Source organism: Ostrea edulis, chromosome 2, assembly GCF_947568905.1.
Source record: "Ostrea edulis chromosome 2, xbOstEdul1.1, whole genome shotgun sequence".
NCBI lineage: Eukaryota > Metazoa > Mollusca > Bivalvia > Ostreida > Ostreidae > Ostrea > Ostrea edulis.
The window spans coordinates 47,604,890-47,749,068 of record NC_079165.1 but is presented as its reverse complement, the minus strand read 5'-3'; the positions used below and the strand labels follow the sequence as shown (position 1 = coordinate 47,749,068).

Here is a 144,179-nt window from a genome sequence, read left to right as displayed (position 1 = left end):
GAACCCACCCACCTCCACCCCCGGGATATCTATTCAGCGTTTAGCGTATTTGTATCTCACAAATATTTAATTCTAATAGTAAAATTTAATATTAATATCCATATAAAAACCATGAAATTTCCCTGACCCACTAAATTCAGACCCCGGGTATGTTTTAATATTGTAGTAACGTTACCTGTACATTTTCTGCCGTTTACAAATTACTTTAGGAACAATTAAATAACTTGTGTTGATGAATTTAAAATCATGGCAGCTGCATATTTCAAAAACATATTTTTTATTTCGTACTGCTGAGTTGTTGTTCTTGTTAGAGAGACCGCCACAGAAATGAAGTGGCAGCCACCAGTTTAATTATATAGAGGCCGCTAGTTAAAGAAAGTGGCGGTTTCCAAATAAAGTAAGTGGCTGTCGCCACATAGATCATCTACCTCCACTTTACTATATTCGATGGTCATATTCGTAATTTTCTTTCCAATCGAGATCGGAATGTATCAGTTTCATATTGCTATTAGAGATGTTTCTGAACATGAATCGAATAGTAAATATAGTAAAGTGGAGATAATTAATTCATATGGAGACCGCCACTTATTATCTGTCACTGTCTAGAGGCTGCCACCTAATTTATCTGGCGACCGCCTTATAATTTAACTGGCGGCTGCCACTTCATTTGTGGCAGTCGTCCCCCTCGTCAGAAGGTAAGAATTGAGAGGTTGGAGGAAGGTGATCGGTGGTGGTTGAACAGCATTTATGTGTATCTCAAATTCAGATAGTACAGAATTTTCAATTCGCAAGCAAAGGCAGACTAAGTCAGTGCAGGAAGAACATAAAGTACAAGAAGTTTCATCAGAAACAGAATCAGATAGTGGTCATGATCAGAATATTATTTTTACTAAGAATGTTAGAAGTAAAAATGTTCCAAAGAATTTCAGAATTCCATCAAAACCATCATCCAGTTTTGTATCCGAGATTTCATCAGAAGCAGAATCGGGGCAGAGATAATTTGCATCCACATCTGAATCTCCAGTCGTAGAGAATCCAGCTGTGGTGGAACCGAGGAGATCCACGAGGGATAGACAACCACCAGATAGATATGGTACTTGGGTTCCTCCTCAAAATGCCCAAATTTGGTATGTATAGGGAGAGAATGTCACAGGTAAGAGAGGCAAGTTGTCTTTAAAAAGATTGGACTTCATGATTTTGGATTTACATGGGTATGAAGTAGAAATGTGTAGTTAAAGGGTTTTTACCACGATTTTTATTGTTTGTAAATTTATATGAAAATGTGGTGCTTTGAATCGTGCTATTATTATTTTTTCGATATAAAGCGTGCTTTAGTGATTATTTTGTATCGAAAGTGCAAAAAGCCAGATATGCATATTCTCGATATAGATTTTCGCGCCATTAGTATGTGACGTCATACGTGTCAATCGCGGTGAAGCGAGCAAGCATGAAAACATTTAAACAAGTTGTGAACAGCACATATGATGTATACAGCAGGCTATTGATACAAAATGGAGAGATTCAACAGTTACAAGTCCCATTATATTGTGTTCTACAGTATATAGCTGTAATAATCAGCACAAAAAAGAAGAGTTTCTTTATTTTTACCAACGAGGCAAGTCGGAGAAATTTTGTGAGCTTAGAACTAAATTTAGAAATTCTTCAAACCAACGGAAAACCATCTTCAATGACAAACTTACATATTGCATTCTAATCCATTTAATTCATGATATCGACATTTCTGTTTACAAATTAATAGGCTTGTTGTCCTTCAGACTGGACATAATCATGCAGAGACTACCTTCAGTTTTTGTGTATGTGGTGTCACGTGATTGTTTTGTGAATATTGTTTTGCTGAGTTAGGTATTTGTAGATCGAGTGAGTATTTTATTAGAAGTTGCAAAACAAGTTTTGTAGGGAGTGGTAGTAGTGTACGCATGAGTGTGAGCTTGTATAAAAGGGTGAGCACGGATTAATTTAGAGATTAACAAGATTGACTTAAACGCAGTACGTCAGGGTGAATCTCACACCGAGATACCCTATACGGATATATATTCCTTTACGGGAAATAAAGATATATAACTGGTAAGAACTGAATTCGTTTAAATCTATTTTATTGTAATTTATTGCTCAAATTATCGTATGCGAGAGAAATTGTATGAGTGAATTTTTCATTTTAGGTCATTGTCATATTTACAATTGGAGTCATCATATATGTTGGATTAAAATAAAAGTAATTGAAACCTGCACCAAGAGTTCTTGTTGCAAGACCCAATGACAAACACTATACAAATAAATAGGATTTTCAGAGAATTTAATTGTTTTTTATCATTTCTCTTAATTTGGTATATAGTTTTAAAATTTCCACAGTATAAATATCCCCATGCCAACAGAAACTGGAAGTATCCATAAATTCACTATAAATCAAAATGTAAAGTACATAATTGTTATTTTACTTTAATAAAGAATGTATGTAAATGGTCTCATTCCAACCTTTAAATTTGTTTTAGAAATATTCTTTAGACAAAGACACTCCCCCTTTTTAAACAAATTAGAAATTAGCATAACTTTCTAATGTTTTAAATAATCTAATTCAATAAAGAAAAATAAATGAAGAATGTTGTATAGTTAGTTAGTAGCCGTGTGTGCACGGGCTAGGCTCCAGTCAAACACGTGCAGTCGTTTTTAACGTTTATTACTGAACTAAATACAGAACCCAAAATGTTACGGATTATAATATCCGGACTATATAGAACAGCATTACAAACTCCGGAATAATAGCACATCAAATACACTACACTTCTCCCTGCGTAGTATAGAACATCATGTACTAAATATATGAAATGCATAAATTGTTCAACAAGTAATTCAATCTAAGTCAAATGAACATAACATATAGAAACTCGAAAATAACATTCACATTTTAACTTTACACAAAAGTATAGTCTCGCATGAAAAACATCACAAATCACAAACATCACAAGTTAAGTCTGTCAGGTTTCTTCCGGTTTCTTATCGGATTTCGACGTGGCTCAACATTGGTAGCACTGGTTCCTGAATTTGTCACGTGATCCTTAGGTTTGTCGGTAGTACCGGAAGTATTAACAGATGGCATAAACGGAATATCAGCAATCACTATACGAGTTGGATTGCTGGGTTGATCCTTAAATGTTCCAACTTTTTGATCAACGTGTCTCCTCCATAAGGTACCATTTATGTCAACTTTGTACGACAAAGGTCCAGTTTGTGAATGAATGCGTCCATTAGCCCACTTCTCTGAGTTAGCTATTTACTGCATCACTTTTTGAGAAATCTCGAACAACACTACCACAATGTTTGGCTGTAGAACTATATTGTTTGTTCACTACAGTTGTAGTTACGTCTGGCTTCATCATGTCTAAACGTGTGCGTATGTTGCGACCATACATAGGAATGGAGGGTGTTTCATTCGTTGTTCCCTGTGGCGTGATCCGGTATTTGCACAGAAATGAATTCAGTTTCTTGTTGACGCAAGCAGAATCTCCTGATGCGGATTTGATGGCCTTCTTAAATGATTGAACAAATCTCTCGGCTTGGCCATTTGTCCGGGGATGGAATGGAGCAGAAGTTATATGTCGAATGGCATTGGATTCTATGAATTGACGGAATTCATCGGAACGAAATTGCGGTCCGTTGTCAGACACTATTTCTGCTGGAATACCTTGCCTGGCAAATAAAGTCCGTAGAGTGTTGATTGTTGCAGTATTGGTAGTACTTTTCATTTCAAAAACTTCCGGCCATTTTGAATATGCATCGACTACAATGAGAAACATTACATGGTGAAATGGTCCTGCGAAATCGATGTGCAAACGATGCCATGCCTTCGGCGGAAAATTCCACGGGTGAACAGGTACTGCAGAGGGTGCGTTCTGGACTCGCTTACATCAATAGCAAGTCTTGCAGATTTCCTCGATAGCTTCATCAATCTTGGGCCACCATACATAGGACCTAGCTACTGCCTTCATTTTGACAATGCCTATGTGTCCGGAATGAAGCTCGGTCATCACTTTTTCACGTAGAATATCTGGAATGATCACACGATTTCCCCATGTGACACATCCTTGGTAAACATCGAGTTCATCTTTGCGATTGTAGTATGGTTTTAGCTTGTCATCACAATCCTGAGGAAAGTGCCCTCGTGTTACACAGTCCAAGATTTGACTCAGAACTGGGTCACGTTGAGTTTTTCTACGAATTTGTACACAAGTCACAGGTAAGTCATCAAATTTCCTGCTTTAGAACAAGTCTATCGGGTCTACATCATCCAGTGGTTCACGAATACTAGGTAGTGGTACTCGTGACAGTGCATCGGCATTGCCATGTGCCTTGGTTCCTCGACACTCTATATCATATTGATATCCTGATAAGAATACAGCATAACGTTGAAGTCGTGCGGCTGTCATCACTGGAAGCGATTTCTTCGGACTGAAGATACTAAGAAGCGGCTTGTGGTCCGTTACAAGTGTGAATTTATGGCCGTACAAGTAAGAATTAAATTTCTTCACACCCCAATAGAGAGCCAGTGCCTCTTTGTCGATTTGAGAGTAAGCTTTCTCTGCTTGGTTCAGTGTTTTCGATGAGAATGCAATTGGTCTTTCCGTTCCATCTGGGAAGACATGAGATAGTACCGATCCTATCCCATAGGGTGAAGCATCAGCGGCTAACTTCAGAGGAAGTTTCCGGTCATAATGACAAAGAACTTTGTCAGAACAAATCAGTTCCTTGATATCCTGGAAGGATTTCTCTCTCTTGGAATTCCAAATCCACTTGGTTCCTTTGTTCAGAAGTTCATGTAAAGGTCCTGCTACGCTAGATAGATTGTCAATGAATCGGTGGTAATAGTTCACTAGACCTAAAAATGATCTAAGCTGTGAAATGTTCTCTGGGCGTTTAGCTTCTTTAACAGCTTTGATTTTCTCAAGTGACTTACGCAGTCCTGTAGCATCAATTTCATGTCCAACATAGCTCACTTTATCCTGAAAAAAATCACATTTCTGGAGATTCACACGTAGTCCATATGATAAAAGACGATTCATCACAAGTTTCAAGTTGTGCAGGTGCTCCTCATCATTGTGGCCAGTCACGATGATGTCATCAATTATCACTTGTGTTGAAGGAATGTTCTGCAACACTTGCTCTATTGATCGTTGCCATAAAGCTGGAGCTGATGCAATACCATAAGGAAGCCGTTTGTACTTGAAAAGGCCTTTGTGTGTATTGATAACAAGTAGGTCTTGTGTATCTTCATCCAGTTCCATATGGTGATAAGCTTGTGTCAAATCAAGTTTTGAGAACTTCTCCCCACCAGCAAGGGTTGCAAAAATGTCCTCTATCTTCGAAAGGGGATACTGATCAACGCACATAACTGGATTGACAGTCACTTTATAGTCACCACACAATCTCACATTACCATTCTTCTTAATGGCTGGGACAATTGGAGTAGCCCAGTTGCTATCAGCAACCGGTTCGATGATTCCATCTGTTTGTAACTTGTCCAGTTCTTGCTCAACCTTGGTTCTTAAAGAGTAAGGAACAGTCCTTGCTTTGAGAAACACGGGTTTGGCATCAGAATTCACTGTGATTTTAATGTGTTTGAGTGCTCCGATTCCGGGTGAAATCAATTCCTTGTGTCTCAAGAAGGTCATTCAGTGACGTTGATTCACATGTAGTTGAGCGCAAGGTTTTGATTTCTTGCCAGTTGAGTCGTAGCTTTCCAAGCCAGTCTCTTCCAAGTAAAACCGGTCCATCATGTGGAACAACAAAAAGGTCAAGGTTGGCTGATTGTGAATTCAAGTTAACATTCACTCTCATCTTGCCCAAGGGTTGAATCGTATCACCTGAATATGCACGCAGTATTTCACTTGATGTTTCTAGAGGTACCATTCTAAAGTTCACACTGTAGTCACTCTTTGAAATAACTGAAACTGCTGTCCCTGTGTCTACTTCCATCGTAATGACTTTGCCTTTAATCACTGGGTGTACAGTTATTGGTGGTTCTTGCCGTGATTTCATGTGGAAAGTATTTGTAATGTATACGAGTGGTTCTCCATTGTTTTCACTGTAATGTGATTCCTCCTCCTCATTATAATGTATGGCCGTGTTACGTCCCTTGTTTGTTTTTTTTCACGTTTCTTTTTCATACACGCTCGCTCAATGTGTCCCATCTTTCGACAAAACGAACAAACGGTATTCACATGTCTGCACTGAATTGCTGTATGGTCAACATCACAACGGTAACATGTAGGTTGTCGTGCACTAGACTGAGTGTTTGAATGTTTCGCGGTAGGCTTCTTGTTAGAAGTATGTTTAGGACGTGAAGGATGCGTGCTGATTTTGTGAACAGTTTCACTCCTTACCCCTTGAACTTCAGCTGCGTCTCTGTCTGCTGTTTCCATAGCAACAGAAAGATTGATTGCTTTTTCCAGATCAAGATCGGTCTCGGAAAGTAGTCTTTTCTGTATGGTTTCATTACGCAAGCCTACAACTAGTCTATCGCGTAAGGTGTCACTTAAACTTGCCTCAAACTGACAATGTGTTGCTAAGTTACGTAGTTCAGCAATGAATGACAAAACAGATTATCCAGGGCGTTGTTCACGCTTGTGAAAACGAAACCTCTCAGCTATCATAGAAGGTTTGGGGCTAAGGTGATCCCGTAATGATTTCAGGAGGTCATTTATAGTTTTATCGGTAGCTTTGGCTGGAGAAATTAAGTTTTTCAACAGCGTATATGTCTTTGGACCAATTAAGCTGATTAACGAAGGAACTTGGTGATCTGCGTCAATGTCGTTTGCAAGAAAAAATGCCTGCAGTCTCTCGTCGTATGATTCCCACGATTCCACAGAATTGTCAAACTGTTCTAATTTGCCTATGTGTGGCATTGTAAACAAAGGGTAGGTACTTACACCTCGTCGCCAATTGTTGTATAGTTAGTTAGTAGCCGTGTGTGCACGGGCTAGGCTCCAGTCGTTGAGACAGGTAAAACACGTGCAGTCGTTTTTAACGTTTGTTACTGAACTAAATACAGAACCCAAAATGTTACGGATTATAATATCCGGACTATATAGAACAGCATTACAAACTCCGGAATAATAGCACATCAAATACACTACAAAGAACTTCAGTCTAAGAACAATGTATTTACAACGTTTAAATCAAATCTCTTCATGAATTTTTAAGATATACTCTTTTTAGTTTAAAAAATGTCCATAAGCAGAAAAAACCAGTGAATTGAAGAAAATTTGTCCAATCAATATAAAAATACCAGGTGCGCATCTTCATATAGTGAGCAATCAGTTCAAATTTTCAGAAAAATCCATGCACTTGTTTCTTAGAACATGCATGGACAAAATCATGTCTACAGACAGACAGATGGACATGGTGATTCCAATATACCCCCAAACTTCGTTTGCGGGGGGGGGGGGGGTATAATAAATAAACAAACTTGAACATACTGGTTTCAACGTCAATTGCAAGAAACCATTTATAGTTATTTTAGGTCGTCTGAGTCACTAAGAGGTATGTCCATAAAGATCTCGATCTAAATTGTGAACATCATGGCTCCTGGGTTAGGGCCAATTTGACTCTCTAGTGAAAATGTATTAAATCTTAGAAAATATTCATCTTTACTCTCAGACATGTGAGGAAAACCTAAATGCATGATTATGTTCATGAAGCTTCTACTTAAACTATGAAAATCATGACCCCTGGGTTGTGGATTTAGGGCGGGGCCAATATGGTTCTCCTGTGAAAATGTATTAAATTTAGAAAAAGCTTCCCTACTCTCAGATATGTGTAAGAATACCTTAGTACATGGTTATGATGTTCATAAAGCCATCTACCTAAATTGTAAAATCCATCACTTCTGGGTCAGGGATTCACGCCCTAGAGTATGGGCAATTTGTCCATATAGGGAGATGTCTTAAATCTTAAAAAATCTTTTTTCATCTCACATCTAAATGTATACTTATGAGGTCCTCTACCTACGTTGTGAAAATCATGGCTCCTGGATTAAAGCTTAGGCCCTGAGGTGGGGCCAATATTTATAGGTTATAAACTTTGTATGGGAAAATACGACGACCTAGTTTTTTGGCATAAAACGAGGTCGTCATATTTTCCCATTCAAAGTCTATAACCTTTTTATTATATGCTCTCAATTGCATTAAGAAACTAACAATAATTTTATTTTTAACAATTTTTTTTATTGGTTTAACTGAATAAAAGATTAAAAAAAAAAAAAAAAAAAAAAACCACGAAAAATTTGAAAATTAACGGCGTAGTAATTTGCTTGTGTATTGATTGTGAAGTAATGTTTCCGGAGCGGAATGTTTCTGGGCATATATCGTGTGATATATGCCCGCAAACTTTTAAAGAAAAAAGAAGAGATCAAATTGAAAGTATATTATAATAAAGCCATATAATTATACAGTGAAAATGTATTAAATCTTAGAATTCCCGTGAGGATCCGGGTTAGTATAGGTCCTCCAGTACCCCTTACTTGTCGTAGAAGGCGACTAAATGGGGTGGTCCTTCGGATGAGACCGCAAAAACCGAGGTCCCGTGTCACAGCAGGTATGGCACGATAGAGATCCCTCCCTGCCTGAGGGCCATAAGCGCCGAGCATAGGCCGAAATTTTGCAGCCCTTCACCGGCAGTGGTGACGTCTCCATATGAGTGAAATATTCTCGAGAGGGACGTTAAACAATATTTAATCAATCAATCTTAGAATTCCCGTGAGGATCCGGGTTAGAATAGGTCCTCCGGTCCTTCGGATAAGACTGCAAAAACCGAGATCCCGTGTCACAACAGGTGTGGCACGATAAAGACCCCTCCCTGCTCAAAGGCCACACTCAACAATTTTTCAGTTATCTGGTGGCGCCCATTTTTCTTATTGGTGGAAGAGAGAACCCAGATACTATGTACCTGGGAAGAGACCACCGACCTTCTGAAAGTAAACTGGGAAACTTTCTCACTTACCGGCACGAGTGGGATTCGAACCCGCGACGACCAGAGGTGAGAGGCCGTGTGATTTTGAGTGCGATGCTCTAACCACTCGGCCACGAAGCGCCGAGCATAGGCCTAAATTTTGCAGCCCTTCACCGGCAGTGGTGACTTCTCCATATGAGTGAAATACTCTCGAGAGGGACGTTAAACAATATTCAATCAATCTTAGAAAAATTGTCCAGGAGACCATAATCTACATGTACTTAAATTGTGAAATATATTGCCCCTGGCCGGGTCAGGGGTTCAGACGTAGGGCGGGGCCAAATATGGCTATTTAGTGAAAATGTATTAAATGTTAGAAAATCTGTTTCTCTACTTACGCAGCAGAAATCTTCTTTAATCTTGCGTATTGTGACAATTATTTTTGTGCATATTGCCCATGGCCTTAATGTAAGTCTGAACAGTTGAGACTTGGGGCATCTTCTTTTGTTCTTAGTCCTTCTGATGTTCAATGAAACACGAACACAAATTTAGCGGAGAGAATACAGCTGTCTACCAAAATTACAGATATATTTCATCGAGGGGGGGGGGTGTGTATTGTTTGACGCCTCATTTGAGAATTTTCCACTCATATGAAGACGTACCATTGCCGGTGACGGGGTACAAAATTTCGAAGGACTGTCCCGTTTAAATGCCTCTTACGACAAGTAATGGGTATTGAGAACCTATTCTAATCCGTGTCCCCGTGGGACGGGGAACAAATGAATGAGGGTCGATTTAAATGCCTCAAATTAACTTCTTTCCCTCCATTGTAATTGAATGGGAATTGTATGTATATTTAACTGTGCACAAAAGACTCCACAATGAGGCTTAAATGCAAATCTGAGACTCCTTGACAGATCTATGGATGGGCTATGGTACTCACGTGACCATTAAGGCCTGTGAGCCTCTTGTTCTATACGCGTCAATTTACTGGTACTATTTGCTGAGTATATTAAATGTACATGATCTTTTAATTTCTTCTTTTTAATCAAATTGTTATGAAACTGCACATTTACAGTGTCTTGTAAAACTTAACGACTAGTACTCTTCTTACATTGTAATGTTGCCAAATTAAGGCCATTATTTCCTGTAAATGTCATAATTTACATGCTTAGCGCTATTCATTATTTTGATCATTGTAACGTGTTTAGGTGATCAGCCAGGAATGTTTTGTTGAAAGCGATGACAGGTAATATAAAAGACCTCGCATATTAATCAATAACCTGTTGTTGAAAATCTTATTTTCTCAACACTTTAATTACTGTGTTACTCTGCAGCTCCTGATGTATCTGTGCTGGTATACGGACATGTGCTAAGCAACATAGCCTCCGGATCATTAATTCATAGCTCGTTATTCCTCACTGCTTCAATCTCTCCAGGTAATATGAATAAAGTAAACATACCAAAAGCGGAAGCAAATCACCAATGTGGAACTTTGACAACTAATCTTGAACTTAAATAAGTACTTGGCCAGTGCAGCTCTTTCGAACATTAATTACATTTTGTATGATTGTGGGTTTTTTTTTAATTTTATTAACATAAGGAAGCTAAATGTTCTCCAGATCATTTCGAAATTGACTACAACGACTGTTGCTTTCAGACGAGAGAAAGGAGCGATTACTTAGAATCCTGTATTTCCATCCGTCTTTATTTGAGGATGTCATGATTTTCCATCCAATCTTCAATAGCTGATCACTGTGTTTCACGTGTGCATTGACTTGACAATATCCAGGTAAAATGGCTACCGGTGGATCTCCACTCACTGATACTTGTGCTAATAATGCCATGGAGACGTATTTTCTACATCAAGGACAATATTCTTCAGACAAAACTGGCTTTGTAATAAGTGGGCGTAGCCTATGATCTTTCATGTTTTCTGCGGAATGATACTACAATGATTTGAAATATCTTAATGAATAAATGCGGTGCTCCTGGTAACCGTGTTCTGTGTTGAGAGAATTTCACGAATCGGGGAGAGGTTTTCCTTGTGTATGATTAGGTAGGTGAACTAATTACACTGACTTACGGCATTATCGTGTGAAATTTGAGTAGAAATGTTTTCTGCTTTTGAAACAACGAAGAAAATAAGAAAACGTCAATTAAATACTGCATTTGAGCTGTTCTGTATGCTACCTGTACGTTACTTGTTAATGCGCATGGTGTTACAATTTTCTCCATGCAATAGAACGTCAACTGATATAGTACGCAAATCAGCGGAAATTAGATGGGCATCAGCTGTTAACTAGGACGTAAACGCTTCTGAACCGCGGGAATTAGATGGGCATCAACTGTTAACTAGGGCGTAAACGCTTCTAAACCGCGGGAATTAGAGGAACAATAGCTGTTAACCCGGACGTAAACGCTTCTGAACCGTGGGAATTAGAGGAACATTAGCTGTTAACTAGGACGTAAACGCTTCTGAACCGCGGGAATTAGATGGGCATTAGCTTTTAACTAGGACGCAAACGCTTCTGAACCGCGGGAATTAGAGGAACATTAACTGTTAACTAGGACGTAAACGCTTCTGAGGGAATTAGAGGGGCATTAACTGATAGCTAGAACATAAGCCTTCTGAATCTTGATTAAAATGCTGGAGCGAATTTAAATAAAGAGAAATAAATCTGATGTTTAAAAAGCGACCTCCGATCGAATGAAGGGAAAATTTTCGACGAGACATAAAACAACCAACCGATTGAATTTCATGAAAATTATGTAAAATTTGATTTACTTCCATACAATGTTTCAGCCATTGTTTCTATATAAACAAAAGAAATTCTGATGTCAAAAAAGGATGTTTGAATTTTCATATGTCAGTGCTACGTGTAGTTTATTTAATGTTAGTGCTAGTTTTGAATGTACTGTAAAACTCTTTTAGTAATTTTCGAAACAATTGAGAAGCTTACTGCGATAGATAATACCCTATCAAGACTATTAAACACAATTTTGATATAAAACTTTTTTTTTCAACATCACCACAGATTTACTTAAAGGGGCATTAGCTGTGAAAATGATGGCAATCACTTTTTTATGACTTATAAAAACATTTATGCTTTCCATTTTTATAACAATATAAAATACTATTCGAAGAAACCGGTTTTCTCATGTCCCTCAGCTTTGTTATATTTCTTGGCAATTAACAATAGAATACATATTGTTGGTTGAAAATTGTCATTTATTAATGACGATTGAAGAAGTTGACAATTTACTTACAACCCCTATAACAGGGAGATCCCCGAGTATCAAAACTACAACTCAGACAACCTAAACAAAAATGACATTGGGATCTCCCTAATTTTTATAAATCTTGATAAATATAAACATAATAAAATAGAAAAATTTATTTTATACAAAAACAAGAGAAATCTAATAAAACTACATTAGATAACCACTTCTAGTGTAAAAAAATATATAAGGAAGTCTTGCAAGACAATAATTATTTAATACCCAAAATCACATATTCACGTGCCTGTTTTGAGTTTAAAAAGTGTTTGAAATAATTAAATACTGGTGTTATTTCTGAAATGTATAATATAGAGCAATTTTCATCTAATTCAGTTTTTGGTGACAAATTACAGATAATTAAATACAATTTTCATCTAATTTAATTTTTGGTTAAAATTGTAAAACTTACTTAAATTGTACCTAAATTGTAAATCTTTAAGAAATGTACTGTCGCTTCATGGAATCATAACAGCTTAACATTATTATTATATATATATATATTTTTTTTTTTTTTTTTTTTTTTTTTTTTTGCTTTTAAAAAAAAAAATTATGTTGTATATTTCTTCAAAACAATTGTTTAATCTGCAGACTACACAAATTGGTCGTACAATGCCATGCTTTCTCACGAGTTCAACTATTTCTGAAGTAAACTCAAATTTGACAGCTCATATAAAAGAAAACTCAAACCTAAGTTTGAGATTTTTTTTAGACATCCAAGCTTGAAACATCTGACATGATTGTTTGATATTCATAAGGGTTGCTGTATGGATTGTAATCTATTCATTTTAAGATTATTCTATTAATAGAAATTTTTGGTTTTAAGAAAGTTTTATACAAGCATAGTATGTTGTCTCATTAGGAGCTTAGCAATATATTTAACCCCTCCCCACTACAATAGCACCAGGAAATTCTCCCTAGAGAATAAAGGGCTTTTATATGTGTATACATGTAGTTAATTCCTTTTTCAGTCTGCAAAGGGGCCTCTCTGCAGGATGACTGAGCATTTTGGAAGAATGCACTACTCTTTTTTTGTTTGTTTTGCTGTTTTCCGCCACACTCAACAATTTTTCAGTTATCTTGTGGCTCCCAGGGTGTTTTTTTACTATTCGTATCTTGCAAGTCACAGCAAATGACAAAATCTCTCACCTTGGCTAAAGAATTTAAGATGCTTATTACACTGTTCGCCAATACCTCTGATACTACAAAATGCATCTGTGAAGAAAAGTTAAAGAAGAATTTGAGTTTTGTCCCCCTTCTTTACAGATGGCTTCTTGATATTAATTAACAGGAACATTGATTTGAATAACTTATAACATTCAAGTTGTATTTATAAAATTGATTGTGTATTGTTTAACGTCCTTCTCAAGAATTTTTCACTCATATGAAGACGTCATCATTTTCGTTGAAGGACTACAAAATTTAGGCCTATGCTCCACGTTTACGCCCTTGAGCAGGGGGTGGGGCTCTTTATCGTGCCACACCTGCTGTGACACGAAGCCTCCGTTTTTTTTGCAGTCTCGTACGAAGGACCGCCTCATTTAGTCGCTTCTTACGACAAGCGAGTATTCTAACGCGAATGCACATGTGGCTTATTTATGAAATACCTCATTACATAAAATACCTTATTATAAATTCTTTGTGCCTATTTACGAAACATTTGTTTGTTTTTTAAGTTAGACCGAAGATGCGTAGTAGTCATTCCAAATTGATGCATTCTTACCTATTTCACAAAGAACTTAAGTCTGGACGTATATCTTGTGTTAAATCACATCCTTTTAGAATGTACTGATTTTTTCACCCATACGAATTGTACTTCTAATAACGTACATTTTTTTTTTTTACAAATATCAGCAATCATAATATTATGAAATGTTTAAAAAAAAATGCGATTTTTTTAATTTTAAATAATCTGAAACTATCTATTACCTGTTTTCATATTTATTTTACCTTTCCCGTAAAACGTTAAAGGTTGTCAAGGATGACAACTCCCTTGGCACGTAAAAAGATCGTTTCCCTGGTTTTCGAAAAAAAAAAAAAAAAACAACCCTGAAAGCTGTCAGGTAAGAAATCCTCCAGCCTGATCATATTTCATATAGTTATCCGCCGTAAATTGTCTGAAACATTGCCAAAACGACATTAAACCCGAAACAATCAATCAACCATTAATACTTGAATCCTAGTAATACATGTATTAACAATTTTACTTACCTACGAGGAAGGTAGTGATCATAGTGTCTTCTTGCAACTATGAAAATTTGAAAGGCTTGTTGGAATCTAATAAACAAGATTCATAACAATATTTATTTTAAAACTATTGATAGGTGAATCGGTGATTTTTGCTGATTTCTCATAGTATGGTCTATAAGTGTATTATTTGCTTCCCTATAAGATGGTCCTATTTTAACTTCGCAAATATTATTGTACACATGTATATGTACCTTTTCTTAATACGTCTTAAACGATTTTAAAAGTATGAGAGTGCGGTCACTTGTCCAGAATCTGCTAAGTTTGTTAAGTACGGGTAGCTTTTATGCACATAGTAATGAAAATTAATACAATGTAGCTACATGTACATGTAGATTGATTGTTTCACCACGCCATTCGGATCCCTCTGTAGCTACATGTAGATGATTTTCTCACCACGCCATTCGGATCCCTCTCGCTTTTTTCCGTTACCACACATACGATTATTTGTGGTAAAGAAAATTGTCGATTATATACTATTGCTCATCACACGATAGTTTCAGAGGGTTTTTTTCAGCAAGAAAATCGTCAGATCGACACTAAAATTAATAGCAAATTTGGTCTCTTTTTCCAAAAGAACCTGTTATTATGACGTATCTACTTTATATTCATGCATAAAGGTTGATGAACATTTATTTGAATTAGAATTTAACTGGGTCATTTTATGCAATAAGGGAAGCTGCATGTATCTATTTTTGAGTTAGAACCGAAAATATACGGAGGAAATCCTTAATTTTAACAGTAGCAATGCAAATTAACTTTTAGTGAAATTTAGGTGTGTGTTGATAATGGTCTTCTCTATTGATACTGGCCACAAAAATCAACAATCCGTAACTCTCTTGGCCTATATTCTTTGTTCGTGCTATTTTCATGAAATGTGAGAGTTTTCGAACATACTCATTGCTGGTAAAAAAAAACAAAAGTTACAATTTTCCATACTTTTTTAACTGGGTGTTCATTTTTTCAATGTACTTTCCGAAATTTATCCTTCATTCACATGTCACAGCTAGGAAATAATGAGAGAGTGCGTGTTTTGGCATGGCTAATGGACGGTCTTCCTAACACTTTGCCAGACGTTTGGTAGATTTCCAGTTGACTATATTCCTACTGGACAAACGCATTAGAGATACAGGAAACATCAATGATCATGACTTTCGGTGAAGATGAATGCTTCGGGCAACAACGCCCAGGGAGGATGACCGAGCGATCCGCCTCTCACATTTGCGGGACAGGGGTTAGACGGCTGTGCACTCTGCTACTGTTTGTTAATGAGAAGACAATCAGAAACAGATTCCGAGAATTCGGCATAACAGCCAGGAAACCATACGAGGGACAACCCCTAAATGAAAGTAGATGGGGGACTAAATTGGCTACAAAGACAATCTCCATTTCGATTTAGTATACGTCAAAGTCCAATTTATAGACGAGTCCAGGTTTACTCTTTTCTGGGCAGGTAGTAGCCTCATGAAACCAGACGCTCTGCTGTCTTCGTAAATCTCCGGCGAGCAGAGAGTTTGGTAAATACTGGCGAGGCTTACCAAAATATTGGTATTTAATTTGATTGGTTGATTCAACACACAATAACGGCTACCGAAGAAATTTGTAAAATATTGAATATGCTGTTTAAGCATAAGGATTTACAACTGGAGTGTTTATAAGAACCGTTATCGTTGTATAAGGAAAGGATTTATTACCTGCTCTACCCACGGGATGTGGTAAAACCGTTTTACCATGGGAGACAAAGGAGAAAGTACAATTTCCAGCTGATAACGATCACAGTTTTTTTCTATTGTAAATGTAGTAATGAATTCCCACAGGTACCAGGGGCGGATCCAGGAATTGCGGTTACGGGGGGCGCCACTTTATGAGGCGAGGCCCTGTTGGGAAGCTCCTGGATTTTACAGTCGAAATATGTTTCCTATTCTGTCATTTGTACTATGGTGAAATTAGTAAAATGACGCAAATTTTAAGGGTTTTTGGGAAAAAAATGGGTTTTTCCAATAAAAATAATTCAAGAAATCAAAAGATTTTGTCATTTATTTCTCCGGGAGTGGAAGAAATCATTGCTTCTTTTATCGTTTAGTACATTTTTCTAAACAAGATACCACGATTTACCTTAAATTTGAAAATTTTAGGGGGGGGGGCGCCGGCTGCGCCCCCCTTAAATCCCCACTGGGTACTCGACGTTTTAAATATCTATAATTAAAAAAAATTGTCTTCCTGTAAACATATAATATTCACAAGGTATATCACGCCGCCATCTTGGTTTTCTTTTTTACCAGCTGCATCATTTGAAAAATTCGGAGAAAAGTTCGATATAATATGATAATTAGACCCCTACCGTTTAGAAGCAACTCTGTCAAGGTCTTACCTCTCGCATCGTCATGGTGAACTGGAAATAAAGTCCATTTATCGGTTATAACCAACCGTCAAACATCGTCTACTGCTTCTTAAATGCGAAAAATCGTTAAAAGGTGACCGGAAGTTGACATAATTATGCAAATATACGCAACTTCCAAGATATCAGCTCTTTTGTGATAGAGGTACGTTCAGTATTCTGTTGAACGCTGGGGTGGGTACAAGATGTATACATATACTGTAGACTAGCTATGTTAATACGAATAAAAGTAATGAGAGTGTAAATTTTGTTTATATCAGCTGTTGGTGTACATTAAACTTACCATATCAAGAATAATATTTGATTGAATTAGGCCATTAAATTAAATATAAAATTATTTTTTATTTCCTCTTCTGCGCGAGTGATATTTTAATCAAAGAAAAATGGTGATTATCGATTTTTGTTAGAGCTATTTTATTATCAAATACTAATAAACTTACTAATATTGTGTGTCCCTGCAGTTTGGGTGGTTGCATGATGTCTGATAATCAGCGTTTAGGCAATATATCATTGCAGCAATAAGCATTTGTACCCACTGTGTGTGGACGACAGTATGTTTTGCGTCTCACTGTGCGTAAGAGTTCCACAAAGGGAAAGAACTATTGGGCAACTCGGAAATTGCGCATTGTGTGGTTTCGGGACAGGCTGGCACGGGAAATTTAGTAAATCTATCACATTACCAAATAACATTGGAAATGTTCATGACCACCCCCCCCCCCACCCCCTGCTTCGACTCCAACCCACGTTTTGTCACCCATTGTGACAACACTGAAAATTTACAGATAAGCAGGACAGGACATTTGGATGTATAAATGTCACCGTGTACGTTTGAGAGTATACCCACGTGTAGGCGCGCGTGCGTGTGTGTGAATTCAATTTTGAAGTTTTCTTATTACGTTTAGACAGTTACTTTCAACTAGGCTAATTTTAATACAACGAATGCATGAATAAGTGAAGTTATCATGTTTAACGTTTAAAAAAACATTCAATGTATAATGACCATATTTCATATCTAATAAATGGATGGTGGAATTTTTGTAATCATGGTATCATTTTGAAGGGTTCATGAAATAAAAATAATCCACCATAGGAATTTTCAAAATTTTGTTTACTGCTTGATTTATTTCACCTAGAATTTAACATTGAAGTATATGGGAAAAGCATGTTTTATTACAATATTTTAAAAAGAAATTATATTTTCATACAAATCTCTTGGTAGAAAGTTACATACACTTTCTCTTAATGAAAATATAAAATAAAATTAATCATTGACCACACACATTTTTAGAAAATTAGATTTTTCTTATTTTTACAAAGGGCAGACAACTCTTCCAAAAAAGCTTTAAGTGCAAAAACGTCAGCTTCTAATCATTCACCAGTCATGTGAATTTCATCTGCTTCATTTTCATCATTATTTAACAATAAACATTTATGTTGGTCTAAATCCTTCAACATTGTTCATTATCCTTTCATTATACATGGAATACCTTAATAGAATAGTGTTCAAGATCTATTACCTTGCTCTCTAGAACATATTTACTGCTAATTATAATATTTACTATTTTTAATTTTATCGACCAATGAAAAAAAGGGCTATCCCAAAATTATGTCAACGTACGTCCACCTTTCAGCGATTTCTCGCATTTGAGAAGCAGTAGACGATGTTTGACGGTTGATTATAGCCGATAAATGGACTTTATTTCCAGTTCACCATGACGATGCGAGAGGTAAGACCTTGACAGAGTTGCTTCTAAATGGTAGGGGTCTAATTATCATATTATATCGAACTTTTCGCCGAATGTTTTAAGCGATGCAGCTGGTAAAAAAGAAAACCAAGATGGCGGCGTGATATACCTTTTAAATATTATGTTTACAGGAAGACAGTTTTTTTTTAATTATAGATATTTAAAACGTCGAGTGCCTGTGTGAATTCCCCATTAGTATCACTAATGAAGGATCAGCTATAATAATTAACACCAAATCTCGGAATTGACTGTTTATGTCAGAGAGAATCAAACCGAAACTAAATTAGCACTCCCTAGCGGTAACAGTTATTATCGTAAGTCTTTACCAGGCTCTCTACTCGGCGGAGACAGCCGAGGGTCTGGTTGAACGAGACTAGGCAGGTAGTCGAAAACACGTTTACAGAAGGAGTGGCGAACGTTTTGTTGACGCATGCGTATTTGAGAGATCGCTTTGGTGTTGGGAGGCATTGCCGTTGGTCGAAAAATGTCCCTCGTAGTGATAAATGAAAGAGTACCACGATCGCATCCTTTCAATAGTTCCTTATGCTCAGCAGCATCAACTGACACTACAACAAGATAACGTTCGACCGCCCATAGTTCGTGTATGTTGCGATTTCCTCCAAGAACATAATATTGAATAAGCAGATGCACTTGAATGACCACCATATAGTCCAAACCTCTCGCCGATAGAGCATCTATAAGACGAAATTGACTGGGGTATGCGACGTCGTCCCCAAATACCCCCAGAATCTTTAGGAACTGAATGATGCAATAACTGAGAAATGGAACAGACTTCTACAAGTTTGACGAGTTTTTATACGCCCGTCATTAGACGTATGGTACAGCGAAGCCTGTACGTCCGTCCGTTCAGGGTTTTCTGTTTCTTATTTCATTTCTCTGTCACATATCAAGCTGAAACTTGCTATATAGCTTCTTTGTGGATCACTCTAGATCATATTGCAATTTTGACCTCTCTTGTAGGAGTTTTGCCCCTTTATTTGAAAATTATTGTGATATGGAGGGTACATAATTTGTCCGGTTAACTCCTTCCACAATTTTCAAGTGATTACCATCTTGTTTTACAGAGTATTTGTATGGATATTGACAATGCCCATGTAGCAAGGAGTTTGATTTTCTTCAATTTTTGAGAAAATCACCGGTTGTTGAACTTAGTCAATTTTGACGAAATAGTACATAGACAGTACATGATTTGTAAGGTGAACTCCTCCCACAGTTTTCAAGCGAGAACCTTCTTATTTTTCATAGTGTTTAAATGGGTATTGAATGTATGCATGTGGCAATGATTTTGATTTCCTTCTATTGTTGAGAACATTACAAGTTGTTGAACTTAGTCAGTTTTGAGAAATTATTACATGGAGAGTACATGATTTGTCTGTTTCTCCTTCCTCAGTTTTCAAGTGAGGACCTTCTTATTTTATAGAGTATTTGTATGGGTATGGACTATGGAAGATGTGCATGTGGCAATTATTTTGATTTTTTCCATTCATTGAGAAAATTACAGGTTGTTTAACGTTGTTACTTTTCAGGAAATATTTACACAGAGTACATAATTTGTCGTTTATTTTCCCTCCCTCAGTTTTCAAGTCAGGACCTTCTTATTTTACAGAGTATTTGTATGGGTATTGAAGATTTGCATGTGGCAAGTATTTTGATTTTCTTGAATTTTTTAGAAAATTGCAAGTTGTTGAATCCAGTCCGTTTTGAGGAAATATATTAAATAAAGGGCATATGGTTTGTCCTTTTCACTCCTCTCACAGTTTAGAAGCTATGGTCTTTGTAAATAACTTGAAGATGTGTATAGTGCAAGGATTTTAATTTTCAACAATTTTTCTTTTTCTTTGATGTTTTGAATATTTACAGGTTGTTAAACTTGGTTGAAGTTGGGGAAATATTTTACACACAAAACTCTTGGTTTGTCTATCTACCTCCTGTCACAATTTTAAGCTAAGACTTTTTATTCATATTATACAAAGGAAATATGTTGCAGCCTGATGATGGCTGATACTACCTGAAGCAAGGTTCTACAAATTATGGCTTAAGAAAAACACCCTAATGTAAGCATTGTCAAGGGCGTATTATGTACCGTTTGCGATACTCTTGTTAAATCGAGGCAGGGTACAATGTACTTACAAACAAGTTGGTGTTACAGGGGTTTCAACAGTCTCGTTTAAAGTTAGCATTTCGTAAATTTTATAGTCGTTATAACACTGTAGTTTGCCATTACAACTTGTCTTTTGGTCAATTGCTTGACATTTTTAGGCCGTTCTTTACACACTGATTTCGACTGCGGATTACTCCGTTTACCTGATCGAGATATAGGGCTTATTTTGGAGGTTACAGGATTGTTTCGAACTATAGACCCGGTAAATATTTGAGTTGATATGTGTAAAAAAAAAAAAATAATAGTTTTGGATACGTGTCAAGCGTAGCCGAGTGTTTATTTGAAAAAATGATATGCAACATTTAGGTGTCACCATTTTTAAGAAAGACAAAGATCTTGATTGTGCACAGTGTTTACATCCCCGCGAACGGTACTCTGATGGGGCGTGGGTGATGCGGATTTAGCACACATGAGAGAAAATCATGTTTATGCACCATCACCAGCCTGTCATATATAATTTAGAATCTTAATTTATTAACTACATGTACACCAATATGAAATACAAACATTGACATAAAAGAGAAATATAATTTTTCATTAGCCTTTCATAACCTGACTCTGGTGTATACATACCTCCTACTCACATAAGTAGTGGAAAACAGGATTCTACGACATATTTTACTATAGCACCTCCCTAACAGGAGGCACAGAGAATGACATCACCATTTGGAGAGGACCACAGGTGACCAAAACCGACCAGTTACATGACAGTAATTCATTAACATGGTTGCCATAGTGATTTAATGAAGAAAAAGAATGTTTGGGAAAACCGACTTGAGACGAATCATTCACTCGTGACTGTCCTTTCTGGATGGGCGTATTTTGCAGCGTGAACGTTGCTCTTGTTATTTTTCTCATTCACTGTTAACATAACATAGAAAACATATTAAACAAGTATTTAAAAACAATATCCACGCATGCAGAAGTAACTCACAATCTCGATAATAAATAAGTACAATAATAGACTATATACATTTAACCCGGAGGGTGTACTCTCTCGGTAATTAATTGTATGTATTTACACAATTTTAAAAGTAATTTTTTTTTTTTTTGGTTGCAAATAAATTATGGAATTTGATAATATTAGGTCTAGTATGAAATACATGTAGGTTTGGTATGTAATGTCGCCTAATATCATTCAAAGCGGGACGAATAAGAATATAGTACTTCTCCTTTTTCATATCAGAGCTGCAAACATTACATTTTCTTTTATTTCGATCTATATCTAACCAACTTCCCGTTTCTATGGGTAATTTATTATTTGTAGTTCTAAACCTGGTTAATATACGTTGTTAATGTGTGAAATATATATTCTTGACATTTAAAAGCAAGATTTGTTTTTTTTTTTTAAAAAGGTCTGCAAGTAATGCCTTTAGAAGATTCGTTACATTTAGATACCCAGTCTTGAATAACCCGATCTTTCAACCTTTGTTTAGCATGGCAAATGATTAGTTTGTATTCATGTTCTCAACATTAGGCATTCCACAGTCATCTAATATGTTCTTTAAATTCAAAATCCATTTGGGCGGGACTCCCTTGTGAAATAATGTACAAGAAAATTATATAACAAAATTTTTCTCTGCACGACTTCCGAATGAAGCAACAATTCAAACCGCCGAAGCAAAGGTTATTCACATTGCGCTTGAGTACGTTACAATTTTTAATGACGAACATTTTACTTTATTCCCAGACTCCCTATCATGTCAACAATTCCCTTTAGCAAATATATTGGGGTTTCTGTGACACAAGTAAAATATTCTATTCAAAACAAAGTAAACAAACTGTGCAACATCGTAATGAAACGCCTGGACGAAGTGATTATTTCAAGAATACGCATCGGACGTTTAAATTTGACCCATTCTTACCTACTTTATAGAGAACTTCAGCCTAAATACCAATCTTGTGACTGTCCATTAACTATACTTCAAATTCAGATTCTTTATTTCCTTAAGCTATACAGATCATCGGTTATAATTACAAAATATTTACAAATATATACAAATAAGATAGTAGAGGGTGAGTAGACATACAGATACAATTTTGAGGATGTAAAACCAATGCATTTCAACATACATATGACAATACACGTGTCGTAGCAAGTACAGAATTCATAAATTACATGAAGATCGAAACTTTGTAGCCTGTTATATGAACTATCCTAAATTATTTTAGAATGCTGTGATTTTACGCCCATACGAAATAGACTTTTAAATAACGTGCAATCAATGCAAGAAGTTTTTACAAATATTGACACTTACTTTTGATATACAATATTTACAAGAATGCAGTTTTTACAGAAACTTTAGAATACTTTTATAATACAACTGTTTATAAACACAAAATGATCTGTATGGTTACCTGTTTATGTATAACTTTTATGTCCGTCGGATGGGACGTTAAAGGGTGTCCCGTGTCAATGATCACAACCCCCATTGCACGCAAAAGATCGTTTCCCTGATTTTCGAAAATGAGTAGGCTCATAGGCCCCCGTCGGCGAAACTCAATCACTCACAACCAAACATTCCAATTGGTTAACCGCCGTAAAATGGCTGAAATACTGCCAAAATGGCGTAAAACCGTAATCAATTAATTCCATGCATCATCCGACATTAAAAACTAACAATTCTTGATTTTATAAGTAAATACATTGGTGGTCATCCTACCTCACCATAAATCATATAATTTGGAGTGGATGACTTCACAAAACTTTAAGTGTATCTTTTCAATAATTTCATTGTTTCCAAAACCCAAAATTTCACATTGAAGAGACATTATTTGTCGAAATGCGCATCTGGTGCATCAAAATTGGTATCGTATAAGTTTTACATCCATATAGAAAGGATAGGAACAACAATTATAAGTTTTACATCCATATAGAAAGGATAGGAACAACAATTATAAGTTTTACATCCATATAGAAGGATAGGAACAACAATTTTGTCAAAAAATGTAAATGATCTTCTATTAAGATCACGACCTTTGCTTAATATTGAATACATTGCTTTAATGGCTCTATTCGATACATATTTTTTTCATTTCTATAATAGAGCCAGTTCTCGAAAAACAAAATACACCCAAATTTTAGAGTGGTTCACAATGTCGTTATATCCCTTTCCATTGCCTCTTTATAAACATTACTTTTCCCATATGCAGCAAATTTTGTCGGTTCCCTCCTAGTTTTTAAAATCACTAGGTATAAAAACAAATTGCGGCAACTGAGTGTTTTGTTCCGTAATGATTTTATGCAATAAAAACACCTCATCTTTGGTCTCTACATAATGTAAACAAGACCACCGATCAAACCAGAAGGATTGAAACATCTCATCGTTTTACCAAACCTCTTTGCTGGAAAAATGATAATGGCTGATTTGAGGTACTAAGAATCTTTGGCACATGCCATTTTCATGATCAAGCATGTGACTTATGAATTTACATTTGTGATGTATCATCTTCTGATAATGAAGAATCAATAGAAGAGGGGTGGTTCTTTGTTAGCAGTTTTCCCCAAAATGACCCGTTTCAATAGATTCCTCATTTATTTTAGACTCCGGGGTTGGCGATTGACTATCTTTTGATTTTTTTTTTTTTGATCAGGTGAGAGTCAGAATTCTTAAGGATAATTTCTATCGCTTTAAAAGAAGTTCCTCATACTCGTGTTGGATACAGACAATAAAATGATGAGGTATCCAACCGTTAATTTTGTTCCATTTGAGCGAGTCCATATGATGTGGATAGCATCTTGATTTTGTTCAGCATCAACACGATCAAAGGGAATAAATAAGCTGATTATGATCTTGTCTGTTTACATGCAGTATTTTGTATGGAATAGAATAATAACCGCCTTTGATTGTTTTTACTGTTTTCTTTTGTAATGGTGACAAAAACGCTCTCATCCGTGTAACGTTTAAGATTGAAGTTCAAGCACAATTCAAACACAGAAAGGAAACAATTCCCATTACAATATATCTGAATCGGGACAAGCTCAGAAGGAGCATCGTTTGGATAAAGCTCAAAGGATACATCTTCATTCGGATATCATGAATGGTTGTTGGAAGGGGACATTTCTGAAACCTTTGCCCTCTGAGTCTTACAAGAAATTTTAGTGTTCCCATCCCTGTCTTCCTAGCCTCTCCGTACTTTTTTCTTCTTCGAAAAATGACGTTCTGTCGTTCCGGTCCGTCTCGGCATACATTGTGTGATACAATTAAACTCTGCGTATGGTAGATCATACACTGTAGATACAATTAAACTCTGTGTATGGTAGATCATACACTGTGAGATACAATTAAACTCTGTGTATGGTAGATCATACACTGTGAGATATAATTAAACTCTGTGTATGGTAGATCATACACTGTGAGATATAATTAAACTCTGTGTATGGTAGATCATACACTGTAGATACAATTAAAGTCTGCGTATGGTAGATCATACACTGTGAGATACAATTAAACTCTGCGTATGGTAGATCATACATTGTGAGATATAATTGAACTCTGCGTATGGTAGATCATACATTGTGAGATATAATTGAACTCTGCGTATGGTGGATCATACATTGTGAGATATAATTGAACTCTGTGTATGGTATATCATACACTGTGGGATATAATTAAACTCTGCGTATGGTAGATCATTCGTTCATAGTGGCTTGGGCCAGGGATGAAACAGGTCAAGTTTACAAGCTTCTGAGTCTCCCGTCAGATAATGCAATGAATGAATGCAAGAGCGGTAGTTCCAGTGACTGGTTACACGGCACGGGATATCCGGAGTAGTGGTTAACGCACTCGCTTCTGATCACCGCTGCGACCCGAGTTCAATCCTCGTGATCGGCAGTGGTTGTATGTGAGAGGGTATGGTGGTCGCCCACTCGGACACGTGGGTATTCTCCGGGTACTCCGGTTTCCTCACTCAAAGACCCCCTAGCGCAAACATCCGTGCAAAATAGTAAATAGCTATAATTATGTTATTTGTTGATTATGTATATCCGACTTTAAAAATAAAAATAATTATTTTACATCTAATTTTAGTGATGTAAAGATAAGCACGACTTGGTGTAATATTACACCCCGTAATAATAATCAAATCTATGACTGGTATTATTAGGGCAAAGTGTCTCTGAAAAAGCTATCAAATGAATTTCGATGATGAGATACTGTTTGCATTCCCCAAATTTTGATTTTCACTTTTAATGATCAAAAGCTACTGTCTAATGTCTTTAAAAAGTTTCACAAAAAATTAAGTTATACATTATCACAAACTCATTTTAGAGAGTTAATTATTTGTTTTGTAACCAAAGATTGTGGTATGTTATTGTTTACTAAGTTTTCAAATGAAATGGATATCGATAAAAGTTTATTACATGTATATCTATAACATTTCAAGTATTATTTATAATTGGGTAAAATGTGTCATCTAAAAGTTATATTTGTGATTGTGCAAAATTAAGATGCTTAAAATCCAAGAAAATAACATTTCACTGGTTTGGTTGTAAACATAAAGACTCGATTCTTTGTTTACATACATGTAACACAGAGTTAAGGTTAAAATATTGCTCTTATCCTTGCATTCAGAAGGTCAAAATTTGACTGTCAACATTAATGTTTAACATCAAAATTGAAAATAATGTGACATCACTTTTGATTATTAAATCCAGAGACACTGACTCTCATTGATTAAGTTAACTGTTCTGCTTTAAAATAGTATAGTATTATATATAAACTTTTTATATGATACATGTGTGAACTTAATGACTGTATGAGATGTGGTCCACTTTCCGGAACCTACGACCATGCTAGTATATTGGGAGTTTATATCATTGATAAAAATGTTTGATTTTGACGAGAGTGGGGTTTTCTACAAAAGTCTATTAGCACCATTAAAGAAAAATAATTCACCTTCCACTTTCTCGTAATTACGTGATAATTATCTCGTAATTACGAGTAAAGCTCTCGAATTTACGAGAAGAAATATCATAATTACGAGATAATTATCCCGAAATTACGAGATCTTTTCTCGTAATTACGAGAAAATTATCTCGTAATTACGAAAAGATATATGAATATTGGTCACATGATATGAAGACTGTGGTCGACTTTTGTTAATCTCATTAAATAATTACATGTTTGACTTGATTAACTTTATGCATTGCTAAATTTCAATTTAACATATGTTTAATATGAAAATATCAACATTTTAACAAACCACTATCTAGTGTCAGACAGATGCTTTAAGTGTATGCATCTTTTGTTTTTACTTTCTTAGTAGCATGCATGCATGTATAGGACTAGAACATACATGTATATCTTTCTCTCCCTCCCCCCTCTCTCTCTCTTTCGGGTACTCAATATCTTAAGTACGAAATTATTTGATCAATAAAGATATATGATGGCATTAATGAATATAAAAAGAAAAATATAGCGAACATTTGTATAGTCTAGGTGCGTAAAATATAAAATAAAAATCCAAACTTATTTCAATAAGTCTCATTCATACTCGAGATATGTGGAAACAAACCCCATACGAATTGTGTGTAAACATATACATTTTATATTTCTAAACGTGTGAGCTCGGAACATTATGGCCGGAACTAAACTTATGTGGGACGGAACGTAAATCATAGCCCTGAACCAAAATTAAAGGTACATGTACATGTATTTAGCGTTCCGGTGGGAACGCTGTACTATCCGTAACTAAAATAAGCGACACCGGACGACAATGTGTACCGTCACACACACTTTGAATAAGATCATTTCGATTTGCTGACCAAGCAACATAGAGGGAAATAATAACTTGTTGAGTATCTTTTTATTTCCAACAATGTGAGCATTAAAAGATTACCTCAAGATGGCAAAACAACGTTTCGATAAAATTATTCACATCGCACATTTTCCTGTTAACCAAATCAAACGCTTCCAAGACTATCCATAAGTTGTGCAACTGAGCTTTATTTACATGTATTTTTTCGTAATTACGAGATATGTCTACGTAATTTCAAGACAATTATCTTGCAATTACGAGATCTTTTCTCGTAATTACGAAAAATGTAATGTAAATTTATTTTTTACAATATACTAATAGGTTTTCGTAGTTTTGAGTTTATCAGTCTTTACGAGAAAAATATACATTTATCTGAGGGAAGAATACCCCGTACATTTAATTGAAACAAGGTAGACATACCGTGGACAGTTAACAAATGACAAGCAGCACTAACTAGAAACTAATTTGCGATAGGATTGTCTGATATCAAAGGCAGCTTTTTCACGATCAATAAAACCTGTAAAAATGTTTACATAGAAAACACGATCTGTTGTATTAAAGACACGGATGCTAATAATCGATCAACTTAATTAAAGATTTAGAATATGTTGGAGGAAAAAGCTGGTTGAGCTATCAATTCCAACAAGCGAGAGTCACGAAAGACCTTGTAAATCTGTGTCAATGTTGATAATCGTTCACACATCCAAACAATTTTGAGTCATAAAGGGTAAACTGTATATTTCAGCATATGAAGCTAAAAATCAAAATTACTGATAATACTATTTGTTTTACGTCCCTTCGAGAATTTATCACTCATATTGAGACGTCACCAGTTGCACGTGAAGTACCTCAAATTTAGATCTTTGCTTAGTGCACACTATCGTAGCACTGAGGCTCTTTAAAACAATTTCTCAACATCCCAAACATAGGCGATTACTAGTATTCCAATATACAACTTGTTATAAAGTTTTAGGTGAAAATATAATTTTCGTATTTATTCTAAGTGTATATATGTTGACACTTGGAGGGGTAATACAGAAAGATATGGGGTCCTTGAAAAATTCATATTGGAAGAGGCGTAAGCCATTTTTATTCACATGATTATTCAATATATCCTTGTGAACTCGAAATAAAAGACACCACAGAGTCCTCCACATCTGCTTCGTATATAGATATTTTAATAATCTCCTACCGACAAAGTCGAAAGGGACTAGGTTTGCACTCCGTCTGCCCGTCCGCTCGTCTGTCCGTCAGTCCAGCAAATAAGTTTTCCGCAATTTGATACTTGTGTACATTGCTTTGCCATAGCAAGTTAAAGATCATGTTCGAATTTCGTCTCGGTCTATTGGTTTTTCACTAAGTTATGACCCTTGGACTTAGAAAAATAGCATGAATTATCAGTTTTCCGGACTTCTTTTTATTGTGCTTGCAGACATTTATTTATTTGATATTTGGTACATTACTTTGTCATAACAAGTTACAGATCAATTTGAAAACAGACAATTGTTGATTTCCAACCAATCCTATTCTGGTTCCCCAATTTCCCCCTTTACCATAATCTACTTTATGAACTTCGAATATTGTTGCGGTCCAATAATTTTTGCAACCGGTATGGGACTATGTATTGATATGCAATACTGTCAGAATGCTTGTTGAAAATAAATATTAACGGCAAACAACAACCCAACTTTATGACAAATGGGGTGATTTCAGCTTCTCGATCTTTAATTTCTCATATATATATGTAGCAATATTCCACTATCACATGTAAATGGTGTTTATATATCTCAACTGATTCGGTACACAAGAGCTTGTTCTGCGTATGATCATTTGTTTTAAAAATCGAGGCAGGCTACTGACAAACAAGATGATGTTACAGGGGTTTCAACAGTCTCGTTTAAAGTCTGCATTTTGCAAATTCTAAGGTAAAGTTGCTCATTTTAACAGTATTTTTATGTCATTTTCACAAGGAAACCATCAACAGATCAACGCAGAATTCACCAAACATGGCGCGGAGACCTTTGTCTAAGAGGAAATCAACTCGACTAAAGTTAGGAATTTCAAGCGGACGGAAATGGGATGCCAATAGTTCAGTAAGGGTTAGATAGAATTGACAGTCACCTGTACAGTGTCTGCATGTTTCCATAAATCAGCTACAAAGTTCAATAAATATATTTATCATATAAGTTCATAGCTACAATATTAGTAAGTTATCCTAGTAATTGGAAATGTATTTTGATTGATTTCATGTCATTTTTCGTAACATTCGATAATTTTGGGGTCACCTGACCAAACTCCTGTGACCTAGAGCTATTGGTGTGCGTCCGATATCGTCCATTGTGTGTTAACAATTGAACATTTTTAGCTTCATAACTACCCTTCCAATTATTTCAAAATGTGGTACCAAAATTCTGTACGACCACATCTCTGTAAGAAAACTAATGCATATTTATGGAACGCCGTCACTGCTTTATAGTGTAAATCATCCTTACGTTATGTTGATACTTATGTTATGTGGTAACATCATTACGTTATGTGGTTACATTATTACGTTCCATGTATGTGGTTACATCATTACGTTATGTCGATATTTCTGTATGTTATGTGGCAACATCATTACGTTATGTGGTTACTATGGGTGAAACGAAACAGTACCTCCTCGATTCGATTCGATACTTTAATCTCGATTCGATGATTTTCGATTCGATACATTAGCATGTATCAAATTCTTTATATTGATAAGACTTTTTATGTTTCATAGCATTTATTGCTCTCTGCAAATAAATTCAACATAATATAAAAGAGTTTAACACATAATACAAGAATTTAACATGACTAGAATAATTGTTCAAAACTCAAAAGTTCCCATTATTTGGAAAATTAGAGAATGTCATCAAGAACAGCATTCTTTTTGAGAAAAATCAAAGTTTCCACATTCTCTGGAGATAGTGAAGCCCTCTGTGCACTGACTATATCACCTGCCGTAGAGAATACTCTCTCACTTGCTACACTAGTAGCAGGGACGGAAAGGTAAATCTTAGCTAATGTGTTTAAATAAGGGTATTTATCAGAGTGGGCATTCTGAGACAAACCAATCACTTGTTCACTTTTATAACCATTCATTTCACTTTCCACTCTCTCCCATAAACTTTTCCCTGGCTCAACTCCAACAATGAAAATGTCACCAAAGAAGTCACCTAGAGCAGACTTAGTACTGGGGTCAGACTTGGGCTGTTTGGATGGAGGTTCCACACTGGCCATATCCTCATCTTCACTGGAATTGTTGTCCTCATGTTCGTGGGGGCAATTCAGGCAATGGTACTGCTGCTGGGACAACCACATTTCTGTCCACATCCACATGATCTGCCTCTTTTTCAGTCTTCGCAACCTGTAAAAATGCAAATTATTAAAATGTCTAAATGTATTATCTAAGCAGTAAGCACATCTAATTTTGATCATATTGATTGATTTGCTACTTGTACATAATTGCAGACATTTGATATTTAAAGAAATAGCAACTACATGTACAATGTACCTTAGTTTTGTGCAGAGCAACACACTTCTGATTGGTAAACAAGCTGTTTCTTGTTGTCATCAAGATAGGGTAGAGATTTGAATCTTGGATCCATAACACAACTCTGATGAAAGAATTCTAAAAGTTCTGGATCTGTGTACCTGTAAAATATTTATTTTGAGATACAAGCAAAGTTTTATGTTGAATTACATGAATTATAAGCATAGTATTATGATTAGAGTCAGCCACTAAACACATTTGTAAAGTTAGAGAAAATCTGTAGAATACATGTTTCAATTGTTTAATTAAAAATAAAAATACAATTGCTATGTGATAACTGATAAGACATACCTTTTTACAAAGTCTTTAGAAATTGCTTTTTTTTGTCTCTGTTACCAATGTTGTATCTGTGTCCTTTAAGGCCAGGTGCTGAATTAGTCTTTCTTTAAGAGGATGGATTAATGAAACCGTTGGGTTACTTTCATCACACATGAGGGTGGTCACTGTTTTAATAGGTTCAAGGAGACACACTACAGCTTCAGCTGATTTTATTTCCTCATCAGAGAGTGTCACCAGGTCCAAGTTCTTTTTTATTTCCTTCATCATGAGTGTGGCAAACATTGCAGGCTGTTGCTCAAGATATCTACTAAGAATATCATAAATAGAGTTCCATCTTGTCTGTACATCCATTATAAGCTTGTGGGTAGGAATTTGGAACATGTTTTGTTTGGATTTCAACATAGCCGTGGCGATTGTGCTCTTATGGAAAAATGACACAATATTCCTTACCCTGGCAAGAAGTCTTTCCATCTGTGGCACTTTTAATCCACGTTGAGTTGCTAAATTCAGTGTATGAGCAAAACAAGTCACATGGGGAAATAGGTTTGCCTCTTTCACACCATTAATGATATTGCTTGCATTGCCTGTTGTGATGGCGGGTCCTCTCCCCCTTCTTTGTAAATTCCACTCAGTGATGGTGCCATTTAGTACATCTGCCAAGTGTGCTACAGTATGTGACTCGGAAAGTTGACGTGTTCGTGGATTATAACTTCTGAACTCCCAGTCAGGATTAATAAAGTGGGCTGTTACTGCAACATAATTCTCGGTAGCGCGAGAAGTCCACGAATCAGTTGTTAATGATACAGCAGTCGCATTTTCAGGTCAGATTCAACTCTAGCCTTCACCTTTTTGCACATGTCCGGTATAACAGTCTCTGCGAAGTGGGTTCTGCTTGGTAGAGTATAACGTGGTTCAAGAGTACTTACTAAATGTTTGAAACCTTCCTTTTGAACGACAGAATACGGCCACATGTCACTGGCAATGAAATATCCTATGGCCTTGGTAATCGCCTGTGCCCGGGGGTGATCCTTCCCGAAGTTTCCTCTGAAAACATCAGTCAGACGCAACTGTCCACTTGCCGATATCTGCGTTTTCTGAGAATTAGCATCTTTACTCGTGCCAGCTTTTTGGGATTCTCGACGCTCATCGTCAGCTCCGCTTGTTACCGTCACGTTGGAAGTAACTTTAGTAAGTTTCGAGCCCTGAACGTCATGCTTCCTTTGCAAATGTGTCGCGAGATTCGTAGTACTTCCCGTTTTCACGGCTACATCTTTCATACAGATTTGACACGTTGTCATAGTTTTATCATTTGTTCTAAATCCGAAGTGTCGCCAAACCCACGATTTATATGTTGGAGGTGCATTTTTCAACGCGACGGCGTCCATTTTAATACAATAACGTCTACTTGTACTTTGATTGGACAATCTTCAAGTCCATTGGCCAATCAGAAGACGTGTTATTAAAAACCCCGTGTGCTATAGTTTTAGAGCCGTATCGAACCGAAACAGACCCGGAATAAATCGAACATCGAATCGAGACCACTATATCGCGATTCGGCTGCATCGCGATGTATCGTTTCACCCCTAGTGGTTACATCTTTACCTTATGTGGTAACATCTTTACGTTATGTGGTAACATCTTTACGCTAAGTGGTAACATCATTACGTTATGTGGTTACATTATTACGTTCCATGTATGTGGTTACATCATTACGTTATGTCGATATTTCTGTATATCATTTTTAGCTCACCTGAACCGAAGGTTCAAGTGAGCTTTTCTGATCACATCTTGTCCGTCGTCTGTCTGTAAACTTTTCACATTTTCGACTTCTTCTCAAAAATCACGGGACCAATTTCAACCAAAGTTGGCACAAAGCATCCTTAGTTAATGGGAATTCTAAATTCTTAAAATAAAGGGCCAGGCCACCTTCCAAGGGGAGATAATCAAGAAAAGGTAAAAATAGAGTAGGGTCATTAAAAAAATCTTCTCAAGAACCACTGGGCCAGAAAAGATGAAATTTATAGATAATCTTTATTAGGTAGTGCAGATTCTAAATTGTTAAAATCATGGCCCCCGGGGGTCGGATGGGGCCACAATAGGGGATCAAAGTTTTACATACAAATATATAGGAAAAATCTTTAATAATCTTCTTCTCAAGAACCACTGAGACAGAAAAGCTGAGATTTTTATGAAAGCTTTCTGATATAGTGCAGATTCTAAATTGTTAAAATCATCGCCCCCGGGGGTCGGATGGGGCCACAAGGGGGGATCAAAGTTTTACATACAAATATATAGGAAAATCTTTAAAAATCTTCCTCTCAAGAACCACTGAGCCAGAAAAGCTGAGATTTATATGAAAGCTTCCTGATATAATACAGATTCAAGAATGTTAAAATGATGGCCCCCAGGGGTAGGATGGGGCCACAAGGGGATCAAAGTTTTACATACAAATATATAGGAAAAATCTTTAAAAATCTTCTTCTGAAGAACCATTGAGCCAGAAAAGCTGATATTTACATGAAAACTTTCTGACATAGTGCAGATTCAAGTTTGTTCAAATCATGGCCCCTGGGGGTAGGATGGGGCCACAAGGGGGGATCAAAGTTTTACATACAAATACATAGGAAAAATGTTTAAATATCTTCTTCTCAAGAACCATTGGGCCAAAGAAGTTCACATTTACATGAAAGCTTTCTGACACAGTGTAGATTCAAGTTTGCAAAAACTATGGCCTCCAGGGGTAGGTTGGGGCCATAATAAGGACTACGGGTTTACATGCAAATATATGTGAAAAGTCTTCTTATATGGACCAAGGTGACTCAGGTGAGCGATGTGGCCCATGGGCCTCTTGTTATGTTTTGTAATGCACTTCACTATTGGTTCGTTTGATATCACGTGTCAAAGTATAGAAATGCGGATTGACCGGGTCTTTCTAATTATAAACATAAAAATACTCGGATTGACCTGTACTTTCTAATAATAGATTACGGAAATTTTGCTACGTGCAACCATGAATGTTATTCGCTCACGTATGTCATTCCAACCAATCAAATTATCATAGGGTCTTTCTAATTATAAACATAAAAAAAACTGGGATTGACCTGTACTTTCTAATGATAGGTTTGGGAATTGAATTTATTAATAAATTGTTATAAAATTACTCTATCAGTATAAAGAACCCGCACTGAAATTAAAACAGCTCACTATATTTTTTAATCTCAATATGTTAAAAAAAAATGCAATTTATGTTCCCTAATTTTGTCAAGCATTCTTCGAAAAATATGTAATCCTTTCAATCGGTCTATATTTGTATAATGTTATGTGGTATGATCATTACGTTATGTGGTTACGTCTTTACGTTATGTGGTTACATCATTACGTTATGTAGTTACAGCATTACGTTATGTCGATATTTATGTATGTTATGACAAAAGTTATGTAGTATGATCATTACGTTATGTGCAGACATCATTATGTAATGATGACCTTTCAAGCAATCGAAATTGATACAGATGCAAAATGGCCCGCTCAAATTCAGACGGCGTGCTTTCGGAATTATTAAATGAAAATGGTCTGATTTGTGTCATTTTACAATTTGTTGTCTTTTCGTTATTTCGAGGCAAAAAGACGACAAAATGAAAATTAGCGACTTTTTGCCTCGAAATAACGATAAGACGACGAAGAAAACCCGCAAATTAGCGGCCCATATTGTTGTCTTTTCGCTTGGGGTATTGAAGTCTTTTCGAAGCGACAAAACGCTAATTAGCGACTTTTTGCCTCGAAATAACGAAATAAAAAACGAAAGCTAAAAATACAACAAATCACAGGCGAAAAGATGACAAAAAACCCCCGCAAATTAGCGACCTATTCTGTCAATGACATCTTTTCGCTTGGCGCGGGTGAAAAAGACGACAAAATGACAATTAGCGACTGTATCAAGTAAATAACAAAATAAATCATTTCCCAATTGCATATTAATAGAACGATATACACAAAGAGCATTATATATATACGCAAAATTCAATTCTTGCAAAATACAGGTGCATACATGCATAAGTATTGTACATATATGGTTTGTCATCGCCGTAAAATGGCTGAAATATTGCCAGAACGGCGTTAAACCTCAATCAATCAGGCTTATCCGATAGGCTTGAAACTTTGTACAATTGCCATTTCCAGATGTGCATATTGTCGGAACAGGAGGATCAAACTGCTATCTTAACGTTATAGTGGATTTAAGAGGGGCGGAGGTTGTAAACTTCTCCTATATGGCTTTTCGGATAGCCTTAATTTTTTTTTTACAATACTTGATTATCATTTAATGACATTCACATTTTTCTGAAACAGGGATCTATTATGTTCCTACAATTTACAGTGGATCTAAGATAAGTGGAAGATATAAGATAGCTTATAATGTTTCTCCTTTATGATGTATTGGATAATCTTGAACATTTTTACAAGTGCTTCATTACAATCTTATGATAAGTACCTTAGGACCACATTATTGGAGACATATTGTTTTTGTACTTTCTGACCGTGTGTCTGTCACAAAATCTTGTGAACGCTGTTCATCCTTATCAGATAGGCTTGAAACTTTGTTTTATGCTTCAATGCAATATTTGTAGATATGTATATTGTCAGGACAGGTGGATCTAAGAGGGGTGGATAGTGTAAAATAGCTTGTGAACGTTTCTCCTCCTATATTATTATAGTGTATTAATACACACTTTGCATCAAGTTCAACACTGATTTTGATTACGGATTACTTCGTTTATTTGATCAAGACAAAGGGTTCACGGCAGGTGTGATCGGTCGACAGAGGATGCTTGTTCCTCTTAGGCACCTGATCCCACTTCTGGTATGTCCAGGGGTTCGTGTTTGCCCAACTCTTTATTTTGTATTCCTTGTGAGAGTTATGAGATTGATTACTGTTCGTTATCTTCACCTTTCATTCTACATGAGCATCGGGATCGGTTCTCTAGTGTCCAAGGGTACTCCAAGAAGTATGCGCGAAAGACTTCTCTTTTTTGCTTTTAGAAGTAATTTTTTCATCTTTCGGTCTCTCCTTTCTTTTGTAACCTTCTATTGAGTTTATGCCTATTATGCGGAACCTATACTTGTCCAATTTTGAAGGTATGTAAATCCGGGAAAATTTAAGTTAAGGATCTATGCAAGTGGATAGTAAAAAAGCAGACCTTTGTAATCTTTACAAATGATAGGGTGCAATTTCCCCTTCTGAACTATTCCAAATATGTTATATCTTCCCCTCTGGGCCAGCGCAGTGGGGTCATAATCTACATTTTTGGCTGTGGAACGATTGATTGATTGAATATTGTTTAACGTCCCTCTGGAGAATATTTCACTTATATGGAGTCGTCATCACTACCGGTGAAGGGCTGCAAAATTTAGGCCTATGCTCGGCGCTTATGTCCATTGAGCAGGAATGGATCTTTATTGTGCCACACCTGCTGTGACACAGGACCTCGGTTTTTGCAGTCTCGTCCGAAGGACCTCCCCATTTAGTCGCCTCTTACGACAAGCAATGGGGTACTGAGGACCTATTCTAACCCAGATCCCCACGGGACGTCTGTGGAACGAAAAGTGTGTACATTACTTCATTATCATTTAATGATGCTTACATTGTTCTTACCTAGTGATATAATATTTTCTTGCCACAATTTACAGTGGATCAAAGAAGAGTGTTTTATAGCTTTGTCCGTGTACAAAGGTATGTCACTTTCCTACTGGTACTTCTGCAAATAAGTCATTATTTTTGTATCATATACAATAATGGCATTGACCTCATCGATGTTGAATCTTTTCGACGTCATTTTCATCTTCTTTAAAACCACTCAGCCAATTTCAATTAAACTTGGTACCAAACACCGCCGCGGTGGCCGAAAGGTTAGAGCGTTCGCCCAGCATGCGGAAGGCCGGGGTTTGAATCCCCGCCGCGACAAACCTAAGTCGTTAAAACAGGTCGTGACAGTTCCATCGCCAAACGCTCGGCATCAGGTGTAAATGTCACGGGTCCTCGGAGATGACCTTAAAAACGGATGTCCCGTGTCACAGTAGGTGTGGCACGCTAAAGAACCCTCACTGCTCAATGGCCGTAAGCGCCTAACATTGAAGCCCTTCACCGGTCTTGGTGACGTCTCCATATGAGTGAAAAATTCTCGAGCGAGACGTTAAGCAAGATACAATCAATCCTTGGGTAAAGGAGATTTAAGTTTGTTGAAATGAAGCGGATAATTTCCAAAAGGAGATAATCACGAAAAGGCAAAAATAGGTTGGGGTCATTTCAAAATCTTCTCAAAAGCCAGAAAAGTTGAAATTTACATAAAAGCTTCATGACATGGACCCACGGGGGTAGGGTGCATGGGGCCACAATAAGGGGATCAAAGTTTTACATGCGAATATACATGTATATAGGGGAAATCTTTTAAGATCTTTTCAAAAACCACAAGGTCAGAAAAGTAGAAATTTACCCGAAAGCTTCCTGACATGAATAAATCCAAGTTTGTGCAAATCGTGGTCCCCGGGGGTAGGATGGGACCACAATAGTGGATCAAAGTTTTACATTAAAAAATATTTATATGAAAGTTATCTGACGTAGAGTAGATCAGAGGAGGGGATCAAAGCTTTACATGCTAATATATAGGAAAAAATATAATTATATAGAAAAGTTGAAATTTGAATGAAATGGTCCTGATACAAAGTAGATTCCAGTTTGTTCAAATGGTAGTCCCTGGGGGTAGTGTGGGGATCAAAAGTTTATGTGCTGATATACAGGGAATATCTTTAAAAATCTCTCTTGAACTATTTAAGCTAGGCTTTTATATTTATACTTCCTTCAAAGATATTGATTTCGAGATCAAAAGGTCAAGGGTCAATCCACTCTGGACATAGGAAGATACTGTCCGCTCAATAACTTGAGAACCCTTTCCTTGACAGACATTAAACTTGGTACATGTACACTGGTACAATGTGAGGAGTAGGTGATCCCTATTGATTTTGAAGTCACACAGTCAAAGGTCAAGGGTAAAACTGGACATATAAATATACTGTCTCCTCAATATCTTGCGAATCCTTTGCTTGACAGACATCAAACTTGGTACACATGTACCTCATAAGGAGTAGATGACCCCTATTGATTTTTAGGTTAAAGGTCAAGGCCCATACTGGACATAGGAAAACACCGTTAAATATCTTGAGAACCCTTTGCTTAACAGACCTCAAACTTGATACACTGGTTAATTGTAAGAAGTAGATGACCCCTATTGATTTTGAGATCATATGGTCCAGGGTCAAACTGGACATAGAAATATACTTATACTGTCCATTCAGTATTTTGAAAACCCTTTGCTTGACAAATATCAAGCTTGGTACACTGGTACATTATAAGGAGAAGATGACCCCTATTGATTTTTTGGGTGATATGGTCAATTCACTCTGGACATAGTAAGATATTGTCGGTTCAATGTCTTGAATTGGTTTGGCACCATTATCAATTAAATGATGCAGGTGTATAAACCTTTTCAATTATGCACCACGGGGGGCATATATGTTTATTTCTTGTTTGTAAATACAATCTTTTCGGAACGACCTTTCATGTGATTTAGTGGTGACCTGGAAGTTTGACCTACATTTAATAAAAATCTGACCGGTTCAATATGTCCTAAACAATTTAACGTAAATATATCATATATTGTATTTCTTAGGCAATACCTTTCATTTCATATTGTGACCTTGAACTCGGAGTTTTAAAAAACCTTAATCTATCAAATATACTCGGAATTAATTGAGGTAGGACTTCCATATTTTGTATATAGATTCTTCATGGCAAGACCTTAAGACGCAATTGTGTTTGATCTTTTGACCTTGGGGTTTGACCTACGTTTTGAAAAACCTTGACCTATTCAATATCTCCTGAACTATTTGAGGTAATCTAGGGCTTTAATATTTTTTTAAATATACATGTAGATTCTTTATGACAAGACCTCATTATTCCGTGAAGCTTGACCTTGGAGTTGCATCTACTTTTTAAAAATCTGAGTCAATCTCTCCTGAAATATTTTGTGATGGCAAGATCTTTCATTTCATACTATGACCTTTGACTTTGAAATTTGGCCTACTATTAAGAAAACGTAACCAGTTGAATTTCTTCGGAACGGCTTTTTTTTCTTTTTTTTTTTTCATATTTTCTATATAGATTCTTTATGACAAGATCTTGTGATACAATCGTGTTTGATCTTGTGACCTTGACCTACGTTTTAAAGATCCTGGCCCAACCAATATCTCCTGAACTATTTACAATAGATCTACATGTATCATATTTTGTATATAAATTCTTTGTGACAAGACCTTGTTATAACTTGATGTGAGACCTTGGACTGGAATTTTGAATAAATTCTAATATAAATCTTACCGATTCAATATCTCCTTAACTATATTTGTATATACCGTATATCAGGTTTTTTTCCGCGTGTATCCCAATATCCGCTTTCTTCGCGACGATTTCCGAATCGTGGAAATTTAATACAAAGTTTTGTTTTTATAATAGAGTTATATACATGTAATATACAGGTAACAATACGATGAAAGTTCTGTGTTCAGTGTGCTTTGTTTCTTTCCTATATTTGACAAACACCACATAACAGGTATGAAAGCACGTACTGTTTACTTGATAATGGACAAGCTAATTAAATGGGTCACTTTCCTTGCGTCAATCAATGTATATATCATAACTAAGCACCTTTGAGCGTACATAGTGTATGAAAAGGGTGCTATATAAATATGGTATTATTATTATATCTAATGCACGCAATTATTCAAAAATTATTCTTAAATTCATTTATTTAAAGATTCAATTCATGTGTGCAACAATTCAAACACGCATTAAAAAGTCTTTCCTCTATGCAATATTATTTAATTGTGATTTCCCGCGCTTACGCGGGGTTTCATCTAGTAATTATAAAACAATCAGGAAAATTCGAAACCCTGTCATCGTGCGACGTACCGTTTACCTATTTTCGATGCCGTTCAAAAGGCATCAAATCTGTGTGTAGGAGAAATAATTGTGTATATACAACTAAAAACACAACGATATACATGCAACATTTATATCTGAATGTTTTAATATTAATAACGAACTTCTTATCCCTGTTCGTAATACCACTTACCATCAACTGCTCGAAGACCGATTTCGAATACCCGCGATTTTAGTGAGATTTCAGGAATGTGGTAAATTGAGTACCGCCGACTGATCAGACTTCGTCCACCTACTACAGAAAAAATAATCATACGATTAACAGATTTGATAATTACTTCTGTATTCGCATGTAAAACTTTGAGGGAAGTTTCTAGTATACCGGTCCCCAGAAGCACGCAACTGTACATGAACAGTTATTTCCCTTGCCGTTGCTAAGCGGAATGTAAACACGCCGCCATTTGCATTTTCGCCTCGGATGCTGAGCAATGAAAATCGTGCGATAAAAATAAAAGCCCCCGACAAGTCAAATATAGTTTTAAAAAAATTCTTACCTTATAACATAAAATCATCTAAGCTGTTGTTTGCATTAATCAGATCGAGGGGTTGAAGAACTAGTCGTTGTTTGGCAATCAAGGGTTCCTTTGGCTTTGATGAAGTAAGATTGGGTACGAGTATCGAGGGGTCATATACAGATTTAATGAGTTCTAGAAATTTAAGGAATGGATCTTGGCAGTCTGTAAGATATTTTTTTCGGATGCAGTACTGACTAAAATAAGTATCGTACAGAGATTTAACTGTGCCGCTGACCGGTAATGACTTTTTCAATGCACGCCAAGTGGATTCTATAGTATTGGTGTGTGCCCCTGTATCGGGATCTACAAAGTTTACAGAATGATTTACTTTTAAATGTTCGAACCCTTCTTTATCAAGAATATCAAGCTTTCCAGCAATCGCTAATTATAGTTGTACCGGGCTGTATGTTGGCTTTTATTATTTCAAGCAGAGTTTCTCGTGTTCGATCTGCCACTGTTGTAAAAAAGCACCTTTTCGTCTCCCTTTCAATCCCACCAAAAACCCAGACACCGTCAACTTTCCGTCCCTTGTGAAATTTTCTTTTACCAAATTTACTTTCGTCAATTTCAACAAATTTTCCAACGCCTCCTATTTTTTCTGAATTCTTCTCTAAAATGCAGGTACACACTTCTCTGGAATAATTATACCAATCAACAACAGTTTGACTTGCAATTTCAAGTTCGTGTCTCACGAAACTTTCACTAGCTTTATATACCCAGAAATATGTTATTAACAAAACTTTTTCCAGCGTTAATTTGTGCTTTTCGAACCAGCTACCAGTCCTGATGGAAATTTTTTTGTTGCAGGTTTTGTTAGAACATCTCCATACAAATTCGTCGCTTGAATATGATGAATCCTTTCTTAATCCAAATTTCCCGTTGTCACAGCTGCCACAGATTTTGCCGTCCAAATTTATCAAAACAGATAATCCTATTAACCAGTTAATCAACTCTCTTACATCAGCACAAATCAAAAAAAGTTCTTTCAGTTTTAGGGGCATTTCATCACAAATCAGCTGCTCAGTTTGTTTACATCAACACCAGTGACGTCGTATCATACGAATATTCATGAGAATTACGTATACAAAGCGCACGTGACTATTTTGCTCAACGACGGATTCCATTTATTTTACAACAAAAAATGTACGTCTTCTTGCATTATTTTTCATTTCGGATTTAAAAAACTGATTTAAAAAACAGTTTTTTAAACTTCATTTTTTACAAGGAATTCGAATTTGGGGTTATTTTTGTGATTTTTTTCCGTTTTAGCGATTTTGCTGATCGCTAACGCGATCGTATATATATACTAAACCGCCTTCGGCGGCACACATTTTAGCGCCATATTTTGGGGACCGGTATACTAGAAGTGTTCCAACTTTGATCCCCTATTGGTACCCCAAATTACCCCCCGAAGGCCATGATTTTTACAATTTGAATCTTCACTATGCCAAGAAGCTTTCATGTAAATTAGAACTTGTCTGAACCAGTGGTTCTTGAGAAGAATATTTTTAACGATTTCCCCTTTATATTTGCATGTAAAACCTTGATTCCGTATTGTGACCCCACCATACCCCCGGGGGCATAATTAAACACTATGTCAGGAAGCTTTCAGGTTTTGAACTTTTCTGGCCCAGTAGTTTTTGAAAAGAAGATTTTTAAAGATTTTCCATATATATTCACATGTAAAACCTTGATCCTTTATTGTGGCCCACCCTACCCCCATGGGCCATGATCTTTAACAACCTTGAATATGCACTGTCCAGAAAGTGGCCATGTAAATTTGAACTTGTCTGACCCAGTGGTTCTTGAGAAGATTACATTTATTGCAATTGGTTGTCGTCCATCTTCGTGCGTTAACAATTGAACATTTTTAACTTCTTCTCGATAACTACTATTCCAATTCTTTTCAAATTTGATATGAAGCATCTTTGGGACAAGGGGGACGTAAATTTTAGGACTCCTGCACCCCTGAGTGGCGGGACTAAAACTACCCGAAATTGACCAATTTTCAAAACTTTCTACTCAAGAACCGCACATGTGTAAGAAAAACTAAATGCATAGTGATGTAGAGTTAGAAAGGACTATACCAAAATTGTAAATTTCATGATCCCCGGGCTAGGGGTTCTGACCTCAGGGTGGGACCAAACTTGGTATATAGTGTAAAACACTTACATAACATCTTCTTTAGTGCTATTGATACTAAATTGAAATTAAATGGATATTTATAAAGATCAGGTAGTCCTTTACCAAAATTGTAAATTTGATGATCCCAGGGGTAGAGGTTTTGGTATCAGGCTGGGGCCGAAATGGTCAGTTATCAAATGTGTGAACAATAGAAATTTTTAACTTTTTGTTGACAACTATCATTCCAATTCTTCTCAAATTTGGTATGAAGCATCTTCGGAACAAGGGGGTATAAATTGTAAATTTCAGGATTCCTGCACCACTGGGGCCTTAGGGGCGGGTCAAAAACTGTCCAAAAATGACCAATTTTCAAAAATCTTCTCTACAACTGCAAATGTTTAAGAAAAACTAAATGCATAGTGATGTAGATCAGGAAGGCCTCTGCCAAAATTGTAAATTTCATGATCCCTGGGGTAGGGGTTCTGACCCCAAAGCAGGGCCAAACTTATTATATAGTGTTTATGTATAAAACACTTAAATAACATCTTCTTTAGTGTTATTGATACTAAAGAGCAGGTGGTCCTTTACCAAAATTGTAAATTTGATGATCCCAGGGCAAGATCTGACCCCAGGTGTGGGACCAAACTTAGTATATAGTATTTATGTGTAACTTTGCTGATATTGTATAAAATCTAAATGCATTCTTAAGAATAGCAGAAAAGGATGTACAAAAAATGGTGAATTTTACAACCCAAGGTTTTGACTCTAGAATGGATCAAAATTAGTCATATCTTTTAATGTTAATACACCTATTACATGTATATTGTGTAAAGCCTTTCATCAGTGTATGCGCTTTTGAGGACAGTGAAGTTTTAAGAACACAACAAGAATTTTTCTTCTTCTAGATTTCATAGCCCTTGGGAGTAATGATACTTTTTCACTAGTACTCAGGTGACCGATAGGGCCTATGGGCCTCTTGTTATATGACCCCACCCTTTTTATACGCCCGTGAAAGACGAAATGTATTATGGTATGGTGTCGTCCGTCTGTTTGTCCGTACCTTGTAAGTAAAATACAAAATGCACTGTAAGGTTCAGTATCTAACATTTGATCACCATGAGAGGAAGATGGATATTGTTTCTCAAGGTCAAAGTAGGTCGTAGTATTTCTTACATATAAGTAGTTGGAAAACATTGTAGGCAAGATACTTGTACAGACCGAACCGTAAGCTCCAGGATCTTTCACTATGATGAAAGAATGATGCCTATTGTTTTGCAAGGTCAAGGTCGTAGTATCAGTTAATAGGGAAACCTTGTAGGCAGAATGTAGACCGAACTATTGGGGCTAGGACCGTCAAATATGGTACGCATACTCCTCATGCCAAATGGTAGACGCCTTTTGTTCTTCAAGGTTGTAGTATCACTTAGTAGGAAAACTGTCAGGGGCGGATCCAGGAATTGTGGTTACGGGGGGCGCCACTTTATGAGGCAGTGGGGTCTGGGGGCGCCTTGAGCCCCCGGAAGCTCCGGTATTTTACAGATTTTATAAGGCTTGAAATAAGTCTCCTATTTAGTCATTTGTACTATTTTCTATCATTTCTAATAAGGTGAAATTAATCAAATGACGCAAATTTAAGGGTTTCTGGAACAAAATTAAGTTCTATAAAGTAATGCAAGAAATCAAAAGATTTTGTCATTTATTTCTCCGGGAATGGAAGAAATGATTGCTTCTTTTATCGTTTAGTACATTTTTCTAAACATGATACCCCGATTTACCGTAAATTTGAAAATTATAGAGGGGGGGGGGGGGGGCTGCGCCTCCCCCTTAAATCCGCCACTGACTATGTAGACAGGATACCGACCAAACCACTTTGTACATTTGATCACCATGATGAGAGGAAGACACATATTGTTTCTCAAGGTCAAGATCAACCAAATCCCTGTAAAAGGTGAAGATAACGAACAGTGATCAATCTCATAACTCCTATCAGTAATACAAAATAGAGAGTTGGGCAAACACTGACCCCTGCATATACCAGATGTGGGATCAGGTGCCTTGGAGGAGTAAGGATCCTCTGACGACCGGTCACATCCGATGTGACCTCTATATCATGATCATGTAAACGGAGTTATCCGTAGTCAAAATCAGTGTGCACATTTTTAATATGTTCCATATTCGGTTTTAGTAATCCACTCTGATACATAATCATATAAGTGGAAATTGATAGTGGTAGAATACCTTAGATGGGTATGATATCTTAGATGCATTTGAAAGCTCGCGTTTCATATTGTAACGTACAACTGTGACGTCATAGTTACATCTGTGTACACATGTCTACGTCTATCTACAGACGAGTTTTATTTGCGTTACGGAAATAGCCGAGTAACGCCTGTGGTACATGTACCAATCGTAAGTACTAAAGAAGATGGGTGAGTTTATTGAGCCGAGAACCTACAGAAGGACAAATGTCAAAGTTATTTAAAATTGAAACTCTCCAGAAAAAGAAAAAATTGCATTCTAGTTAAAACAATCAACCCATAGTTTCCAAAAATGATTTTTCGATGTGCCCATTTCAAAGGAACAATGAAAAAGCCCATTTAAAATCACGTATACGAGAAAACCAAACAAAATAATAGTAAATTTGACCTTTTTCAAGCAGATTTTCATATAGAGTGTGCCAAGTCTCCATTCATCGTCGGATGCCCACGGGTATCTCGTTTTTTACTCATCACCCGTGGGCAAACCCGAAATATCGTCGTAAAATATGCTAATTTGTTGATTATAGATAACCAATCAGAAAGTTGGAACTCTTCAATCTTGGAAATATGTTTAAGTTTGCTATTTATGCTAAATATCTTGACGCCCGTTAAAACGTGCAACTTTTGTTTTAAAACGATTAAAGACAAGTCGTACAGGTCACTTACATCAAATACCAGTCAAAATTATATGGGAGTACTTTTCTCAAACTGCAAAATGCACCGGTGAGTGGATTTATTTGCAATCGGTGTGTTGACTACGGAAAAGTTTTCGTCGTTGCCCAACTACGAAAGAGAAACGTTGATTTGCCAACGCGACTCTGTGCAGCAGCCAATGAAATGACCCTTGCATAATAACTACATACGATGGTTCTTCGGCGAGTTTTCCCACGGGTGATGAGTAAATGACGAGATCACCTGTGAGTATCCGAAGATGGTCTCCATTGTGAACAGAGTAAAATATCTTACTACATGTTCAGGTGTAAAATGTTTAGTAATTAAAATATGGAGACTTGACCCATTCTATGAAGAAAAAAACTTACTTCTTGTGTACAACTTTTGTCGTATTATCAAGAAAATTCTCCACGTCGGGTGACTTTAGATAGCTTGAAATTCAGAAATTCTTCTTGTGATGGATAGCCGAGGTGGTATAGCGACTGTCTTATTGAAGTTTTGCATATCTGTGGTTCGAATACCAATTTTTCCTACATATTATTTTTTGAATTATTAGACTTCCAATAATCATTTGTCTCTGGAATTTTATGCTAAGTTTTACTCATAGCATGTAGTCTTAATGATGATCACAAATAATTGATTCCAACATGCAGCTAGTGAATAAATGTAAACAAATATGGTGCATCGATGTTGTTTATGTAAACGACAACTTACATATAAAGGAAAGTTATTTAAAGATTTCAACAATGTGTAAGAAGTTACTTGAAGAGATCATGACAAAAGCCAAATATGCAACGAGTGCAGACTGTTTAAAAGGCACAGTGAACTAAAGTTCAATACAAAAACAAAAACAAATCAAGTGTCTGTTTCTGTCCCATTTGTATTTGCTGGGAAATCTAACAGCAAATGTGCGTTCTGTAACTGTAAAACTGGCTTCAGAATTGTACCAAAGGAGGCGAGAACTGATGCTATTATTATATTCGGTATATTAGTACCAGTAGGTTGTAAATGCTGTTCAAAACATCTGTTGGGGAAAACTGAATCCAAATCAAAGCATTAATACTGCGCTATACAGAAAACGCTATTCCACATTTGGTTTACACCACAAAATAGCTGAGGCTTCTCAATATGTCAATGGAAATGCGAATCACGAGCTCGTTACTTAATTCCGGGCACGAGCATTTTGTCGGAATATTAGTACTGAAAAAAACGTATCGCAATAAGATAATTTTTGTCAACGAACCGCAATAAAATATCTATAATATTGTGCAGCCCTGATTCTGATTTTTTTTCCCCGTTTCAAATAGAGCATTTAAGAGTAATTTAAATTATACGAAATTATTCATTCATGTGCAATCAAATACAAGTATGAATAGTTTTCTTGATGCCAGCACATTTTATAGTAATGCAGCATAATATACATCGGTAATTTTCCCGGTGTTGTCAATGTAACCCCGCGAAAAGCAGATGATAACCGACAACTCCTACCGTTTCGTGCGAACCGTAATGAAAACTAGGAAACTTTATCTTACCGCCTCATCAAAACTATTCCGCATAAACCATTCAGCATTCTATGTAAACCGTGCAGCTACCCTTACGTAACAGTGGTGTATAGGACGCTAATTGGGTAGGGTTTTCCTTGTGCAGCAATGTACAACATTTATATGGAATTGCAAACAAAACGTAATGAAATTAATTTCCTTAGTAATCATGCATATGTTTATTTGTAGCTGTCTGAACTAGAGGAAATATTCATAGAAGCTGCAGAATTTGGAGATTTTCCAACCATCAAATCACTTTTGAAAGAACAGGGAAAGGGACAGCAAGTGTTTTCTGTGGACTACACGGATATCGTTGGTCGTACACCACTTCAGTTGGCAGTTGCAAATGAACATTTAGAGGTTTGTTCAAACATTCCATAGACCATACAAACATTATGTTGAAAAGTACACATTTACATTATCTTTATGGCAACACGACCTTGTAGGTGATTTACGTGGCTTGTAGATGTGGGGCATTTAACGTCACAGCATGTCTTTTTGTATCCATGTCTACAAATCTAATAAGCTTGGCCATTACGTTTAAACTTTACCGCACAGACTTTTTAAATATTTTATTTCATGAATTGATAATGCTATTCATGAAACGCAATTTGTTTGGTTCATTTGACTTTTTCCCAGTTCATAGGTCGGTCGATAGACCAACTTGAAGTCTTGTCCCTTCAATTTCCTAAGAACCCTTTCCTTGACTGACATCAAACCTATTTTATTGGTTTACCCTAAAGAGTAGATGATCCCTATTAATTTTGGGGTTACAAGGTCAAGAATTAATCTACTCTGGACATAGGAGGATATCATGAGAACCCTTTGCTTGACATACATGTACATCAACTGTAATCCACCGGTTCCCTTTAATAAGTATATACCTTGATTTTGAGGCCACAAGGTCAAGGTAGACAAAATAAGATATTGTCCGTTCAACATCTTAAGAATCCTTTGCTTGACAGATATCAAACTTGGTACACCGGTACATCAGGAGAAGATGCACCCTATCGATTTAAAGGTCACAGGGTCATAGGGATAAAACGATACGTTTCCTCTATGACACGAAACATGTACATGTCGTACAATTTTGTCACAATGCGGTTATTTTCAATATGATACCCTTTCAAGATAAATTATTAATTTCATGGTTTTTTTTTTTTTATTCTGGTTTTTATTTAAATTTTGTAATTTCAACTGAATAAAATAACTATTTGAACTTCAAATTCATAACAACATAAAAAAAACCCATAAAATTGACGAGAAATAACTTCAATAAACTATAGAAACATTAGTTATGCTTTAAATGTATGTACACGTATGCGTAAGTACTAGCCTTTATGAACCTTCACCAATCAACAAATCATATACATTAATTCTCTCATCCAGCTTTAATCATTAAAGCAAACCATCTGGAATAATGGTTGACTTCAAGGAAAGTAAGAGGTCAACATTATCTGGGGACAACACTGCTCTTTGAGCATTAACAATACCTATAGAATGGAGAATGCACGCTCTGATGTGACAGACGTAGCAGAGACTTTACCATTCTCGCTAGTATTGGATGGTAATGTAAATATTCATTCCAGAGGATTGTTTCAAATATAAATGATATTGAAGACGAATTCCACTTCATTCTAAGATGTCCTCTTTATAATGAATTAAGAAAAAAATATATTTAACAATTCTATTATGCATAACCAAGTGTATTTAAATTGACAAAGCTTTTGAGTGTAAATAACATCAAAGAACTGAGTAATTTAGGTAAATATCTTAAATGTGCCGCGAAACTACGTAATGACACTGTTAATCAGTATATAGAGCATTTTTTTCTCTCTCTCTCTCGCATATATCATAATTAATAATTATACAGTACATATTATGAATCAGTGTAATTGGTTATGAATACCTGTAAAATATATATATATATATATATATATATATATATATATATATATCATTCTAACCAAGAATATATATATAGGGAAGTTGTTGTGGCCGAGTGGACTTACGCACTGGTTTGACAGTCTTGCTAGGCGGTGGGTGCCGTAGGTCGCTGGTTCGACCCCGGGCTGGGGTGACAATTTTCAGTACCTAGTTGTGATTATTTAGTGCTTTATATATATAGATATTTATATATATATTGATATTTTTATATATATATATATAGAAGGGGAGCTCAGTCTCGGCTGTAACATGTACAATTCAGGGTACCTTGAGGATTGAATTAACCGTTCGGTTGCAGGATAATAAAATTACACTGATTGCATAAAAGGGCCTTGCAAGCCCGGCATTGAAAGTTGATCTAGGAATTGCCCAAAATTATATTTACAGATTGATTTTATTTTAGGTATGTTAAACCTGAAGTATGACTGACTATTTATGATTGTTTTGAAAATTTTGACAATTCTTATAAGATCCTGTAACTTGTCAGTTTGATATTTTGCTAAAATTTTCAAATATTAAATTTCTTACTTTATTCTGGATAAAACAATTTTGCAAATTATCTTTTTTATAAATAATTTACCATTGCAGTTTTTCTATTCATTCAGTCCACATTCAATGAAATATAAGGTACTGTATAAAACAATATTATGTGTATAACAATTGTACATGTACCATTATGACAGAGGCATCATGAATTTTTTTTTAACTTATAATGAAGAAATGGGGGTGAAAAAAGATTTGGAAATGTTCAATATGCATTGTGTTTTGGTTTGCGGATAGACCATAACAAACATTTTACTTAAAAAACATTTTATGCGTCCGACTTAAGACGGGAGGTATTATGGTACAGCGATGTCTGTACGTCCGTCCTTCCGTCTGTTCGGGGTTTTCTGTTTTTAGTTTCATTTCTCTGTCACATATTATGCTGAAACTTGCTATGTAGCTTCTTTGTGGATCACTTAAGATCATGTTGCAATTTTGATCCGTTCTTACAGGAGGTTTGCTCCTTTTATTTCAAAATTATCATATGGAGGATACATAATTTGTCCGGCAAACTCCTCCCACAATTTTCAAGTGAGGACCATCTTGTTTTAGAGAATGTTTTTATGGGTATTGAAGATGTGCATGTGGCAAGGAAATTGATTTTCCTCAATTTTTGAGAAAATTACAGGTTGTTGAACTTAGTTCGTTTTGAGGAAATATATATATACTTATAATTTTTTTTTTAAAAATGTCAATAAATTCTGAAACGCTTGCTCCAGCGTTCCTGCTTGCACCTTTAATATTGTTCCATGTGTGAGGTGAAGTCCGTAAACTATAGTAGAATCTTACTTGATTAGTTAATGTCGTAAATTAAATTAAAATCTACCTTCGTTTTCGATAAACTACCCTGAAATAGCAAAAATGATAGTATAGTGAAGGACACACTTTGGCAGATCCAAGCCAGTTTTTTCTTTCTTTTTAATGACAACTTAAGATAATACAATATGAAGTAAATCCGTTGTTTATTGATGCTTGATTTTGATCTTACAGAAGAAATAAGTTTCGATAATTTTTTAATAAATATGATATGCCTGTTCATTTCTTTAATCCGTGAATTTAGTCTTGAATCGGCTAATTGAAATTTCCAGAACGAAGCGCAAAAACAAGGCATTACATCACTATAGACGCTTAGGTCTACAAGCAATCGCTCATTCTCGGGCCTTTCCGGCAAGCCGAGAAAGTGTGGTTGGTTTACAACATGGTCAGCATAAAATTGTGTAGGTGTCCAGTATTAGTTATATTTACAATAATTTTGACTAGGCCCATATTTATCATTTTATGAAGAACTTCAACGAAAGACACCCCCTTTCCGAGACCAACAATCTGACACATTGATAATTTTTTTGGATACGATATTCATCTGATATTTTCAATGCTCTTAAATTTTTCCCGTGATTATAGAAGTCACTGTTACGACTTTTTGTAATAATTTATCAACAGTTACTGATATGGATAAACACAGAAAAGGTTTTATTTTGGTTGATCATGTTTTGTGATGTCGAAAACTGTCCAAAATGTCAGATATCGAATGGTCCGGGCTGTCCTGGGAAGTTTGGGCCTCATATAAAAAAAAAATCCCGAGGTCCCATGTCACACCAGGTGTGGCACCATAAAGACCCTTCCCTGCTCAAAAGCCGTAAGCGCCAAGCTTAGGCCTAAATTTTGTAGCCCTTCACCGTCAATGGTGACGTCTCCATATGAATGAAAGATTTTCGGGAGGGATCTTATACAATCAATCAATCAATCAACTTCACCATTAAGTTTCTGTTAAGCACAAATGAAACAAATGTAAAATGCTATTCGTAAATTCTTGTCAGTTTCAATAACAATAGCTGTATCATTTGCCAATCAGAGTTGGTGTTGAGTGCATAGAATAGATAATTTCACATAGCAGCGTAATTCAGAAAAAAAGAAAAGGAAAATTGTTTGGTGTCTTTGTTATAAAGAAAGATAAAATCTGGTCCATGATCAGGTTTGCTAGTTTCGATATCAAGCTCTAAAATATATTCATTCTCATTGACATTTGCCATGAATACTTAATGAAAAAGATTCTGTGTATTTTTCTTATATAATCTGACTAGCTAGATATAAAGGAAACTTTTAAAACTAATTAAAAAGGCCCAGGCCTTGGAGGCCCGACATTGCAATCAGAGGGCGTTCAGAATCGGGTATGTGTATTTCCGACTGTATGAAAAAGAGAAGATAACGAATAGAATATATTGTTTTGACAAAAACATGATCACCTGCTTTTGGGTGTATTTTTAGGAGAATACTTATAAAATATTCAAAATAACAACAACAAAAAAGAGATGTTTTCCAGCTTGTCGGGCCTCTGAGGTCCTATGATGCTACCGAAGGGTTACGAAAAGACATCAAAATTTCAATGAAAATAAGAGTAAACTTTTGAAAAACCGTCCGCTTTCTGTAAGTATGACATTTTTGTAGGATAAAAAACCCATGGGTTGAATTTTGAAATAGAGTGCTTGACTTCTCAACGTAAGTTGAAGGATACATCCCGAATTCTAGTTTTATGCTTCAATATCTAGAAAAAACTATCAACAGAACTATTTAGAATAACCATAGGTTGGAAGTGAAAGGGATGTAGACAGAATTTTTCTATGATTACTTCTATACAAAAATAAAGATAACACACAAGCTTATCACAATTTTCAATGATATGATTAATTCAGATATACTATTTCAACTCTGTCATCTCAGTTCTGTCATTTACGTACATGTATATATCAAAGGAGTCACTTACAACCAGCTGGATTGAATTGAAACTGTTCATACTGATCTTAATATTACCCGCGGGTTGGAACAAGTGCAATCTTATTTAAGCTATAAGTTTGTCAACCAAATAACGCATCAAAGTTCCTGGTGCAAATATCGTGCAAATTGACTGTTTCCAGGATCGTGTATGTTAAGTAAAAGGTTTTATCATTGACTGTTTCCAGAATCGTGTATGTTAAATAAAAGGTTTTATCATTGCTAATGAAAGATACGTTAATGGATGAAGTACGTTTTCCAAAAGAAATGATATTGAAGATTTTACTTTGGTGAAGCCGAGGACAAGCACAGTGTGCACGCATCCAATGTCGGAATTTCACCCGAGGTAGACAGGAATCAATCCGACAACAGGTACGTCTAGTTTTATAAGTTCATAACGCTGATGTGGTAATTCATATAACAGAGCAAAACAATCTAAATCATTTTACCATTTAATGATCGTCAAACCAGTCCCATAGACCAATTTGTTATTGATAATTAAGAATTATTTCGTCTTGTTTTTAATGTGTGATATATGATACTGTTTTTTATGTGTATTTATTACTTTTCCCCTAGAATATTTATGCCAATAGTGTTTTAGCTTTTGACTTCACATTTTAGAGTACTTTTTAGATTGTGTTCAACCCCCCCCCCCCCCAACGAACAAACCAAAAAAACCTTTTACTGTCGATCTTAATGATAATGTTTTATTTTGATAATTTTATAGAATTTCACAGTTGTCGTGTTACATGTATCATCATTATGTAAAATGAAATACATATTTACAACCATAGTATCCATATTAACTTGAACGCCTGGTATCGAGCCTGGGTTTCCTACCCACAAAGGGATCTTTCTACCTACTGAGCGATCGTGGAGGATTCAATCCGCATGAAAACCAGATATTTCGCTGAATTGTCCTCCCACCTAACCGTTATGTACATGGTTGTAAATACTTCCAGGCTGAGACACGGGGTTGCCGGAGACTTCGTTATAAGCTCGGTTACCATAAATAGGAGATTTACAACATGCCAACGCTCCATCAACTGATCTACATGCGTATTTCGTCGGCGACTTCATCTAAGGAACCCCAATCGTAGGAGTGACTTATCTTAAGAAATGCTTATTCAGTTCGGTCACTTCTAGTACACTGTGCCTGAGGAACACAGTATCGATTAAACTACATGTACATGTATATCGCTCGGTGACTATATTTGTACATGTATATCGCTCGGTGACTATATTTGGTTTGACTTATCTACTGTATACACTGTACACAACTTCAGATTTACGGCATAATTCACAACCTAGAGGCCCGGGGTCGATTATCTATTATTATATTTTTCAGAGCCCCTGTCAAGCATGAGAGTAGTAACTCTTTCTTCGCCAAACACCCGCGGCCGGCATTAAGAGTGAAAATACGTTAGGCGTTGGCACCTTCGCTGCCGTAAGCGTCATGCATTGGTTAAAATATGCGTGCGTCTATTATTGCGGACCCGTTGCGAAGGGAAGATAAATATTCAGAAATCACATGAGAATCTGCTACATGACATATTCGTGTACCATTCGCTAATTTTACACTATGTTTTTAATGGGATTTATAATAAAATATATCTAATTTTGTATGTGGATAAGTTACGGTAACCACATTTTGAGTATAGTCGAGTAGTTTCCTGCCCAGAGTTTAAAAAGTTCACTGTTAATATATGTTTGTTATTATTCTTTGGAATATTCATTTTTGTGGCCAGAAACTTCACAGAATACGAACAAATAGTTCATTCTAGTGTTAAAGCAGTAATATGAAGAAAATAAAGAACACGCAAGTTTATTTACATGTATCTTGAAAAACTATATCGAGATTGTAGAATTCATATGGTATTTCTATATTCTCTGTAGATCAACGGTTGTTTCAATGGAAAAACAAAACAAAGAGGGTGCCACCATACTTCAACCGAAGTCACCGCGGATATTGAAGAGAATAAAGCATCAAGATAGCTTCGAGCTGCAGGTTAAATCAGGTCTAATGACCCCGTCATCATATAAAAGAGAATTTAGATAGAAAATAACGGCAAGTAAAATATAAAAGCGCGGAATTCAGTTTCATAGTATGATATAAATGCACGAAATATGAAGAATTGATGACAATATTTATATCACGTATACATGTATATCAACGAGGATTGCGAGTATCGTCTTTACATTTGATTTTACTCTGTCACGTAGTTTGTATAGTATTTCACTCAGTTTATTATGATCCATTATAGTATTGTGAGCATCAATTTCATGTTAATGTGGTATAATGTGCAAATGTTCTTGAACTGCCAATCACCTATTGTTGTTAATGTCGTGTCTTGATCTCAGAATCCATTAAATGATTAGAAGTGTGTGTGTGTGTGTATGTGTGTGATCATTGCACTTTGATACCAAGATTAAAGTGCTGTAAGGGATCATTTATATATCAAGGTCAAGATGAATGTCGAAGGTCATATTGTTTGAAATTACTCTATTATATCACAATCTCATGTACATGTATGTTTTATGAAAATAATTTGAGCTGCATCCATGCCAAGATATGCGGAAATGAAACGCGTTTAAATGCTAAAAAATTGGGAGAGTTTAGATTAAGCTATATTTTATAACAACCTAAGATCTCTCTTGATCTCCGTTCTAGGAATAAAGGAGAAACAAATTCGTAAAATCTGAGAATAATCATTTGTGACTTCCTTTGATTTTTAAAACGTTTACTATGGTATACAATCATCATCAGTGGAAAGATGCTTTCCGTACTGGGAGCATATTACTGTAACAATCGTTCATTTCTTAAAAACAAGAACACATCTTGAAAATTGTCCGTTTATTAAAACCCTTTCACTACAAATTTAAGATGGTGGAAATTTTTCAAGATGGTCGCCATTGAATATACAGAGTTTTTGCAATAAAATTCAAAAGACTTGTCCTATTTGAATGATCTTGATGTCAAATCATATATTTTTATACGCTCACCTTTAGACTTATTATTATGGTACAACGATGTCTGTCCGTCCGTCCGTTCAGGGTTTTCTTTTCTTCTTATTTATCTGTCATACATTAAGCTGAAACGTGTTGTGTAGCTTCTTTAGATCATGTTGTAATTTTGATACTCTTCGATCCTTTACTGGAGTGTCTTCGTTTAAAATTGTTATATCGAGGGTACATAATTTGTCCGTCTAATTCTTCTTAGTTTTCTAAAAGGACCCTCATATTTTACAGAGTATTTATATGGGCATTGAAGGTGTGCATGTGGCAAGGATTTTGATTTTCTTCAATTTCTGAGAATATTAAAGCTTGTTGAACCAAGTCACTTTTGAAGAAATATCACAAAATTGAGTACATGAATGGTCCGTCAATCACCTCCCACAGTTGACAAGCTTAGGAATGTGTAAACAACTTGAGGATGTGCATATTGCAAAACGTTTGATTCTCAACAATATTATAATTTTCTTTGATGGACATTATGGTTGTTGATCATAGAAAAGTAAACAAGGAACAGGGTTTTCCTGTCTTTGGAATATATGTGAGTTTCACTTTCTTTCTACCTTGCGTAGTAGCTATACTGAAGCAGCTGAGCAATTGCTTTATCTGTTTCTGATGCGCCAAACGTCAGTCGAGATTTGATGTCCGCTCCACTGAAGAACGAGTGAAATGACCTGCTCTGTGCCCCCCTCATGGAAGGTTTGATCAAATGTGGACTTGTGGTCCAGCATATGTCTTCACAAGACGTCGGCTGCTTTACCAGAGATAATAGCTTCACTAAAATAGTCAGAGGCTTCTCATAAGACGTCTTTCTGGAAAGCCAGAAAAAAAATCTCTTTCCAGCTTTTGAGCTTCCAACTCAGTTCAGAGGTTGGGGCGTTTTTGTTACAGTAGCTAAGTACTTCGTTACTAGCTTCAAAATACGGATGTATATTTAATTGCTGTGATAAAATTTAGAAATTCATTTCAAAATTAAGGATTACATGTATCTCCCTCATGCATAACTCTTATCCTTAGACGAATTTGAATCCACTTTTTGGCACTTTGTTTGTCCCTATAATAGCTCTGACAAGTTTATTGTTATTTCGGATTTCAAAAATTTCGGTTGAGCATCACTGAAGAGACATTATTTGTTGAAATGCACATCTGGTACATCAAAATTGGTACCGTATAAGTTTTACATTACATATGAAACACATTTGTCCTAGAAAACGCACAGCTGCTGCTATCTATTTACCCGGGGCTATACACAAACAGATCAGATTGTGCTTATCGAAAATGTATTCTCTTTATTCCGATAAATACACGGAACAAAATAATAATTTAAACTCCACCCGTACCCCTACAGTAAACATTGTTATTCAATTATACAGACTTCACACACTTTGTTCGTGTCAATTAGGCTGCTTTCAATCAGGGGAGATTTCAGAGTAAAATAGTTTCCCTGTGTTGAATGTTTTACTGGTCAAGAGATTTTGCAGCTTATAGATTGATTTTATTTTGTTTAACGTCCATCTCGAGAATTTTTCACTCATATGGATTCCCGTGGGGATCCGGGTTAGAATAGGTCCTCAGTTTTAGTATTGCACACAATTTTCATTTCTAAACAATATTACATATGACTTGAGTGGTATCATCTAGTTACATGCTTGAAAATAGTATACAGTTATTGACTGGGTTCGAGGACAACAGCTGTTTTGTTTGACCCAAGAACGGGTCTGTTGCCCGAAGCCGTAGGCTGAGGGCAACCGATCCGTTCGAGGGTCAAACAAAACAGCTGTTGTCCGAGGACCCAGTTAATAACTGTTTTGTTATACACCTTCAGTTTTTAGGTAGTTTTTACTAGGTGCACATGGTTTGTTGACTTTCAACGGATCGACAGTGTGATTGCGTACATTTATCACCGATTCCACTAGTATAAAAGAAAACATACCCAATACCCTAATTGATAATTATATTTTTCGTGAATCTGTTCTGCTTTTCATCTTATAAATTCCATATTTCATCATCAGTCAAATCAGTGAACCTCACCATTACGTAAACAAATCAGCAGTCCAAGAATCATGTGACTTGCGTATAACCGCTTTAACACGAATAAAATAAAAATAAGTAAACTTCATCTTAATATACAATTGATTCTAGAAAATGATGAAGAAGAGATATTTTTTGGCATAATACCGTTATCTGCACCGCGATAAAATGTAAGATTTATTTTTCCTTTAGGAAGAGTTATTTGCTCTTTAATTTTCGTTTATTCCGTTAAATTACTATAGGAATAAGCAAATTTTCAAAGATTTACATATGGCACAATTAAAAGAAGTATAAATTAAAACAACCCCCTGGGTGCTGGTGGGGGGTGGTGGTGGATGAACCTGAACCTAAATTACGGAATAAACTGTATATTAAAGATATGCGGTGCAGATAACGGTATTATGCCTATTTTTTAATGTTCTTGCTGTCCCTACTTTGAAAATTTAATTGAATTTCATCTTCCGTTGCTGTCGCAAAATGGTCACCCGTCATTTCTCTTTATCCAAACGGCACGAAAAAATAACTCGAGTTAGCGCCATATGACGTCATCGGTCAACAGTCATTTATAACAGTCGATTTTAACAGTTCCCGGTCCAACAGTCGCCAGAACAGTCGAAATGTTGGACTTATTTTTGTAAGGAGTTATATAGGAACTGTTTTATAGGGGTATAACAATATAGTATGCTGTATTTTCTGCATAGCATTGTCATTCATTATGTGTAGCAATTGATATAAGTATATGCTTGCAAGCATTTCCTAAAGTTCGGATATTTTAAGTTTTGGATTGATAATATTGTGGTAACATACAGGAGTGACGTCTTTGCTTATATTTGAATTAGCCGTTCTCAGATGGTTAGTATGAACGTATAGATATTCAATTGTAAATTACTAAAGATTATCATATTGCAGGAAACTCATCTGAACAATTCATTCTTGATATTGAGATTTAGCTTTTGCACAAGTTCAGTACCGTGTTGAAAGAAAAGTAAATGCAGTTTTGTTTCAGTATATGAACCTAAAATGTAGATTTTATGATGTTTCCAAGATTGATGATCATAGGCCTGTATCTATTTTGAGACTAATAATCGAAAATTAGATTTAGTACCAGGTATACCCTTGGCTTGTGAAAAGCACATCAATACACTCTTGTGACATTGTATCATATTGCATGTGTATGATAAAACCTGAACACGAAATATATTGATTTATAAATATCAACATCTTATCGATACATCAATTTGAAATTTCGACACCCATATGGAGCCAGATATTATAGATGAATTACACCTGCGTCTGTCTGTCTGTTTGACGTTCCATGATAATTTGTCACTCATAGTGAGACGTCACCGGGTGTAGGTGACGTTACCACTTCAGATTTATGCTTAACGCTCAAGGACACTCCAGTGAAGATTCTGCCGCGACAGAGGGCCGCCGTTTCCAATGTCGTATACAAAAGACCCGTGATTGTATATGATAAGAGTTGACTTTAGATTTAGCGTTCCTGTTTGTTTGTTTATTTGCTTTACGTCCCTTCGAGAATGTTTCATTCATACTGAGACATCACCATCTACAGTGTATACATGTGCAGTGCGTATGCATGTGGCTTATGGTCGATTGATTGATTGGTTGTATCTTGCTTAACGTCTCACTCTAGAATTTTTCACTCATGGAGACTTATGGTCTTAGCGAGATTTATTTTTGTTTGGTTATACCAACGCGGTAGCATTAAATTGTTTTTATAAAAGTGTATTCAGCAATGATGTTAAGGATTCCGTAACACTCATAGAGTAATAGCGAGCGAAGCTCGCGTCGCGAAGCGACGCGACGAGCTCGCTCCAATGATTACGCAATTGAGTCACGTGGTTTGCTCTTCATCAGCTGAAAAATGATGGGGACTACCCATAATGCCTCCGGAAAAATGTCGCCGTCACTGCGGTATACTTCATTGACAATCCCGTAATTAAAATAATTAGATTGTTTAGAAAGTACAATTAACGTTTTTAAATTCCAGACAAGCTTTCTCATAGCTTTAAACGTTTTGTTTTTGCTTGGTTTGAGAGAAGAAAAAAAAACATTGTAGCTAATATGACGTCACAATTTGTAACTGTTTACACCAAGCACGTTATATTTCCCGCGTTAATTGAGAGGCGGATAAAAGTCGTGTTGCAAGATGTTAATGGGCTTCGCTCGTCTCAACAGTCACACCGTACAACATATTACTGATACATTGATAGATTGTATATTGTTTAACGTCCCTCTCGAGAATTTTTCACTCATTTGGAGACCTCACCATTGCCGGTGAAGGGCTGCAAAATCTAGGCCTATGGTCGGTGCTTATAGGCCAATCCGAAAACATGAGTTATCTTTCCTTGATCCGGAACATAGTGCGCTTGCGTAACAGTAGGTTAAGACTTCCGGGTAGTATATTCGAGAAGCGTCATTATCAACAGTGCAGAAGGCTACGAATATATTGCTGTATAATTTTACAGTAATCACGCCAAGAAATATGTTAACGTTAATAAAAAATCTCAATGCATAGGTTTACTTCATACACGTGAAAATAACCAACTTTGCATGTAAAAATAATAGAAAATTAATGTTGTATAAGTTGAGGAGGACACCCCCCTCCCTGATAGGATGTACTGATGTAATTTCCTACGACAGGCCTGTCCCGAGACCGAGACACAGTTAGATTATTCTAACTACACCCCTCCCCCATTTTCCAGGATTTCACGTGTTTTATAACTGAAATTAGTACATGTATACAGGCGCGTAGCCAGAAAGAAAATGAAGTGTACGCGAAGTATTGCAAGGGGTCTGGGGCCGCCGTGAGGCCCCAGTGGGCGAAGCCACCGGAAGCTCCTGAATTTTTTCTTGTCAATTTCCAAACCCAAAAGAATTCACAAAATTATTTTCTAAACTGTTTTATTATGCCAGCTCACCGTATGTACTTGGACTGACTTTATATTCGTTTTACGAATTTTTTTTCGTTGTTTTCGACCGGTATATAATGTTACTGATTACAAAGAAAATCATAATCCGTCTACTACATGTACATATATGACGTAGATTTTTAAAAGTGATATTCGACATGGTGTTAATGATTTGAAATTCTATAAGGACTTTAAAGATTGAATGGACACAATGATGTTGATCAAATCATAAACAATATAATGCAGTTATTTTTTAGGCACAAATATTTTAACGGCAAATCTCTCTCTCTCTCTCTCTCTCTCTCTCTCTCTCTCTCTCTCTCTCTCTCTCTCTCTCTCTCTCTCAAATGACACGTACGCAGTTGCGTACTTGCGTATAGGCAGCTACGCGCCTGGTATATATCATATATTCCTTACATATTCTCAGGATCTTTAGCCCGTGTTTTAATACAGTTTGATTTATAATTAAATATCAGAAGTTCAATATCAATGTAGTACATTCAGCGATGAAAGTTCTGCCACGATGTACGTCTAGGTATGTCGGACTGACATCTCTAGATTCTGAAAATGTCCATCTCCTTCGATTGGTGAGTAAAATTTAACCCAGGCTGTACTTGTATATGAAACAGAGGCCACTGACAGATTTCCAGCTGTCTGCCCACAAATTTTATACAGTTTCAAATACAAGTATAACCGTAAAGAAATTCGTCGTCACAACCCATCTTTAAACTGACATTTACACATGCAATGCTTTGAAAATTAAATAACGTATAATTGAACGCCCTGAATTTATAGTCGGCAAGAGTATGTAGGCCTACCTGTAAATACAGCCATTTTGAGTAAAATATTTGGACTTTTACTCAAATTATTTTGTAAATTTGTGGCGAAAGGGGGTGTTTAAATCTGTCATTGCAATTTCTGTTATGACACGATATGTGCCTATACATAATCAAGTAGATTTCAAGGGGGCTAAAACGAATAAAAGAGGGAAGATACAGAGACGTCAAAAGCATTCTATTGGGGGTGGTGGTGGTAAATTTACCTACCCCCCCCCCCCCCAGAGAGTACATTTGAGAATACACCCCCCCCCCCTCGGGATCACACAGGTCTATGGAAAATAATCCATATCAGTCTAGCAATATTGAACAAAATTAATGAAAAATATTATTTAGTTACCTATTTTACTGCATTTTAAACATATCAGTTGATATTAACAATCCTAGCTTCATGCTGCAGTGTACAAAATGATTTGCACGTCCAGGTACTTTGGAGAAAGTTACCCAATGATTGCAGTCTGGTTTATTTTTGAAAGAGTCGATTGGTGGTGGTGGAATAATTTTAGCCCTGATAAAACAATGAGAGCGTTGATTTCCTAATTTAATTGATTTTTTTTATTTTGAAAAGAGGGGGGGGGGGGTGTTATGCAAGATCTTTGCACCACAGGCACTCGACGTTTTAAATATCTATAATAAAAATTAAAATTGCCTACAAAATAATTATGTCAGTCGTTATTGGAGACATATGTAAACAAATGAATGTCTGGGTGATTTCCAATTTAATTTTTAAAATCCCCCCTACCCCCGAAAATCACACCCGACTCGATCAAGAAATTCTTTTTTTTTTCCATTAACATTTTCTTACTCTCTCGTACAAATTATTTCAACTGTTCTCGATTTTGAACAGCGCCCATACTTATATAACTATACATATAATATATGCGCAGTCTGACTGTGTTACTACCCGGAAGTTGTCATATTCACACTAAATGTAAGAATACAAAGAGAGATAACTCACGTTTTCGGAAAGGCCTATAGCCATTGAGCAGGGAGGGATCTTTATCGTGCCACGCCTGATGTGACGCGAGACCTCGGTCTTTACGGTTTCATCCGATGGACAATTATCTATCAAATGAATCAAGCTGACATGTATCGGGCAAATTAAAAAATTTTGATCTCTCTTATTTCTACAGAGAATTATGTTATATAATTTTAACATGTTTCTTGACTTTAAAAGGACCCATATCTTGTAAAGATTAAATTCTTTCACCATCTGTATAACTTTCTTGTCATAATAAAACACATTTTAAGGCAATTAGTCTCTGGAGAATATTTTTCCAAAATTCTTGTCGTTGTTAAATTTCATTCTGAGGAAAGTGATTCAACCCAAGTGTATGCAATTAAATGAAAGATAACCAGGATGTATATACATTTTATGTATGCAGGAGAAAGGGGTGGGATCGAGTACTATATGTATTTCCCCCAGTAGTCAACAGACCAGCTTCCACACCGACATGTACATGTATACTTTTATAAAACTTTTACAATATATGCAAGTACATGTAGATTGTGTTTTAATTTCAAATACTGTATACAGGGTTATTTTCGCCCCTTCCTGCACTTGCTGACGGTTTCTTCCCGTTTTAAATTCGCCCAGACACAGCTGTGTTAAAATAGAGATAAGAGGGGGGAAAACAATTTCGCCCAGTCTTAAATTCGTCCACTGACATCAAGAGCAAAAATAAAACGGGGGCGAATATATTCCTGTATACAATACTTGCTTCATAAGTAACACCCGAAAGCTGGTGACGTTTCTATATCTGTAAAAAATTCTCGAATGGGTCGTGAAACAAGATACAAACAAAACACATGTGTCTTGTTTTCAGATCTGGAGGGCATGTTATGATAGATGTGGTATGTATGTCTGCCAGTCCCACGAATTACAATATATACACTAGGGACAATATTGTGCCAAAAACACCATTTATGAAAATTGCTTGATTAAAAAAACGTAACGTTTTTACATTATGCACCCGAGTAAAACTACAATAAGGATGAGGAGGAGGTGTTCCTGAGTCATAATTGTAGGAAAGTACAATAAATGTAATATATGTACATGTACCAAAAAGTATATATTCACTTTCCAGCTTATATTATTACATTGTTTATTGGTGTAATCATTTTCCAGATTCTGATGGTATGATATGCCTTTTTATGCCATAATGGTAATGGTATAGTGTCTTGTCATCTCAAATACAAATAATATTTTCACTAAGCCTGTTCTCGCCCATCGTCGGAAACTCGGATTACGCTTCGTTCCTCTCTCCATCACCCGTGGGTCCATTCATTCCTACTCGCTCGTTTTCATAAATAAATATTTTAAAATATCATCCAATCAAAGTAATCGCTATAGTAACGGAACTCTTCTGTTTTGAAAGGTAGCATCAATTTAACTTTGCTATCACAATAATTGTATACCGAAATTGGGATGAAAGCGTCTTGTTGATTGGACAAATTCGCTCAGGGTATACGATGAGCACCCAATCAAATTGCCTCATTAATTATTCATGAGAACGAGCGAGTAGGAATGAATGGACGCACGGGTGATGGAGAGAGGAACGAAGCCGTGGGTTTTCGACGATGGCTCTCGCCGATCTATGATAAAAATCAACAATTGACATCAGTCTGTATATGATAACAGTTTGTCAGTTAATTGCTTAGTTTGATACCCTATCCTGATATACATTATACTTACGAGATATTTTTCTAGTAATAGCAAGATTTTTTAATTCAAATTAATAGCAAGATGATTATCTCGTAAATTGGATATTTGTCTGGTAATTTAGAGATACCGGTAGTTATATTGTTATTTAACGATCTTTTCTCGTAATAATCAGATAATTACTTCGTAATATCGAGATAGTTATATTGTTATTTAACGATCTTTTCTCGTAATAATCAGATAATTACTTCGTAATTTCGAGATAGTTATATTGTTATTTAACGATCTTTTCTCGTAATAATAAGATAATTACTTCGTAATTTCGAGACATTTCTCGAGTAATTTCAAGATGACTCGTAAATTCGAGATAATTGACTCGTCATTACGAAATTTTTCTTGAAAAAGATCTCTTGTAACAGGATATTTTCATGGTAAACGAGAAGAATAATCTTGTAATTGCGAGATCTTTCTCGTAATTATAAGGCCCGTGATACCAATCAGCTTTCGTACCTACATTTAAATATTTCATAAAGGAATATTTGGAAACACTTCATTTTGAAATTATTACTTAAATTCTGCGAATTCATTAAAGTGAAGACATAATATATCATACATGGGGAAACACATGCACTCTATACGTTTTCTAAAACAAAAAAGGTAAAATACATAGTTACATGTATCGATTATTACAAAAAGACACAAAATTCCATTTTCCGTGTCTGGATGTAAATATTTTCAAATTTATTTAGATGTTATCAGTAAAGGTTTGCGTGATCTTCACTAAGTCCAGATTTGGTAATGTTCTTTATTACAAAACCAAGTCATTGTGAACTGTGTAGCAGTGGAATGAAGCTTGTGATTGCTGCATCTATGTTTTCATAGACCATAGTCTACATTTTATCACATTTTTTTCAGGTTGTTGAACTACCATTTTACTGATTTTTGGGTGCTGAACTTAGTGCGCATGAATATGTTGCAAGGGACTTTTGTGTGAGCCGCATCACACCTTCACCTTTTTTTATACATACATGTAACAGACATGATAGAAAGCGTCCAGTGTGACATATAACCTCAATTCCATTACAGAAAGATTTGTTAATTGTAAAACGAGTAATATAAAACAGAGATATGGATTTTTCAATTTATTGTGTATTCATGAATAAGAAAATTTTCATGATCACTTTAAAACGATCATCATTATTCTAACTTGCATGCTATGCATATGGACGAGTTATATTCGCAGATAGAGAGGCACACTACATCACACGAGTCACTGCATGTAGTAAAGATTTATTGAACCAATGTTAAATGCGCACATTTAGTGAAAATAAATCAATATCAAACTTTTAAAGAAACCAATAAAATTATTTTGATATATATATTTTTTCTTTAAATGTTTTAAAAGCTCCACTCCCGGGTTTGATTTTACAGGTGGTTGAGCTGCTTTTAGGACATTCAAATATATCCAACATCCACGAAGCTCTACTCCACGCAATCAGTAAAGGCCATGAACACATTGCGGAATCTATCCTCAAGCATCCGAAATACATAGAGATAAAGCCAAAGAACAAAAGAATTGGAGAGACAGACCACTTCTTCAACCAAACTAAGGAGGACTCGCCATTCTCTTCTGACATAACGCCGATCATACTGGCAGCAGAGAGAAACCAGATCGAAATTGTGCAGCTTCTTCTGCTGCGTGGGGAGAAGATTAAAAAGCCTCACCATTATTACTGTAACTGTCAAGAATGCAGCAACAAACTAGAATTTGATGAGCTCCGCTTGGCAAAAACTCGCTTAAACGCTTACAAAGGATTGGCCAGTTGTACTTACATATCGTTGACAAGCGAAGATCCCGTGTTAACGGCTTTCGAATTGGCTAAAGAACTGCGATATGTTTCAACTATTGAGAAAAGTTTTAAGGTATTTATGTTAGAATATTAATTCTATATATTCTCGAAAACAGTCGCAATTATGAGCTCAATAATTTGGTAGAAAAAGGACAAGGGATGTGGTTGATTAAAAAAACACTTTACAAGTTTTTCTTCTTACTTGCAGACAGAGTATTTGGCACTTGCAGACCAGTTAAGTGACTACGTCGTGAAACTACTTGATAAGGTCAGAGGTCATGATGAACTAGAAAAACTTATAAATAAAAAGCGTCGGGATCCACACGACGAGTCTTACGATCTTCTTGCACGACTTCACCTGGCCATCCAGTGTAACGAGAAGAAAGTGAGTCTCATTACAGAATGATGACTATCTGTTAAAACTAAGATCAAACGAAGCTACAAATTGTATAATATACAATAGTAATATCCTACGATGTATAAGGGATGAAATTTATTTGGTAGTGTTTAAAAAGGTCATGGATATTACAATGCTATTTTATAAATGCTTTTGTTCGAGTGCTGCTGGAACATAAATCGAATTTGGTGTGTAAATCTTCAAGGAAAAGTTTTCAAAACATTTAATTTATGAAGCATCTTTTACTTTTCTTTCTAAAGTTTGTAGCTCACTCGAGTTGTCAGCAGAAACTTGTTAGTATTTGGTACGACGACTTCCGGATTATCGAACGGTCCCACTGGTTGATACGGATATTCATTGTGTTGGGAATAGCCTTAACGTTTCCATTTATGTCACTGCTGTACTGGGTCGCTCCTACCGCAAAGGTAATATTTCGTTATAAAAATGCATTTATAGTGTTTAATGTGACATCTTCGTGTATTGCCCTACAGAAATATAATTGCACCGAGAAAAACCCTGTGGTTTCATCATTTTAATACTTCTGTCATCAGACGTGATGTATTATGGTACAGCGATGCATGTTCGTTTGTCTGTTCGAGGCTTTCATTTCTCTGTCATACATAAATGTGAAATTTGCTGTGTATCTTTTTGTGAGTTACTCTAGATCATGTTGCAATTTTGCTGCATTTTGACTTCTCTTGCAGGAGTTTTCCCCACTTTATTTGAAACTTAATGTTATATGGGGATACATGCTTTGCCCATTTAATCCTGTGAAAAGTACAGGTTGTTGGACTTAGTCAGTTTTGAAGAATTATTACATAAAGAGTCCATGGTTTCTCCGTCTAGATTCTCCCATAGTTTTCAAGTGAGGACATTCTTATTTTTCAGAGTGTTTTTGTATGGCTATTGAAGATATGCATAAGGGAAGGACTTTACCTTTGTGTCTTTGTATTTTGATTCCCAACAATTTTCTAATTTTCTTGGATATTTGAAAAATTACAGTTGTTGAACGTTTTTTGGAAAATATTTTTACAAAGTTTTATCAATGCAGGAAAGTATGGTATAACTTGATGATGGTTGATACTACCCAAGTACAGTTCTACAAGCAGTGACATTTTTGTCATGATTGCTAATCAAAGTTATAGAAAACAAAGTCCTTGAGTAAAACTCTTTACATGAGCTTGTGAAGGACCTATTGTGTGTCGTTTACGGTACTCTTGTTCTGCTGTTTTCTTGGGTGTACCAGACCACGAAATCAAGTGTTAAATGTAGTGAACGTTTGCTAATATGGAAAGACCGTGAAGAAGCTTTCCAGTATATTGCAAATGATTGAAATCATTATTTTGAGAGTTACATAAAAGTTCATACCCACGAAATTTGATGAAACAACAGCAACTAGTGTACCACACTGGCAAAGAGATAAGTAAAATTTTGAATAATCTGTGAAAATGTAGTTTTCGAGTAGCTTCTGGTTTCAGATCAATGTTACGTTCAGTGTGTAACTCGGGATCAAGTTGTAATTGACATTAGAATATATTTAACATCAATAAAATACTTTTCCACAGTTTACAAAATGGATGGAGATTCCGTGTATCCGGTTCATCGGCCATACACTATCCTTCCTAATGTTCCTGACGCTTATTTTGATTTCCACGTTAGCGGAGGGAATATCGGAGACAAACAAGCTCTCGTTTTTTCTCCCTACACACGAAAAGTATCTGTGGTACAAAAACCAAAGCAATCAACCTTTGCCAGAGGATTTTGCAATTCGCATCTACAGTCCGGATGTCATCACAATACTGTTATCTCTATGGATTTTTGGTAATGAAAATACACTGAAAGAAGATCAATGGTTTTTTTGCTAAAATAAATATAGATATATGAAAGGTGAAGATAACGAACAAGTGTTAAATCTTAATTCCTAAAAGGAATGCAAAATTAAGAGTTGGGCAAACACGCCCCCTGGATATACCAGAGGTGGGATCAGGTGCTACGGAGGAGTAAGCATCCCCTGTCGACCTGTTACACCCGCCATGAGCGCTATTCTTGACCAGGTAAAGTGTGCCAAGAACGGCCAAATAATCTGTATGAAACATGTCAGACAGCATTTGACCCAATGATCTGTTGTATTGACAAACTAGATCATTATAACGGCCATAGAATTTGCGAAATGCTGATTTTGAATGAGACTGTTGAAACCCATGTAACATCAAATTGTGTGTCAGTAACCAGGCTCGATTAAAAAATTAATCATACGCAGAACATGCTCTTGTGTATCGAATCGGTTATATAAAAAGCGCATGAAATTAAGAATTTATCACTTCTAATGTTTGATTGTACGTATCAATGATAATCACTTGGCATAGGCGGATCCAGGAATTTTGTCTAGCACTTGATCTTTTAGGTACTTTTCACAACCTCCACCTCTACCCCATTTACACCCTTTGCTTGTGCACATAACATCATAGGGGAAATCTTGAGATAGTTTTATAAATGAAAATGTTAAGTTTATTTGCTGCTTGTTTTCAAAGTTCTAGTCATTCTAATCGCCATACTCAGATCTAATTTCGCATTGAAATAAAGAAAAAGCTGATTTAAAGGTTACTCCCCCAGCCTCTAATCCCCCAGAAGCTATTGGGTAAATGGTGCAAAATCCTGGATTCTGAGCATTTGCTGGCACTTCTTTTTCACTTTCAAATTGGTTACGTCTTAAACAAAACAAAACTGTATATACATGTACTTTTTAAAAATTCTTAAGTGATACTTGTATCTGACGAAAATATCGTAAATATATATCAATGTGTCGTCTTATTTATCTTAGAATTAAAGGATACAATGTTGTGGATAATTTTGAATGATGTATTTACATGTAAGTATCCACCTTTCATATAATTTTGACTCAAAGAATCGTTAAAATTGAATAACTGTTAAACTTTTTTGTCCACAAAATAAGGGGGGTGTCCCAAGGCACTTGTAACATTAACGGTAACAGCACATTAACGGTAACAGCAATATGGGCACTGTACCAGTGAAATAGCATTTGAAAAGGACAGTTTTGTTCATGTGTGTTTGATAAGTTTCATATGTTAATCGTACTACTGGTACCATACGTTACTTATATTTGACCCTTCACCATCGGGTCAATGAAGTTTTTATGCCCCCGTAATGGGAGATTCGGGAACATATAGTTTTGGCCTGTCTGTTTGCCCCTGCCCATATATAACTTTTGAATGGATGATGATAGGGCTTTCACTTATCACATGTGTATTTTCTTGTAACTCCTTTGATAACAATTCATATGACATTGTGGCCTTCATCTTGGAATTAAACTACTTTTGAAAAACTTCAACCTAGGCCTTTATTGTTGAATGGTTAGTGATAGGGTTTTCATATTCCACATGTGTATTCCTTTTGACTAGACCCTTTTAGGTAACAAATTTTATTACTTCATGACCTTGAGCTTGGAGTTTGACCTACTGTTGAGCCAAATTAACTTAGGCCATAACTTTATGAGTTAGAAGTGATTAGGATTTCTTATGTGTATCGTTTTTGACAAGACCTTTCTTTTAGTACCAAAATGTGTTTGACCTACTTTTGAAAATCTTTAACCTACTTTTGAATTGTTTAGTGATATAATGGCTTCTATCTTTACAGGGATGTTATTGCAAGAAACAAAACAGGTTTATAGTGATGGATTTACAAGCTATTTTGATTCCTTGTACAACTATATGGACGTCGCTGTTTTAACGTTGTATATTACTTCTTTCACCCTGAAATATCTCAGCATCATGAAAGTAAGTACATTTTGTTCTGTATTTTGGAATATACTTTTCATCGAAAAATTGTTTTTGATATTATGCTTGCTTAAAACATATTCTTAATAAATTTAACCATATTAAATGTACATGTAAGTCTCCCGCTAGAGAGTAGGGTTGTTGCAAACCACCGCAGAGACGTCAAGTGAAACTTAACAATCGATTCACACAGCTTAATAAAGTGAAATGTCGCCAACTAACAAAAAGTCGTACAATCAACCAACCAACAATAGTCATGTACATGTACAGGGGCGGATCCAGGAATTGCGGTTACGGGGGGCGCCACTTTATGAGGCAGGGGGTCCAGGGGGCGAAGCCCCTAGAAGCTCCTGGATTTTACAGATTTTATGGGGCTTGAAATATTTCTCCTATTTAGTCATTTGTACTATTTTCTATCATTTTAATAAGGTGAAATTAATAAAATGACCCAAATTTTAAGGGGTTTTTTTTGAAAAAATTAAGTTCTCCCAATAAAGTAATTCAAGAAATCAAAAGATTTTAAAGTTCTCCCAATAAAGTAATTCAAGAAATCAAAAGATTTTGTCATTTACTTTTCCGGACGTTGAAGAAATTATTGCTTCTTTTATCGTTTAGAACATTTTCCGAAACAAGATTTTACCTTTTTTGAAAATTTTAGGGGCGCGCGCCGGCTGCGCCCCCTGTAAATCCGCCACTGATGTATATTTAATGTTCTAGGTTTGCTAATGAAAATAGCAATCCCTTCATCAAGCACTGCTAAAACAGGTTTAGATACCAATGGTTCGCTTGTTTCATGTCTTCAAACCTTGATATAGAATTTTCATATGGCAAGCTTTATTTATTTTAGACTAGAATGGCTCTTACCTACTTCGAGAATACCACATCTTGGCAATGGCTACTTTATGGCCAACAGGACGCTGGCAAGCAATTATACTGGATAATTGCAGGCAAGAATAACCTTATTTACAGAGTACCTTAATATCAATGTATCATATCTTCCACTGATTGAGAGTATGCTGGTTTTACCATTGTTGTCTGTCTGCGCCTATACATTGTATTTTCCATGCTTTGGGGCAAATGTCTTTAATCCGAGCCTGGCGATGCTTACAATCAAAATCTGAACACGATCCCTATCGATTTTGGACTGAAACATATGTATCGTATAGAAATGAGATGGAGAAAACTTGCCTTATTTAATAGGTTCTTGTGAGTGGTATACAAAATAGCGAAAGCTTTACCTTCGGATGTTGCGAATTCATTTTTATCATTGCATCACTAACATGGACTCCAAAATTGAGAACGATTCATGTAAAGCAGTGACAAGTTTGAAAAGGATTTATGTAATAATGGTAACGAATCAATGAGAAAACATCATCTCTTGTTGTGATTTTACATTTCAAACAATACCTTTCTTTCTCGAGGACAATTGCATGCAGTTTTCTCGGATTGCATTATCGCTTATTTGAGTTTTGCAACATTTTGTGCTATGTTTTTTGCTCACCTAAGCTGAAATCTCAAGAGAGCTTTTATCTGTCGTCTGTGTATGTCCTTTATCTTTTACATTTTCATCTTGTATTTCTAGAACCACAGCGCCAATTTTAATCAAATTTGGTACAAATCATACTTGGGTAAAGGTTTCCAGTCTTAAATGAAGGACCATGCTTCCTTCAAAGGGGAGGTAATCAAGAAAAGGCAAAAATAGGGTGGAGTAATTAATTATTTCTCTAATGAACCACTGTGCCAGAAATATCGAATTTACACGAAAGCTTCCTGACATTAGCGTAGATTCATGTTTGTTCAAATCATGGTCCCCTGGGTTAGGGTAGGACTACAAAAAAGGATTAAAGTTTTACATGAAAGGTAAAGATAACGAACAGTGATCAATCTCAGAACTCATATAAGCAATACAAAATAGTTGGGTAAACACAGACCCTTGGATACACCAGAGGTGGGATCAGGTGCCTAGGAGGAGTAAGCATTCCCTGTCTACCGGTCACATCCGCCGTGAGCTCTATATCCTGATCAGATAAACGGAGTTATCTGTAGTCAAAATCAGTGTGCCAAGAACGGTCTAACAATCGGTATGAAACACGTCAGACAGCATTTGACCCGATGATAGGTTGTATTGACGAACTACTTCGTTGTAACGACCATAGAATTTGCGAAATGCCGACTTTAATAGAGACTGTTGAAACCCCTGTACCATCAACTTGCTTGTCAGTAGCTTGCTTCGATTTAAAAACTGACCATACGCAGAAGTTCTTGCGTATCGAATCAGTTGAGAGATATAAACACCATATGCAGGTGATAATGGAATATTGCTACATAAATATGGGAAGTTGACGATGGAGAAGCTGAAATCATCCCGTTTGTCATACAGTTGAGTTGTCAGTTTGCCGTTAATGTCTACTTTCAATAAAATATCTAAGTATGAAGTGGACGACTCTGTGGTGTCTTTTATTTCAAGCTCACAGGGATATATCGAATCGACATATGAATGGAAGTTATATATGGATGAAAAGGAAAATCATCTAAGAACAGCAGCACCATAATTAGTCATATCATAAGGCAAGCAACCACGGGTAATGGAGATTCAAATTACGACCCTCGGGGTGTGTTGCGGCTGCAATAGGATGGCCAACGTTTTATATTAGAATTTAAAGGGAAACATAGTTAAAATATTCACTTCAACAACAGCAGGGCCGTTATTAATATGCAATCATCTTCAGGTAATTCAAATTAAAGTTTGTTCACATCAGGGGACCCGGGGGTAGGGTGGGACCACTATAGAATATGAAAGATATAGGAAATGATGAAAACAACATTCTGTTGAAGAGTAGCAGTGCCGCATAACTTCATATAAAAATGCAAATTTTATGGATTCTAGTTTGTGTAATTCAAATTATTTAGTGTTGATCAAATTTAACATCAGGAATATCTTCTTTTTTTTTTTAAAAAGATCTTCATCTCCAGAGCAGCAATGGCATTTGTGTCAATCTGGTATTGAAACATCCCATGTTGTATGAATTTACGTTCAGTTATGTCGTGATTCTTTGGGGATAGGTTGTGAGCACAAAATGTGGTCCAAATTTTTCATGGAAAGAAAGATTTAGCAAAATATCTTGAAAAATCACAACAGCTGAACAAAAGCAAGCCAGGTGACTCAGGTGAGCAATGCTTCATAAGGCCTTTTGTTTTTAATTCTTACTAGTCATAGTCTCAAGGATAGCTCTTTTTGTCTGGGTTTACCCAATGTTTACATTGACGACTTATAAAGGAATGATATTTCGTTATCGGTCGCAGGAACGGTCTATCTACATGTATTTCTGGTTGTGTTAGAAAGTGAAAATTTAGGTATAATACATGTAATTTCTTATCGATCCGCGATATCATATATGAAAGTTAAAAGTTTTGATAACTGTAAAGAATATGATTTGTATTCATTATTAAACAAAATCATGCATTCACGATTTTATACGAAGTTCTTACAACTAGTACATCCCGGAATGACATGTATACAATATAGAAGCAACACATTATGAGTTTCCATATATCAATTAGATAAAATTGATAAAAATAGAAGTTATTTTGGTTTGAATATGCTACAACTGCAAACATTTATATATGTATATTTCGGCAAATCGTTGCCTTGTTTAAAATCTGCAAGGTACAAATCAGAGTTGTAGACATGTACAGTACAGCCAGACCAGCAAATACCATCGCCATCATCACGTGATCTAGATCCAGGAGTATATCTTGCCGTTGCAGTATATTTATAAATTATATGACACATCAAGCACATTTTCTTACCGGTAGCATGTTTGGTTTCTGCAGTATTGAAACTCAAAATCTAATAATATTCATGTTTTGCATCCCATCATGATGGTACTACAACATTTCATAATCAATTTAGCTGTCTTAAGCATGGGCTGGTTCAGAGGGGCGTTGAAACAATCTGAGAGACAAGAGGTTTATTAACCGCTTTTAGATCCCCAGTTCGCCCCGGTAACGTCCCGTGTTTAATAAAAGTAATAGAATTTTCAAGTAAACATTCTGCTGTTTAATTTGGATATTTTAAACTTGATCCAGTCATGTTTGATAAGACTGTCGACTCCCTGTGTCTAGGATCTTTTATAAAGATCTTTTGCGGCGCACCTGCTGAATTTAAAATGATTTGCATACATGCAAACTTATCTAATACTGAAACCTGATACTTTTTTTTGAAAACTCTCAAGTGCTCTTGCATATATTAATGTTTTAAAATGAGTATTCAAATTGAATTGTTTCATGATTTTCTTTCTAATTTTAAATACAATACATGTACTTCATATTACAATTTCCATATGTTTCTTTGGAACTAGTTTACAATATTTAAAATTTTGGCGGCCGATTTTATGCTTTGCATCAAAATTATCTTGTCAGAACATGAGGTTGTTAGGTAAATATATACAACCACCTAGGAGAGTTTGGTAAATGTATAGAACGACCTAGATTATTAACTCCATAAATTTAGTTTGAAGTCTAATTTGTTTTGTTAAAATACAAATATAGTATGTATCAATCAAAATATTTCGTTTTATTTTATCATTGCAGACCGGCTTTACTGGGACTCCCTTGATCCACATAATGTAGCAGATGGCCTGTTTGCAATGGCGAACGTCATCAGCTTTTGCCGCGTGACACACGTATTACACGCTTATGAACTCTTTGGACCTATGCAGATATCCTTAACAAGAATGATTGGGGTATATACAGCATTAGTATATTAGAAGGAATTCCACATACATGTACATACGCATACACAGAGAGAGAGGGATAAAAAACAAAAAGAGGAAAATGTTATAAGAAAATATAAATTTCCTCGATAGAAAGTCATCATTACTTTGAAATGATATCATATACTGTTTAGGAAATTCTCAAATAGATTGCATACTTACAGATATTATGCTTTGTTCATTTGTGTCTGTTTTCCCCTTAGGACATTCTCAAGTTTGCAGTTATATTCTTGGTTGTCTTCATCGCATTTCTGGTTGGTTTACACAATCTATACTGGTATTACCCCAAAGAAACTAGAAGATACATTGAATTTGTCCCAAACAACATTACAACGTCGGCAGAAAAGGCATTTGGCTTGTAAGTACATATGTTTTATTTACAATGCAAGATATAAAGTTAAAGATATTTCAAAGGCATGTACAATAAAACATTAGTTAATTACGTTGCATTGTTCAGCACCATACAATATAACGGATTTCAAATAGTTCACGGATTTAGAATTGTTGAATAAATTTTGTTAATACAATCAATGCAAAAAAGGGTTAGTTTTATGTGATAGAAACTAAATATTTTCCATCTTTGAAATACAACACAAACCACTAAATCATGATAGTACTGCAATTTTCTCTAAAAATACAATACAACCCAGTATTTTCATATCACATTTGTGTTAAGATGTAATTGGTGTGCTCTCCTTCTATTCTTAAGGAGCTGATTGTATATGACCTTCCGTGAAAATATATTGATCAATGACTCTGAGTGATAGTCATTGACTCTCTTCGATTGTTTTCTTCACTAAATCAGGTAGAAATTTGATCACAGAGAATTCAGTCCATGCATTAATTATATAAGACATAGAGTATTTAGCCTAATACACTGATTGCCTACATATAGTATTTATCTCATGATCTCTGCCTTCAGCTAATCACATTCAGTACCTTCTTTACTTCTGAACTCTTCACTGCCGTGTATCAGTGTTGTACAACCCTCAGAAGTGTATATCGATTCAAACACGGTGTTCGTGTATTTTGTTAGACGAAAGTGTCTGGCTAATAGTCTAGATTTGGTTTGGAATCTTTTCTCTATGATATTGTTTGACGTTTGAATATTTGTGACTGCACTTTATATAGTATAGAAGCCAAATCAATGAACGCAAACACATTTTCATATTGTCATTCATATCAAATACTCATTCTACTGTTCACTATGCAGCATGTTCTTATGGTATGAAGAAACCTGGAATCTTAATTCTAACTAACTTGAAACTTATACGTGCTGCTTGCTTGAATTGCGTAATACATATTTGAATAAATGACTAAATTTGGTTCGTCGTATGGAAACGTTGAATACCAGTCTAAATATAAAAACATGTCCATGTGGAGGACAAAGCGAGCATGCTCACCGTGATATCACAACATAACTGGACATATTCACGTCTCCTTGCAATTCTGCTTTCTCTATTAGTTATCTAGATAAGTAAGTGTGATTTAACATGCACAAATACTTTCTTCACTTCCTTGTAGACATTCATTTTAATAAATGATGATAAAATGTTACTAAAGCTCACACCTGTATTCGTTAAAGCACTGTAGTATTAATGAAATTGTCTCTCTGTGAAACCTAAAGTAATAAAACCTGATTACCTGAAATTTTGACAATATCTATATTTTCTTGTCTTTACAGTCCCACGACATTTCACACTGTTTTCTGGTCGCTGTTTTCATTGGGTGAACCAACAGTAGTTGAACTTGGTTCGTTCAATCATTACTTCACGCAGAATGTCGGTTACTGGATCTTTGGAGCCTACAACATATCCACTGTTATTGTTCTGCTAAACATGCTGATCGCAATGATGTCGAGATCGTTTGAAAAAATACAGGTAAACATTGTTTTAACCATGTGAATCATTATTCGCAAGAAACATCTTGCCGCAAGCTTCAAAGAACAGCCGCAGATAATTTATTTCATTTCACCGACTGTATAAAATGTCAATTTTGCATGAGAACAATTATCAATGATGCAGATTTATTTCATCATATATTAAAACGTAAAAATTGGATCCCCTATTGTTGTCTTATCTTAGAATCTGCACTACCTGACGATGCTTGATGAGACGATTTCCCCATATATTACCATGTAAAACTTTGTTCCCCTATTGAGGCCCCACCGTACCCTCCGGGGCCATGGTTTGAACAAACATGAATTTGTATAATCTGTGGATGCTTATAATTACATACATGTATTAATGACTATAAACATGACACTGTTTCTCCAAAGAAAAAGTTTTTTCCTTACATGTTGTGAACCCACCATACCACCGGGGCTATAATTTGAACAACTTGAATCTATGCTATATGAGGATGCTTGTAAATCAATATGGCCCCTGCTGTTCTGGTGTATAACCAATATATCCCTGGGCGTAATACAAAACGCGACTTCTGCATGTTTGTTGAAAGCGCTTTCTTGTACTATTCTATATCTCAATTAAATTACACACCCTTTTGTTAAACCTTTACCTAGGAAAGGGTAAACATAAATGATTTCATGAAAATTTTAAATGAATATTTGTGAAAATTTTATATGAATATCTGTAAAAATTTTGAAAGATATAACTTATTCGAAACTATCCTTGTTTTAGTGATGCCGAACAACTTAATTTAATCCCAGACGAACATCGAAACGATTCTTATTTGATCAGGATGGAATACAAAAAATGCTTTAACAAACAAAATACATTTATGTCCTCCATTTATTTTTTGATTTCCCAATATTGCATATAACTCCAAAACGTATTATTTCCAATTCCATCTTAAACCTGTAGCTTTGTTAATTTTTTACCTTTGAAAATAACTACATCAGTTTGAATGAAAAAATGTCATTTATTAATTACGAACTTAATAAACTACTACAAATCAATTACATTACTACATGTAATAGGGAGATCCCCGACAAACATAATCCGACTTATTGAGAAAATGCTATGACAGACAGTGGGATCTCCCTAGAACTATATTACATAAGAATGTATAAGTATAAAAACATGTTAAAGCACATAAAAAATTCGGGGATCACCGGGTAACACATTTACACACAATAGTAAAAAAACAATGGCAGGGTGATCTCCCCTTGATGTAAAAACCAAGAACATGTAAAAATTAAGGTGGCATATACAAAGTTCTAAAATACATTTTTATTAAGAATCATCAAGATATAGGGCTCACGGCGGGTGTGATCGGTCGACAGGGGATGCTTACTCCTTCTAGGCACCTGATCCCACCTCTGGTATATCCAGGGGTCCGTGTTTGCCCAACACTCAATTTTGTATTGCTTATAGGAATTTGGCTGTTTATGGCCCTTTAAAGCATCATTTAATCAAACGTCCTGTACATTCTATAATAATAAATTGGAGATTTTGGTTTTACCCTAGAAATATTATAGCAACTTTAATAGTTTACTTTAATAAAAATTTATATCCTTTGATTCACTTTACTACATACTTTGGTTTGCTGTGGTAAAAGTTTTAATACGATAGATTATCAAAGTAAAATTTTAATACTTCTGCTTTTACATTTTATATCTGAGTAGAGTAAAACATATTAATGAAATAAACATTGATGCTGCACTGAATGATTTACAATAATAGTTAAAACTCTGATTTAGATATTGTAAAATCTTAGATACACTGGTTACGGAGGTAAGAACTCTGATTTAAATATTGTAAAATCATAGATACACTGGTTACGGAGATAAGAACTCTGATTAAAATATTGTAAAATCTTAGATACACTGGTTACGGAGGTAAGAACTCTGATTTAAATATTGTAAAATCTTAGATACACTGGTTACAGTGGTAAGAACTCTGATTTAAATATTGTAAAATCTTAGATACACTGGTTACGGAGGTAAGAACTCTGATTTAAATATTGTAAAATCATAGATACACTGGTTACGGAGGTAAGAACTCTGATTTAAATATTGTAAAATCTTAGATACACTGGTTACGGAGGTAAGAACTCTGATTTAAATATTGTAAAATCATAGATACACTGGTTACGGAGATAAGAACTCTGATTTAAATATTGTAATATCTTAGATACACTGGTTACGGAGGTAAGAACTCTGATTTAAATATTGTAAAATCTTAGATACACTGGTTACGGAGGTAAGAACTCTGATTTAAATATTGTAATATCTTAGATACACTGGTTACGGAGGTAAGAACTCTGATTTAAATATTGTAAAATCTTAGATACACTGGTTACGGAGGTAAGAACTCTGATTTAAATATTGTAATATCTTAGATACACTGGTTACGGAGGTAAGAACTCTGATTTAAATATTGTAAAATCTTAGATACACTGGTTACGGAGGTAAGAACACTGATGATTTGATTTACTTTTGTGATAGTTTTAGCACTAGAATGTGATACCATATACCGGTAAATAAAATCAAAGTTTCGTTTCATTCACCTGATTTATAACACAGAAGAAATTGAAGGCCCTTGCTTACTTTAGTGGTAAAGATTAACACTTACCAATAAGCGCAAATGATCATTCCTGATAAAAGCTTTTGTTTCAGCCAAACTTTACGTGTTTATTCAATTGGTGAATGGCTTATTCCAATAAGATTAGCCTCGTTAGAAATGGAATATTTTAGATAAACACTTCCCATTGTAGATTATATATAATTTTTTCAAATTCTTGTCCTCAAGGCCATTTGAGTCGATAAATAGATTTTAATCTTTTAAATCTTCGAATAGTCAAATTGAAATCCAAGCATGGTAATGTTGTGTGGAGAATCAGGATTGCAATGTCCAGACACAACTTTTGATTTATTGTGTAAGAGGCTCAAAAGTGAATGAGTGTTCTCTCAGAGATGACCGATAGTCAGGTGATGCTATACAGCATACAGCAGTTGACTTGTTTGTCCATCAGATCTAAGTTAGAGTTATTTATACCATGAATCCCTTCAACATTCTCTTATTTCATGTTACCATGTTGATCGAATGCAATGGTTTAGCATTTGGAATCAATATTGTAGGAAATGGAATTTTTAAAGGTTTTGGTATTGGGTCTATTTAATTAACATAATGGGATTTAAAGGTTTTGTTATTGGGTCCATTTAATTAGGGTCCCGCATGAAATGCGGGAAGCCCTATAGTAATCACATTGTCCGTCTGTCCGTCAACACTTTCTTTGTGACACGATAACTAAAATAGTTTTTATCGTACATTTTTCAAATTTTGTACAGAAATACTTTACAATAAGAGGAAGACACCTATAGATTTTGGAGTCATGTCAGTTTGTCTGTTTGTATGTCATCATCTTTCTTATGACCATATCTATTTACCACTGTCTAAGGGAGATAATTCAATTTGAATTTTGATATACATTGTATTAATATAGAAAATTTACAAAAATAACTCTACAACGTTGTGTATGTTTGGTTTTTTTTAATGTGATGTAAAAAAAAAAAAAAATACTTGATGTTACATGTATATTAAATTAAAACACGTCATTCCCAATCAACAACTTTCGATCGGGATCGGAATACGAAATAAAATTTCTTATATTCGGTTGCAAATTGAAACTGCTTTAAGGAATTGGATTATGTAGTAATTGCACGTTACACCTTAGAGAACTGTTCCTTTTAATAAAGAAAGTCACAAAATAGATACAAAATTGAGTGTACCTTATTCATTACTTTTACCGAGCTTTCGTCGGTAAAAATCTCGAAATGGCGTGTTTCACTGCGCTTGTTGACGGTAAGGTTCACATTTTCTACGCGAGTATTTTGACATTTACTTATGAATTTTTTTAACGCATACATGGTATGTCTCGGAATGAAAACTTTCTTACCTATGTGTGTAAAGACATATTCTATAGATTTCTATTTTTGAAAATGTAGAACACTTTCATCAAATGACAATGTGTTTGAAAACGCTTAGAGCCCCAATGTCAGAATTTCCTTTTCCAAGACATCTATATGTCAAATTCGTTGTCGCTGCGATGCAGCTAACCACAAAATCAAACTCAGTTTCCAAGTTTATTGAAGAATATGGTGAAAAGCTGCAAGATACAAACAAACAAACATGTACATAAAACCAGGGACCTATATACTAACAATTGCCAACTATTTGACTTAACAACCATCTGAATGTTATGCAAACACATAATTGTAATACTGAATTAATAGTAAGGAAATCACATATATTAAACTACACACATGTACCAATGTGAATTATACACAGTGAATTCAGAAACTTCTATTTATAGAAACGAGTTGACATACACAACCTAAATGCACAAAAAAGCGTATGACACCTATTGCAAAATGATTATACAAGTTCAAATAAATCATTTATAAATGCTCACAGTGTGTTCTCGGCCAGATAATGGACAATCATGGGTAAACTGTTGCTGCAAATGTGCGCGGCATCCTGCGCCAGCATTGGATAATAATTGTATTATATAAACCAAAACCGTAAACCCACAAATATCAGGCTACGTATTAAACAAGTTGTACTTCAACCAATTCGTGAACACAGCATTCATAATCCTTTTCGAATAGTATGTACCATATTTTGTACCAGTTATCCATTTTGAATCCCCCATTACAATGAGATTTAGTTGCACTGCTGTGTTTGAGTGGATGAGTGTGTGTCAAACAGAAGTAATTTAAATTTGTATTAGTCTCTCATAAATATGCTTCATGATTCCTTTTTCACAAATGCATTCCAATATATCTTTGAATATTATCAATTCTAACACATATACCAGCCCCAAACATTGCTATATCAAATACAGAAGTCACTTTCTTCTAATAACCCTCAGCGGGGCCCTTGCTGACTGTGTCAGTTTTCTAGTTAACATAATGGGATTAATAGGTTTTGGTATTGGGTTCATTTAATTAATATAATGGAGTTTAAAGATTTCGGTATTGTGTTCATTTAATTAACATAATGGGATTTAAAGGTTTTGGTATTGGGTTCATTTAATTAACATAGTGGGATTTAAAGGTTTTGGTATTGGGTTCATTTAATTAACATAGTGGGATTTAAAGGTTTTGGTATTCGGTTCATTTAATTAACATAGTGTGATTTAAAGGTTTTGGTATTGGGTTCATTTGATTAACATAATTGGATTTAAAGGTTTGATATTGGGTCCATTTAATTAACATAATGGGGTTTAAAGGTTTTGGTATTGGGTCCATTTAATTAACATAATGGGGTTTAAAGGTTTTGGTATTGGGTCCATAGGTGACAGGGTTTGCCATCAGCGGGTATATAATGTTTAGCAAATACATTCATATTCACAGGAAGAAGCTGATACTGAGTGGAAGTTTGCAAGAAGTAAAATTTACATGGAGTTCATCAAAAACAACAACGAGCTGCCCGTTCCTTTTAACATCTTTCCAACTCCACGATCTGTCTGTAAAATGTTTGAATCTTGTTGCTGTAAGAGGGAACAAAATGAAACAACACAGGAGATAGAGAATAACATGACGGATGCAGGGGTAAGTTATCAAGGCACACTTCCTGAATGTATATGTATCAATTATTCATAAAGACAATATAGATTATCCATCAGTAGTTTCCAAATAGTTTTTCAGATTTTAAAACTTCAATTGTGGTCGTTAAAAATAAATCGGAAGAAAGAAAATTATATGATAAAGTGTCATTGAATGATTTCAAATACTGGAAGTACTTTCTCAAGACAGAGAACGTAAACGGCAACATTTATCACTGTTCGTTATCTTCACCTTTCTTATAGCCAAAAAGGTATTACCGTTAGTCATATTATAGCCAAAAAGGTATTACCGTTAGTCATATTAATGAAATTAAACTGAGTAAGAACTAAATTAAATTCAAAATTTAAGAAAGAGTCATCAATACATTAATTGAAAGATTGTAATATATGTTAATCTGGTAATCTACAGAAGTTTAATACACCACAAAAGAAGACTCTCGTACAGAGACTGACTAACGGCTTCATGAGAAACGATTCAAAAGGAAGTGATCACGATGAAAAACTTACCTACACGGTATTTATATCTTGATTAGAAATAAGATATTAGTAAAACCAGCTATTTATCAATGGAGAAATCATCAGTTTATAGTTGATGGTATTAATGCATAATAATATAGCCCCACACACGAAATTGTAATGAATGATTTGATATGTCTGTTCACAGAAAGTAATGAAGAGAATTGTGAAACGCTTTGTGTTCGACATGGAAAGAGATGTAGAGAATAGAGATGGTATGTTTATGTTAACTTCCTTCGATAATGTAGCTGAAATCAATTAAATAAAGTAGGAATACTTTTGAATTTAGATACTACTATAGAAATAATGTTTTAAGTAATAAAGGATTGTACGATTGCTGCCTCTACGTAAGAAAAAAAATCTCAAATGGGACAAATCAAAAAGCATGTCATTGCAATACATATACCATCTGCATTTTCTTTATTTCAGCGGAGCTTGATGAACTGAAGCAAGACATATCTAGCTTCAGATACGAGATTTTGAACCAAATGCAGCAAAAGAAAAAGCATCTCAAATTCGTGGAATTCAAAGTGCAAAAATTAGAAACAAAACTAGATTTCCTTCTTCAGCAACAGAGAAAAGTTCTGCAGAAAATCAATCCTGATGTATTAGAGGATCTTCCCGAGGAACCAGAGGAGACGAGAACCCCAAGCAGACGTTCAAGGATATTCGATAGCTCTTATTGGTCAATTGATAGCGCTTCGTCTGCAGATGAACAGTTTGCAGGAAGTGAAGGCATAGAAAATGAGAGTGATGGCACAAAAGAAGATATCTCAAGGAACCTGGAAAAATAAACGGATACGAATGCAGAATAATGATCTTAGCTCACCTGAGCTGAAGGTTCAGGTGCGCTTATTTGATCAAGTGTCTGTTCGTCTGTTTATTTAGTAATTCTTCTGAAAGTCCTGTCCAGAACAAATATGCTGCATATGTTAAATTAAACCTTACCAGGACACCTCGAGTCTGAACGGGGCCACATAGTTTTACACAGAAATATATAGAAACGTCTTGTGAACATTTTCTTTTCAAGAACAAATTCAATTGTCAAATTAATATGCAAGTATAGTAAAGTACTGTAGATTAATTTTGATCCCACCATGATCCCAGGAGTCTAACCTTCATGGCATTCTTTTTAAAAATCTTTATAAGGAGCAAATATGGTACTCATGCCAAATTTATATTCAAGGGTAATCATGTAGTGTAGATTCAAGTCTGTCATTACCATAACACATGGAGTTTGGACGGGGCAACAAAAGGGGGTGTAAATTTTTCATAGAAATGCATTCGAAAATATTTGAATAGCTTCTCAAAAACGACATCGGTACAATATGTCAGAATTATGTATTATATGCACAAGCGGGCAACCTCATTCGGTGTAATTTCAGTTGGTTCACACCATGATTGATTGTATATTGTTTAACGTCCCACTCGAGAATATCTCGCCCACATGGAGACGTCACCATTGAAGGTCTGCAAAATTTAGACCTATGCTCGGCGCTTACGGCCTTTGAACAGGGAGGGATCTTTATCGTGCCACACCTGCTGTGACACGGGACCTCGTTTTTTGCGGTTTCATCCGAAGGATCACCCCATTTAGTCGCCTCTTACGACAAGAAAGGGGTACTGAGGACCTATTCTAACCCGGATCCCCATGGGATCCATGACTCGTAAGGTCAGATCGGAGCCACATCAAGGTTGTTGATCCACAAGGGTGCATTATGTGAAATTGATAGCACCTTCATCTAGTGTAGCTTTAGGTTCACGCCATGATTTCCTGGTCTATATGGGTCATGATTAGGGTTTATATCGTAGATAGTGAGACTTCAAATTTTCATGTGAGCGATGTGTCCCGTGGTCATTTTGTTTTAAAAAGAAGAGGTGTATATTACCAGTATTTAAAATTGAGTTATGGTGATTCATTGGGACTTTCAATAGGCATGGTCCAAAGTTTTCGTCATTCTCGCATACCATACTATCAGTCTTCGTTTATCCTCTACCCATTAGGAGGAGCGAGATCAAAAGTTCAATATCTGAAAAAAAAAATAAATTCACATAGTTTTCCCCATCCCCCCTTAAAAGTAAATATGATAAATGTTGAAACTAATCGATTAACAAGTAAAATCATACGATTATACATAACATTCTGTATACCTTTTATACTGTTTATTCACAAATGAAAGTGTATATTAAGACTATTAAATGTTTATCAAAATGTAATATTATTATGTGGTTTTTAACAATCGCTTGCCTGTTTTCTTTCGCCACTAAAGTTTAACCGACATCGGATAACAGAAACTTACGGGAGATTTTATCCCCCTCCCCCTAACTATTTGAATTTAGATTTTTATCCGGCATCGATTTTTTTTGTCTCGCCCCTTAGAAGGTAAACGTAGACCTAGAATAGGGTGTGCGAGAATGTTTTTGTAGAATCAACTTTCCCCAACATCTTAAACATTGTTCATTGTGATAACCGAAACATATCCGATTCGTTATAGCAGTTTGATATTGTTATCCTTGTGTTTTAGTACCCCTACATGTAAGAATCTTGGCTAACGTCCCTGTCTCCTTTTATACCTCGAACTCTTACATTTGAACGCTATTTTTAAACGAGCTCGTTCCGACTGAATGATACCAAAGCAAATTCTACACAAATATTGATACATGTACTTAATTAAGTCTTTCATTAGATAAATTGTATCTAATCGACTGAACGCTAATATCGCATGCATTCGGTTCACAAAATTTGTAAGGATTTTCTACAAAACTGCTTATAGTATTGCAAAAACATTTATTATATCAGTGATCAGTTTTCAAATCTCTTACGCGTTCGAGAAATTCAGCCCAACATCTGCACCGTATCTACTTGCCTAAAAAAATTCCTTGCCTCTGCTGGGTTCCGTTTTCGTTTTGTAACTTGTGTTGCTGTCAGCTTAACCGCCTTCATCTGGTATATTGCCTTTTGTTTTGTAACTTGTGTTGCTGTCAGCTTGACCGCCTTCATCTGGTATATTGCCTTTTGTTTTGTAACTTGTGTTTCTGTCAGCTTAACCGCCTTCACCTGCTATATATTGCCTTTTGTTTCCTTTTCGAAATGTTGTTGATCGAGAGTTAACGATTTGTGTCACATATGTAATTTGTGGTAGATTAAGTTGGAATAGACGAAACATGAATTAGTGAACTTCAAACGGGAAGTGGAATAAATCGGAAGTTTCATTCAGCAAGTTATTTTTAGGGGAGTGGTTTCAGCGGTAGTATTTTAGTGTTTTAGATGTTTATTTGCCTCTGTCAATTTAACATCTTTGAAAAAAATTATTAGTATTCATGACTGAAAATAAAAAAACTCCACGACTATCAACCTTCGTCATTTATGTGATGTAGTGAGCTAATGTAAAAGTTGGAGGTCGTTGGGGCATTAACCAGTTGTCGCATGTCTGAGCCTAGCAAGTTCAGAATGTTGATTCTTTTGATTTTTTAGGAACAAAGTAAAATCTACATTTCGATCCATTTATATTGTAGATTCTCCATATCACAAAAAGGGAAATAAGCATGTATTAAAAAATTTATTGTACATGCATATACATGTACTATTTCATGAATATCAAAGGGTATTAAATGTGTCTGTAGATGCACCAATATTACCACAAGTTGTATTTTATCTAGTTTTAATCACTATGTCTAAGATAAATGTACCTAGTACATGTAAAAGCTTCATTCTCTGACTCTTGGTATAGTGGCAAGTGTAACGTGGGTTCATGTGATGTTTATATTTAGATTCTCTTGTTTGTCAATATTTGGACGATTTTGGCAGGTTTTCGCTTTGGGACAGGGGGAGGGTGTATTCTATGTGCATTTGACCAGAATTGAAATAAGAGAGAGAGAGAGAGAGAGAGAGAGAGAGAGAGAGAGAGAGAGAGAGAGATCTGACTTAGACTTGTCTCTTTTTGTTTAAGATATCTCCTTTGGACGCTTAAAGAGATATTTCGTTTGTTTCTAAAGATCTCTCTCATTCAAATTCTTATACTTTTGTTTCTTTAAAGGTAAAGAGACATTGTATTAACTTAAAGAGATATCTCTCTAAGTGAAAGATATATCTCAAAGTGACACATGTAGAGATACATTGTATCCCTCTAGATGAAAGAGATATCTCTTTAAATGAAAGCGTTGTTATCTCCATGTAAAAGATATTATACATGTATATCTTTAAGTGTAGATATCTTATTTTCAAAACACCTTGCCATAGTGTCATTACAGTGAATAAATGGAATAAATAGTTGAATTTCATAATCAAGATATAATAGTAAGGAATATGATATAGATATTAATTATGACACCGCCATATGGCGGATGTCCTATAGTAACCATTCTGTCTGTCCGCCAACACTTCTATGGCACACGATAATTCAAATTTCATTGGGAAGATTTTTAGTCAGCCCGCGGGCTGACTAGTTATCATACGAAGAAATTGTGGGCATTGAGGTGATCTTGAAGTAGGTCATTCTTGATCACTTCGTAACAGTAAGGCGATCTTGAAGTAGGTCATTCTTGATCACTTCGTAACAGTAAAAAAGAATTCTGTGATCTGTGTGCATTGATTTGCAAATATAAAATATGTTGTCTACAACATATATCTGTATTTTCAGTTAAAATAAGAAAGTCTTACAAAACGGACGCATTATTTTCCTCGCTCATTGAAAAACAAAACTGGTTTAAATTAAACTGGTTCCCACTTTGAAGGTAATCTTTATGTACGTCATTCCTAAGAACTTCGTTACGAATTAAAGAATTCCGTATTATTGATTTTACGATTAAAATTCATTCTTTACGCCATAATCATACCTGTTATATCAGTAGAAATAAGAACATTTTACTAAATGGAAAAGTAATTGCACAGAAACCTTCAACGTAACCTGGCAGTGTTGTAGGTTCTTAAGTAAACTGGTCAATTTTAGCTGGTTCGCAGTTATTACCTGTGTTTTACGCAGCGAAGCATATAAATAAGATCCCTATAAGTAAGTAAGTAAGTAAGTAAGTAATTTTATTTATTATAGTGGCATGTGTACATATATTCATACATCCAATTTTATCACAATACACAAATCAATAAACACCCGGCCCGTCGGGCCTATATGCCACTTTAAACATCGATATAATAATATATAATGCAAATAATTGCGCATAATAACATTTTCTATAATTATATATACATACATGTGTATACATGTATAATAAGTATATAATGTATAAATAGCTCAGTTGTTGATTTTTCCAAATATAATAGATTGTCTACGAGAAAAGGAGGAGTACAAGTATTTTGCTAATTGTCTTGGGTAGTTTGTTATTAACATTCGAAGAACCTCTACATCTGACATTGACATTTGATCAAATCCCGTGTTTTCAAACAAAGTTGTTCTAAGTTTAGAATACAATGGACAATAGAGTAAAAAATGAATTTCGTCTTCCACACAATTTAATGAACACAATGAGCATATTCTTTCAACAGCAGGTTCCCCATAATATCTTCCCGTCTCTATTCTTAAAGGTAAAATACCACATCTAAACTGCGACATAATTGACCTAAAGTATTTTGGCATATCCAATGTTACATAATTTTCTCGACCAAAGGTTGATTTTATAGACACATAAGTTCGCAATTTAGGTACTTTAAATACTTCATTTTTCCAGATATTTGAGTAATAGTAATGCATATTTGTTTGAAGAACATTCATGTCTATTAACAATTTTGAGTCAAAATAACTTTCCAGTTCCAAATTTTGCAAAATTTCTTTCAGAGCACTACACCAGTTGTTTCTACATATATCATAATCCATTTCAAACACTTTTCTAGTAACGCGTTCACTGTCAAATAACAATACTCTATTCCAAAATCTTATCATATTAATCCATCGACGATATTGACTGGGTATCCACCCCGTATCTCCATAGATTGCCAATAAAGGCGCAAAACGATGTACTCCCAAAAAATATCTAATGGCTCGATTTTGAACATTATCTATTGACTGGAATTTTCTGAACCCCCAAACACTGGACGAATAGTCTAATATAGGTAAAACGCAAGAGTAAAATAATTTTTCGTAAGCAGTGAATCCAAATTCTTTATTATTGTGTATTGTAGAAATAATTTTTCCAAGTGCCCGTCCTCCAGCTTTAGCAAGATTTTCTGCATTTTTTGTAAAATTTCCAGTGTAAGTAAATATGATTCCAAGATATTTATAGCTATCTACTATTTCTAATGTATTTGTTCCAATAGTGAATTCAAACTCTGTTCCTTTTGTTCTAGTTTTACGAAAGTGCATACATTTGGATTTTTCAGTATTTATAAGGACTCTCCAACGCCTGCACCAGTTGTGCAGTTTTTGTAGCATACATTGTAATTCTTCCGGTGTCTTAGCTATTAAGGCTATATCGTCTGCATATAATAAAACGGACAGCTTTTCATCTGCGATATTTACACCCACATCCAAAGAGTTTATTTCATGAACAAGGTCATTTGCAAAAATCGAAAATAGAGTTGGAGATAAGTTATCCCCCTGTTTAACACCAGTTTTACAGCTAAACCAGTTTGTAAGTTTTCCATTTACTCGAACGCATGACTCTGAACTTTGGTAAATATTCTTGATCGAGTTATACATTTTACCATTTATATCATTCAACAGAAGTTTATACAGCATCATGTCTCTATCTACAAAATCAAAACACTTCTTTAGATCAATAAATGCAACATACAGATTTTTATTATTCTGAATTAGACTGTTCAAAGTAAATACGTGATCTTCACAGGATCTCCCTCTTCTAAAACCATTTTGTTCATCTGCCAAAATATCATTATTCTCCAAGTAAGTAACAAGCCTTTTATTAATAAATGCACTATAAAGCTTACTGATACAGGATAGGAGACTGATACCTCGGTAATTCATTGGCAGGCGTTTGTCCGAGGAGGAATCCTTAAGAATAGGACATATGATAGCTTTCCTCCAGATGGAAGGGATGATACTTGAATCAAATATAAGTTGAAAGAGATTACGTAATGTTTTAATTATCATTGGGAATTTTAGAACACTGTATGGAATTTCATCATACCCACTAGCAGATTTAGATTTAGAGTGCAGTACAATATCAGAAATTTCTTCCAGCGATATATCATAATTTAATTCTTCATTGCAGATGAATGATTGAAGTTTCATATTATTTTCCAACCTTGTTTTTTCTAGCTTTGAACTATCGTAATGATCTTGAAAAAAATCAGTATTCACGCTACCGTTATACAAATTTTGGAAATCAATTTGCCATCTATTTAAAACTTCTCGTTCATTAGTAATGATATTTCCATCTGTATCTATGACCTCCATTGGAATATATATTGTATTTCTTGGTCCAAGCTTTTTGATTTTATTCCAAAATTCATTTGGGTTTGATGAACTCATATTCTCAATGTCTCTAGCTACAGTTTTCTTGTAAGAGCGTTCGGTGCGCCTAAGCGCCTTGTCAAAAATATCCCGTGCTTCAATGTATTCTCGTCTTAGGGCCGATTTAACACCTTGTTTACCTTTATATTTCACAAACATATTTTCTTTTTCTCGTGTATTGTTCCATAAATCACGTAATTCATCATTCCAAAAAGGCTTTTTATTTTTCAGACGTTTACTTGAGTTTTTGTGTACAATCTTTGGGATAGTTTCCATTTCTTTTAAAATTATTTTACATAAATTGTCATAAATGCCATTTATATTTTCCTGCGATTTTCTGCTTTTTTCAATTTGATCATATTCAGTAACACTGAAATCACAAGTAATAGCCGAGTGATCCGGGAGTTTTGATTTCATACCTAAGAAATCATGAAACTTGAAATCATCTACAATAGACTGTACTGTAAACACATTAAAATTTGTAACATATCTAAATATATCTACAGGTATACATATATAGTCAACTACAGATTTACCTTTTCGTGAAATACACGTAAAATTGTCATCTGGAAATCTGCCATTCAGAACACAAAAGTTTGTTTCATTGAGAAACTCAATAAATTCATGACCATGCTGGTTTATAGTGTTGTCTATAGGTTTACGAGTGGCAATTTCATCAACATCTTGTATTACCTCTTGTAGGTTGCCTATTCTACAATTCATGTCACCCAATAAAAAAAATACCATTATTTTCATTGTGCAAATAAATCTGGGACAACAGATGTGCAAAAAAACCCTGAGCATCCCGTCCTCTGTTTGAATTTTCTGGTGGGAGGTAACAAGTAAATACAATGAATTCAAAATCAGAGTTGTGTTTAGTAAACTATATATGATGCTTGGCCCCTGAAACTATTTTGTTGAGTAATATTAGTTTTATCTTTACGTTCACATGTACATTTGGAGCGAAACATTGGTGCATTTTACCAATCAAGGCACCTGTACGGACGATCCATTTTTGCACCTTTTTTCTTAAATATTTCATGATTTTCAAAGTTATGCACTATAAATTCGTATTTCAATGTTCATTTTTAATCATGTCAATTAGAGGCTTTAATATAGCTAGACTGTTATAATGGAACAATATAATGAAAAGGACAAGGAAACAACAATTTGGCGATAAGGGCGTCTCGCCCATTGTCTAAATGCTGTAGTCGAGGGTGCAGAAACGCAGGTTATTTTAGCTATTAAAATAAAAGCTGAAAAGATTATTTCTTCCAAAAAAAATGATAACGTTTGCTAATGCTGAAATACAATTCAACAGGGATAAAAATCCAGTGACTGACTCTCAAAACTTTTTTTCAAAAGCTGAACTTGTCATAAATGTTATACATAATACTTGAGCTCTGATTGGCAGAAGAATTCAGGTTTACCGGGCTTGCTGTTACGGAGTTATGGTATTTACATGTAATTCTTTAAGATATTAATAAATAATAACACCTTCTATGGCACACAATAACCTGTGATTACCTATTAAGATTTTCATAGAATTTAAAGGCAATGCTTGCATTAGGAAGAGGAAGACCCCTTTCGATATTCAGATTTATCAGCTTTGTCGTTATGGAATTATCTCCGATTTGTCAAGTTTTATTAGCATTTCGGGGGAACAGGAAACAAGAGTCGATTTGAGATACAGAAGTTTTTGAAGATTTTCACACACACACACACACACACACACACACACACACACACACAGAGAGAGAGAGAGAGAGAGAGAGAGAGAGAGAGAGAGAGAGAGAGAGAGAGAGAGAGAGAAAAAGAGAGAGATTGTAACGAAGTTTTCTGAATACGCTTTTCCGGTTTTCAACTGAAATAAATACTCTCGGGGACTGCGGCAATTAATGTTTATTTTACAAAGCACCTTCCTTACGTTTAAATCTCGTTTATCTGGTATGTTTCACACCTTCCTTACGTTTAAATCTCTTTTATCTGGTATGTTTCACACCTTCCTTACGTTTAAATCTCTTTTATCTGGTATGTTTAATTCACACCTTCAAATGTAAAGAATGAATCTCCTCTTTTTTGCTGTAGTATTTTTGGCATTTGCTTTATATGACTGTCTGTTTTTGTCTGTGTTTTCAAAATCATTCTTATTTTGAAAATGGCACCCCCCCAAAAAAAAAAAACCCCAAAAATGATATGGTTGTCAGATTTAAATACGGTTGTGGTTAGGGATTCGGTAACCGTTAACTACTAACGAAGAATATGCAAGCTTTGGAATGTGACAATTCTAAATAAAAGGATTTTATATTGATTGTGTTTGTAGTTATCCAACATACAGTGGGTTTATATTGTATCCTAATTTTGTGTTATATTCTAAGATTTTACTGTATTTCAATAATATTGTACTTACCATTTTTTTCATCCCCCATTGTTTATATTGTATGTGGGGGTAAAATAATAAAGATGCGAACACCTTTCTTTAATGTGACTGCCACCCAATAGTTGCTTCAACATCGAAACTTGACAAGAAATAGATTCAACTTTGAATTCCTTTTGTTTATCTATTACAGCAATCCACATTGCCTCAAATAAAATACATTGATAAAAGATATTTCGTTTGCACTGCTTCTATGAGCTTTCCGGTGATAGTATGAGCCTAGCGGATTTTTATGAAACCAAAATATCCGAAAACCAATATCATATAAACTTCTTAGAAGCAAGAGTTTTTCTTTATCGCCAATCGCATGCAGTTCTACCAAGAACTGTTCTACATTACTTAGCTGACCAGTATCAATTATTTGTTTTAGGACAATCCATTCGGCACGTTCAATGTCCATTTTGAGTATTTTTATTGGTTTCTGCGTGTGATTAAGTTGTTTCCGGATCCCATCAAGTGAATCCATATTCCAGTACATTCTTCCTTTCTTTATTACTCTTTTATGATTATGTAATCCTTTGTTAAAGAAGTAAACTTTTTCAGAACGTTGATAATCTTCAACTCCCATACTTGGATCAAACGCGTACACACGACAACCGTACGTGTTCGAAATGTCGTCATCAAATGAAAAGTCGTTTTCTATTCCAAAAGAATACACAATGCAGGGAGATTTCATATGTGATTTTAACATAAAATCATGACAAACATCCCAGCCACCGTCGTTTATCTTACCCATTCTAACAACATGTTTGCAGTGGAATTGCACTGAGGAAATATATTCGTTGTATACCGAACGAGCCAGCTCAACGCGAGATAATTTTTCCCAGATATCCTGCGATGAAGGCAATAATAAATATTTACTGTTTTTTATCTCCTGATTTCCTTCTAAATCGCTGCTGATATGGACAAAACTCAAACTTATGCACTTACACGCTCGATTGTTGAATAAATAGACACAAGTGTAAGGTATATCAAACCAAACTAATCTAAAGTTTCTCCAATGCAAGTCCTGAAAAACAGAAATGAGGTCTCTGACACCTGCACTGGAGTGCATTAGTGAACCTGAATGTATTTCAATTAACAACTGGTGTACGTTGAAAGCATATGCATCCAAAATTTTCTTCAAGGAAACCATATCGTCATTTTTCATGATGGAAAAGGTCAGGAGATCTATCTTTGTTTTTTTTATATTTTCCACCTCAAAATCATTTGGAATAAGGAGTTTATGAAATTCACATATACAATGCTCTTGAACATGTTTGACGAATTCAGACTCGTCGAATGCTGAGTTCGCTGAAACTAGACTGCAATTATGAGGTGCTGGTTTTAGGAAGTCTAAACATATGTACCATCCTTTCCTGGGAATCTCTCCGAAACGTCGAAATCTTTTACAATGGTACTGTAGAGTTCTTGTGTACATTTCATACAGACAAACGAGCATGTTATACCGGTAGTCTGTCAATTCCTCCTTAGTTGGAAAAGCAACTTCAGTATCTCGTACATATGAAGCGTAACGGTCCCCAAGAATACTAACACAATGCAGTTCTGACCTTTTTATGTACAGCAGGATCACTATTCCGAAAATAACTATACCGACTCCCGTCAATAGAAGTAAATACTTCCGGACACATCTCATACTGTACCTATACATTGTTATGACAATAAATGTTCCCGTGTGTGTGATTAATACGTCACAGCGAATCACAGAAACAAATACACCTGGTTGAATAGCAAAATATGTCCATTGTGCAACTATGTAAATGGTCCTTCAAACTCTCGGACAGGTTTCGTTGATGTCTCTCCACACTTTAAGAACGGTTGCAGAATGAGTTTCAGAATTATGAAAGCTGTAACATACACACTTACAAAAAGTGTTACATATAAACACCTAACTCGCCATTTCTGACAAGGCTTATCCATTGTGTCGAGGCTTTTCCCATAAAGTGTATCCAAAACGTATTCGCATTGGTCTTTTAAATTCTTAACTCAATGCATTCACGTCTTTGACCAAGATCCAAGTACATGTTCGATCAGGTTACAGATAATACAGATAATGCTCTTAAGACTTAATTCTTTTAAAAGGGATATAAACATCGTTTTTGTTAAATTCTTTAGTCTAGATATTGTAAAATCGCTCATAATATTGAAGTTTCACATTTAAACATACTGTATATAACTTAACACGTTTTTCTGAGCAGAGTACAGTGTATTCCTCTGCTAAACTAGTATTTGCTTCCTTTACAAAAAATGTGCGCATTATCTGACCTCACTCAGACAGTGCCACGCATCACGCATAATGTTACGTCACTTTCGACTGATAATGGTGGATGCGACAAAACACCCAAAGTCAATAAAAGCGTGTAATTGAGGGTTTCAAAATCATGGTTTATCGACCATTCAAAATATATATGGTAACATGCGTTTATTAATGGTAAATATCTGTTGAACACTCACCTTAAATTGTTTCAAGTTAAGTATGACAGATTTTTTTTTTTACAGTAGGTCAAAGTATGGTATATTTTTCGAGATTTTTCTCACATGTAACCTTCGTTACTGAGTCCTTGACATGATAATATATAAGATAAACATTAATTTTCCATGTATTATTCCATAACTTGTATTGGAATTGACTGAGCATATATTTTTCTAATTTGCGAAAGACAGGTTTTCAAAGAGAATATTTAATCAACACAACAAGAATTATCTGCTGTAAAAGTCAGCAATAAGATTTTAAGAGCGCAAAATAAACGACTAGATATCGCTTTCAATATCTTTGAAACGGCAGAAAATAAAATTGATTAACAAATATTCTCGAACAGTTCAATATGTATGAAACATGAAAACAAAAGACTAGCAATAGATATAGAACGATAGCTTTTTTGTATGTAAATGAAGTAGCGCTATAATTATGTAACGTATGTTTCAACACTTACACAACAGTACATCCATGAAAATATTATGCCAAAACGATATCATCATCAGTTATTCTTTACGACTGATGTTGCAAAATCATAACATCACTTAATTCAATAGAAATATCAATTTTAATAGAAATATAACGTAGACAAGCAAAACAATTTACCAAATGTGTCTTTTCTTCTGAATTTGTTAATTTGGAAAAAATATGCGATTAAAACAAAAGTAAAAGATTGATGTTTCGCTATATAAATGCTCATGATTCTTATAGAAATAACAGACACATATTTTGAAACCTGGATTGCTCTTTGTTATAATAAACAATGAAAGTAACGCATGTTTCTTATTTGTCCTTTCATTACTATAAACACATCATTTCTATTCAAAAAATGGAAAGAAACATATTTACCCATTTCTAACAATCTGTTTACAATAATAATAAGGAAAATGTTTAATTTCCCAACATTTTGATTAAATGTATACCGAATCTTATGTTTTTGTTGCTTATTTTGGAATACCTTTCCATAGAAACTGTCAGTATAATCCACCACGCTGTGATATGAATGAATATTTAACGTGAACCTTAAGACATAGATGTCCCCTATTGATTTTGAGGTCAAAAGGACAACGGTTAAACTACTCTGGACATACGCTATTGTCCGTTGAGAAGTCTTTCCTTGATAGACATCAAACTTGAAACACTGGTGCCCCCTTATGAATAGATGAACCCCATTGGATTTCAAGTCACAAGGTCAAAGGTCATACAAAATTACTCCAATGACCAGTTGCTTATAAGTATTTTGAGAGACAAAACTTACATGTATCATTATGATAGCCTTTGACCGGTAGTTAAACCTTTATTTTCACTGTCTATACAGACATTTTACCTTTTCAGTATTGCCACAAGGGGAGCATATAATATTATTTCTAAAACATTTTTTCATGGTTGTTCTTATATTTTAATACATTTTTTTTTTCATGGTAGTTATTCTGTACTTCTGCTCTCACAAGCGCCATTTCTGAAAAAATAGTAGAATAATATTACGTAACGGAATTTCTGGTAACATACGTTACACTCAGATAAAATATTTTTTAATGATTTCTCTATAAGATTGCATAGAACAATCATAAGAGATTAACCCCTTCATTTCTAAGATATATTATGAAAAGATGCTGAATTCTAGCAAATTGATAAATGTAGAGTTGCATAGTTACATGTATCATAAATAGGACAGTAGCAGAGAAAAGCATGGCCTGTATTTCTTGCAGAGGATATCTGTATATGCTAGTGAATGCGGGAACAATAACACATTTGTTTCTTCATAACATAGTTGATATTCAACAAACATATCGTTAATGATGATATTTTGTCAATATGTAGTTCAATATTTGATGTCTAATCAAGCATTTGACTAAGTAGCATACCTTACATTGAGTAACGTATGTTACCAGCGTTCTACTCAATGTAATTCTTACACCATAGGAATTTCGAGATATTTGGAATACGATATACATTCTTTGATATCAGAAGAACAAATTCAGACCAAAACATTTCATCTGCTTAATCAATATTGTATATCAAACATTGCAGTTGTTGTAACAGTACTTACCGTAAGAGAAAATTAATCGCGGGAAAATGTTATATCATTTCCTTTAATTAATTTCTCGGTAACGAATGTTACATCACGAATATTACATCTTGACACGTTTGTCAAATTTCAGACCAACCAATGACTTCTGCAAAAGAAATGTTTCTATTTTCATTCTCTGTACACTACGACATTTTCATAAAAGGGGTAACATTTGCTCTGCAAATACGTTTTCATAAAAAGTTTATCGTATCGTATGTTACATTTCTAAAATCGAAATGCAAAATTTTGAGAATAATGATAACTTCTTCTCAATGCCACATCTAAATATCGCTTGATGAATATTTTCTCAAAGTTTTTGAATATTTTGGCGCCAAAATCGATCAAAAACATTAAGATAATACGAAATCTTTGTTCATACATTGGGTGTTTAATTGACCCTATGATCACATAATATAATCTGGCGACATGGAGTAATATATACACCACTGCTTAAAATCATACGCAAAAGGTGTTAAACTTTTATTGAATGAAAATTTAGGAAATACAAATGATATAAACGCAAAGAAAATTAAAAAACACGCTCTCAGATTTTTATATTTGCTTGTTCAATTTTAAAAATTGAGTCGGCGACAGTCACGTATGTTACAAAATTAGGGTATCTACGCTTCCTACCAAGTTTATAAGTAAAGGGGAAATAAAAAGTATACCATGCCTAGGGAGGCTATGGGTCCATGAATGTATAGCACACAAAATATATGATTTGATATAGCTTGTACCATAGTTTGGTGTGCTTTCTTTTGTTAAAAGTGTGGGTTATCTGTACATAACCCACACTTTTCTTCAAACCCCGCCCACATTCTCGAAAAAAAAACCCATCACTGTCCACTGTATGAAGTTCCTAAAGATCGTCATTGCACATATCAAACACGGATAACTGACTCAGACTAAGTTCTCCAAATACATTATAGATATTTGCACTGAATCTCACTTAAGCATTGATACAAGATAATATCGTCAATTGTCTCGTCCCAAAGACTTTCTATTTCCATATTCTCCTCAAGTCGAGAAACACGTGTACGTAGAAATACGGGTATCATTTATAAAGAGTTTTATAAAAGTCCCAGTCACGTGATAAGAACGCGTTTGAGAGATAAACTTGTTTAGCGGACAGAGTGAATCAGACTTGTGTTTCTTTTATGGTTTCGCATCTTATAATTCTTATTTTTTTCTCTCTCTTATGTTTCACCATTTTTTAAAATCTATTGTATATACATGTAAATGTTTTTCCAGCCAATTTAGTCAAAATATGTATTAGAATGAAGGATATCAAATAGGATTTTCAAAAAAGTAACCACCATCATCAGTTGAATATATTGCTAAATTTTTAAACAGAAAAATGCACGAATTTGGGTTCTTAGAATTTTATTTGAATCTTTAAATTTCAATTCTTTAAAGCCAATACCGGTACTAAAAGTCGGAGAATGCGTAAATGATATAATAAAGATATTAAAACCAACAGTCCAAACATTTATATGCACTTTAAAAACGGCCTTTTAAAAACAATTAATGAACATACATTTTTCGGCGATAGACAGTCATTATGATAGAAATATATGGTGTACAAAGTGTAATGTAAAGACATAACAATTGGCATCATATTGTAAACAGGCGACCGCGGTTCCGAAAGCTATAATAAAATATAATGAATAATAGTAAACTATGGTACAAGTCACTTACCCCATATAATATTGTTGATTTATGTGCAGATACCCGATGGGCGTGGTCATAATGACACTCGGGAGCTACGCTCCCTCGTGTCATTATGACCACACCCATCGGGTATCTGCACATAACCAACAATATCATATGGGGTAACTACTACTTATTTTCTAATAAAGTGCCGGCGACATCGATTGCACGCTTTTATTGACTTTGAGTGAAAAGTGTGAGGTTTTTTAAGCCTCCCTCGACACGGGGACATCCGACTTTAAGTTCATACCCGAAAGACCCGTGATTCTTAACAAGAGGCCCACAGGCCTTATAGGTCACCTGAGTACTAGTGAAAAAGTATCACTACTTCCATGGGCTATGAAATCTAAAAAAAATTCCTGTTCTGAATATCTAAGCTAAAATTCTAATGTTCAGCAACAGTGTAGAACAAGACGTGTTCTTAAAACCCCAATGTCCTCACTGATGAGAAGCTTTACATAATATAATAGGTGTATTAACACTAAAACATTAAAAGATATGACTTATTTGGACCCACCCTAGAATCAAAACCCTGGGTTGTGAAATTCGCCATTTTTTGTACATCCTTTTCTGCTATTTCTAAGTATGCATTTAGATTTATATAGATTTTATACAGTATCAGCAAACTTAAATATAAATACTATATACCAAGTTTGTCCCCACCCTGGGGTCAAAACCCCATCCCCGAGAATCACGAAATTTACAATTTTGGTAGAGGCCCTTCTGTTCTACATCATTGTGCATTTAGTTTTTCCTTACACACGTGCGATTCTACAGAAGATTTTTGAAAAAATGGGCAATTTTGGGCAATTTTTGTCCCGCCCCTGAAGCCCCAGGAAGCTTTCATGTAAATCTCAGCTCTTCTTGCTCATTGGTTCTTGAGAAGAATATTTTCCCTATATATTTCTATATAAAACTTTGATACCCTATTGTGGCTCCAACATACCCCTGGGGGCCATAATTTGAACAAACTTGAATCTGCACTATGTCAGAAAGCTTTCATGTAAATCTTAGCTCTTCTGGCTCAGTGGTTCTTGAGAAGAAGATTTTTAAAGATTTCCCCTATATATTTCTATGTAAAACTTCGATCCCTTTTTGTGTCCCCAACCTACCCCCCGGAGGGCATGATTTAAACAAACTTTAATCTGCACTATGTCAGGAAGCTTTCATATAAATGTCAGCTCTTCTGGCCCATTGGTTCTTCAGAAGAAGATTTTTATAGGTTCATCTTTCTCTATTTATTCCCATGTAAAAGTTTGATCCCCTATTGTGACCCCAACCTACCCCTGGGGGCCATGATTTGAACAAACTTGAATTTGCACTATGTTAGGAAGCTGTCATGTAAATCTTAGCTCTTCTGGCTTAGTGGTTCTTAAGAAGATTTTTAAATGACCCTACCCCAATTTTGCATTTTTGTGATTATTTCCCCTTTGAAGGAGGCATGTTCCTTCATTTGAACAAACTTGAAAGCCAAGGATGTTTTATGCCAAGTTTGGTTGAAATTGACCCAGTGGTTCTGGAGAAGATGAAAATGTGAAAAATTTACAACGACGACGCCGACGACAGACAACGAGCAATTTTTTATCAGAAAAGCTCACTTGAACCTTTGGATCAGGGGAGCTAAAAAGCACTAATATAATTGTACGTCATTCTTTTCGCAAATTTAACTGTTTATTTTTACTCGGGACATTTACCAACCTACGGTAGACCACGCTATGACAGCGAAATTCAGAAAAGTGGGAAACATTTCGCATCTATTGTACAAATTTTCACATCGAACCTATACTTCAAAGTAGTGAAGTTCTCTCTCTCTCTCTCTCTCTCTCTCTCTCTCTCTCTCTATATATATATATATATATATATATATATATATATAAATGTATATGTATATATCTGCAACAACATCTACTGCTAACAGAACCAGCCATTTGGACAATATCAAGGTTCACAAGAATGACCGAGCCTTTTCAGAGCTTATTAACCCTATATACGAGGGTTGTTCGATATGTAATATGTATTGTGCCACAGCGAGATAACGCCTTGCACAATTTCGTGGATGATGATACTCATGAATGCAATATTCAATACCTTTCCAACGGTATAAACACGAACCTTCAGCTCCACATAGTTTTAAGCATATAGTCATTTCAATAGAGCCAGTCGTTGTAAAAATGGTTGGGAAACGGTTTGAGAATATTGAAGAAATTAGAGCTTATATAAAAGTTTGCACAAAACTCGGTCATTCGGTAATGCAGATTGTTTACTGAATTGGGAATTTATGGGTCTGATAAGGTATGTTATGAGACAGTTCGTAGGTGGAGAAGGAAATTTCGGACTATCACAGTCCGTCAAAGATGCAGCAAAATCTGGCCGACCTGTGACTGTAACAGGCAAAGCAAATTCTCAAAAGTCAGGGAAATAATTGAAAGTGATGGCAAATACACGATTCGTAGTATTGCCAAAGCTGTTGGCATATCACTATCGCGGGCGCATTTCATTTTAAAGCGTATTTTGAAAGTGCGAAAGATTTCTGCCAGATGGATACCGCATATTATGACCAAAAACGGGTACGAGTACAAACCGCTAAGCAATTGCTCAAAATGTTTCCCAAATTCAATCAAAGACACTTTGCAAACATTGTTACTGGTGACGAAACATGGATTCACTATTTCGAACCAGTAAGAAAAATTGGAAACAAAATATGGCTAACTAAACACGGCAGAAGGCCTGTAGTTCCCAAAAGAACCATTAGCACAAAGAAGGTTCTCTGTTGCATATTCTTCTCATGTGATGGTATAGCCGTACAAATTCCAGTGCCGAACGGCAAGTGTTACAGGTCGGTATTACCGACATGTTATACTAAAAAAACTTAAGAAATATCATAAACGACGCCCTATGTCAGGATTTAGGCATGTTCGTCTACTTCATGATAATGCTCCATTACATACATCTGAGCTTGTGAAGCAATTTTTTAAGTCGGAGAAGGTTACCATCTTGTAACACCTACCATACTCTCCAGATATAGCCCCATGCGACTTTATTCCTATCTGGTCGTCGTTACAAGTCCTGACAAGCCCTTGGTTCAGCCATCAGTCAGTGCCTCAGAGGTTTACCTAAATCAGCGTACCGTAACGCATTTCAGAAATGGACTCAGAGATTGAAATTATGTATTTCAAACCGCGGAGAATATTTTGAAGGGATGTAGTGTTCATTTCACAGAGTCGAATGCATTTGAGATATCGTACAATACACATTACATATCGAACAGCCCTCGTATATATCCGAGACTTTCCGAATAAATCGCTCATCTTGCATTCACCGTTCACTTTGCGCTCCATTTGACTCCCTCACCGTTAACCACAATGCGTTCACACACCGTTCGCACTGCGTGCATTAACCGTTAAAGTGGGAAAGTTGAGCGTTTCAGGGACTGTACATGTACATATATAGAAAATCAACAACTCGATAAAAGGAAGGCAAAAATATGTATACTGAAGCAGCACAAAGAAATCTTAATGCTAGTCTACTAGTATATTTTCTGAAAGCAATCAGTTTCTCATGTAAATGGCAGATTATCGTCAGGAAATTTGCATACTATCTTCAATGCACTAGTAATAGAAAACATTTGTACACAATTTTTTGTAATACTTTTATTTCTCCTTGATACAAATGTAAAGTACAAAAATTTAGCAAGAATATAAAGTTAAGAGACTCAAAAAATACTGGCTATGTAAACATAAATAGTGGAGCGAGACAGAGATGAAAAGTGAGCTCGTCTCAGTTTTATAACTCCCGAGCCTGAAATTCAAAAGGTACTATTGAAGTACATTTGTATAATACTTGAAAAAGTACATTTTAAAAACACATGTACATGGTGTATTAACAAATGAAAAACACAATCTGCCGATCAATTTTTTTTCAGTTTTGAAAATTATGTAGATTTCCTTTAAACATTCTACTGATATGGATTAGAACAATGACATTTTCTATTAACTACAAATGTGGCGCTCTTTGATATGGCACTTTGACATAAACTGTAAATGTCCATAATAAAGCGTTACATCTAAACACCATTACGATGTACAAAATGTATTGCACTGCATCGCTTCAGATTAGATATAAAGTAATACATTTTAATTTAACATTATTCAATTTTCAAATCATTTAGTTTAATATCAACATAGTGTACTAAAATCAAAACGCTAATGGTCTTAAATGATTTGAACAGAAAAAAGATGAAAGTACCATGTATTTATACAAATTTCTAATTCATAATAGTGAATTTAAAATGTTGTTTAGAATACATGATATACAATCATACAATGGTTATCCATGGAACAGATACTATTTGCATGTAAGTCATAGTTGGAACAGCGAACATAGTTTACAATGCCTCGTGCACAGTGCTTCTAAATACCAATCTCAAATATTTATTTAAAATCATTAGTAAATACAACGTACAATCCTTCCTTATATTATACTTCCCATACTTGTTAATGCCCTGGCCTGGAGGTTTTTGAGCACGTTTTCATACTCAAACTCTGTACTCTAAATCGTACTCATACTCAAAAGTGAAGGTTATAAAAAATTTATAAAATCATTCTCACGTTCAAATGGAGTACATGCTCAAAATTTTTCGAGTACCGGTATGCTTTTGGAGCTTGCTCAAAGTAGTACTCAAAACAAACATGCTTGAGTTTGAGTATGAGTACAGTAAAAGTTTTATAACCTCCAGGCCATGACGTCACATGACACATCATAAAATATTAAGCTCGCCGAACATTACGTCAAAATTCTAACATGACACGTGGGGCACATTGTAAGCCTATACAAATCTGATTTTTAAAACGAAAGTAAATTTATTGTATCATATAGAAGATTTCTCAACAAATTCAATGAAGATGCACGACTAAAACGCTATGCATGATATCGTAAATACTTCTGACATAAGTCGGACACGTTCAAATTTCTGAAACAGGATAATTTTTAAGACACGAAAATTAACTCGTTTAATGATACAAAATTACCAATTATTTGTATTTCACAATTTTTTTGTACATTCTTACATGAACGTTAAATTTTGATTGATAAAATTTCAATAAATTATATACAAGTATATTATGTATAATAGAATTTCAACAATTCAAACATCAAAATTTGCTAGTGTGGAAGTGATTTTGGTATGCTTGCAATGCTTAACGCATTACCCTGAAACTGATTTAACTTTCAATTTGTTTAAAATGCCGTCGAAAAATTTAGTTGATGAAGACATCATTGTGCGACATTTGTTAACATAATCATATTTTCTTGGCAAAAGACTCATAGTATCTTACAAGGCCATTTTGTTCGTGGCGAGGTAACCATACGGTACTAAATAATTATATTCTAAAATGTTAAAAAATTCGAGAAATGCATGAAAATTTGTAATTTCTGATACCATATTTTTATTCTTCTGCCACCAGTGTCGTGCGTCACGTCAACAACATCAGCAGCAATTCATTACTATAGACCATCTACATACATGTATATGTAATGTCGTTTTAAAAGACTAAGTTACTTGCAAGAATATTCATTAAATTACCATATCACGTGAGTGCCTTTCTGTATGGTTGTGAAAGTTGCACAAGTGTTTTAAAATACCTTCCTTCTTTTTTATTACTAGTTTTGTAATTTCATAAGTGATACATTTTTTGGGTGCACATCAAGGAATGGAAGGTTATACATATGCATATGTACACTGGCTTATAATAAAGATATCAATCTTTTTCTTAATATATCTAAATATTGAGAAAAAATATAGTAATAATAGTTATATGTACAAATGTTATCACATACAACTGAAGACTTTGGGATTAAGGATACACAAGAGTGTTATTTTCAAACATTGCCATATACATTGTAACAAGAGGCTCACAGGCTTTATCGGTCACCTGAGTTAGTTAAAAGTATCACAAACCTTAAAGGCTATGAAATATAAGGAAAAAAATCCGGCTCTGCATATCTAAGCTAAATTCTAACCCTGGAACCAAAGTTTACAATTTTTGTAGAGGACTACCTACTCCTTCTATATATCTATTTAGTTTCAATTTTGTATCAATAGCTTTAATTTAAAGAAGATATCATTCAAATGTTAACACATACATGTATACACAATACAATGTATATACCAAAGGCCTCACTCTGGTGTCAGAATCTCTACCCTATGGATCATGAAATGTACAATTTTGGTAGCAATTTTGGTCTTCCTGTTCTACCTTTAGTTTTTCTTACAGATGTACAGTTGTACAGAAGATTTTTGAATATTGGTCAATGTTTGGCAGTTTTTACCCCGAGTCCTGAAATTTACAATTCATGTCACCCTTGTGCAAAAGATGCTGCATACGAAATTTGATAAGAATTTGAATGGTAGTTATCAAGAAGTTAAAAATGGCCAATCGTTAATACATTTAATCAATGACCATTTTGGTTCCACCCCATACCATAACCTCTAACCCCTGGGATCAGGAAATTTAAAATTTCGGTAAAGGACTTCACGCTCTTTAGACCATCTTGGAGCTACATCACTATGCATTTAGTTTTTCTTACAGATGTGCGGTTGCAGAGGAGATTTTGTTTTAAATGGTAAAATTTTGACAGTTTTGTCCCACTCCTAAGGCCCATGGGGTGCAGGAATCCTGGATTTTACAATTTATGTCCCTAATATCCCGAAGAATTAATTGCTTCGTACCAAAATTGAAAACAATTAGAATGGTAATTATCAAGAAGTTAAAAATGATAAGTTGTTACATGTAATGCACGACGGACGCTGACGAATTGTAATAAGTCGCCTGAGTTTACTCGGGTGACCCAATAACTACACAAGAATTGATAAAAAGTCATCTTTCAAATATATCACGGTATTGTCATATGCAATTGAGACCAGGCACTGTGCATACAAACTAACCTTAATTAAGGGAAACCATTACAGGCATTGCATCTAGCAATTGCATCGGAGAAAGATTCACGCTCTTTTTATTCCTTTGAAGTCGATTAGCAAGTCTTTATTCAATAATTTGAATAAATTTGTGTGTTTCTCTCTCTGAGATTTTGGAATCTTATTCAGAATTGGCCGATTTCGAGGAACCTAATATAGCAGTGGTGGAGGAAGGTAAATACGTCATTCTTCTATTCTTCCGCAAAAAGGCTTCAATATCTTCTTTAGAGACCTGTCTTAGCTTCTTCTCGTGAGCAGTCAGCAAATCTTCGATCGTTGTCTCTTCTGCCATTTGATCAATCACCCGTCTAGGCATCGCGTACATAGATCCTTGTCGATACTGCAGTCCTAACCGGCGGAAGTGTAATCGTGGTAGATTGTTGGCAAGGTCATTGTCTTTAAGGTTAATACTGATTTCACAATGATCTACCAAGTTTTCTAACATTTCTATCTTGGTCGGAGCATAAAACTTTCGTCTGGCGATCTCCATGCAGGCATCAAGAAACCCTTGATAACACAATCCTGTAACATAGTCAAGAATTACATACTTTAAAAGAGAGCTCATATGAATAAATGATATATTAGTTCACAAGAAACATAATTATATATATATATACTCTGACCATATTCTCATAATCTAAATGATATTGAAAAGGACGTTGTGAAATAAAGGTGGATTGATAAGAGTTTTGTGAAATAAACATCAATGCCAAAAGTAACATTGTTAATAAGGAAAACACAGACACATCTTTTCTATTGAACTAGTACATGTATTTTTTTTTTAAAGTACATGTACTAGTACTACGTGTATGAACAGTATCTATTCATACATGAATTTCTTTATGGAATGACTCTATATTCAGTTAAATACCCATGATCACAATGACTTCGATTTAACCCACAGAATAATACTGTTGAGAACAACACGGTAATATGATATGTTAGAATACTAGCCTACACATGTATACATGTATGTATGTAGTATTTTGTCTATTTGTAAATCATTTAATTGATAATATCTATTCTTATTTACGAACCATTAAACAAATGAATTTATTGATGTATTAAATTTTCATAATATGAATTACAAAATATACCCAATCTAATTAAAATTAGATGTTAGATCCGCTCACATACTCGCTACACAGACGCGAGCTTGTGAGTTCCTACACGTAACATCTAATTTTAATTAGTTTGAAAATATACCTGAATGCATAACTAGGTCTTAAGCACAGGCACTCGACGTAATTTAAGTATCTATAATAGAAGAAAAGTGTCTCCTATAAACAAAATATCACAAGGTATATCACGCCGCCATTTTTGTTTTCTTTTTTACCAGCTGCTTGCAATTTTAGGCGAAAAGTTAGATATAATGATAATTAGACCCTTGCCGTTTAGAAGCAACGCTGTCAAGGTCTCACCTCTCGCATCGTCATGGTGAACTGGAAATAAATTCCATTTATCGACTAAAATGAACCGTCAAACATCGTCTACTGCTTCTCAAAAGTAACAAATCGGCAAAGGGAGGACGGAAGTTGACAAAAGAAAACCAAGATCGCGGCGTGATATACCATGTGAATATTTTGTTTATAGGAGACAATTCTTATTATTATAGATATTTAAAACGTCGAGTGCCAGAGTACTTAGTCTAGTATTTGATACATTTCTATACATGTATTATTAAAAGAATAGAATATATAAATGACAACATCTCACCATGTGCATATACTATCAAAACTTTCTACAAAATTTCACAAACGTCCCATAACATCATATAACTACGATCCAATGAGAACCCATTGCCCAAGAGCTAGTGTGATAGGTAGTGGGTATTGTTGATAACAGCATCTTGCAACAGTGCTGAACACTACAAATATGTGTCTATCACGTGATAGTTAATACTACTGCTCTACAACACACCCAGTGAAGACATCATGAGCACCCGCAACAAAGCTCTAAAAGACACATATATACCAGTGTTACTACTGACTATGGACCCACCGTTGCTTTTCTTTCCTGGTGAAAAAATAAAGGTTGTTTTGCATGTATTCCTGTTGTTGTGAAATTATATATTGGTACCATTCGGTCAGTGATTGTTATATAATATTAATTTACAAGGAAATTATTTAGTATGGAAAACAATTCCTGAAAAAAAAAATTTGTAAAGAGTTACATATAATGTGTATAAGAGTGTGTTAACAAGTTTGTCTTTCAAGCCAATATATATATATATATATATATATATTGTGTGTGAAAAGAAATAATGTATAACCATAATTAAGTGATAAGAAAAATTAATATGTTTATTAGACAAAAGCAGTATATATATATATATATATATATATATATATATATATATATATATATATATATAAAATCTTCTTAATGGATGGACTGTATATCAGACTAGTGCTTTGTAATACCTACCAATACTTTTCAAACCAGAACCTTTAAACAGATGTCATTTGTTGAAAACTTGATGCTTCTCATTAGTTCATTACAATTCTGCAAATCTCTCATTAATATTCTCTGTGATGTGCTTCTACTCAATTGCTATCACTAAAGTGCCTTATGGTGACAGATATTGATATTTTAAAATACTTCTTACTTATTGTTTTTAAAAACAAAAAACATATAATTATATTGCTTATCCATACTAAATTATTTACTTTTCCCTGATCCAAGAGCAAGTATCTAAGTTTCTTGCATTTGTAACACAAAATGTTTTTAAAAAATGTAAAACTAGACAAGTCAAGCAGTAAATACATGAAATATGCAATTCTCTGGGGTTTTATCTCTCTCTCTTTTATGTAAAAATAATGACCTAGCTCCCAGTATAACCTTTACACTGCCATATTGTATATACTGGTACTAGTGCATTTTTTTTAACATTAATAACATCATAATTTGGATTTTTAAAATATTTCACAACAAAGTTCTACCAAAAGATTTAATGACAGAATTATATTAAGGATGGATTCTTGTCATCATTCAGACAAATTAGATGATATGCAACAAATATTTACATTCCCAAGGTTTTGCCTTTGATATCTTAACAAATTGTAATGATAGCCATTTCCTCATGAATGCAGTGCAGTTGTGAACATTGCACTATAAATCTTGATAAAATATAGTACATCTATTTTAACGATTGGGATTCTGACAGAGATGATATAAAAATTTCATTTTCTAAAAATATATGAGGGTATAAACTGCAATGCTTCACACCAGCATACTTTTCGTGAAGCCCTAACATGCTTCATGAAGTTAGAGCATCACTGCGAGTTCATACCCTCATGAATTAATGTGCTTGTATTTTCTTCTGTTATGAACTACATGTATGTGGGTTATGGGGCCACATTCCTTTCTCATTCATGGTTGTCAACATTAAATGCTAAAATGAGGTCTGGGGAACTTATATTATAGGGGAATTCAATGACATAGTAAAATATCCCTTTATTTCTTTCTTTGAAAAATTTGAAAGTACACTGTACTGACTTTTGCTTCAATAAAGATTTCCAAAGTTAATTGTATTTAAACTAGTGCTAATTTTATTGGGGACGGTTACAGATGTTCCTCAAACATCCCCCACCTCCCAAGTGGTGCGTTTTGTTCAGTATAGTCAATTGTTCAATTGACATGTATATTATTATTAAAAACAGTGTGAATTTCACTTATTTTCGTCATTTGTAAAATAATTATACAAATTATAGCATTATCAAATCAAATCAGTCGAACGGACATGCTTGTCAGAAATTATGACTATGCCTATGTGTCGATAACCTAATTATTATAAATTTACAGTTCAATTTCCAAACCAATTCATTGACAACAAGAAAGTTATAGACGTTTAAGCATTATTCAATAAAAACTTAGCTAATGTGCATATATATATACACATAATGGTATGTAATTTTGACCATGCCAACCAGGTATATTATACAAGTCCTAATGTATACCTACAAGGCATATTTCAAATGATTTAAAAGAAGAATGAAGAAATAATGGTGAATCCTAAAATATCAAGTTAAAAAACAATGCACATGCACACACGTGTTTCAGGAATTTTAATAATATAGAGGTTAAAGAACTCCTACTAAAAACCTATTACGGTGCATGCATGAAAAAGAAAAGACAACAATCAGTGATCAATCTCATAATTCCTATAAGAATACAACATTAAGAGTTGGGTAAACATAGACCCCTGGACACATCAGAGGTGGGATCAGGTGCCTGGGAAGAGTAAACATCCCCTGTTGATAGGTCACACTCAGTCTTGCCATGAGTCTTATATCTTTATCAGGTAAACAGATTGATATCATTTTACTACATCATTTAGACATTTACCAAATCATTACACTTGTTTACATTGTATAAGTAAGGTACTGTATAAGCAAATTTTTTAGCAGGGATTTAATTTGGCATTATTAGCAAGAATGATGAGATCACTAAATTTGAACATTGCTAACAATTTATACTACTGTAACATCAAATGCAATAATTATCTTTCCTGGAATAATAAAGTCACTAAAATAGCCTCTCACTTTTTTTATGGGAAAATTGCTAAATTTGTGTCTCGCTAAAAATTCCACTTATATGGTATACATGCTTTTAAGTATTATCCAATGAAAACTGAATTGTGTTTGCAAATTCTGATCAGTGATAAAAATCATATTGATCAAGTCTTGAAATATACCCAAAACTTCAATTCTGAAACATTTCATTGAAAACGTTAGACACCGATACTTGATTCTAAATGTAAACAAGAGGCCCACAAGCTTTATTGGTCACCTGAGCATTAGTTAAAAGTTTACTAGCCCCAAGGGCTGTGAAATCTATGATGATTTTCCTATTCTGCATATCTAAGCCTAATATTCAGCAACAGTATAAAACAAGATGTGTTCTTAAAAAACAAATGCCACTGAAAGTGCCCATACTGATGAAAGACTTTACATCAAATATATTTTATATTAATATTAAAATATAACATCTCAAGGTATTAGATAAATATGAGAAGAATCCATCCTTAAATGAACAAATTCTGGTGCAACCAGCAACCAAACTACTGGGTCACTTACAGGAATTTTCAGCAATTTTCTCAATGTTGTAACTTAATGAAAAGTCCACATTAAATTAAACACAACATGTACAATGCAAGTGCCAAGATTGCATACATTACGTACATGTATCATATGGATAATGAATTCTATACAGATTTAATTTAACAAGAGGCCCATGGGCCACATTGCTCACCTGAGTCACCATGGCACTGCTATTGTTTAGCTGTTGGGATTTTTCAAAGAATTATTTTTTTTCAATCTTTATTCTCATGAAAAATTATGACCCAAACCTATAGCCCCAAAGGGTCACAATATAACTGAACTTGAATTCACACAACTTGGGGATGCCTCAATACCAATATGACTAACATGACCATGCTGTTCTAGATATGGTTAAAACCACTAAGTCACATATCATAATATGAAATAAAAGGTTTTACTGTAACGTATTTACATTAAATTCTGGGATCGTACCTGGTCAATTCCAGGGTTTGGGGTATTCAACAATAACTAATTTAAACTAATTGGTATGATTTTAGTGGACTGCCAAAATATACAAATACGTCCTAACTTTATCTAGGTTAATTATAATCAAACAGAGAATCACTATATCAATCAGAGGCAAGCAACGATAAACTGGTAGTGCTAACTTAACAAAATGTAGAGCCCAGTCGCCCTCGGATTACCCCATATACTGTAGGATGCCTTATTCAGGACGGACAGTATATGTGGTAGCCCTTCAACCACTACACTCACTGTAGGATGCCTTATTCAGGACGGACAATGAGTATAGCAGCCTGGACGACGGTCTGTTCAGCCAATGCGGACAACACCAAAAACGAACTATGGCTAGCCTCTTTACTGGAGGTCAACCTCTTCATGGCAGGCCAGACTTCTGATGGCCTTCCAAATCATTACATTACTATAAAAAGTCTATATACAAAATATAAAAGCTCTCCCTTAGATAGTTCAGGAGATATTCATTATTAGGTTAAGTTTTTTTAGAAATAGGTCAAACTCCAAGACCAAGGTCACAAGGTTTAAAAACTTTAGTGCCATAAAAAGGTCATCATTTGAACAAACAAAAATCTACTTTATGTCAGGAAGCTTTCACTTTTTTCCACTTTATTGGCTCAGTGGTTCTTGAGAAGATTTTTAAATGACCCCACTCTATTTTTGCCATTTAAAAAAAAAATATCTTCTCTTTATAGGGATAAATTTGAAGAAACTTGAATCTCCTTTACTCAAGGATGATTTGTGTCAAGTTTGATTGAAAATGGCCAAGCAGTTTGGAGAAGATTTTTAAATGATATTATGCCACAATTTGTTAATAATTCTTAAATATCTCCACTTCAAAAAGGATGTAACAGTTCATCTGAACAAACTTAAATCCTCTTTATCCATTAAATTAATGCTTTGTGGCAAGCTTTGCTGAAATTAGTTATGTGGTTCTGGAGAAGAAGCCAAAAATGTTAAAATTTAATTTTGTAATGGACAGACGGACGCCCCAGACAAAAACGTGATCAGAAAAGCTCACTTGAGCTTTCAGATCAGGTGAGCTAAAGAGGCATGGAGACAATCAAGCAATGGAAGAGAGTCTAAATGATCTTTGTCTTTAGCTGATTTGATTGCGGGATGGTCATTACCAGATGTTCTTTCTGGATTCATGTGATCCCATCGTCTCTGTAGGTCTATGTACATGATATCTACAGCTGCATTTGTCATGCCTTTTCTATTCAGTCGACATTTTCTACAAGGAAATTTTTATAAATTCAATTTACTTTCCATATGATGCAATTTTTTATTATTATTTGTTCAAGCAATGTGTTTTCAACTATTTGATGAAATTAAGTTAAACAAAATGTATAAGTTAATTGGTAATTACATGTTTATTCATAAAGTTGTACATTGTACATATTTAAAATAAATATTGATCATGCATATATACATGTATATGCCACAATGCTGATACATAAATGTGAATCAGAAACTTAAATGTACTTTAAAAAGAAATTAATAAAACTGGACCAGTTGATCTGACTGAATTTGTTGAATATTCAAATCATTGTTGAAACATGCAGCTACATAATTATGTATTAATCATCAAATAATGCTACAAGTATAGCAACCATTTTAACATCCTAATGTTAAGACAACTCTTGCAATGAAAAAATAATATAATAATTTATCTATAGAATTATCATGTCTGCGAGTACATGTAAATTCTCAAAATTTTACAGGCAAAGTATATTAAAATTACTGCTGACAAATTTTAGCACATTTTATGAATACTGAATTTGCAAAACAATCAACTGCTTAGAAAAACGAAGTTTTTGCTATATTTTTGTCCCAGTTTGGATCTAAAATAATTCTGCAATAAATTGTCAATTGCTCTATTTCACATGTACAATACAGCTGCACTTCTTTTGAAAAATGAGTGAGTTTTAATTCAGCGTGCAGAGGGACATTATTTTAAGTTTGACATGTATGGTTTACCATGAACTAAACTGTAGTGAATAATGACCTTTCAACTGAAAAACTACAACCTTTACCTGGCAAAGGTTCTAAATCCTGTTGGACCAATTCTCAGAGATCCCCTTATTCCAAGGAAGTAAATGAAGAGTCCTGCCACCCTCTCCAGAATTCTGTATCTCTCACATTCTTCATCGTAAATGGCGGGATACAGTTGCTTTAAACAGCTTTCCTTCAGTTTGTTTTCATAGTAGTTGTCTGCTTCTTCCTCTATTTCAATATCAGACTTCATATTTGATTCTTGTTCATCATCTGAGATGGCATCTCTTCCTGTACTCTCTCCTATGAGTAACGTAATTTGACAATTAATGTTAGATCAAAACAGGTATTTCTTGTTGTAGTTACATGTAATAACTTTCATAGTACAATGCTCCCTCGATATATTGCTAACTTTTGTTCAAGACCAATTTAGGCAATAAACCAGGGGTGGCAATATAACAAATTCACCATTTGATTACTGAAAATTCACTGGGCATGCAATCAAAAGAAATTAAATTCTGTTTTATTTGGATTCCACTCTGTATAAACATTTAGATAATATTGAGTTTAATTCAGAAATTATTTGTAATGGACTTGACCATGTTGTCCTTGCCCAGACTGTCACACTTCACTGCACTGCTCTCAAAGTACAGGTGTGATTACTGATGGGTGTTAGGTAATTGGCATTATTATCTGGGGTTGACCCTATAAAATTTGACCATTTGTTTGTGAAAATCAGTGGCATATGGCATTATGCCCGGTGGCATCATAATTGGGGTGTTAACATGGGGAGAAATCTGTTTGGGGGAATTTTCAGGCAATAATCAGGGGTGGCATTATAACAGAGGGGCAATATATTGAGAGAGCACTGTAGTATTATCATTTAACTTTGAATTCACATAATGAATCACTGTTGAAAATCATTTAAAAATGTTTTAAGTGTTCATGATAAGTGGTCAAAACATACATTCTAAATGTCTAGAAATATGTTTACATAGGGTGATACTTCATAAAAATCATTGAATGTTGGGAGTTTATGTCTCTCATATCAAGACTAACATTGAGGGAAGTATCACATATAAAGACCCATGCAAAGCGTTCTCCACCATCTAACAATGAGGGTTCTAAACTGTACCAACACCAACCATGACATATAGAACCTTAGCTTTTAATGACTCGTGTCTTTCAGTTCTATTTCAAAACACATAGCAAAGGACTGGTTGTGGTAGCTCAGTGGTAGAGTGTTTGGTGTGAGTTAGTTGGTTGTGGTAGCTCAGTGGTAGAGTGTTTGGTGTGAGTTTACTGGTTGTGGTAGCTCAGTGGTAGAGTGTTTGGTGTGAGTTTACTGGTTGTAGTAGCTCAGTGGTAGAGTGTTTGGTGTGAGTTAGTTGGTTGTGGTAGCTCAGTGGTAGAGTGTTTGGTTTGAGTTAGTTGGTTGTGGTAGCTCAGTGGTAGAGTGTTTGGTGTGAGTTAGTTGGTTGTGGTAGCTCAGTGGTAGAGTGTTTGGTTTGAGTTAGTTGGTTGTGGTAGCTCAGTGGTAGAGTGTTTGGTGTGAGTTAGTTGGTTGTGGTAGCTCAGTGGTAGAGTGTTTGGTGTGAGTTTACTGGTTGTGGTAGCTCAGTGGTAGAGTGTTTGGTGTGAGTTAGTTGGTTGTGGTAGCTCAGTGGTAGAGTGTTTGGTGTGAGTTAGTTGGTTGTGGTAGCTCAGTGGTAGAGTGTTTGGTGTGAGTTTACTGGTTGTGGTAGCTCAGTGGTAGAGTGTTTGGTGTGAGTTAGTTGGTTGTGGTAGCTCAGTGGCAGAGTGTTTGGTATATATTAAGTTTGAGCCCTGCATGTACCATATGGCCTGTCAGACCTAAGACGTAAACATAGGTAGTGATTGCTCCTTTGCCAAACTCTCAGAATTTAGAAGTGAGAGTCATGGGATATGACTTTATAAAAACAGAGGTCCAATACTCTGACAGGCATTGGCAAATTAATACTGCAATATGATAGGTCAATGAAAACAAAATCAAGGCATTCAAAGTATAGACTGTTACAATTAAAACATTTGAAATATATATGTACACATTGTACACACCATACTAATAAAATTGACTGTAAATACTTACATGAATAACAATTAAGGAACAATTGCTTGTTAATCTTGAGGACAAAATTCTTTTCAGTAGAAAGATCAATTTTTCAAATTAGATACATTAATGTATTTTGATTTCTAAAAAAGTTGATAAATCTGTTATAGTTGATATATAACAAATGCATCTGTTCAAAATATTTTTGATAATATAATGTGTTTGTAAAGTTATTCATTACCTAGAAAACTGACTGAGTCAAAATATGTCCAAGATGCTGAGAACATAATTCATGTAATACATGTACTAGTGCTATAAGGACACCAAATTCATTAATGTTTGTAATGATCGACAGAGAGGATTGACCCAGACCTGATATTTCCATGTTCAACTGCAGGATCAACTACTGTACATGTTTGTCTATATCAAATATGAAAGGTCTAAGTGTAGTAAGCTTAGTGGGATGATCTGCTGTAACCTCGACCTTTGACTTCACAACTAAAACATTCTGTAGGTTGGATAAGCTAGCTGTGCAGTTTGGAGATATGGCAAATCCTATAATTCAAACTATAACTACTAAACTTTTCTTTAAGAGAATTACTCCAACCGCAATGTTACAAATCAAAAGAATAGTGAAATACGAATGTGCATAGAAACAATGTCTGGTTCCTGCACATGAGTAATAGCTGCAAGCTATTTAAAGATAAGAGCTAGTTAAATCTAAAAATACATGGAGACAACCCCCATAAACCATTTAATATGTTTTGTATAACATATAAAAGTTTTTGACTGAAAATGTTCAAAATATTGCATCACAATGAATGTGATTCTCACAATTTATCGTTGTTTTCTTTTAATAAAAATCTACCTTTCTATAGAATATGAAAGCTGTATGTTGAAACTTTTAAAGATATTGTACGTGTCACAAAGAAAATGTATCAAACTTGGATTGAAGGTCTGTTGTGACCTTGAACTTTGACTTCAAGCCTCCAATATATGGAAGTGTCTTAAATTTCTTTAATAGTCAAGTATATCTTTGTGTAAAACATGAAAACTCTTTGTTGAAGAAAATTTTCAACTTATTGTGTCGCAATGAAAGCATAGTAAAATCAGAGATTACAAGTTTGTTGTAACCTTGACCTTTGACCTCATGATTCCAAAATATATAAGTGTCCTCCTTCAATAGTCACTACCTTTGCGTAAGATATAAAAGCTTCAAGTTGAAAATGATTTAAGATTATTATAATATACATGTAAAAGTTAATTACTATGTCACATTGAAAATGATCATGAACGTACTGACATAGAATGCGATTCTTATAGGACTTCTGCATTTCATGTGGGGCCCTGATTAAAGAAGATGTCCCAAATATACTAAAACAATCAATTAAAATGTGCATTCTTGACACTGCAGAAATGATTAAGGAATCTTTGTCTATAGTTTGTTGGTTACAATGTGAGGTGATCATAACTATGCGATTGAAAGTGCGATAATTTAATTTGCATAACAGTGACAGAGTTATGAATAAATCATAACTTTTGAAATTGTAGTTAATCAACCCACATACCCAACAAACTATACAGTGATTTCTTATATTAATATTTGAATAAAAAATGATAAAGGTTTATACATTTTGCATAAATTGAAAGATTAACAAATACATGGTATGGAATATTTGAAGTATTTAGTCAGGGTATATAAAAGCTAGAGCATGCAATGATAAATGAACACATTCTCAATGAGAACTAGCTTTGAATTTACATATATATGTATATAGGGGAGATTTATTTTTATAATTTGCAGGGTTTCTTGAAGTTAAAATTCTCAAAGTTCACAACATGTAACAGATCGAGTGCAAATAAGTATTTATCTGCACGTATTTGATTAATATTTGTATTTACAAATCGAATGTGTTTAAATCTTGGAAAGTTTAAAAATAAAGTGAATATAATCTGGCAATGTGTGAGTTGAGTTTGAATTCATATACATGTAGATGTTGAGAGCCTATTCCTTGCTGAAGGGGACTGTAATGTCTTCAAGAAACTTCTGTTCTCACAGGAATATATCAGACCTATCACATTAACCTGATCGAGTAATCATATCATATGAGATAAACATTTCGAAGAGAGGAAATATTTCATTGTGATAGGAGAGTGAACATTACAAAGATCTAGTTAAAAGGTTACATCCAAATAAGATGAGTCATGACAATAATCACTATGATGTACATGTACTTCACTTTTTATGAAATATGGAACATATCAGATTAAATTCTAAGAAATGCATTTCAAATAAGGAGAGAAGTATAATTCTTGTTTATAAAGAGTATGCCAGGTATATGTGAACTTCCTGAAGAAAAGCTAAGGAGACTGAAGTGATGTCACTGGTATTGTAATTATAGTGGCATATGCCATGTGGATACCAGATCTAATTATTTTGCATTAGAAAAGTACAATAATCATTGTGTTTCCTTTCAGCAAGCAAGTAATCCACAGAGGAAATCAATATAATGACTTTTGTTTGATTCTAGGTACATATAAGGAAAAATGAGGAATCAGATGCTCGTGTGGGTCTAAGCAATTCAATGCTTAAATTTCTGTCATCAGAAATTATTCATAACTTATAAATTGCAATTTGTGAGTTGACTATATCATTGTCTGCAAATACTGATTGAAATAGTTATAGGTCATGTGCAGTTCTTCATACAAGACTAGGTCTATAGCTGTGGCTCTGAACAGCTGACACCAGGAAATGAAACTAAAACAGGAAAACTTAGTGCAACATTTAGATCTCCTAAGATTTTCTTTTATGTCTCCTAATATTTTCATTAACAATTCATATTTTGCACCCTGTGACCTTGTCTTTCCTTAGGATTGACCATATTCAAACCCTAACATTCTTTTCAGTAATACTGTGGGTTTTATCTTTGTTGTTGTAGTTTTCATGGTTTATGAGCTGTTATGATTCTTTTATATTTTGATACTGACATCCTGAGTGTTTGAACACTTGTGATATTATAACTATCATACATATAGTTCTTTAATCTTGGGATTGATTACATGTAGCTCACAAAATAAAATTCACACTGCATTCTCATGATGTGTTGGTGATCTGTTTTATTCCTTCATGCAAGTCTATACTTTTGGATGTATTTTTTAGACTCTGTTGAATACCGCAAGGTATCCACTCATGAGAATCTTCCGTAATTTTAACCTCAAGGTGTTGGTCTTCAGTCTTTGACTTTGTTTGTAGCTAAGTTTGATAAATCATCAGGGATTAACATTTTGAACCAATTGGAGCACCTTTATTGACAAATCAATTTTGACAACATTGTTAGCCAATCACTGTGAATCAGTTGTAGGTCCAGGAAAGGTATAACAGTCATTCCCGTATAATTCAACCAGTTGCCAAGTACACATTATTGAAATATGAGCTTAAGAGTTAGGACAAAACAATATAACAGTTTCCTTTTCCAATCATCAAAGAATCAGAAAATAGAATATCACACGTGAAACAGAAAATAGAATATCACACGTGAAACAGAAAATAGAATATCACACGTGAAATAATCACCAGTTGTTCGTTATGAAAATTCAAAGTCACCTTTGGTAACATCTCCGTAATGGAGGTTTACAACATCAAACAAACGGTCATGAAAAATACAGCAACTATTTGTATATAATCTAATATTCATCCCCAAAGAAACGTTGTTTAACATACTATCACACAACATTGTTAGTAATTCCAAACTCCGAATAGAAACATTATTGATACAATATTGATCTAAAGAAATTTGTATATTTTCGTTGCCCAAAATAATCGCCTTTCCTGTAAATGAATATTTGGCAATAAATTTATTCATTTTCTAAATCTTTCACACTAAAATGGTAAGTTTCATTTCCTAGTAAATGAAATGTGAAAATATTAATAACTTTAGGTGTAACGTTATGCAATATTTTGTCAACGTTGATATTTTAAGCGTTGTTAATTTATAACAGCATAAAAATTTGTCTTGTGACATATCTCTTGAAACAAAAAAGGGTTATTTTCATGTTGATCCTCTTATATTTTGTGTTTATATGCTTTAAAAGCATTGATATTTTTGTTTTCTTTTATCATCCATTTCTTCACAAATGCTATAATGTAGGTTAGGTTCTTATATGCGACATGATAAAAATGTCCTAGTTTGTGGAATTATGAAAATATTATTACTGGTATGATCAAATTTTCTTCCTTTTCATAAGAGTGCATGAACATATATTCTGAATAAAAATATACAATTTGAGCTTCATAATGATTGTATCTTAATATCATACGGAGTTTTAAAAAATCGTTACGGTAGGTTGCGTGAATTTTGGCGACATCCACAAATAGAATTTATCAAAGAAAAGGCAGGGCATTGATCCCCAAAAGATTTATTTATAATTAATTATGTTTATTTTCCGTAATTTCAACTAATTTTGCATATCACACACGGCCAACAGCTGAAAAGATGCAAGCTTTCAGTTTCTGGCTTGTGAATATATGATGTTGCATCTGTTTTTTCATAGTTTCGGGGTCCAATTTGGTCAGTAATCGAAACATCTGTTAAAAGATTCACTCAAAACAAGAGGGATTTTACATATTTTTGAGTATTTTCCCAATATTTTTCAGGAATGGTTCTTGCATTAACTGAAAAAACGTTAAGGTATTTCCATGTATAATGGAAAGATAATGAACAAATTTGAAGGATTTAGATCAATATAAATGTTTATTGTTAAATAATGATGAGAGTGAAGCAGATGAAATTCACATGACTGGTAAATGATTAGAAGCTGACCTTTTTGCATTTAAGACTTTTTGGAAGAGTTGTCTGCCCTTTGTAAAAATAAGAAAAATTTAATTTTCTAAAAATGTGTGTGGTCAATGATTAATTTTATTTCATATTTTCACTTAGAAAAAGTGTTTGTAACTTTCTACCAAGAGATTTGTATGAAAATATAATTTCTTTACTTTTCCCATATACTTCAATGTTAAATTCTAGGTGAAATAAATCAAGCAGTAAACAAAATTTTGAAAATTCGTATGGTGGATTATTTTTATTTGATGAACCCTTCAAAATGATACCATGATTACAAAAATTCCACCATCCATTCATTAGATATGAAATATGGTCATTATACATTGAATACCTTAAAAACTCTTGGTGACAGGATTTTATAGAAATTGTACGAATTATACGGGAATTACTGATAAATGTAAAGTCACTCTTGGATTTGATATGTCGGGTCACTTGACTGAGCCTCAAGTTTTGGACCTTAGAGACTTTGCATAATTTAGACTTCTCATATTAATAAGGACTGACTTAATTAGCATTTGGATTTGAATGTAATAATCAATGAAGGTTCAGACCTGCAATGTGGTTGCATATTGCGTAGGAAAGCAATATAATTGTTGTCATCACTCAATATGTTACTAAATGTGATATTGCATGTGAATTGATCAGGATATCATTGAATATTATTTTGTATTTGTTGGTTATTTTAGGGATGTTGTTTTTGCTAATCAACATTTCATTTTTAAGTTACATCTGTTGATATTCCTATTTTGTTGTTTTCAACAGAAATTCACTGAGCAATGAAAGTATTCTTCCATGGAATATATAATGCAAGCCAACAAATCAAAGTCCTTATATCTCTATTATAAACTTGTACAAAGTTTTAGAGTGTGACAGATAGACAGACATGTATACAAAAGACAAAGTAATCTCAAAGTATCAAAATACATCATAAAGTAGCTAGTCTGTTTTACAGGAACCTTGCAATTCACAATTTTTATCTCCTACCCTACAAATTGCTATAAGGCCCTGAGTCACTTGCAGCCTAGCTAACATGTGACAAAATTTGCAGCACTTAATAATTACCAATATCTTGTGAGTCTGTATAACTGAAGAGATTCTCAAAGGTACATAAAACTTAAAATACCAAAAATACTGCAGACCACTTTCTGAGACTGTTTATGCATGAAGGACATTGACAATGATGGGTATTAATCACATTAGGTCACCTGATTACTTTAGTGACATTACAAGTTTTAACATCATTTCACAATGAGATGTTTTATGTCAATAAATAATGGACAACCTGCTGCTTTAGCTCTGCAGCCCTCACTCTGATAATGGAAAGTCCAGGTTCGATTTTACGCAGCAGCAAACCCCGGTTACCCGAGTCATCAAAATAATTAAGTAGCAATTTATCATTTAATGCTTGGCACCTAAAAACCAAGGTCTATGTCAACGTAGGCATTGACATGGTAAGGAACCCTCACTGCTATATATACATTGTACATGGCTCTGAGTGCCTTGTGTAGGTATGAAGATGTAGCACTTCATGCAGCTACATGTACAGATGGTGAAATCTCTAACAGAAAAAAGAAACTGTGAACAAACAATCAATATCCCCATTTCCTGGGTTACATCTCCAACTTTGCTTTACAGTTCAACTCTGAATCCAAGAACTTTAATCCCCTTTCCCCTCGCTGACAGGTAATATGTTCAAATGTTTGTAACCTCAGAAATCTACGTCAGTTCTAACTCACCTTGACTGACAGTTGAACTGTCGACATCCATATGCATTTCTGACATTTGTTGAGTGACGTCCACCTCCCTCTTCTCTTCATCAGACTCATCAGCCTTGATGATAACGATTGATGTCCTCTGCTTCACTAACGGCTCTGGACGTTTCATTTTGTGTGAGGTACAAGCCTTAAGTTTCCTTAGCATTCTTCGTTTCTTTCTTTTCCGACTAAATGAGAAAAGGAGAGATTTTAAATGGTTATCACATACATATATTATAAATATTCTCTGCAAAAATAAATATACTATGTAAAAAAAAAAATGAAAGAAAAGGTGAGCAAGCTCATATACCCAATGTCCCCACAATGAATGAAAATTAATGCTACACACAATGAATGACAATGCTCACACAATGAATGACAATGCTCCACATAATGAATGACAATGCTCACACAATGAATGACAATGCTCCACATAATGAATGACAATGCTCACACAATGAATGACAATGCTCCACACAATGAATGACAATGCACCACACAATGAATGACAATGCACCACACAGTGAATGACAATGCACCACACAATGAATGACAATGCTCCACACAATGAATGACAATGCACCACACAATGAATGACAATGCACCACACAATGAATGACAATGCACCACACAGTGAATGACAATGCACCACACAATGAATGACAATGCACCACACAATGAATGACAATGCTCCACACAATGAATGACAATGCTCCACATAATGAATGACAATGCACCACACAGTGAATGACAATGCACCACACAATGAATGACAATGCACCACACAATGAATGACAATGCTCCACATAATGAATGACAATGCTCACACAATGAATGACAATGCTCCACACAATGAATGACAATGCTACACTATGAATGACAATGCTATGCATAAAATATAATACATTCTTATGCCTCTGTGCTATACTGTACTATTTTCATCAATTTAAGTAGACTGGCACTATACTCAAGTCAGTGTAATATTGTTTAGAAATGTAAATTGTGTAAAATATTTAAAAAATTATCTTAATTACATAGGGCTTGAAAACCTGTTTCATGCAAGTTGCAACAAATAGTATGCTTTGGTTAAACTTCCCGTGGGAATCCGGGTTAGAATAGGTCCTCAATACCCCTTGCTTGTCATAAGAGGCAACAAAATGGGGCGGTCCTTCAGATGAAACTGCAAAAACCAAGGCCCTGTGTCACAGCAGGTGTGGCATGATATAGACCCCTCCCTGCTCAATGGCCATAAGCGCCAGCCGAGCATATAGGCCTAAATTTTGCAGCCTTTCACCGGTGGATACCGTCTCCGTATGAGTAAATAAATTCTTGAGTGGGACAATATACAACCATGCAACCATATAATTCTATGTTCAAAAGGGACATCCCAGGAAAAGAATCAATTAGAATTTCTTGTGAATAGATATGCGCATCTACTCAGTAATGAGTCTGCCCATATTGAATATAAAGAAACATGAAATTCTGTTCAGCAGTTTCAGGAGTACCAAACAGTATATATTGGCCATACTTCTATGTTCAAAAGGGACATACATCCTAAAAAACAATCAAATCAGAATTTCCTGTAAATATACGGAAGCCAATAGGTGCCAGGGTATAGAATTAATATTTATTTAACTGGTGGCCGCCACTTATTAACTGGCAGGCGCCACTTATTATCTGCCGCCAGGTAATTTATGTGGCAGCCGCCAGTTACATGTTTGCATGTTATTTTCACATGCAAACTAAGTTATTTTCACATGTGAAATAAGATTAATTGGCGGATTGGCCCCCACCCCACTCTTTTGGTGGTAGTAATGAATGGTAAAAATGTAATAATCAATTAACTCATCAATTGAAGGATGAACGGAGCCTCCTCCCTTCAATTTAGGAGTACGAAGTTTGGGCAAAAGAGACATTTTAGGTTCCTTTTCTGCTTGTCAACAATTGTAGAAGACAATTTCTCCGACGACTGTCCCTACACTTTGAAAAACGATGCTGCGTGTTTGTCTACTATTCTAAATCTTTCCAAAATAATCACTCAGCGATACGAATTACATTGTTTTTGCATGGCAGCCGCCATATATAAATTAAGTGGCGGCCGCCAGATAAAATAACTGGTGGCCGCCAGTTAATTCATATGGCGGCCGCCAGTTAAATTAAGTGGCAGCCGTCACATAAATTTAGTGGCGGCCACCAGTTAAATAAATATTAATTCTATACCCTGGCACCTATCGGCTTGCGTAGTCACCAGTTATTCATCTCCTCTCTCTTTCTCTATTTCCCTCTCAAAATGAAAGGGGTGTAATCCCTCCCCAATGCTTAGTAATATGTATGTGATATATATATACAATTAAGAGCATTAAATTATTGTTTTTCGATTGTTCTAGCTGTTATTGATAAATACGTAGAACCACAGGGCTGACACTCCATTTTTTTGACAACGTTCAATTTCTGTTATTTTCATATGCAAACTAAGTTATTTTCACATGTGAAATAAAATTAATTGGTGGATTGGCCCCCACCTCACTCTTTTGGTGGTAGTAATGAATGGTAAAAATGTAATTAACTGATCAATTGAAGGATGAACGGAGCCTCCTCCCTCCAATTTAGGAGTACGAAGTTTGGACAAAAGAGACATTTTAGATTCCTTTTCTGCTTGTCAACAATTGTAGAAGACAATTTCTCCTCCGACTGTCCCTATACACTTTGAAAAACGATGCTGTGTATTTGCATACTATTCAAAATCTTTCCAAAATAATCACTCAGCGATACGAATTACATATGATTGTTTTTGCAATTGGCAGCCGCCATATATAAATTAAGTGGCGGCTGCCAGATAAAATAACTGGCATCCGCCAGTTAATTTATATGGCGGCCGCCAGATAATAAGTGGCGGCCGCCAGTTAATTTATATGGAGGCCGCAAGTTAATAACTGGCAGCTGCCAGATAATAAGTGGTGGCCGCCAGTTAAATTAAGTGATGGCCGCCACATATATTAAGTGGCGGCCGCCAGTTAACATTAATTCTATATCCTGGCACCTATCGGCTTCCGTATCAATATGCACATTTACACAGTACATGTGAATCTTTAATAACTGTAAAGTTTCATGGAATTCGGTTGAGTGGTTTCAAAGGATTGCACTGACAAAAACAGGTTTATATAATGCATGGGGTATATAGCAAAGAAAGAGAAAATTGAATTTCTGATAATTTTATCCAGTACTCGTATATACTGACTGAATTAAAACAATAGCTATTTTCACACTTAATAACACAGTTAACTTAACTAATATATTATGTTCATACATTCTAATTATGATAATTCCATGAATATGACTACAGGAATATTTATTTTACTTCATACATTGTACATGGATAATGATATACACTTGAAAATATATTTTAACTAATTACTATGCAGAACTTACTAATATTTTAGTTTCTCCAATGGCACCACATGAAGCAATGTATCCCTTATGAGTGGGAACTTAATTTCTTCATCCTTTGGACTATGAACATATTCAAACACTCCAGGAGCAATTTCCTGTTCACTGTCCAAACTAAGACTAGGACTGGCATTAATCTCCAACAGGACAGGCTTCAAATTATGGAGCAGAAGAATGTCAAAACCTAGCACCTAAAATGATTAAAAATTCAAGTTATTTATATACATGTATTAACAAATCTTGTTTGTTGTGTCATTTGTCCTGACATAGAGAAATCCTGTGTCATGGCAAGTGTTAATTGGCATATTAAGGATGTATGCTACGTACACTAGAGAAATTTGATGTAGATGAAAAGTGGAGGATATGTACAACAATATTTTGAAGTTGAAAATTTTCAAATTTACTTAATATTTTGTCAAAAAATACAGCTTTAGTAGAAGGTAATCTGGAAAAAATTTAAAACCCCAGCTGGACTCGAACCTGCGACCTACAGTTCAGCAGTTGGTATGCTAACCCACTGAGCTACCCAGCTAGGTATATAAATTGAAAAGGAAAAGTCAAATATTGCCGATATTGATTTTTTCATCCATGTTTTTAAAGGAAGTCAGCCATTATGACGATGTAGTCTAAGAGTACATGTACCTCCTTAAAGAACCCTCACTGATACAACACCTGAGCGTTAAGTATATAGGTCTATAAATTTGTGGTATTTCACCTACAGCTGGTGACATTTCAAAAAGAGTGAAAATGTATTGGATGGACATAAAACAAACAAACTTACTATATCTGTAGCAAATAAGAGACAGATAACAGAACTCACTCTTTATAAAGTGTCCACAATATTATTACCTTTGACCTCTGACTGACCTTGACCCTATCCTTCTGACTTCAAAATCAATGACAATTTTCTTGTTCTCATCTTTAGTGATTGAAGAAAGTATGAGACTAACATATGGTTTCCATAACATTTAAACATTCAATCATGTACTGTAAACTTATAACATATAAATCAAAGGATCTTTCTTTCCCCACCTTTTAGTTCAAATAGAACTACATGTATATACATGTACATTAATGATCGAGGAAATGAAAATTTGATTTGATTTACAAATAACTGTACTAAAACAAATAAACTACATTGTAATAGAAGAAGAGTACTGCTAATTTGGTATAAGATGGAATTAGATTTGAAGAGCAGATTTTTTTTTTTATAATTGATCCACTTGAGCAATCATTAAATTTTGAAAAGAATGAATAAAATTTAAAGAACACTTAAACTGATTTTAAACAAAGCAGATATTGTGTAGAACCTGCTGGCTGTGTCATGATATGCAAGATAAAGTGTTCTTCAACAAAAGAAATTTTACACAAGTATTTAAAAAGGTCTTATAAAATTATAGATATATACTAGTCAGTATTTCATCTCTGGGCATTGCATAACTTTCTTTGAATCTCTGTCACACAGGCAATGGATTTAAAATCAAAGTAATTAAAACATTTGGATGTTAATACAATTACAGCAGATTTCTTAAAATGACTCATTTTCTCATGTTAAATGTATTCTCAGCTTAAAGAATGAACTAGATTCAATCTGTACCTGTGCAGGTAACACTGATATTAATCCTTAGTTATGTGAAGATTAACATGCCTCACACATGTAATATTAGGTAAATTAACACTTCAGGACACATTGTCTGTGAATAAAATAAACCCCATTAATTAGTACAATGTATGTACATGTAGGTCCCATAATCTTCACTAACCAAGTAACCATGCTATTAATCTCCTCACAAACCCTACCCCATTCTCACTTCTGTTGGGTGTGTGAGGGGAGATCACCTGGACTGTATCAGCTAGAAACTTCTGGCTAGTGTCAACATAGTAGCGCTAGGCCACAAATCAATCCTAAAAGTTTTATGCAAGTTTTATAACATTATGCAGACATTTAAACCTGACTCCTCTCCAGGTAAGTCCTCTCACTTTGAGCCACTCCTCTGATACAACACTTATTGTCACTTGCCTACTTAAACAAATTACATACATGTAATTACAGAATTTTTTTAAAAATGTTTATTTTCTAATATCTCAAAGTTGGGAAATATTCTACTATCATTATAAACCAGCTAGAATTTGACATGACTTTCTTTTGTAATACCCTGGATCCAACCTTTTCATTATTGGTTTAGAAAACAATAAAAGAAAACCAACTATGTTGAAAGTTTTTGCTGACATTATAACATATACTGATAAAAAAAAAATGCAGAGTACAATTCTAATATTCATTTTAAAACATGAGAATACTTAATTGATTTATTGATAACACAAAAATTATGTAAATGCTGGGTTAATAATCAAAATATCACAACAAATAATGATAATTAGTCATTAACAGTTCAAGGTCACCCAAGTTCAATATCTAGTGTGCCCCCACGGGCACCAATGACTGCCCAACAATGCCTTCCCATGGACACAATTATAAGTCTCTACAAAACAGTCTAAGGGTATTGTTCCAATCTAACTGCAGAGCTTGAGCCAGTTATTGCTCTTAAGTCTGAAGCATTGCAGTTGTTCTTGGCGAATGTGCCTATTCAGTTTGTCCCTTCCATGTTTGATAGGGTTCAAATCTGATGATTTGGATGGTCAAGGAAAAATCTGAATATTGTGTCTTTGCAGAACATCACATGTTAGATGAGGAGAATGTTTTGTCTTGTTGGAATACTGCTCTGGGAAGCTGCGTTATTGGAACTATGTGTGGCTGTATGACTTCATCAATATACAGTTGAGTCGTCAAAGTACCCTATATGTGAACCAATGCTGTCCTGCCTGCATGTTTAAGATATTGCTGATCACATCAAAACACCACCTCCTCCAAACCGGTCAGTCTCCTGGATGCAATTTTTCACAAAATGTTTATTTTAACACCTATATACATGTACACTCTGAATCTTCCATCAGGCCTCTGCAGTAAAAATCGAGATTCATCGCTGAACCAAACTGTACGCCAACGTTGCTGTGGTCATAGTGTACGAGTCTGAGACCATTCCAGCGATGTTGCAGAGTAAGAGCAATGCCATGAACAAGTCTAGGTGTTTTAATATCAGCACCCCATAGTTGGTTGTGAACAGTCTGATCTGATATAATATTCTGCAAATCCAAGGAATGGCAGATGCTGTGATGATGTTGTTGTTTGAATGAAGATGATGCAATCGGATGAAGCGATCCTGTACTGCGTGACGCGTGGTCTACCTGCTCATTGATGATCATTTGTTGAACCATGCTGTTGATATCTGCTCCGAAAGCAAGATATGGTGCTTTGTACAACATTGAAATCTTTTGCAGCTGCAAAACGTGATGCACCTGCTTCCAGTCATCAAATTGCATTGTTGCATTGAGCATCATTCAGACACAGCATTTCTCAAGAAGCAGTTACATTTATAGACAACACAATCAAATATAGAGAACAGATTACATTGTGTGCATTAGGAACTTGCAAGAATTGAAAATTACAGTGACCAATCTTAGGATTTTATAAAAACATGTTTTATTGTCCTCAAATTCTGTAGAATATCGAATATCTATCTAGTAAACAATAGCGTTAGACATAACAAAGGAGTACACATGTAGATTCATTCTGGACTCCAAAAAATGTATGAAAAAATAATTTGAAAAGATTCAGTGAAAAATTACTATGCTCTTCTTTTTTTGATCAGTTATATAATATATGTTTACTTTGTGTATATTTATATTTTCTTCTCAGTCTAATTAAAATTAGCCCCCTTGTTTTATCATTTGTTATGCCTATACAGCGTAACAAATAATAAAATGTAGGGGCTCATATTAATAAGACTGATTTTCTTCCCATTTTTCTACGCATATAATAAAACATAATCAAACATTAATGTCTACAATGCTCAAGTTAATTGTCTTACAAACTTCATACTGGTATTTATACTGAAACTGTGTATAGATGAAACAATTAAGATACAGACCATCGAGATTCATGTTTCTTCTGGTAAAACATCTACAGAAAAGGGCATTTTACACCAAGGGGAGATTATGTAATACAGACCATATTTACCAATATAAACACAACTAGTAATATGGAATATATTTAAATCTTGAACTTTGTGGTTTATGGACTTTGTTGGCACCAAAGAGTGTCTCTAATTTACTATTATACATGTACAATGTCTTGATTTACCAAAATTTTAACAAAATTTAATTGGTTGGTATAAGAATCTGTAAGGTTGTTACATTAAGCTAATTCCTAGTTTTCATTATAATCAGGGATTAAATTAGAATATTATAAGTTTTGGAAAAATAAGTTCTTTTCTAATGGATGTCTATTAATGCAAATTAAGAGTTTCAACAGAATAGCTAAATTCAACACCCAACCAGAACAAAAACAACTCCCTTGATGATTTATCCAGGATCCTACCAAACAGGTCAACCAATCTCTAGTGAAAACAAAACTGGATGTTTTGTAGATCGAGTCGTTTAATAATGCAGATCATAAAGAAAAGACTCAATTTAAATTCTGATTTTGGCCTGAAATGATTCTATGAAGTGAACAGATTATCTTGTAATTGAAATATATCTTTCTTTGCCCATATAAGTGTTGTAAATTTCAAAATAGATTTTTGTTCTTGCTATGCATAGTTCAACTAAACCAAATTAATCATTTGCAAAACAAAAGATTAACAATCAAGATTTCCATTAAATACAATTAACTATCCCCTTAAACTCATGACTTTAATTTAGCGAAGAAATTCCTTTCTAGTGTTATAATTTATCTAATTGACTGAATCCAACATTAAAAGGCTAAATATTGCATTCAATGTGCCTTGAGTCATTAAAAAATTAGGGCTTGTGGTTTGAAGTAGAGAAATAAATTTTACAGCACACACCTATGTACTTGTATAAAAATTGTATTGATTCTTTGCAGTACATGAATTTGCAGGTTAAGAATGTTTACATAGAACTTTAAATAGAAAACAAAATTCCTTAGAAGATAAATTACACAATATAACTACGCACAACTTGAATGGTTTGTTGGAGTCGAATTATTGTACACTTTTACGTTTCAATGAATAGACTTTGACTTGACAATTATTTAAGCAATTAAGATTTAGGTCTTACAATGATATTACCTCTGCACGCACACACAGATATATAATATATATATATTATATACAATGTATATAATATATATATATATATATATATATATATATATATATATATAGCACTCAGAATTTGACAAAAGACATTGAACAACACACTTGTAAATTTATCTAGTACGCTTTGGGCAAGATTACAATTAATCCTCATTACATGGTCATGCTTCATGTCAGCTTGTCCCTTATATACATTCAAATTATACCATACTATTTTCACATAGCTAGTGCACAGCTATCTATATAATTGTGCATACAGCACCAAAAATGACTGACACAAACAATATGAAATTGTCAATTTCATATTGTTTGTGTTGTTGGTAATTTTTTAGTGCTTTATCCTTATTTATTTGACCTCGATATCTACATTCAGATCCGACACTTTGGATATTGAGTGCTGTTGGTTTTCAGTGCTTCTCACACACACACACACACACATATAATCTATACTAAAGTTTACCATTAATTATTGTCATGGTTTGTGTCATTTTATTTGAGTTATGGTTGTATAGTTAGCATCTGATAACAAAAGTGTAGTTCGCATTTACTATACCCCTGGCTCATGCACCATGGGCCAAACTCTACTATTTTGGCATAGTACATGCAAATCATAATACTATTATATAAAAAGTGACATATTCTAGGTCTGTTGGGCTAGATGTGATAATTGATGTACAGTCAAACCTTGTTATGTCAAACTCAATGGAACCAAGAAAAAACTTTGAGATATCTGAAGCTTTGAAATATTGAGTTTGAATATGTATAGAAATGGGACTTCCAACTCACTTTGACATACTATATCCATAGTCAGACTCTAATTTTAATAATCTGTTCAGGTTCCATTAATACATATTTCACCACTAACATATATTCAAGTTATTGATGTTCAAGATATCAAAGTTCAAGTGTTTTACTTTAATTCTTGGTTTTTTTTATGCATTTCATTATAATGAGTGATTTACTTACTTTCTAAAGATCCAGAAAGTTATTTAAACATTGATGGAATAGATACTTGATTGCAAACAAAAGACAGTCTAAAGGACAGGGAGGCAGTTCAACTTTTCATGCTAAAAGCTCATGATATTATAAAATGATACATTGGACTTCAAATGCACTGAAAAATAAAATCTGTGCACAAATTAATTTCAAAGACTTCAATGTTTTTCCAACTGAATAAAAATTATGATGAAATCTTAATGTATCAAATCAAACTATGTAGTCCACAGTCAGAATGTGAATCATATACATGTAGCCTCTGTAAACCAATTTTAACCTTAAAAGTTTGAAAAGTTAATGTATGCATGGTCCAAATTAACTGTGATTCTTAATACACAAACCTGAAAACATGATGCTCCAGTTTTTCCTGGTGGAATGGCTGCCTGATATTCCACTTTCATTTCCGGAACAATGGCCACAATAGTTTTGCACACTATCCTCTCTATAGATCTCCACACTTTAGTACTGTCATGTCCGTTCATGGCAATTCTACGCAACACACTAGTTACTGTTCTCTTACTTCCCTCGTCATCTCGTTCTGAACGATTGAATGTTGAGCTTCGCTTATTTAATGAGTAATTAGTTAAATGCATGAAAGACTCATGTATATTTTTGTTAGTAGGATTTTCATAAGGAAGTGTAGAAAATCTGGCAAGTCCTTCTTGGCAAATATAGAATTCCAATGGCTCTAAGCTTTTCAATAAAACATAGATCCGCAGATCAAATTTGAACTTGTCAATCAAATACACATTTGACATGTATTCTTGAGCAACATGACATTTGCCATTGAATGAAGAGTATTCATTGGGTTCCCTTAACAGATAAATTCCATCCCCTTGGGCCCCCGTATCAGGTTTTACTATAAATGTGGGTTTCGGTCTCACTCGTCTCTCATGCATTTTTCGTATCTCGCATGAAAATTCGTGGAACTGAGCAGGCAGATACCAAGTTCTAGGATAAAAATCATAGTCTGTAGGGAATAAGTCTCTCATTATGTCTAGGCATCTGAATAATGTCATCTTGCTGCAGATCTCTCCCATGCCTGATCAAAACAATAAAACAATTCATATCAATTTATATATGCACGCTGTTTTTCCATGTGAATTTTCACAGAGTGTGATCTGCATTTCCAAATCACTACACTTTGGTTTTGATTCCATATCACCACTCTAAATTGTGGAAAGTAATCTATCACATCACAGACAAGACTATAATGTACACACAAAATAATTTCAATTTATGGGTTTTTTTGCTAGCTAGGAATTAATCATTATAATCTGAACTTGTATTTAAAAGTATACAATATTTGAATTCATCATTTAATACTATAATAACTTCATCCACAGAGTTGAATATGATTAAATTCTTTGAATCCAGTTACTGTAGTGATCAATATCTATCAACTAACATTTTAAAATGATTACAATTGAGGTCAACTCAGATGTTTTATTAGAAATCGTCAAGCATAGGTGTTTGGTATCAAATTTCTATTACAGTTTAAGCATGCATGCATGCAGCAAGGGAGAAAGTTCTTCATATACATGTCACTAGCTAGTTGATGTTCATTATAAAAACAGATTTATACTTCATATTTTTTAAGAGTAAAGTGTATGCCATTATATGCACACTGTAATCTTTATTCATTTTCTGTGATATATCACCCATGGCAATAGATTAAATTCCAATATAAATGTGTCATTTCTAATTGATGAGGGCAAAAACATAACTTTACAGGTCGGAAACTTCATAAAATTTCCTAATACAACAATATCCTATTTATTTTTATTTCATAACTTGCATAACAATTTTATGAACACTTCACCTGGAAATTTATTGACTTTTCCTCCATATACCTCTGGGTTGTCTTCAAAGTGACAAGCATGCCAATGTACATCACAGCAATTATCCTTACGCCCAAATGGATACTGAAATTATGGGGAATTTATTAATCACAGACAGTGAGTTCATTATACATTTTCAAAAATTGTTGCTTATATATATATCACAGTAAAATTAGTAGATCACAAACATGCAAAAACAATGTCTGGGTAATATTGTTTGTATTATTGAGGAATAGATATATTATAAAAGAAGCATATGGGGTAATTTATATAATCAGCGAAATTGGGAAATATGACAAAATACCCTTTTTTTTTTTTTTTTTTTTTTTTTTTTTTTAGAGATATTCAATAGCAAGAAGTGGATGAAGATCAGTACAGTACAATAAAAAAGTATATATTAGAATCTTTCTTGTTAGAAACATCATCTCTCTCTCTCTCTCTCTAGCTCTCTCTCTCTCTCTCTCTCTCTCTCTCTCTCTCTCTCTCTCTCTCTATATATATATATATGCATATATAAAAAACACAGAAAATTTTACTTTATTTAGATACCCATTTCCGCCCCTACCCGGGGTTGAACTCACGACCTGTGTAACCAAATCTCCTAGCAGCATGTAACCAGCGCGCTAGACCGCTTAACCATCTAGGCAAGTAAAAAAAAAACTTGCTTTCGATGACAATGGAATTCTCGCCCCGCTGTCACACGTACGCTACACAGTCATTGAGAATGGAATTGTAATACAGTTAATTAGCGTACATTTTAAGAGAATCATACAAGATACACATTGCATAGTACAGAGATAGCAATTAACAGTTAATATAATATATAGATATATATATTTATATATATTTACAGAACAGGGATAATTCATTCCTCATTTTATATGATATAAATTAAGTTTACGCATTATAAACCGCAAAGTTGTTCATAAGAAAATGAACTAGCTGTCCCAATTAACTTACTTTATACTGTAGGAAAAATGACTTTCATTCCTTATGATTCAATTTAGTAATTAAATCACGTTTGATATTGCCGTAGCAATAAAATAGAAAAAACACAGCCAAATGTATTGTGACATCATTCCTAGGACGTCACACAACGGACAGGGATTTATCGAGGCTTTTCCTACTACCGGTAAAAGGTACATTATCCCTTTGACAACAAATTAATATTTCCCCTTCTACAGGTAAAATGTTTCCATCAGTTGTAAAAACTACACAAAAATACATGAAAATTTTAGCAAAAATCATCTCTCTCTCTCTCTCTCTCTCTCTCTCTATATATATATATATATATATATATATATATATATAGTCCAAGTTATTTTCTTTGAGACTATATTGAGCTGAGATTATTTCGCACTATCTGCTTACCATACTTTCAATTTAAAGCAGCCTTAATTATCATACCGTAAACACATGATATAAATAGCCTTGATTTCAGATGACACACAAGACCAGTTCCATAGTGTGTTTTTCATTTTCTTATTTATGGATGTCTCCTTACCCAAATATGCTTATGATTTATAAAATATTCAAAAAATGTCAGAAATATCACAGAGATGAAGTTTGCTTACCAACTGACATGTTAAAATGATAAAAATGGCATGCGATAGCAATGTGCCCCTTATTGTTTACAATCTAAAAATATACACCCACTAGGTGACGTTGTATTGCAGCAAGAAAAGGAAAATACTGCAATACCATAGAACCTAGCTGTGATGTCATAGGAAGGGAGTATATATATATATATATATATATATATATATATATATATATATATGGATTAAAAACGTACAGATCTTTCTTGGTTCAACTACTTAAGATATTCTGAGTTCATAATGCACAAACGTACATTCCGTTATAATTAGTTAAATTCAAATTCATCAGCATACATACAAGTAAAATAAAAATGAATAGATCTAATATACCAGGGATTTATCTAGGTTGTTTTTACTACAGGTAAAAGGTACCTTTCCCCTTTGGCAACAAATGGATATTTCCCCAAGTTCCACAGATAAAAAAATCCCTGTCATTTGTCAACTTCACAAAATCGTATAAGAATTTTCAACAAAAATCATTTTTTTATATTCTAAGTCATTTTCTATAATTATCAGACTTACAATATAGATAAAATGAGTATTTAATCACTCTATATGGCTGTTATAATCTGTGGATATTATATTCCATGGATGTCCCTCAACCCCATCCCCTTGAAGCTCAATATAAGGCTGCATGGATTTCTCAAAAATTCCCCTTAAATATAAAATGGGTAGTAACATCTAAATGCTGGATAAAACCATGTATACATTTCATAACTCTGGTTTCATTCATACTTCTACAATAATTAACATGTTACACATACCTCTTTAAATCCCAATTCCTTGATGCACATTCTCAGGACATCGTTATTTGATCGAGCCCTTGAAGTATCCACGGTGATGGCATATTTAGGAACATATTTAGATTCTTGCAGAGCTTTAAGTCGTTCTTTTTTCGCATGTTCTTCACGTTTATGACGCAAATGAAGATCCCGTCGAAAGTCAGTCATTCTAAAATTTGTTGGTTCTGGTTTTTTCAAACTATCCAAAAGTGACTTGGATGCTGCCATAGTTAGTTCGGTTCGTCTTCTAATTATTTTTTTCCTTCATCGATTCCGCCACATATCTTTTAAAAAAAATGAAATATGAAATTTCCAACGCGTGCTTCAGGTATTACTGTAATTATGATGTTAATTACCCATTTTCAATCTGAATAAACATCACCGTCTCGTTAAACATCATTCAGTGGTCTCTGTTTACTGACATTCAAACGTTTGTGTATCTTAGATGATTTAAATATCTCGACAGACAAATATCAATAATGTACAAGCATGACGCACTTGTTTAGCCTGTCCGCCATTGGACGCCCTCGCATGACAACGATCGCTTGCTTCCGCTTAGCGAGTAAACTTTTTTAATGCGGTCGGAGCATATTATTCCGGTGGGAATGAAAAATTCAAAATTTCTCAATTTCTCAGTTTATAATTATAATTCTGATATGCAAACACACTTTTTAACATAAAGACGTAGTGGTTGATGACTACAAAATATAAACAAGGTGCTCAAAAGCCACATTGATCGCCTTGCACTCATGCATGCATAAACTAATAGAAGACTATCTAGACTTTATGGATAGACATGCAGCCGTCATATATTGATACACTGCTCTCAAATAATTCAAAAAATATGCACACAATATCAATTTTTGGATTTCTACTGCATGCCAGTGTAGCTTATATTAGCGTTCCGACTGAAACACTAGATTCCGATAATTTTGGTTCCGACTTGCGTAAGTTTGGTTCCGGCCATAAGTTTAGTTCCGGGCACACAATATTATATATCCTTAAAACTTTTTAATATGAAATTTTTACGAACATTTCTAATGGATTTTTTTTTTCTCTTCTTCATCGGGTCATGCAATAATTAATAATTACCCTTCATAAGAAAGGTAGTAAGGCTGATCCAAATAACTACAAAGGTTTGTCCATTAGTTCAAAGTTGGGTAAAGTTTTCAACAAAATTATGAATGCAAGACTTAATTTGTTTGTGTCAGAAAATAATTTAATAAGTAAGAACCAAATTGGGTTCAAAGAAAATTGTCGTACATCAGATCATATATTTACTCTAGAATGTATCATCAATAATTATAAAAAGAAAATAGATTTTGCTGATTTTATTGATATATGACACGGTTTGGAGGGAAGGTCTGTTTTATCTACTGCTCAAACATAATGTTCCGACCAAAGTATTCAATATAATACACTCAATGTACTCTGAAACTAAAAGTCAAATAAAGTTTAATGAAGGTTTGAGTAAACCCTTTTTCTCAACTCGTGGTATCAAACAGGGGATGTGTTAAGCCCACTCTTATTCAATATATTCATAAAATAAGATAGTTTATAAATTGGATAATTGTAAGTCAGATCCTGTCCATGTAGGGGAAAGTAAATTAAGTTGTCTTTTGTATGCAGATGATTTCGTCATTCTATCTAGTACCCCTGACGGTCATCACTGTAGCCTGAATGAGTTCTGTGACTTCTGTTCCTCGTCAGTGGAGACTTGAAGTCAACACAATGAAATATAAAGTTTTATTATTCGATTCCAATGCAAAATCCTTCACAAATTACTTAGATATAATGATCAAATCAGTGAAACTGTTAGCCAGTATAATTATCTAGGAATAGTTTTTAAAATCAATAGCAAGTTTAACTTAGGGATAGCATCACGTATGGATAAAGCAAGAAAAGTTTATTTCAAGATTAAAAAATGAGTAGGACTTAATGTTTCCTGTAATTTATTTGAAAAGTTGTACGATTCACTAGTTTTACCCATTTCTCTCTAGTGTTGTGTGGTATGGGGAAATGATTTAATGATTCGAGATAATGATTCAGACCCCTTTGAATCACTGCATTCTAAATTTATCAAAGAAATTATAAGTGTCCATTGCTTCAAATGTTGCTTGCAGAGCAGAGCTTAATAGACTACCACTAACAAAAAATATAATGATACAATCCAGGAATTTTTTAACTCATCTAATTGAGTAAAAAAAATTCCCTAGCTCATGATAACTTGATTTATACATGAGATTCTAATCCACGGGCTATGAATATCAAGCACTGCTTAGAAAATTTGGGTTTTCCTGCTTTGACTGAACTTTAACCTCATAATTCATTCAAAACCTGTTATCAGTATGATTTCACAACGCATTAATGACCAAGTATTACAATTATATCAAAGCTCAAAAATATCTGTTTCAAATGAACTTATATTCTTCAGAAATACATATGAAATGAATTCAAGATCTGCTTATAAATGTTGATATCCTTACATATAGATCAGATAGGTCTGAATTAGCAAAGCTTAGACTGAGTTCACATAATTTAGAAATTGAAAGACGAAGACATATTGGAGTAAGCATAATAATAAAATTTGTAAACTGTGCAATAGTAATACTATAGAAAATGAAGCAAACTTTTAAAGAAAAAAGAAGAGATGAAATTGAAAGTATATAATAATCTATAATATGTGTCTTTGCCAATAATTGTTATTGTGCTTGTGCAAATAAATCATTGTCATTAAAGACTAAATAAATAGGGGCCTGTCATCAGAGCCGGATTTATACACTGTACGTCTATTTTTGTGTTTTCAAAATCCAAATTGGTCCTAAAGACAAGTGTTTAATATTCTTGTTTTTAATGTAGATGTTAGATCTCTACTTCAATGGGCGCGTATGATAGGTGTACATTGTCCTGCTTTTGTAATCGGAAGTTGTGAAACTTGTTTACATACATGTAGACAGTTGTGCAGTCAAGCAAATCGCTAAAAAAAACCTATTAGAAATCAGAGCAACTTAAATCCACATATATCACAAGACGAAATATACTAAAAGCTATCAAAACATAACAAAGCTTCTGGTGAAAATGATATAAGGAATGAATACATGAAGTCGTCAATAGAATGATCCTTCCACTATATCGCAGTGAAAAGCTATTCAGCATAAGTTTTACTACAGGTAAATTAACAGAATGTTGGCTTGAGGGAAACATTATTCCGATTTACAAAAACAAAGGAGAGAAAAATAATCCACAAAACTATAGACCTATTGCCATTTTGTTGGTAAACTTTTTACATCGATACTGAACGATAGATTGAACTTTTTTTTTTTTTAGACAAATACGAAATGCTATATGAAAATCAAGCAGGATTCAGAAAACAATATTCAACCACCGATCATTTATTTTCATTATACATTTTATCGAAATTACTGAAATCAAAATTAATTATATTAAATTGAGAATAGTACATGGTGAAGAGATCTCAAATTTCTTTAATTGTGAATAATGGTGTTAGACAAGGAGAAAAATTGTCTTCATTCTTATTTTCAATATATTTGAATGACATACAAGACTTTTTCAACACAATATTGTTGATGGTTTACTTACCATATCCGAAATGATTGAAGAACATTTAAATCTGTACTCTAGCTTGTTTGCATTATTATATGCCGATGACACTGCCTTGATAGCTGAATCTGTAGAACAATTACAGATCCAAATCGATCATTCTTATAAATATTGCGAAAATTTCAAAATTTAAAGATAAACATTAACAAAACAAAACTCTTAATAATCAGTTAGGGTATTCCAAAACGGAATCATACCTTTGTGTGTGGCGACAAAAAAACATTGAAATTGTTGACGACATTAGTTACCATGGTTACAAAAAGCGAAACAAAAACAAGTAGAAAAGTCGAATAAAGTACATGTAGTTTATGAAATTCTTTAAAAGGTACAGTTACATAACCTATCAATACAGTGTCAATTAAATTTATTTGATGAAGTAGCTCAGCCTAATACCGGTATTATACGGCTGTGGGGTGTAAGGATTTTCAAATAATGCAAATATTGAAAGAGCCCACCTTAAATTTTGCAAATTATTATTGAAATTAAAAAATCTACCCCCGACTGCATGGTGTACGGTGAACTTGGCCGACACCCCATGCACATACAAATACAAACGCGTATTATCTCATTTTGGTACAAAAGTACACTTAGTAGAGAAACAAAAATTAAAACTGAGTAATAATGTTATAAACCAACACACGAAAGAGATTGCTTGGTTTAACAATGTCTCCAATATCTTTAACAATTGCGGACTTTCAAACATTTGGCAAAATAACGCATGTAATCCAAACTGGCTGAAGACAAAAGTAAGACTTACTTTACTTGATCAATTCAAGCAAAACTGGAGTGCTGACGTTAAAATGATATTTAAAAAAAAACTACGAACTATAGAATGTACGAAGATGAATTAAAATTCGAAAAATATTTTAATAGTACATGTATATCCAGAAAAGATGCTATAACCTTTTATAAATTTTGAACATGTAATCACCACTTGCCTATTGAAAGTGGACGCTGGTGAAACGAGCCCAGAGCAACAAGATTTAGTAATAAATGTGATTAAATGAAATTGGTGGTGAATTCCACTGCATGTTTCATTACAAATCTCTATTTGATGTAAGAAAACAATGTATATCACCGAAACAAATACTATACGTTTCCAAAATATTATCACATTTGAAAATATGGTGAATTGAAACAAACAATCTCTTCTAAAAAAGATTATGTTCCTTTCTAAGAAATATTAGTGAAACATGCTCCCCAAACCAATGAATACTCGAATCTTAAACTGCATATGTTGCCAATCACCATACTCACGCATGCCTTAAAACATTTAATGATTTAAAACCATCACTTTTATGTGAAATACTGAATCTCTGCATACAATTGTTTAATTGTGATGAGATAAATAAATTCAGTTCAGTTCAGGTAATCCAAAACCCAACAAGTCAAGATTATTTGTAAAACCGAATGTCCCCATGCAAAAACATTACTGACACAAAATATCATTAGTTGTAAAATAATTTACACTCACAATTCCATGGGAATCTTACACTGTATCCATAACAGGTGAAGATAACGAACAGTGACCAATCTCACAACTCCTATGAGCAATACAAAATACTGTAGAGAGTTTGGCAAACACGGACCCCTGGACACATCAGAGGTGGGATCAGGTGCCTAGGAGGAGTAAGCATCCCCTGTCGACCGGGCACAGCCGCCGGAGGGCCTATATTTTGATCAGGTAATCGGAGTTCCTTAGTCAAAATTAGTGTACCAAGAACAGCCTAACAATCGATATGAAACAAGTCAGATAGCATTTGACCCAATGGTAGGTTATAATGGCAAACTAGATCGTTATAACGACCATAGAATTTGCGAAAAGCTGACTTTAAACGAGACTGTTGAAACCCTTGCACCATCAACTTGTTTGACAGTAGCTTGCCTCGATATAAAAACTGACCATTCGCAGAACAAGCTCTTGCGTATCGAATCAGTTGGGATTTATAAACACCATATGCAGGTGATAATGGGATATTGCTACATAAATATGGGAAGTTGACGATGGAGAAACTTAAATCATCCCGTTTGTCATAGAGTTGATTTGTTAGTTTGTCTTTTATATCTATTTTCAATAAAATATCTAAGTATGACGCAGAAGTGAACGTCTCTATGGCGTCTTTTATTTCGAATTTACATGAATATATAGAAACGATTGATTGATTGTATCTTGTTTAACGTCTCTTTCGAGAATTCTTCACTCATATGGAGACGTCACCAAGATCGCATCGTCGGATACCCACGTGATGAGTAGAAGACAAGATCGATGAAGGGCTTCAAATTTAGACCTATATACTCGGCACTTGCGGCCATTGAGCAATGAGGGTTCTTTAGCATGCCACACCTACTGTCACACAGCACATCCGTTTTAAGGTCATCTCTGGGGACCCATAACATTCACACCTGATGCCAGGCGTTTGGCAATGGAACTGTCACTATCTGTTTTAACGACTTAGGTCTGTCGCGGCTAGGATTCGAACCCCGACCTTCAGCATGCGGGGCGAACGCTCTAACCTTTACACCACCGCGGCGGTTTATCAAATCGACATATGAATGAAAATTACCAATGTTAATAGATAAAACATCGTCGATATATCTAAATGTCGAATTGAAGGCCACAGCAAGAGATGTTTTCTTCTCATCTAGAAGTTTTTGAATAAATTCTGCTTCATAAAAATATAAAAAGAGGTCAGCTAAAAAAGGAGCACAATTCGTGCCCATGGGAACTCCAACAGACTGTTGGAAGACCTGATCACCAAAGACTACAAAGATATTGTAAATGAGGAATGCATGGAATCAGAGTGGTGTTTAATAAAGTAATTCTTTGGATGACTGATCACTACATAAGAAACTTTCAGTTTTCCATTTTTGTTGAAGAAACAACTGTCTATGATGTTAAAAGTCTACTCGTTCATTTATCGTGAGGAATGGTCGTGTAAAGTGTTGAAAAGTCAGACGTTTTGATGCTGTCAATTTGAGAGAACTTTTGCGATTTCAAATTTATTAAACGTTCTTTAGATTAGAATAGAATTCACATTTAATCTACACCACTTCTGGCATATGTAGTGGTATAACCGATCTGCTTCTACATAAAGGCAAAGAGTTTGGCTTCGTATTCCTGCCAAATAAAAGATATGTTAAACACGTCCTTAAATCAAATTTTGAATAAATTTGTTCAGTACAATGACAATGTTTATTCTCATCAAATGACACACATTGTATAGTGTAGATATAAATTATAGTGACGATATAATAAGATCTCAAAAGCAATTAACTTTTTCTAATTCTAAAGCTACCTTTAAAGGATAATCATTTCAATCTAAGCGTGATGTTAGAGTCAAATAATTCCGTATTTATCATCCAAGTTTAATTATACCCCAGGATACCTGCCTCACCTGGGCTCCCCAATTATCAAATTAATCTACTCATTACCCAATTATAAAATTAATCTACTCATTACCCAATTACAGGTCTCTAAATCCATCGGAAAAACTTAACTGCAATATGAAGTTATTTTGAGAGTGTAATTATATTTAAATTACTATGTATATCAGTTCGCTGGAAGCAGATTGATATACTGCACAATGAAGACAAGCTTAGGGATTGCAGTTACTGGTTCTGTAAGGAGAAGTGAGGAGGAGGTTGACATGAGTCTCAGGTAACAGATACCCTGTCCATCACCAGGTATATATAAACTGGACTGTTCAGTCTGCATCTTCACAACATGATTTTTGCAAAGCTGTCATCAAATTTGAACTCGAAGCATTATGTCTTGAAAATTATTTTAGGAATTATTGTGCATGTTCAATCGAGACATTAAAAGAATTCTTCATAAATCAAATATTGGAGACTTTCTTCAGCACCTATTTCCGACTGTACTGACCGCAGCTTAAGAATGGAAGACAAATTTCTTCACCCTGGCAACAGATGCATCCCACAGAGTTACTAGGACTTCTACAGGAGAGATCAGAAGTACATGCAGCAGCAGTGCCCTGCCTCTCAGATGTACAGCACCTATCCAAATGTTCTGCCCCAATACTACAAACAGAGCTTCCCTGCTTATCCACAGATAACAGATAGAGAGAATACCTTCTTACCTTCTGCCATCACTTTCCAAGGAGACCAGTAAAACACCATATTTCAGCCATAGAACAACAAAACAGCCTCGAAACCCTCGTCCTTCCATTTCTCCAACCATATACAGAGCAATC

General features: G+C 34.7%; 2 protein-coding genes across 4 annotated transcripts; one reads left to right on the top strand and one right to left on the bottom strand.

The window, feature by feature from the left end:
* Nucleotides 1-46,301: 46,301 nt before the first annotated feature.
* Nucleotides 46,302-83,972, top strand: LOC130051451 (short transient receptor potential channel 7-like). The gene is made up of 15 exons (XM_056153390.1): nt 46,302-46,322; nt 47,773-47,943; nt 65,748-66,239; nt 66,375-66,551; nt 66,824-66,988; nt 68,129-68,384; nt 70,218-70,357; nt 71,205-71,304; nt 74,951-75,102; nt 75,336-75,490; nt 76,817-77,012; nt 82,451-82,648; nt 83,072-83,176; nt 83,327-83,393; nt 83,608-83,972. Exons 1-15 carry the CDS (start codon nt 46,302-46,304, stop codon nt 83,970-83,972), a joined length of 2,760 nt encoding a protein of 919 aa, XP_056009365.1.
* A 20,998-nt stretch (nt 83,973-104,970) lies between these two features.
* Nucleotides 104,971-136,899, bottom strand: LOC130051748 (tubulin polyglutamylase TTLL11-like). 3 transcript variants are annotated; one of them, XM_056154331.1, is made up of 9 exons: nt 136,330-136,899; nt 133,949-134,051; nt 132,468-133,168; nt 125,936-126,144; nt 122,489-122,694; nt 113,882-114,143; nt 112,976-113,079; nt 108,271-108,285; nt 104,971-106,791 (listed from the first exon to the last, which is right to left on the bottom strand). In XM_056154331.1, exons 1-9 carry the CDS (start codon nt 136,573-136,575, stop codon nt 106,391-106,393), a joined length of 2,247 nt encoding a protein of 748 aa, XP_056010306.1. In that variant the 5' UTR covers nt 136,576-136,899; the 3' UTR covers nt 104,971-106,390. The 3 variants fall into 3 exon arrangements, with proteins under 3 accessions (XP_056010306.1, XP_056010307.1, XP_056010308.1); XM_056154332.1 differs by lacking the exon at nt 108,271-108,285 and having other exon boundaries at nt 136,330-136,893; XM_056154333.1 differs by lacking the exons at nt 104,971-106,791; nt 108,271-108,285 and adding an exon at nt 108,696-111,379 and having other exon boundaries at nt 136,330-136,893.
* Nucleotides 136,900-144,179: the final 7,280 nt, after the last annotated feature.

Excerpts from the sequence above, each read along its gene's own strand:
- LOC130051748 (XM_056154331.1), bottom strand. The coding sequence starts at position 136,575 with ATGGCAGCATCCAAGTCACTTTTGGATAGTTTGAAAAAACCAGAACCA. Across the intron at positions 133,169-133,948 it reads AAAAGTCAATAAATTTCCAG|GCATGGGAGAGATCTGCAGC; the intron begins GTGAAGTGTTCA and ends TGTTTTGATCAG. Across the intron at positions 114,144-122,488 it reads CAGTTCAACTGTCAGTCAAG|GAGAGAGTACAGGAAGAGAT; the intron begins GTGAGTTAGAAC and ends CGTTACTCATAG.
- LOC130051451 (XM_056153390.1), top strand. The coding sequence starts at position 46,302 with ATGGTCTCCATTGTGAACAGA. Across the intron at positions 47,944-65,747 it reads TTGCAAATGAACATTTAGAG|GTGGTTGAGCTGCTTTTAGG; the intron begins GTTTGTTCAAAC and ends TTGATTTTACAG. Across the intron at positions 75,103-75,335 it reads CCTTAACAAGAATGATTGGG|GACATTCTCAAGTTTGCAGT; the intron begins GTATATACAGCA and ends TTTTCCCCTTAG.